Source organism: Bos taurus, chromosome 21, assembly GCF_002263795.3.
Source record: "Bos taurus isolate L1 Dominette 01449 registration number 42190680 breed Hereford chromosome 21, ARS-UCD2.0, whole genome shotgun sequence".
Classification (NCBI taxonomy): domain Eukaryota; kingdom Metazoa; phylum Chordata; class Mammalia; order Artiodactyla; family Bovidae; genus Bos; species Bos taurus.
In genome coordinates, this window is record NC_037348.1 from 49,939,193 (window position 1) to 50,083,371 (window position 144,179).

General features: G+C 37.4%; 1 long non-coding RNA gene and 1 pseudogene across 1 annotated transcript; one reads left to right on the forward strand and one right to left on the reverse strand.

Annotated features, from left to right (window-relative positions):
• The first annotated feature begins 34,397 nt into the window (after nt 1–34,397).
• Nucleotides 34,398–36,022, forward strand: LOC782924 (elongation factor 1-alpha 1-like; annotated as a pseudogene).
• Nucleotides 36,023–42,545: 6,523 nt separating this feature from the next.
• Nucleotides 42,546–111,872, reverse strand: LOC132343374 (uncharacterized). The gene is made up of 3 exons (XR_009492188.1): nt 111,744–111,872; nt 75,498–75,555; nt 42,546–42,742 (listed from the first exon to the last, which is right to left on the reverse strand). It is a non-coding gene; the product is annotated as an uncharacterized lncRNA (long non-coding RNA).
• Nucleotides 111,873–144,179: the final 32,307 nt, after the last annotated feature.

Genomic DNA, 144,179 nt, shown 5'->3' on the forward strand with positions numbered 1-144,179 from the left:
GCCATACCTCAAAAAGCATCAAAACTAGTTACTAGATGAAACATATTTACATGAATTAAATGGCAATGAAAAAGTCACGAATACATGGGAAATACAGTTACTTTATATGCTATTAATATTTTTTCAGAGCAGCTTTTTCCTCATCTTCTCATGCCATCTTGACTGAAACAAAGATGACCTCTCTCTATTCTCACCCTTTGAATACCTTTTTGATATTTCTTGACAAAGAAAAGGCTTTTGCTCTACTCAGTGTTAATGACTTGACTGCTATACTTCTTTGGTCCAATTAACTGCACACAGAAGGAGAAGAGCTTAGATGCTGTTAAAATAAGACACCTAATATAAATCTCTCCAGTTTAACATCACTAATGAATATATTTTTGTTTTCTCTTTCTAATATTACCTCCTAATCCTCTTTTTTCACATGTATGCTTTTCCTTGTTTAGAGCTAAGTCCATGTTTCATATAAAGGAAATGTTTGTTAGGAAGCTACAAGAGCAGTAGGTAAGACTTACAGTGGGTTTTAAGTTTGTTATCTGAGATTTCATTAAAGCTAACGGGCCAGAATTAATAGCCATTCAGTCTATATTAAAACTGTGTAAGATCTGAATGTTTCTAACATTTATTTACCATATTTTAGAGTCAAAAGTAAGCATCTTTGAGAAGTATAACTGTGTTCTGCTGGTATAATAGTCCATTCTGTTAATCATAGGCTTCCAGCTGCTTTTTAATGAGATACAACCATAATTCAAAGAAAAATAGACTAAGAAACCAAGACTATTAGTGGCAAATTGTAAGAGTTAGAGAGAAAAGAATATGAGCCACAAAAGGATTTTTTACCACGCTCCACTGTAGTATGCTGTGATTGTGGGCAGACACAAATTGAGATTCAACATTACATTCCAAAGTTACCAACTGTTAAATTGGCAACTTTATGATGGAAAAAAGAGAGACTTAAAAAAAAGGTCTTTCAACTCTGAATAAAAGTATTTCTAAGATTGATATATGTGGCTTTTTAACCATTTCTGGATAAATAAAAAGATTTTTCATGCAAGTTCTTTAACTTAGAAATTGTGTAATTCTTCAAATGTTAAAAAATGACTATTTTTATCTAATATTATCTGGATATTTTAGTATGTAATCACAAACAAGTTAGACTTATCACCTAGCCAATGCCAGCTGTGTTTTAGATGTGTACATAAATAGACAAGCAAATAGAACTCTAGTAGACAGGTAGAAAGGTGTCTACTCTCCTAAAAGATGTTGGCATAATCTGTCTCTCATCTTATAGGAGAAAGCCTCTTCATGATAAGTACCCAAGGTATTTAGTGCTTAATTGAAGGACTTGGAAGAACTCACTGAGCATAAGTATCTGGTGCACAACTAATAGGTTAGCCTTGAACAGGTTCTGTGAGATAAAGACAGTCAGTCACGGGGACATTTCTGCCTTTCATGATGATGTTTAGTGGAATTTTGATTAGAAACAATTTTACCTGAAATGAGAAGCTAAGCACATAGCAGATGAAATCATACAGTACACATTTATTGGCAAGGTAGTTTTTAAAAGTATAGAATAAAAGCACCTAGATATTCATTTGTTTAGTTTGTGCCCTCCAAGAATCTGTTTCCCAGTCCTGTGTAAGTTCTGGTGGCTCTATGGTGGGGTTAATGGTGACCTCCTCCAAGAGGGCTTATGCCATACCCAAGTCTGCAGCACCCAGAGCCCCTGCCCTGCAGCAGTCCACTGCTGACCTGTACCTCCTCAGGAGACACTCACAGTTCTGTCTCAGTCTCTGTGGGGTCTCTGGGTCCTGGTGCACACAAGGTATGTTTGAGCTCTCTGAGCATCTCTGGAAGGTATGCGGTTTTATTATAAATGTGATTTTGCCCCTCATATCATCTTGCTGTGGCTTCTCTGCCCTTGGACACAGGGTATCTCCTCACAGTAGCTCCAGCGCCATGCAGCTGCTGTTCCAGCACTGTACAGCTGCTGCTCCAGTGCCTACAGTCTTTCTGGGGCTCTTGGACCCAGGATAAAGGACCAGTGACCCTGTAAGAGACTGACCCAGACTTTCCTGAGATGGTCCGGGAGTCTCCAGGGATGGGGGGAGGTGTGGGTCAGCAGTGGCCTGCTTCAAGGTTGGGGGCACTGAGTGTAGCAGTGCATGCATGGGATCTTTTGAAGGAGGTTGCCATTATCTTCATTACCTCCACCATAGTTTGGTCTCAGGTCAAATAAAGGGGAGAGAACACAGCCCTGCTCATTAACAGAAAATTGGATTAAAGATTTACTGAGCATGGCCCCACACATCAGAACAAGATCCAGTCTTTCCCATCAGGAAGCTTCCATAAGCCTCTTATCATTCTCCATCAGAGGGAAGACAGACTGACAACCACAATCACAGAAAACTAACCAATCTGATCACAAATCTTGTTTAACTCATTGAAACTATGAGTCATGCTGTGTAGGGCAACCCAAGATGGATGGGTCATGGTGGAGAGTTCTGACAGAAGGGAATGGCAAACCACTTCAGTATTCTTGCCTTGAGAACCCCATGAACAGTATGAAAAGGCAAAAACATAGGAGACTGAAAGATGAACTCCTTAGGTCAGTAGGTGCCCAATATGCTACTGGAGATCACTGGAGAAATAACTCCAGAAAGAATGAAGAGATGGAGCTAAAGCAAAAACCACATCCCAGTTGTGGATGTGACTGTTGATGGAAGTAAAGTCTGATGCTATAAAGAGCAATATTGCATAGGAACCTGGAATGTTAGGTCCATAAATCAAGGCAAATTGGAAGTGGTCAAACAGGAGATGGCAAGAGTGAACATCGACATTTTAGGAATCAGCGAACTAAAATGGACTGGAATGGGTGAATTTAAGTCAGATGACCATTGTATCTACGACTCTGGGCAAAAATGCCTTAGAAGAAAAGGAGCAGCCATCACAGTGAACAAAGAGTCCGAAATGCAGTACTTGGAGGCAATCTTAAAAATGACAGAATGATCTGTTTGTTTCCAAGGCAAACCTTCAATATCACAGTAATCCAAGTCTATGCTCCAACCAGTAATGCTGAAGAAGCTGAAGTTGAACAGTTCTATGAAGACCTACAAGACCTTCTAGAACTAACACACAAAAAAGATGTCCTTTCCATTATAGGGGATTGGAATGCAAAAGTAGGAAGTTAAGAAATACCTGGAGCAATGGGAAAATTTGGCCTTAGAGTACACAGTGAAGCAGGGAAAAGATAACAGTTTTGCCAAGAGAATGCACTGGTCATGGCAAACACCCTCTTGCAACAACACAAGAGAAGACGCTGCACATGGACATCACCAGATGGTCAATACTGAAATCAGATTGATTATATTCTTTACAGCCAAAGATGGAGAAGCTCTATACAATCTGCAAAAACAAGACTGGGAGCTGACTGTGGCTCAGATCATGAACTCCTTATTGCCAAAATCAGACTTAGATTGAAGAAAGTAGGAAAAACCACTAGACCATTCAGGTATGACATTAATCAAATATCTTATGATTATACAGTCGAAGTTACAAATAGATTCAAGGGATTAGATCTGATAGACAGAGTACCTGAAGAACTATGGATCGAGGTTGTGACATTATATAGGAGGCAGTGATTAAGACCGTCCCCAAGAAAAAGAATTGCAAAAAGGCAAAATGGTTGTCTGGGGAGGCCTTACAAATAGCTGTGAAAAGAAAAGAAGCAAAAGGCAAAGGAGAAAAGGAAAGATATACCCATTTGAATGTAGAGTTCCAAAGAATAGCAAGGAGAGATAAGAAGGCCTTCCTTAGAGATCAGTGCAAAGAAATAGAGGAAAACAATAGAATGGGAGAGACTAGAGATCTCTTCAAGAAAATTAGAGATACCAAGGGAACATTTCATGCAAAGATGGGCACAATAAAGGATGAAAATGGTGTGGACCTAACAGAAGTAGAGGATATTAAGAAGAGGTGGCAAGAATCCACAGAGATATAATCAAAAAAGATCTTCATGACCCAGATAATCACGATGATGTGATCACTCACCTAGAGCCAGACATCCTGGAATGTGAAGTCAAGTGGGCCTTAGGAAGCATCACTATGAACAAAGCTAGTGGAGGTGATGGAATTCCAGTTGAGATATTTCAAATCCTAAAAGATAATGCTGTGAAAGTGCTGCACTCAATATGCCAGCAAATCTAGAAAACTCAGCAGCAGCCACAGGAAAAGGTCGTGGCCTTTTCCAGATAACCACATAGTGATTATCTGGAAAAGGTCAGTGTTCATTCCAATCCCAAAGAAAGGCAATGCCAAAGAATGTTCAAACTACTCTACAATTGCACTTATCTCACATGTTATCAAAGTAATGCTCCAAATTCTCCAAGCCAGGCTACTACAGTACATAAACCATGAACTTCTAGATGTTCATGCTGGATTTAGAAAAGGCAGAGGCACCAGAGATGAAATTGCCAACAGCCATGGGATCGTTCAGAGAGTTCCAGAAAAACATCTACTTCTGCTTTATTGACTATGCCCAAACCTTTGACTGTGTGGATCAAAATAAAATGTGGAAAATTCTTAAAGACATGGGAATACAGACCACCTGATCTGCCTTCTGAGAAATCTGTATGCAGGTCAAGAAGCAACAGTTAGAACTGGACATGGAACAACAGACTGGTTCCATATCAAGAAAGAATAGGTCAAGGTTGTATATTGTCACCCTGCTTATTTAACTTATATTCAGAGAACATCATGAGAAATGCTGGACTGGACGAAGCACAAGCTGGAATCAAGATTGCTGGTAGAAATATCAATAATTTCTGATATGCAGATGACACCACCCTTATGACAGAAAGTGAAGAGGAACTAAAGCATCTCTTGATGAAAGTGAAAGAGGAGAGTGAAACAGTTGGCTTAAAACTTAACATTCAGGAAACTAAGATCATGGCACCTGTTCCCATCACTTCATGGCAAATAGATGGGGAAACAGTGTCAGACTTTATTTTTTTTGGCTCCAACATCACTACAGATGGTGACTGCAGCCATGAAATTAAAAGACGCTTGCTCCTTGAAAGATAAGTTATGACCAACCTAGACAGCATATTGAAAAGCAGAGATATTACGTTGCCAACAAAGGTCCATTTAGTCAGAGCTATGGTTTTTCCAGTAGTCACATATGGATGTGAGAGTTGGATTATAAAGAAAGCTGAGCATTGAAGAATTGATGCTTTTGAACTGTGGTGTTGGAGAAGACTCTTGAGAGTCCCTTGGACTGCAAGGAGATCCAACCAGTCCATCCTAAAGGAGATCAGTCCTGGGTGTTCATTGGAAGGACGGATGTTGAAACTGAAACTCCAATACTTTGGCCACCAGATGTGAAGAACTGACTTTGGAAAAGACCCTGATGCTGGGAAAGATTGAAAGCAGGAGGAGAAGTGGAAGTCAGAGGATGAGATGGTGGATGGCATCCCTGACTCAATGGATGTGAGTTTGGGTAGGCTCCGGGACTTGGTGATGGACAGGTAAGCCTGGAGTCTTGCAGTCCATGGGTTCTCAGAGTCTGACCCAACTAACCGACTGAACTCAACTCAGATATTCATTGGTTTTCTCTGGAAGCTATACATTTTCTGTGCAAAAATATGAATGAGTGACCAATTAGAGGCAATCTGAACTATCAAAATAAGAAAATTTTGTTACACATTTAATAAAAAATGCATCTATGTGAAAGCGAATTGCATTGATTTTTCATACATAAGATGTAAGGTCTCTCATTGTTAAAATTAATTTTTATTGAAGTATAGTTACAATGTCCTGTTAGTTTCTACTGTACATCAAAGTAAATCAGCTATACATATACCTATATTCCCCTTTTTAAGGAAAATTTTCTTCCCATTTAGTTCAACACAGAACACTGAGTTCCCTGAGCTATGAAGTAGGTTCTCCTATTTAAAAGCAGCAACTTAAATTGATGGAAGTAACAATGCTTCTGTTTCTCACACCATTTCCATATATCCTCACATATTAATTTGCATTCTTTGTAAGCTTTGGTGAGTCCTTTAATTTTTCTGTACTCCATTTCTCTTGTACAAACGAGAGACCACTCAGACACACAAAACGTGTGATTGTTTTCCCTTCAAGATTAGGAGAGAAATTTTATAATCACTTTCAATACCAACTTCATTGTTTGAATCACCCGTATGCAAGGTATATATATTTTCATCTTTGCATCTAGTATTTTAAAAATCTGTGTAATAGATTAAACTGTTTTCCTTTAACTCTGAGCTTTGAGGGTCTAGGAAATAGCAGCAGAACCCCCTTGAAATTACTCTTCAAGTTCTAGCAGACAGTTCTGTTTTCCTTCAGGTGAAATGCTTCTGCCATGCTGACATTTATATGAAGTAGTTCTCTGTTGTTTCAGTAGATACTAAATAATTCATTCAAGTGGTGCCTCTGGTTCTGAAAAAAATGTTTCTTTAATACAACCCCTGCTTTTCCTCAGAAGCGGTTACCATATTTGAAAAAAGTAAAAAAGGGGTATCATGAAAAAAAAGCTGGGGAGGTATTGGTCCGCAAAGTTAGGTGTATACAATCATAAGTCATTTTACTTTCTCATTCTGTAACCTCACTTAGAGATGTTTTTCTCATTAATGAGGGAACTCACCTAAATTGCTATACATGTTATTTGGAACTTCTGTAAATTAGTTAGTTTACTTTAACATTGACATAGACTTCCTAAGGCCTAAGTACTGCTTCTGACTCTGACACTTGAGTGACCTTGAATTAATCTTTTCATATTTAGTGGCCTGTGTTTTCATAGCTTTAGTAAAGTATTAACTGTGAAGCTATGGTGTACATGTCCTTGAGAGTGGTCTTGCATGCAAAAATTACTAACTAGAAATTAATTTTGGCTTAAGAAAGTCACCTTCAGTTACTAAAGTTCTAAACAAAAAACTAATTCTTAAACTTAGTTTGGACAAAATTTTTTATTAAAAAGTTTTAAACATTGAAGTATACTTGATTTATAATGTGTTAGTTTCAGGTGTACAGCAAAGCTATTTAGTTATACATAGATACATATATATATATATACTTTTTCAGATTCTTTTTCATTATAGGTTATTATAAGATATTAAATATAGTTCCCTGTGCTGTACAGTAGGTACCTGTTGTTTATCTATTTTATATACAGTAGTATGTATCTGTTAGTTCCAAACTTCTAAAGCATCTTTATCCCTCCCTCTCTTCTCCTTCTCCTTTTAAAACCATAAGCTTGTTCTGTGTCTATGATAGGAATATATGTTATTTCAACCAATGTTGGGAGTACCTCCAATATAATTTGGGGAGTAACCTTCCCACTTTCTGGAGATAATGCAGATTCAAGGACAAAGACTGGATTCTTATTAAAATTACTCTACAATTTCTAGATGCAAATTGCCACATATGTGCATTCAAGTTGCAGATTAATTACCTAATTCTTCTGTCTACCCATAGGTTCATAGATATTGCTCCCATGATTTGAGTTTTTTTTTTTCAAATCTTAAAATATATGAATGTATTTTCCAGAAAACTTATAGACATTTGCCCTTGTTGAAATCTTTATTATTGTTTCTTGAACATACTGATTTATAGGTTTTATAATAATAAAAGATTAAATTTTAGATACCTTTAATTGTCCCAAATGATTATTTTGCTATAACTTAGAAAGTCATCCAAATGACATAAAAGAAAATAATTTATCAATGTTTTCAACATTAATACTCAACTCACTTAAAAATTGATTGTGCTTGTACTATGCAAAAGACTGCTTCTAGGAATTTGGAAAAATAAACAGTTCATCATGAACTGGCCTTTTAGAGAGCTAAAATTAAAGAGGAAATAAACATTTTAAAGTAGAATTCAAGTACAATGAAATACCAGGTGTTTCTACAGATATAAAAATACTAATGGAGTGTTTTAAAAGGACCATTTTATATAATTGACTAGGAAAAACTAGACTGGCATCTTAGGGATAGAAATTTATGGTTGAGTTTTGAAGAACTGACAAATAAGAGGGTGAGAGGTGGATGTGAAAAACTTTAAAGTAGAAGATATTTAACAAAGCCAAAAATTTTGAAGATCACTAGATGTATTACAAGAATAACTGTATAGAGAAGGGATGAGAGTGAAGTAATATTAATGAAGCATGTATATCCTTCCACTGAAAATAACTTTGAATGCCAGAAGAGAGTCAGAGCTTCATTCTGTATTCATAAGGAAGATAACTCTAAGAATCATGCACTGTGTAGATTTGAGAGTATTATGCAATAAAAAAAACTAAGAGCTTAGGAAAGAAGACAGTGGTGAAAAGTATTCAATGAGGGAGCTAGTCATAGAGAACTTGCATCTGACTGGTGATTTTGCAAGGTGTTAACTGATGAAAGAAAAGAGAGATCTGATTATTAAGATTCAAAAAGGTATGAACATGTACATCAACTTGTGCATGCTCAGTCAGTCAGTTGTGCCCCACTCTTTGTGACCTCACAGACTGCAAGCTGCCAGGGTCCTCTGTCCATGGGACTGTTGTTGTTCAATTGCCCAGTCATGTCTGACTCTTTGCAACCCCATGGACTGTGCACGCCAGGCCTCTCATTCCCTCACCATCTCCCCAAGTTTGCCCAAGTTCATGTCCATTGCATCAGTGATGCCATCCAGCCATCTCATCCTCTGATACCCTCTTTTCTTTCTGCCTTCAATCTTTCCCAGCATCAGGGACTTTCCAGTGAGTCAGCTGCTCATATCAGATGATCAAAATACTGGAGTTTCAACTTCAGCATCAGTCCTTCCAATGAGCATTCAGGGTTGATTTCCCTTAAGATAGACTGGTTTGATCTCCTTGCTGTCCAAGGCATTATCAGGAATCTTCTCCAGCACCATAATTTGAAGGCATCAGTTCTTCACCCTCTGCCTTCTTTATGGTCCAGGTCTCACAACTGTACATCACCACCGGGGAGACCATAGCATTGACTCTATGGACCTTTGTTGGCAGAGTAATGTCTTTGGTTTTCAACACACTGTCAACACACTGTTTAGGTTTGTCATAGCTTTCCTGCAAAGAAGCAAACATCTTCTGATTTCATGACTGCAGTCACCATCCACAGTGATTTTAGAGCCCAAGAAGAAGTCTGTCACTAGTTACCACTTTTCCCCTTCTATTTGCCAAGTAATGGGGCCAGATGCTATGATCTTAGTTTTTTTTAATATTTAGTTTTAAGCTGGCTCTTTCACTCTTTTCTTTCACCCTCATCAAGAGGCTCTTTAGTTCCTCTTCACTTTCTGCCATTAGAGTGGTATCATCCGCATATCTGAGGTTGTTGATGTTTCTCCTGCCTATCTTGATTCCAGCTTGTAACTCATCCAGTCTGGCATTTCTCATGATGTGCTCAGGATATAGATTAAATAAACAGGGTGATAGCAGACAGCCCTGTCATACTCCTTTCTCAGTCTTGAACCAATCAGTTGTTCCATAGAGGGTCCTAACTGTTGCTTCTGTGACCTGCATACAGGTTTCTCAGGAGACAGGTAAGATGGTCTGGTATTCCCATCTCTTTAAGTGGTTTCCACAGTTTGTTATGATCTACACAGTCAAAGGCTTTGACTTTTAATCAATGGAACAGAGATAGATGGTTTCTTTGGAATTCCCTAGCTTTCTCTATGATCCAGTGAATGTTGGCAATTTGATCTCTGGTTCCTCTTCCTTTTCTAAATCCAACTTGGACATCTGGAAGTTCTCAGTTTGCATAATGCTGAAGTCTCACATGCAAGATTTTAAGCATGACTTTACTAGCATGGGAGATGAGTACAATTGTCCAATGGTTAGCACATTCTTTAGTACTACCTTTCTTGAGAACTGGGGTGAAAATTGACTTTTTCCAGTCCTGTGGCCACTTCTGGGTCTTCCAGATTTGCTGACATATTGAATGCATCACCTTGATAGCATCATCCTTTAGGGTTTTGAATAGTTCTACTGGAATTCCATTGCTCCACTAGCTTTATTAATAGCAGTACTTCCCAGAAGTACATGGGGATATCCCAGCAATAACACTGGAGTGGGCAACAATTCCCTTCTCCTGGGTACCTTCCAAATCCAGGGATCAAACACAGGTCTCCTGCATTGCAGGCAGATTCTTTACCATCTGAGCCACCAGGAAGGCCCTACATCAACTCTACCTCAATATAAACAAGAGGGGAAAGGAAAAAGAGAAGGATGAGCAGAGCAGGAGGAGTCAGGGCGAGAGTCTGTGAAAAAGCAACCAGATATGAAGAAAGATAACCATGATTCAGAAAAGCCTAGAGAAAAGGGAAATATGGGTGGTGACTGAATGTGTCTGATGCTGTAGAGGTGAGATAATACTTTTAGGAAGGTATGATCAGAGCTCAACTTCGTGAGTGGAAAAGAGAAGAGAAATAGAAGAAGCAGAAGATACAAAAGCCTTGTCAGTAAGTTCTGTGTTAAAGGAAAATGAAAGGGAATGCATCAGAATTTGAGCATGGTCAGTAATTGGGTAAAAATGGGGAAGGTGAGAATATTAGGAGGTAATACCCAAGAACCCAATGAAAAGGGAATGATTGAACACAAAGAGGGAAATACAAACACATCTAGGAGTTGACAAGGCAGAATAAACATCTATCTAGAGGCTGTGTTAAAGTGGAGATGGGGATAGAGGAAGAGTCTGAGGCAGAACATCTAATGTCTCCTGAGCCTGGAGGAAAAGAATAAAGGGTTGATTCAGATTTCCAGGGTTTTGAGGTAAAGGGAAGAAGAAAAATTTAGAGACTTATTAGTTGTGCTCAATTTAATGACTAGTCGGAAATGGTTAGTTAGTAGGGCATAGGTGGGGATCCTTTTCCTTTCCATACCTTCAGTAATAACTTTTCTGTTTTAACATATTTGAGAAGTAAAATGAAAGCCAATGCTACATTTTATAGTTGCTTATAATCATTGATTTTTGTGGTACCTCTGGTAGGAAATAATCAGGCACATACATCCTAATGCTTAAAATTGAATTCATTTTAATACTCAAAATGTTATAGTTGATCCATTTTAAACAATTTTATTTTGTATTTTGAGATTTCATTATATGTTGGTAGAAATAGTGAAATTTGTTAAAATGACTTTGACGGGGAAGTTTAAGTATCTATGAATTAATAATTATAGAAATCAACTCATCAATAGCAAAATTGCAAAAATCACAAATAGGCTTTTCACAAAAGGTATAATGCAAATGAAAATTCAGCCCGAGTGGTTAGAAATATGGAAAGTAATTACATTTTTGATCTACTGGCAGAGCTATTTTTAAAGTGACAGTGCTCAGTTTTGGTGAAAATGGAGTGTAAAATAGTATCTCCTGGGACAGGGCATTAACAAAGCTCCAGGACCTTTTGTATGTAAGTTCATCTGACTTGAGTTTGAAAGTTCTATTTGTCCTTTTTATCTTACCTGAAAATTGAATAATATGGGCAATAAACATTTTGAATAATGAGTAGTATTTTACTACTTATATTATTTTACTTATTATTATTACTTAGTAATGATTTTATGGAGTAAGTTTTTCTATCGCTAGATACACAATTAGGGGAAATTCAGATGTGAAACACAAAGGGAAGCAACTTTTTCCCCCAAGCTTTAATCCAACCTGAAAATTGACATATAATGTTCAAACATATTTATATCCTATGACTGAAGTAACTGAATCAAATCCATTTGAAGATATTTAAAGGAAACTTTAGGTTTGAGTTTCAGTTTCTGTTCCATCTTTACAGTCTTGAGAAGATTGGTGGTGGTGGTAGTTTAGTCTCTAAGTCATGTCCGACTCTTGCAACCCCATGGACTGTAGCTTGCCAGGCTCCTCTGTCCATGAGATTCTCCAGGCAAGAATACTGAGTGGGTTGCCATTCCCTTCTCCAAGGGATCTTCCCAACCCAGGAATCAAACTCGGGTGTCCTGCATTGCAGGCAGATTCTTTACCAACTGAGCTACGAGGGAAGCCCTCTTGAGAAGATTAGGTCATAGGAATGCAAAACATCCTTTATAAAAATCTTTGACTTATGGCTTAAAAATTTTCTCATGAATGCAAGGACTTTTAGTTATTTTATCTCTACCCTGATAATAGGTGGAATGGTGGAATTTGTATACTACTGGCACAAAGGGAGGAACTAAGAAAGTAAAAATCAGCTTTACTATTGAGCTGGAGTAATACATATAGATGAAGCCAGCTGCAAAGTTAGTATGAGACAATTTCCCCAGAGAACATGCTACAGAACTGCATCATAGCCACTTCTTTAATGGCCATTACTCTTATTCACTGAGAATTATAGTTCTCCAAAATCTTAAGCTGCTAGAAACTTTGCTGTTTGAAATGATATCAATATAAGAAACACATTTCATTCTTGCCCGGAGTCTCTAAGTCATTTTGATGTTGAGAAACAGCTTTGACGTACAACCCAAACGCATAGCTTCATCAGATAGGGAGTTTCTGGATACAATATGCTACATTTACGTTGACTTCGGATATCATAAGAAATAGTGCCATGGATCCACTTTCTTTGATAATTTTCGTATTTTGGGTTATTTTTCCATTCATCTAAGTTGTTGAGCTGTTGGAATTGTACATAACATTCTCATGCTATCCTTTTTATGTCAGTAGGATTTATATTGAGGTTTTATCTTTCTAATTTATTGATTTCTGTGCTTATCTTTACTATTTTCTTTTATCTTGGGTTTAATTTGCTCTTTACTTATTAGTTTATTAAGGTGGTTATGTAGATCTTTGACTTGTGAGCATTATTCATTTTTTAATATGAACATTGAATGTTACAAGTTTAACTCTGAAGACTGCTTTGGCTTCATTCCAAAAATTTTGCGTTTTTATATTATATTTTTGTGTTTGTATTTTTATACATTTATGACTTCAATTCTTTTATATAGTTTTATGTTATGGCTCAAAATATGGCCAATATTGCTGACTGTTCATGACTTTTAAAGTAAACTTTAAAAGAAAGTTTACTGTGTTTTGCTTGGTAAATATGCTTTACTGGTGTGTTCTGTAAATATCAGTAAGAATAAGTTGCTTAATGTAATGTTTAGTTATTCCATATCCTGATTTTCTGTCTACTACTATCAGTCAGAGAGAAACATGTTGAAATCTTCAACTGTAAGTTTTTATTCACTGCAGTCTATCCGTTTTTTGCTTCATGTATTTTGAAGCTCTGATACTGCATACACATTTATTTTTTTAAAATTTTTTTTAAATTTTATTTTATTTTTAAACTTTACATAATTGTATTAGTTTTGCCAAATAACAAAATGAATCCATCACAGGTATACATGTGCTCCCCATCCTGAACCCTCCTCCCTCCCCATACCATCCTTCTGGGTCGTCCCAGTGCACCAGCCCCAAGCATCCAGTATCGTGCATTGAACCTGGACTGGCATCTCGTTTCATACATGATATTTTACATGTTTCAATGCCATTCTCCCAAATCTTCCCACCCTCTCCCTCTCCCACAGATTCCATAAGACTGTTCCATACATCAGCGTCACTTTTGCTGTCTCGTACACAGGGTTATTGTTATCATCTTTCTAAATTCCATATATATGCGTTAGTATACTGTATTGGTGTTTTTCCTTCTGGCTTACTTCACTCTGTATAATAGGCTCCAGTTTCATCCACCTCATTAGAACTGATTCAAATGTTTTCTTTTTAATGGCTGAGTAATACTCCATTGTGTATATGTACCACCGCTTTCTTATCCATTCATCTGCTGATGGGCATCTAGGTTGCTTCCATGTCCTGGCTATTGTAAACAGTGCTGCGATGAACAATGGGGTACACGTGTCTCTTTCCCTTCTGGTTTCCTCAGTGTGTATGCCCAGCAGTGGGATTGCTGGATCATAAGGCAACAAACACATGAAAAGATGCTCAACATCACTCATTATCAGAGAAATGCAAATCAAGACCACTATGAGGTACCATTTCACACCAGTCAGAATGGCTGCGATCCAAAAGTCTACAAATAATAAATGTTGGAGAGGGTGTGGAGGAAAGGGAACCCTCTTACACTGTTGGTGGGAATGCAAACTAGTACAGCCACTATGGAGAACAGTGTGGAGATTCCTTAAAAAACTGGAAATAGAACTGCATACACATTTAATATTTCCATGTCTTAATAAATTCACTCTGTAATCATTAACTAATTTCCTTAATTATCCCTGTTAATATTCTTTGCTTTCAAATCTATTTTGTTCAATACTAAAATAATAATTTCAGCTTCCTTTTATGTAGTGTTAGTCTGGTACATCTTTTTCCATCAATTTCTTTCATTCACTTTATAGCTAAAATGAGTACTTATATAATGCAAGACTTGAGTTTTGCTTTTCTTTGATCAACAATTGTGGTCATTTTCTTGGAGCATTTGGATCATTTACATTTAATGTAATTATTGATATGACTGGGTTTCCTGTTTTGATTTTAGTATTTCATGTTATATTTTATATCTATCATGTAATAACTTTGTTTTTAGAGTTTGTTCTAAAGTTTACCCTACTATTTTTTAACTTATAACAGTCTACTTTGAGATAATATAATACAACTTTGTATAAAGACATTACAATAATATCCTGTTCCTCTCCCCATACTTGTGCTTTAGCTGTCATATATATATATATATTTTACATATGTTACAAACTACACAATTCACTTTTTATTTTTGCTTCAAGATGTCAGTTATCTTTTAAATAATTTAAACATCAAAAAAATATTTACACCTACTAACATATTTACAGTATCCTGTATTTTCCATTTTCTTGGATAAATCCAAATTTTCATTTAATATCCATTTTCTTCTGCCTTAAACAGTTTTTAGAAGATATATTGCAGTGCAAGTCTTCTGGAAACAAATATTTTCAGCTTACATATTTTTTTGCCTGAAATTATTTTTCATGCTCATTTTGAAAGATTTTTTTCCTCTGAATATAAAACTCTGAGTAAACATGTTTATTAACAAAATTTAGCACATTAAAGGTAGCATTTATTTCCTTTTAGTTTGAATTGTTTCTAATGAGAAACCTGCAATCATGCTTATCTTTGTTCTGTGTAATATCTTTTCCCTGTCTACTCTGAGGAGTTTTTTCCTTCAACTTTGGTTTTTAGCAAGCTGATTATGGTGAGCCTTGTTATATTTTGAGTTTATCCTGTTTTGGAATCTGTGGGCTTCTAATTTTCACACTTTAGGTATTTGGGGCTTTAATTTCTTCATTTTTATCTGCCTTCCATTCCTCCAGGACTCAAACTGTACATATGTCGACTGCTTGATATTGTCCATTTAGCCTGGTTTTTCTTGTTTCAGTCTTTTTCCTTCCCACATTTCATTTTGTATAGTTTCTATTTCTACTGCTCCATTGATTTCCCCCCATATCTTTCAATCTGTTGTTAAACTCATCCAACGTATTGTCATCTCAAATACTGAATTTTTTAACTTTTATATTTTATATTTCAGTTCAGTTCAGTTGCTCAGTCGTGTCCGACTCACCTTGTTGTCATCCCCTTCTCCTCCTGCCTTGAATCTTTCCCAGCATTCTCTTCACTATGGTTGGTCATTTCTATACTACATTCTTAAACATGTGAAGAATATATGTATTGTTTTGATATCCTTACTTGCCAGTACTATCACCTCAGTCTTTTGTGTCTGTTTCTATTACCTGACTTATCTCCTGGTTATGAATTATTGTTATTATTTTCTGCTTCCTTGCATGTTTCAAAGTAATTGACCAGATCCAAGGCACTGGAGCTTCTGGGCTGTGTTAGAGCTCCTCTTATGTGGGATACTGTCCTGGTACTGAGTCACTTGGGGCGGTGTCAGTTGTGGTCTGCTTTGAAGACTTCATTCTTGGCCTGTGATGTCATTAAACCACACTATAAAGAAATAGCCTGTGAACTTAATCTGGTAGCATGTCTTGTGAAGCCTCACTATTCTGGCTTGTAAAAACAAACTATTCCCAGCTTTGTGTGAGCTTTGGCAATTTTTATGTCTCCTCATTTTGATTATTATTTCTCAGATTATATAGTTTCCACTTAGGAATGTGCAAATTTGTATTCAGCTGAAGATGTGAGGGGACTGAAGATTTCCAGAGCACTCTCTATGCAACCAGCTCCTTTTTCTTTGGTGCTCTGCACCATATATTCTAAATAATTTGATCTCTCAAAATCTAATCCTTGTCCCCTCTCTCAATGAGACCTCAGGCTCAATGGTACTTTCTTCCTGTCTTTGCTAAAGATTGGAAAGTAGCTCTGGGCAATAAACTGGTGTAATTTTAGGTCTTTTTCTTTCTCACAAGAAGCACAGTCCTTAACTGCTTGTTGTCTAGTGTTTGAAAATCTTTTAAAAAATATATTTGTCTAGTTGTCTAATATAGGACTATAAATCCAATTTCTGTTCCTCCAACTTGGCTGGAGGCAAAAGTCCTCTAACATTCATTTCAATTCAGCTACTAACTTTCATTTTTATTTAATCCTTCTTATGTCATTATTTGCCATTTAAAATTTTCTCTGATAGGTAATTCATAGTCTATTCAATTCTTTGAGTTTCTTCTTATTTTTAATTAAAGCCAAGTCTTTTTTGCCTTCTAGGATCTAGGCTGTACATTCCACAAGATATGGTATCAGGGAGGAACGATTATTAATTTTGAAAAATAATGAAAATTCTCAACAACTCAAGTGTAAACCATTATCAGAGTCTCTGCCAAGGACTGACATCATAGTTCTATATATGTTCTTACTGAGGTTAAGCAATTAAAAAAAAAAAATCAAGGACTATTTTTCCATGCCTGAGTATATTTAAAGGAAAAACAGTGTCTCTGCTTTTTATATTCATGCCTTACTTAGTGCTATGTGCCACTCGATGCACAGAGTTGACCTTTTAAAAATAATCAAGCATCAACTCACATTTTATCAGTGGTTCTTATTCTGGATATGTTCCATGGATACATTTAGGGGCTACTTGAAACCTTGAAAATTGATGGAATATTTTGTGTATGATTATTGATTCTATATTCCTCTCTAGTGGTACAGGACCCAGTGATACAGAAAAGTTTTAAGAATTGAAAATTATGGATAAGAAAGCTGTGGTACATATACACAATGGAGTATTACTCAGCCATTAAAAAGAATACATTTGAATCAGTTCTAATGAGATGGATGAAACTGGAACCTATTAATACAGAGTGAAGTAAGCCAGAAAGAAAAACACCAATACAGTATACTAACGCATATATATGGAATTTAGAAAGATGGTAACAATAACCCTGTGTACGAGACAGCAAAAGAGACACCGATGTATAGATCAGTCTTATGGACTCTGTGGGAGAGGGAGAGGGTGGGGAGATTTGGGAGAATAGCATTGAAACATGTATAATATCATGTATGAAACGAGTCGCCAGTCCAGGTTCGATGCACGGTACTGGATGCTTGGGGCTGGTGCACTGGGACGACCCAGAGGGAGGGTGGGTGGGGGGAGGAGGGAGGAGGGTTCAGGATGGGGAACGTGGGTATACTGGTGGCAGATTCATTTCGATATTTGGCAAAACTAATACAATATTGTAAAGTTTAAAAATAAAATAAACTTAAAAAAATAAGTAAATAAAAAGGGCCTGTTAATCTTATTCAAGGCTTCAGAGATAATGTCAATTTTTCTTAAACTTTCATTAGAATGTGATCCCTGCTATTATTTTAAAGAATAATGGGGAATAATGCCTGGCAAGAAACAACTAGAATTTATAGTTTCACTAGGATTTCCAAGCCTTATCAGAAGATTCTGTTACTTCTCTGAAATCTCAGTATTATTTAGGGGGAGGAAGCTAGAAATTAAAGAAAAATAATACCTCTATCCTACAATATGCTTTTCCTCTAGTAATAACAATACAGTGGTCATTTTTGTTAATGTGAAGGACATATCGATTCAAAGGAAATAATCTGTTAAGTGAAAAATGGTTGTAGTGAAGAATATTAAATCTCTTTTGGCAATGTTTCACAGAACACATCTTTGTCCTAAAAATATCTTTTTTAAAAGCTTTTTTCTTCTCAAGTTGACACAAAGGAGTTCGGTCTTTTTTTTTACTGTATTGCTAAAATTAAAATATGGATGTTTTATATATTTTAACACATTTATTGAGGCATAACTTGATTTACTTACCATAAAATTCATGCATTTTAATTGACAGTTTACTGATTTTTAGTAACTTTATAGAGTTGTGTAACCATTATTACATTCTAATTTTAGAACACTTCCATCATCCCCCAAATTCTCTGGCACCAGTCTGCAGTTAACTCTTATCTCCAGTTTCAGGTAAACATTAACCTGGCTTCTATCTCTAGATTTGCCTTTTCTAGACATTTCATAAAGATGGAAACGTAAAATATGTAATCATCTACATTTGAACTCTTTCATTAAGTATTGCAGTTTTGAGGTTCATCCATATGGTAGTGTAATTGAAAGTCTTTTCCTTTTAATTGCTCTAGGCTGCATTTTAATCAATGTTAAAGTTAATAGTTGCATTAGCAGGATATTGTTGTCAATTTATTTTCAAAACACTAATGTGTATTTGTTGTATTTTTGTGACCCCTTGGATTGCAGCACGTCAGGCACCCCTGTTATTCTCTATCTCCCAAGGTTTGCTCAAATTCATATTGAGTCTATGAAATATTTTAGGAAATACCTTTAAAAATATTTAAGGGGATTTTGAATTACAAGAGTCATGCTTAATAATTAAAGGGAATTACAGGTAACAAATGCTCATATAATACCCTCTGCTTTAAACAATGGGATTATATAGATATTTAAAACATACCTATTTCCCTGAAGTTGACTCTATAGAAAAACTCATGTTCTTTCTCATGCCATTAAAAATTTCATTTTATTTCTTGCTGTGTAATAAAACACTTTATAGTAATAAATTAAAGCAGGGTTCACAAATTATAGACTATGGCCTAAATCTAGTGCACAACCTGTTTTTGTATGACCTGTGAACTAAGAACCATCTTTATACTTAAATAATTGCTTATTTTAAAAAAACTATATTACTTCTATATAAAAAGCTATATTACTTTTCATAGTTCAGAGAGGTGATTCTTGCTTTGAGTCTTTCATGTGGTAACTCTCAGCTCTTGACTCAGGCTACATGCTCGACCTTCATTCAAATGACACTTGCTGTCTTGTACTTCATATTCTCATAACATAGTATCTGGATTCTTAAATAAAGCATCCCTTGCTAAACAGTCTAAGAGATCTACGCAGAAACTGCAAAGTTTTTTTGGAAGTCATGGAGTGTAATTTCTGCTGCCCTCTATTGAATATATAACAACAGTTAAAATCCAGTGTAGGAGGAATATATGACTTTGGGCAGGGGATGAACTGGAAAGTATGGTTTACTGGGGGACCACTTCCTCGAAGACGAACTTTCACAGTACCTCCCTCTGAATCCCAATGATTCTTTTCCTTCTGAAGTGCAAAATACACTCAGTCCTTCCCAAGACTCTCAAAGTTTTATGTTATTAGATGATCAGGACCAGATTTAAGGTCCAGAATCTAAATCAGGTCCTAGTATGAATGAGACTGATCAAGAAAGATGCTTCTTAATCTGAAGGTCTGTAAATCAAAGAGAAATTATATGCTTCCCACATAACCAACACAGAATAAGGGGACATGATTAATGCCATAGGCATATCTGACTAAAACAGGAAATAGAAGGCACATAGAAGTTATTGTTCTACAGCAATTCTGAAATCCAGCTGGGCTCAGGTGATAATTCACCTTGCTTTGACTGTAGGAAACATATGGTGATTAAGGCCCAGTTTTGCACCCAGGGGTTTCTCTACTTCTGGTTTTGGCTTTATGCTCTGGGCTCTTGGCTTCAGCTGATCATTCTTTCCTTTTCATAAGATGTGCCGCAGTCTCTCAGCTGAGAGTTCACAGAAATTTGAAGGGCCTGAGACATCTTTTCATTTTGACTGTCTGTCCCTTTCAGTAAAAACTGATACAAATATTTTAATAGTTTGGATTTTAAGTATCATTGAATTATGTACGCTTTTAAGTTGGCTTCATTAGATAGACTCACATCTATATTTCTTGTGAAGATAGTTTCTTCTATATTCTGGACTGCCCTTGTGATTTTTAAGAGTCCTTTTCTACTAAAGAGGGTATAAAAGGCAAGTCTCTCAAATTCATAGCCAATCTTTTTTCCCAGGCAAGAAGAATCTAAGAAGCATACCTTAAGATCTTTAGAAAACGTTTTAGCTAGCCGAGAGGGTCTAGAAGGCATGCCCTTATTATTCTTAGTAATCCTATTTTTTTTTCTAGTTGTGAAGGTCTACAAGAACTGCCTTAAATCTTTCTGAAGTTTCAGCAAAGAGTCTTACAGATGCTCTCTTAGTTTCAAATTCATCTCGAGGCCACATTTTACAAAAAGAACTCTGAATTTGATCTTTGCCCAAATGCCATTTCTTACTTTGAGAAACTTCTGCTGTCTAGAAAGACTAGGTTTGAGAAACAGTTTTGTATTTTAAGCAAGCAATACCTGCTATAAATTCTGATAAAAAATTAAAAAGTGCCTTCTGAAGTTCCATTTTCTCTATTTTTTCACATTGTAGGAGAGCAAAATTTGCCATCGCAAAACATGTCTCTGTGGTGTATGGATTATTTTAAGCTGAAAACAATCAAAGCCCAAAAGACTCAGGAAGAATCTTTGACTTTCCCCCAACCGTCTAAACAAATTTAGATAGAAGACCTATTCCAGGAAGGGAGCTATCACCATAGATAAGTATTAATAAAATATGAACGAGGTGTGACAGACAGGAAGGAGTCCAGAAAAATCTGCTTAATATTTCTTTCTGTGTTTCACTGTCTCTGTATGGCCTATCAAACATTTCTTTACCAAACATTTGTATGTCCATTTTTGTTAATTACTTTACCCCTCTCTGAAGTCCCAAATCACTACCTTCAACATCCTCTTTTGTTTTTAGCTCAAGATGATATTTAAGGTGAGGGCTTCGGTAATTTTGGTGAGTTACTCAGTTTTCTTAAGTCTCTCTCATGTACAGCTGACCCTTGAACAACACAGATTTGAATTGTGCAGGTCCACTTACATACAAATTCTTTTCAGTAGAGAATACTACAGTGGATGTTTGAATCCATGGATGTAGGACCACGGATATGAAGGAATTGCATATAAAGGAACTGTACACAGAGGGCCAACTATTAATTTTATGTGCATTTTCGATTTTGTGGAAGTTTGGCATTCCTAACCCCTGCATTGTTCAAGGGTCAATTGTATACATGTTATTAAACTTTTGTTTGATTTTCTCCTGTTATTCTCTCTCTCTCTCATGTCAATTTAATTTTAGATCAGTCAGAAGAACTTAAAAGGGTAGAGGAAAATTTATTCCTCCCCAACTATTGTATTAAAATAAACAAGTTGGCACTGTGATATTATGCCAGAAAAAAAAAAAAAAAAAACCTCCTGAGCTATATCAAATATCTCATTAGGTAAATTTTTGATACTCAAAACAGTAATGTTGTTCAGTTGCCAAGTCATGTCCGACCCTTTGTGACCCCATGGACTGCAGCATGCCAGACCTCCCTGTCCTTTATGATCTCTCGGAGTTTGCCCAATTTCATGTCCATTTAATTGGTGATGCTATCCAACCATCTCATCCTCTGTCACCTTATTCTCTTTCTGCCTTCAGTCTTTCCCAGTGGTAGGGTCTTTTCCAATGAGTAGGCTGTTTGCATCAGGTGGTCAAAGTATTGGAGCTTCAGCATCAGTCCTTCCAAAGAGTATTCAGAGTTGACTTCCTTTAGCATTGACTGGTTTGATCTCCTTGCTGTCTAAGAGACTCTTAGGAGTCTTCTCCAGCACCACAGTCTGAAAGCATCAATTCCTCAGCACTCTGCCTTCTTTATTGTCCAGCTCTCACATCCGTACATGACTACTGGAAAGACCATAACCTTGAATATATGGACCTTTATTGGCAAAGTGATATCTTTGCTTTTTAATACACTGCCTAGGTTTGTCACAGCTTTCCTGCCAAGAAGCAGTCACCTAATTTCACGGCTGCAGTCAACATCTGCAGTGACTTTAGAGCCCAAGAGAAAATCTGTCACTGCTTCCACCTTTCCTTCTTCTATTTGTCATGAAGTGATGGGACTGGCTGCCATTATCTTAGTTTTTTTTAATATTGAGTTGTAAGCCAGCTTTTTCACTCTCCTCTTTCACCCTCATCAAGAGACTCTTTAGTTCCTCTTTTCTTTCTGCCATTAGAGTGGTATTATCTGCAGAAATAGAACAGTCTACCCAGAGTGTAGGTAATGAAGGAGTACACTGTCTGTAGAGAACTTAAAAATGATACTGAAACTAACTAAAAGTTATTCTTTATTTAATCACCACTGAGCAGCAATTATAAACAATGTCACTGAGGAAGTGCTCCTCTGATAAGACTTTCTACTCTGGTACTCTAATGAGTATATTATATGGCAAAAGGGAGTTATAGATATAATAGGTTGAATTATTCAAAGAAGTAATATCCTTTGTGGGGCTGACCTAATCAGATGAGCTCCTAAAAGAGGAAAAGTGTATCTGTAAATTGGACAGAAGTCAGAAAGATGCAATTCTGCTCACCTTGAAAAAACACACTTCTGCTGTGAACTTCCTATGAGGGCTATATGATTTAAGCTTGGTCATTCTCTGAACAGAGAGCCTGACATACAGATATTGTGAAACAACAAGTTTTGAACTGTGGTGTTGGAGAAGACTCTTGTGAGTCCCTTGGACTGCAAGGAGATCCAGCCAGTCCATCCTAAAGGAGATCAGTCCTGGGTGTTCATTGGAAGGACTGATGCTGAAGCTGAAACTCCAATACTTTGGCCACCTCATGCGAAGAGTTGACTCATTGGAAAAGACCTTTATGCTGGCAGGGATTGGGGGCAGGAGGAAAAGGGGACGACAGAGGATGAGATGGCTTGATGGCATTACCAACTCAATGGACATGAGTTTGAGTAAACTCTGAGAGTTGGTGATGGACAGGGATGCCTGGTGTGCTGCGATTCATGGGGTCACAAAGAGTCGGACATGATTGAGTGCCTGAACTGAACTGAACAGCTAACATTATTGTCAGTGCTGGAAAACTGAAAGCATTCTCCCTAAGATCAGGAACAAGACAAGGGTGTTCACTTTCGCCACTATTACTCAACATAGTTCTGGAAGTTCTAGCTACAGCAATCAGAAGAAAAAGAAATAAAAGGAATCCAGATCAGAAAAGAAGAAGTAAAGCTCTCACTGTTTGCAGATGACATGATACTGTACATAGAAAACCCTAAAGATAGTATAAGAACATTACTAGAGTTAATCATTAAATTTAGTAAAGTTGCAGTATACAAAATCAATACACAGAAATCACTTGGATTTCTATATACTTACAATGAAATATCAGAAGAGAAATTAAGGAATCAATTCCATTCACCATTGCAACAAAAAGAATTAACTATCTAGGAATAAACTTATCTAAGGAGACAAAAGAACTGTACACAGAAAATTATAAGACACTAATGAAATAAATAAAAAATGACATATTCAGATGGAGAGATATTCCATGTTCCTGGGTAGGAAGAATCAATATTGTGAAAATGACTATACTACCAAATGCAATCTACAAATTCAGTGCAACCCCTATCAAATCACCAATGGCGTTTTTCACAAAACTAGAACAAAAAATTTCATAATTCATATGGAAATACAAAAGACCCTGAATAGCCAAAGCAGTCCTGAGAAAGAAGAATGGAGCTGGAGGAATCAACTTTCCTGACTTCAGATTATACTACAAAGCTACGGTCATCAAGACAGTATGGTACTGGCACAAAAACAGAAATAAACCAATCAACAAGATAGAAAGTTCAGAAAGAAATCCATGCACCTATGGGTACCTTGTTTTTGACAAAGGAAGCAAGAACATACAATGGGGCAAAGACAGCCTCTTCAATAAATGGCATTGGGAAAACTGGACAGCTAGAAGAAAGTGAAAGAATGAAATTAGAACACTTCTGAACACCATACACAAAGATAAAGTGAAAATGGATTAAAGACCTAAATGTAAGACCAGAAACTATAAACCTCTTAGAGGAAAACATAGGCAGAACACTCGATGACATAAATCAAAGCAAGATCCTCTATGACCTACCTCCTAGAGTAATGGAAATAAAAACAAAAGTAATCAAGTGGGACCTGATTAAACTTAAAAGCTTTTGCACAGCAAAGGAAACTATAAGCAAGGTGAAAAGACAACCCTCAAAATGGGAGAAAGAAATAGCAAGTGAAACAACTGACAAAGGATTAATTTACAAAATATACAAGCAGCTCATACAACTCAGTGCCAGAAAAACAAACAACCCAATCAAAAAATGGGGGAAAGACCTAAACAGACATTTCCCCAAAGGAGACATACAGATGGCTAACAAACACATGAAAAGATGCTCAATTTCGCTCATTATTAGAGAAATGCAAGTCAAAACTACAGTGAGATATCACCTTAACACCAGTCAGAATGGCCATCATCAAAAAGTCTACAAACAAATGCTGGAGAGGGTGTGGAGAAAATGGAACACTCTTGCACTGTTAGTGTGAATGTAAATTGATACAGTCACTATGGAAGATGGTATGGAGATTCTTTAAAAAAAACAAAACAAAACTATGAATAAAACCACCATATGACCCAGCAATCCCGCTCCTAGGCACATACCCCGAGGAAACCAAAATTGAAAAAGACGTGTATCCCATTGTTCACAGCAGCACTACTTATAATAGCTAGAACATGGAAGCAATCTAGATGTCCATCAACAGACGAATGGATAAAGAAGTTGTGGTACATACATATACAATGGAATATTCAGTTCAGTTCAGTTCACTCAGTCGTGTCCGACTCTCTGCGACACCATGAATCGCAGCACGCCAGGCCTGCCTGTCCATCACCAACTCTCGGAGTTCACCCAGACTCACGTTCATCGAGTCAGTGATGCCATCCAGCCATCTCATCCTCTGTCGTCCCCTTCTCCTCCTGCCCCAATCCCTCCCAGCATCAGAGTCTTTTCCAATAGTCAACTCTTCGCATGAGGTGGCCAAAGTACTGGAGTTTCAGCTGTAGCATCATTCCTTCCAAAGAAATCCCAGGGCTGATCTCCTTCAGAATGGACTGGTTGGATCTCCTTACAGTCCAAGGGGCTCTCAAGAGTCTTCTCCAATACCACAGTTCAAAAGCATCAATTCTACGGCACTCAGCCTTCTTCATAGTCCAACTCTCATATCCATATATGACCACAGGAAAAACCATAGCCTTGACTAGATGAAACTTTGTTGGCAAAGTAATACTCAGACATAAAAGGAATGCATTTGAGTTAGTTCTGATGAGGTGGATGAACCTAGAACCTATTATACAGAGTGAAGTGAGTCAGAAAGAGAAAGGGAAATATTGTATTCTAATGCATATATACATAATCTAGAAAAATAGTACTGAAGAATTCATTTTCAGGGCAGCCATGGAGAAACAGACATAGAGAATAGACTTATGGACATGGGGAGAGGGGAGGAGAGAGTGAGATGCATGGAAAGAGGAGCATGGAAACTTACATTACCAAATGTAAAATAGCCAATAGGAATTGCTGTATGTCTCAGGAAACACAATAAGGGGCTCTGTATCAACCTAGAGGGGTGGGATGGGGTGGCATATGGGAGGGAGGTTCAAAAGGGAGGGGATATATGTATACCTATGGCTGATTCATGTTGAGGTTTGACAGAAAACAACAAAATTCTGTAAAATAATTATCCTTCAATAAAAAAATAAAAAGAAAAGCGAGCAGAGAATCTGAGTAAACATTTTCCCACAGAAGGTATACAGGTAGCCAACAAGATCAATAATCATCAAAGAAATGCAAATCAAAACCACAGTGAGGTACCACCTCAGATCTGTCATGATGGCTATTAAAAAAAGACAAGGAATAAGTGTTAGCGAGAATGTAGAGAAAAGGGAACCCTTGTACACTTTTGGGGGATTCCCCAAAATCAGTGCAGCCATGTGGAAAAAAATATGGAAGCTCTTCGAAAAATTAAAACTAGAGCTATTGGATGATCCAGAAATTCCACTTGTGGACATTTATTTAAAGAAAATGAAAACACTAATTCAAAAATATATATGTGCCCACATATCCATTGCAACATTATTTACAATTGCCAAGATATGGAAACAATGTGAGTGTCGGTCAATGGAAAAATGACTACATAAGATGTGCTGTATATATATACCATGGAATATTGATCAGCCATAAAAAGAATGAAAACTTACTACCTGAGGCAGCATGGATGGACCTTGAAGGTATTCATTAAATGAAATAAGGCAGAGAAAGACAAATCTTGTATAACTTCACTTATATGTGGAATCTAAAAGCAAACAAAACAACAACAAGAAAACTAAGCCCATAGATACAGAGAACAGACTGGTGGTTGCCAGAGGTGAGGGCTGTAGTGTGGGCCAAACAGGTACAGGAAGTCAAATGGCACAAACTCCTAGTTATAAATAAGTCATGGAGATATAAAGCACAGCATGGTGACTATGGTTAATACCGTATTGTATATTTTAAAGTTGTTAAGAGAGTAGATCTTAAAATTTTTTACTGCAAAAAAATAAAATAATTTATTTTCTCAGAATTTCTTTATTCATTGTACCTGACTCCTGCCTCAAGTCACTGCAATCTAGCTTCCTGCCCATTTGCAGCCCTGGTATGGTATGTAGCTCAGTCAGTAAAGAATCTACCTGCAATGCAGGAGACCCAAGTTTGATTCCTGGGTTGGGCCGATCCCCTGGAGAAGAAAATGGCCACCCACTCCAGTATTCTTGCCTGGAGAATTCCATGGACAGAGGAGGCTGGTAGGCTACAGTCCATGGGGTTGCAAGAGTTGGACAGGACTGAGCGAGTAAACCACCAGACAGTACTCAGTAAGTTCCCCAAAGCCCTCCCTGCTGCCTATCCTGATGGTTCTTTACAGTGATGTCTCATTTAATATTTCAGAATCATGTGAAACTAAAGACTACCTTTCTCCTCCTTGAAAACTACTTTTCTCAAGCTTCCATGTTAAAACACTTTCTTTCCTGTTTTTTCTTCTGAATCCATATCCATTCCTTCTCGTTCTTGTCTGCATGTTTCTTATTTTATCATTCTTCACTCACTGTTCTCACTTTGTTTTGATCCATTTCCAATGCTCTGATTACCCCCTATATGGAGATGAAGACTAGACTCATCTTTTTCCACCCTTCCTATTGTTAACTGAAGATTGTCACCATCCTGTCACAAAAGCACAGGAACAAGACTGACAACCTTTTCTTTTCCCTTCATTATCATTATTTAGTGTCTTAAAAAACCTTGCCAAAATTCCCTCTTAAATATTGCTTGTCCCTTTATTCTCCATCTCCACTATAATCACTGCCCCCTTAAGATACGAAGATCTATTGACTGGATGATACTAGTGTCTTGACTGTCTTTCTGTATTTTTTCAGTCCATCTTTAATTAGTTCTTTAAATTGCAAGTGTTAATTTGATCATGTTGCTATGTCTCCCATCCTTAAAATCCTTTGGTAATGTCTCATTGTCTTTGGTTAAAGACAATTCATTTGATGTGAACTGTAAAGACCCTACATGGTCTGTAAACAGCTAAGGAACTCTTGGTTTCTTTGCTTCCATCACACTGCACCCTTCAATCCTTTGTATTCAATATATTTTCTTCAAATACTCTTTATTTAACTCTTTAATTTCAAATTACAATTCAACCATGTAATTAATTTCAAATTACAATTCAAAGCAAATTAAAATTCAACTTGCTTTCTGAAGGCAGTCTTTTCTATCTCCGTGCAAGAATCAGTCATCCCATGATCCAGTTCAGTTCAGTCACTCAGTCGTGTCCAACTCTTGCAACCCCATGAACCAGAGCATTCCAGGCCTCCCTGTCCATCACCAACTCCTGGAGTCCACCCAAACCCATGTCCATTGAGTCAGAGATGCCATCCAACCATCTCATCCTCTGTCATCCCCTTCTCCTCCTGCCATCAATCTTTTGCAGCATCAGGGTCTTTTCCAATGAGTCAGCTCTTTGCATCTGGTGGCCAGAGTATTGGAGTTTCAGCTTTAGCATCAGTCCTTCCAATGAACACCCAGGACTGATCTCCTCTGGGATAGACTGGTTGGATCTCCTTGCAGTCCAAAGGACTCTCAAGAGTCTTCTCCAACACCATAGTTCAAAAGCATCAATTCTTCGGCGATCAGCTTTCTTTATAGTTCAACTCTCACATCCATACATGACTACGGGAAAAACCATAGCTTTGACTAGATGGACTCTTGTTGACAAAGTAATGTCTCTGCTTTTTAACATGCTGTCTAGGTTGGTCATAACTTCTCTTCCAAGGAGCAAATGTCTTTTAGTTTCGTGGCTGCAGTCACAATCTACAGTGATTTTGGAGCCCCCCACCCAATAAAAGTCTTGTCATTGTTTCCATTGTTTCCCCATCTATTTGCCATGAAGTGATGGGACCGGATGCCATGATCTTAGTTTTCTGAATGTTGAGCTTTAAGCCAACTTTTTCACTCTCTGCTTTCACTTTCATCAAGAGGCTCTTTAGCTCTTCTTCACTGTTGCCATAAGAGTGGTGTCATCTGCATATCTGAGGTTATTGATATTTCTCCTGGCAATCTTAATTCCAGTTTGTGCTTCATCAAGTCCAGCATTTCTCATGATGTACTGTGCATATAAGTTAAATAAGCAGGGTGACAATATGCAGCCTTGAGGTACTCCTTTTCCTACTTGGAACCAGTCTGTTGTTCCATGTGCAGTTCTAACTGTTGCTTCCTGACCTGCATACAGATTTCTCAGGAGCCAGGTCAGGTGGTCTGGTATTCCCTTCTCTTTAAGAATTTCCCACAGTTTGTTGTGACCCACACGTCAAAGACTTTGGCATAGATAATAAAACAGAAGTAGGTGTTTTTCTGGAACTCTCTTGCTTTTATGATGATCCAGTGAATGTTGGCAATTTGATCTCTGGTTCCTCTGCCTTCTAAATCCAGCTTGAACATCTGGAGTTCACAGTTCATGTAGTGTTGAAGCCTGACTTTGAGAATTTGGAGCATTACTTTGCTAGTGTGTGAGATGAATGCAATTAATTGTGTGGTAGTTTGACATTCTTTGGCATTGCCTTTCTTTGTGATTGGAATGAGAACTGAATTTTTCCAGTCCTGAGGCCACTGCTGAGTTTTCCAAATTGCTGACATATTGAGTGCAGCACTTTCATACCATCATCTTTTAGAATTTGAAATAGTTCAACTGGAATTTCATCACCTCCACTAGCTTTGTTTGTAGTGATGCTTCCTAAGGTCCACTTGACTTCACATTCCAGGATGTCTGGCTCTAGGTGAGTGATCACACCATCGTGATTATCTGTGTCATGAAGATCTTTTTTGTATAATTCTTCTGTATATTCTTGCCATCTCTTCTTAATATCTTCTGTTTCTGTTAGGTCCATACCATTTCCGTCCTTTATTGTGCCCATCTTTGCGTGAAATTTTCCCTTGGTATCTCTAATTTTCTTGAAAAGATCTCTAGTTTTTCCCATTCGATTGTTTTCTTCTATTTCTTTGCATTGGTCACTGAGGAAGGCTTTCTTATGTCTCCTAGCTAGTCTTTGGAACTCTACATTCAAATGGGTATATCTTTCCTTTTTTCCTTTGCCTTTTGCTTCTCTCTTCTTTTCACAGCTATTTGTAAGGTCTCCTCAGACAACCATTTTGCCTTTTTGCATTTCTTTTTCTTGGGGACAGTCTTGGTCCCTCCCTCCTGTACAGTGTCATGAACCTCTGTTCATAGTTCTTCAGGCACTGTGTCTATCAGATCTAATCCCTTGAATCTATTTGTAACTTCCACTGTATAATCATAATGGATTTACTTACTGTACTTCCCATTTATTTATTCATACCTTATCTGTCTGAAACTTTTAGCTTCTGAAACTGTATGTGTTCTTATGGGCACTATAAATTATCTCAATGATGTTTTAGCTTTTCAAATCTAGGGCATTTGCTCAATGAGATTTTGAATATTTTGGTTGCCATCTTATTTATCACTTACTATTTAATTATAACTGTTCCTTAAAAGTCAGTCTCTTTGGTCCTTTGAATTTTTTTTTTTTATTTCGTATGTCTCTGATAACTCATCTATAGTTATGGTTTTGTATTTAGAAGCTTTGTTAAGATATAATTCACATGACATACAATTCCTTCATTTAAAGTGTACAATTCGATGGCTCTTAGTATAGTCACAGGGTATATATATCTATTACAATAGTTATTAATACGATTTTCATTCCCCCATAGCCCTTAGCCATCACCTTTCAATCTCCCTACCTCTTTCCAGCCTGTCCTAGGTAACCCCTAATCTACTTTGTTTCTTTATTTGCCTATTCTGGTATTTCCTTTAATTAATCACACAACATGTCCCTTGTGATTAGCTTTATAGTTATGATTTTAAACTATATTACCATGCCAATTTCTCAATTATTTAATACTAGACATAACTCCTCTTCTCAATTCCAATGTTGAGTTAACAAATGCAAATTCTATATAAATCATTCTTAGTGCAAACTAAACTAAAAACCATAACTAAAAAACTGTTGACTTTAGTTTTCAACTATCCTGCTTATCTTTACGTCTGTCAATGTATGTGCTATCACTTCCCTGGTGTTTCAGAGGGTAAAGAATCTGCCTGCAATGCAAGAGACCTAGATTTGATTCTGGGGTTGGGAAGATCCCCTGGAGAAGGAAATGGCAACCACTCCAATATTCCTGCCTGGAGAATTCCATGGATAGAGGGCTACAGTCATGGGATCACAGAGTTGGACATGACTGAGCAAGTACCACACACGTACATGTGACATGACAGACACTATTATTCTTCTCCAAACCTCATACTTTCTGTAACCCTGTCTATTCAGTGACTAGCATGTAGGTGTTAGATTTTTTTTTTTTTTGAAAGAATGAATGATTCAGTGACCTGATGTATGAGTTTACCTTCTCTCTACTCTCATATCAATTAAATGCCCAAACATTCAATTCCTTAGGTTTGCTGCCCAGTGTCTTTCCACCCCAAAGCTATGAAGCTTCTAATTTCATATTCTTAAAATACCATTTTCCTATTTAGCATATTGTTATTGAACTTTTGCTGGGAAAACAGTCTTGTGCAATTCAAACAACAAAAGATTTAAGGTCATAAGATCTGGGCCCAAGTCCTAATCACATTACTTCCCTGTTGTGAGATTATGGATTGGTTATTTCAGCTTTTAAAATTTTTTTGACTCATCAAATTTTTTTGACTCAGTTTTTTTGACTTCTATAAACTGAAAGAGATGGCATTAGTCATGCTTATTTCATGAAAACCTGAAAAATCTGCAGTACCTAAAATAGTACCTAGTATACCACAATTACTCAAAAAAATTGGTGGAAAAATATTTTCAAATGTGATCATATATTTTAAAATACTCTTTTTTTTTTTTTTTTTTAAACAAGGGTGGTGGTTGTTGTTTAGTCACTCAGTCATATCCGACTCTTTGTGACCCCATGAACTGCAGCCTGCCAGGTTTCCCTGTCCTTCACTATCTCCTGGAGTTTGCTCAAACTCAAGTCCATTGAATCAGTTACGCCATCCAGCCTCTGCCATCTCCTTCTCCTCCTGCCTTCAGTCTTTCTCAGCATCAGGATATCAGGTGGCCAAAGTATTAGAGCTCAGCTCCAGCATCAGTCCTTACAATGAACAGTCAGGGTTGATTTCCTTTATGTTGATTGGCTTGATCTCCTTGCTGTCCAAAGGTCTCTCAAGAGTCTTATCCAGCACGACAGTTTGAAAAAATCAAGTCTTTGGTGCTCAGTCGACTTTATGGTCCAACTCTCACATCCATACATGACTACTGGAAAAACCATAGCTTTGACTATATGGACCTTTGCCAGCAAAAGTGATGTCTCTGTTTTTTAATACACCCTCTAGGTTTGTCATAGCTTTTCTTCCAAGGAGCAAGCATCTTTTAATTTCATGGCTGCAGTCACAATCCAGAGTGATTTTGGAGCCCAAGAAAATAGTCTGTCAATGTTTCTGTTTCCATTTATCCCCAGCTATTAGCCATGAAGTGACGGGACCAGTTGCCACTGTCTTTGTTTTTTGAATGTTGAGTTTATAGCCAGCTTTTTTATTCTCCTCTTTCACCTTCATCAAGAGGCTCTTTAGTTCTTCTTTGTTTTCTACCATTAGGGTGGTGTTCTCTGCATATCTGAGGTTATTGATATTTCTCCTGGCAATCTTGATTACAGCTTGAGCTTCAGGCTTTCCAGCATTTCACATGATGTACTCTACATAGAAGTTAAATAAGCTGGGTGACAATATACAGCCTTGATGTACTCCTTTCCCAATTTTCAAACAGTTCTGTTGTTCCATGTCCGGTTCTGTCGCATCTTGACCTGCATACAGGTTTCTCAGAAGGCATGTAAGTTGGTCTGGTATTTCCATCTCCTGCAGAATTTTCCACAGTTTGTTGTGATCAACACAGTCAAAGGCTTTTTTGTAGTCAGTGAAGGAGAAGCAGATTTTTTTCTGGAATGCCCTTGCTTTTTCTGTGATCCAACAGATGCAGGCAATTTGATCTCTGGTTCCTTTGCCTTTTCTAAATCCATCTTGTACATCTGGAAGTTCTCGGTTCGTGGACTACTGAAGCATAGCTTGAAGAATTTTCAGCATTACCTTGCTAGCATGTGAAGTGAGTACAACTATGCAATAGTTTGAACATTCTTTGGCATTGCCCTTCTTTGGGATTGGAATGAAAACTGACCTTTTCCAGTTCTGTGGCCAATGCTGAGTTTTCCAAATTTGAGTGCAGCGGTTTAGGATTTGAAACAGCTCATCTGCAATTCTATCACTTCCAATGCTTCCTAAGGTGACTTGACTTCATACTCCAGAATGTCTTGCTCTAGGTGAGTGATCACACCATTGTGGTTATCTCAGTCATGAAGACATTTTTGTATAGTTCCTCTGTGTATTTTTGCCACCTTCTCTTAATATCTTCTGCTTCTGTTAGGTCCATACCATTTCTGTCCTTTATTATGCCCATCTTTGCATGAAATTTTCCCTTGGTATCTCTAATTTTCTTTAAGAGATCTCCAGTCTCTCCCATTCTGTTATTTTCCTCTTATTTCTTTGCATTGTTCACTTAAGAAGGCTTTCTTATCTCTTCTTGCTATTCTTTGGAATTCTGCATTCAGATGGGTATCTTGCCTTTTCTCATTTTTCTTTCGGTTTTCTTCTTTTCTCAGCTATTTGTAAGGCCTCCTCAGACAACCATTTGCCTCGCATTTCTTTTCCTTGGGGATGGTTTTGATCACCACCTCATGTACGCTGCTATGAACCTCCATGTATACTTCTTCAGGCACTCTATCTGATCTCATCCCTTGAATCTGTCACTTCCACTGTATTATCATGAAAATAGTGGTTTCCCCTACTTTATTCAACTTACATCTGAATTTTGCAATAAGGAGTTCATGATCTGAGCCACAGTCAGCTCCTGGTCTTATTTTTGCTAACTGTAGAGAGCTTTTCCACCTTTGGCTGCAAATACTATGATCAGTCTGATTTTGGAATTGACCATCTGTTGATGTCCATGTGTAGAGTCATCTCTTGTGTTCTTGGAAGAGGGTGTTTGCTCTGACCAGTGCATTCTCTTGGCAAAACCTTGCTAGCCTTTGCCCTGATTCATTTTGTACTCCAGGGTCAAAGTTGCCTGTTACTGCAGGTATCTCTTGACTTCCTACTTTGGGATTTCAGTCCCCTATGATGAAAAGGACATCTTTTTTTTGGTGTTACATCTAGCAGGTCCAGTAGGTCTTCGTAGATATGTTCAACTTCATCTTCTTTGGCATTAGTGGTTTGTGCATAGTTTGAATTCCTATGATACTGAATGGTTGTCTTGGAAATGAACAGAGATCATTCTGTCATTTTTGAGATTGCACCCAAGTACTGCATTCTGGACTCTTTTGTTGACTATGAGGGCTGCTCCATTTCTTCTAAGGGATTCTTGCCCACAGTATTAGATATAATGGTCACTGGAATTAAATTACTCATTCCCATCCATTTTTGTTCACTGATTCCTAAAATATCGATGTTCACTGTTGGCATCTCCTGTTTGAAAATTTCCAATTTACCTTGATTCATGGAGCTAACATTCCAGGTTCCTACGCAATATTGTTCTTAATAGCCTCGGACTTTACTTTCACTACCGGACACATCCACACCTGGGCATTATTTCCGCTTTGGTTCAGCCTCTTCATTCCTTCTGGTTTAAAAAGGGTAATTTATTGCTTTTTCACAACGGGTTTGCCGCCAGGACACAGGTGTGAAAACCACCATTAAACCTAAGCAAAAATGGGAAAGGAAAAGACCCACATCAACATCGTTGTCATCGGGCACGTAGATTCAGGGAAGTCTACCACAACTGGCCATCTGATCTACAAATGTGGTGGGATCGACAACAGAACAATTCAAAAGTCCAAGAAGGAGGCTGCTGAGATGGGAAAGGGCTCCTTCAAATATGCCTGAGTCTTGGACAAACTGAAGCTGAACATGAGCATGATGTCACCACTGATATCTCCCTGTGGAAATCTGAGACCAGCATGTATAATGTTCCCATCATTGATGCCTCAGGACATAGAGACTTCATCAAAAACACGATTATAGGCACATCCCAGGCTGACTGTGCTGTCCTGATTGTTGCTGCTGGTGTTGGTGAGTTTGAAGCCTGTATCTCCAAGAATGGGCAGACCCATGAACATGCCCTTCTGGCTTACACTCTGGGTGTGAAACAATTAATTGTTGGAGTTAACAAGATGTATACCTGTGGCGGATTCATGTTGATATATGGCAAAACCAATACAATACTGTAAAGTTAAAAAATAAAAAAAAAATGGATTCCACTGAGCCATCCTACAGCCAGAAGACATATGAGGGAATTGTTAAGGAAGTCAGCATCTACGTTAAGAAAATTGGCTACAACCCTGACACAGTAGCATTTGTGTCAATTTCTGGCTGGAATGGCGACAGCATGCTGGAGCCAAGTGCTAACATGCCATGATCCAAGGGATGGATATTCACCCATAAGGACGGCAATGCCAGTGGAATCACCCTGCTTGGAGCTCTGGATTGCATTCTGCCACCAACACGTTCAACTGACAGATCTTGCGTTTGCCCCTCCAGGATGTCTATAAAATTGGTGATATTGGTACTGTCCCTGTGGGTTGTGTGGAGACTGGTGTTCTCAAACCTGGCATGGTGGTCACCTTTGCTCCAGTCAATGTAACAGCTGAAGTCTGTAGAAATGCACCTTGAAGCACTGAGTGAAGCCCTTTCTGGGGACAATGTGGGCTTCAATGTCAAGAACGTGTCTGTCAAAGACATTCATCATGGCAATGTGGCTGGTGACAGCAAAAATGACCCACCAATGGAAGCAGCTGGCTTCATAGCTCAGGTGATTATTTTGGACTATCCAGGCCAAATCCATGCTGGATATGCACCTGTGTTGGACTGTCACACTGCTCACATTGCTTGCAAGTTTGCTGAACTGAAGAAGAAAATTGATCATCGTTATGGCAAAAAGCTGGAAGATGGCCCTAAACTCTTGAAATCTGGTGATGCTGCTATCGTTGATATGGTTCCTGGCAAGCCCAGATGTGTCAAGAGCTTCTCTGACTCTCCTCCCCTGGGCCGTTTTGCTGTGTGTGACATGAGACAGTCGCTGTGGCTGTCACCAAAGCAGTGGGCAAGAAGGCAGCTGGAGCTGGCAAGGTCACCACATCTGCCCTGAAAGCTCAGAAGGCTGAATGAATAATATCCCCAATACCTGGCACCCCAGTCTTAAGCAGTGGTGGAAGAACGGTCTCAGAAATGTTTGTCTCATTTGGCCATTGAAGTTTAATAGTAAAAGACTGGTTAATGATAACAATGCATCATAAAACCGTCAGAAGGAAAGGAGAATGTTTTTGTGGACCATATGTTTTGTGTGTGGCAGTTTAAGTTATCGGTTTTTAAAATCAGTACTTTTTAATGAAAACAACTTGACCAAAAAATCTGTCACAGAATTTGAGACCCATTAAAAAAAGTTTAATGAGAAACCTGTGTCTTCTTTGAGTCAACACTGTAACTCCCTATGGTACTACTTTGGTAAGGGTTGCTCATAATCTATTTCTGGTAAAACAATTTTCAATTTATGGGTTTGTATTTCTAGAGTGGAGCTTCAAGTTTGTTAACCTTGTGTTGAGAACTCATCTGTTTCAATAACATCTTAAGCATTGGTGCAACACTTTCTAAGTTATGACAGATGAGCAAAGAGTAACTATGTTTTATACGTAAGCTAGTTCATAAGGTCAGATTCTATAGTATAAAAGTGCCTGTTGCATATAAAATTTTGTATGGTTACATAAATAATGAGTAAATCTATGTCATTTAGTTTCCCAGTTATGAGGATGTGCATTCACATTTATAATATTAAGTAGTTAATCCAAAATGTGAGGCTTGAACAGTATTGAGTACTGCCTTGCTAGAATTAATTGTACATAGGTTCTAGGAAAAATAAAACATGCTGGAGGCTAAAAAAAAGGAGGGGGGGTAATTTATTAATTAACCCTGCTTCAAGCAGTTAGAGAGAAACAAACAAAAGTTTTAAACCGTGTTTTAGGAAGATGAAGTTCCGTAACCTATAGGCATAATACAAAGCTGCGTGGTAAGCTTTCATTACAATGCATTGTAATGTAACGTTTCCTCAATTGAGGAAACAATTCCATGTTTCCAATGTTAGAGTATATTTTTCAGTGTGTTTTGAAAAGACTGGGACTTTACTCATGTTTGTACATCTGGCCTCAGAAGTTAGGCTCCTTTTAATATGAGTGGTACTGTGAATTAAGAGTGAGTTCTGTCAGGGCCATGTGAGGCAACAGGTCCTGCCTTGGTCTGTACTGATGTCCAGCAGCTTTCAAATATGCAGTCTAGTATTATTAAATAGAATAACCGTGTTGTACATTACATCCACATGATTATTTATAACTGGAAATTTGTACCTTTTCAAAGGTTCAAATTTGTACCCCCTCCCTCCATTTCACCTCCCTCATTCTACCCTCACTTGTGGCAATTACTATGTTTTTTTAATCCCTTTCTACATGCTCAGAATATTTTCCTGGATTGCTATAAACACTTCCAGGACCCTGGAGGTCCACAACTGTCTCTCTTTTTCTGAAACTCTATATAATTTGTATTCAAAATCACACCCTTTTGGCACTGACTTGCTTTCCTAATGAAATTATAAAATTCTCTATAGTTTTTCTCCTTTTTTATTCCCACCAGTGGCTAGCATGTTATAAACACAAAATACAGTCAATATTTATATATTGAATGGATAGAAAGAAATTTTCTGTAAGCTAAGAAAAACAGATACCATTAGGGAACATTTTCTTAGAAGTTTGATTTGAGCAATTTTAGTAAAAATTATTTTTAAAAAGGACTTAACTTTAAACCCAGAGACAGAAAATACATAAAAGAACAATGGAACAGTTTATCAGTTAATTGAATTCAGAAATTAGTCATTTTTATATGCATGCAGTGTTCGGGTTCCTACTCTAAGTTCAGGTATGAATGCCAACACTGAATTCAAATAGAGCTTTGGTGAATGAGCAACTAGCTCAAGGTCAGCAAGAGACTAAACATGCTGCTTGTCTGTTTTCTAGTCCGTATTATGGAAGTTACAGGTGTAGCTAAAAGGTCATTGTAGCACCCCCACAATTTGCATTTTCAAGGCTTCTGGGAATATCATTCTACATCGTGATGTCATCTCCTGGGCTGCTTAAGTTTTTAAAGCAGTGAGATTTTATGACCTTGGGAAATGATAGCTCCGTTGCAACCACCTCCTGAAACTTAGAGGAATGTCATAATAATGCCAATGACATTGTGCATCATTATGTAATACTGATTGTTTGCAAACTCTATCCAGGTGAGAGAAACCTACGGATAGATCGATAAGCCTTTCATTAACTGGGCACTTTAAGTCATTAAATTAATATTTATTAATTGATCTTACATTTAATTAAGTGGTTTTTTTCTCCACCAAGGTAAAACATTGAACTACTGCATCTCTGTGTATATGTGTAATGGTGGTAATAATGTTGAAACCTGTGTTCTCTGCTCACCACCTGCCCAAAGTTGTAGATATTTTAGAAATGGAAATACAGTTCATTCCCTCTAGGGACACCCAGCTGCAAACCTCGCTTGAGACCTTCTCCAAACCTGGTGATTGAATCCAGTCATTTAAAGTAGAATGTTTTGAAATCCTAATGTAAACACTATAGAATTTTTAAACTCATTTTTATTCATTTTATATTGAATACACACAAGGCATTCAGAACCAGTCACATGATTGTGTATTTAAAAAGCAAATAATTATGATGTTGTTTTCTATAGTCTCATACTTTTGCCAGGGGCAACTCCGTGTAGACAGGTCTAATGTCTATGTATACAAACTTCAAAATCTATCACAGAGATTGGGTGAACAGATAACATTGGGTTTTCTCCATTTATGTATGGGAAAGAAACACTGATCCTTTCTTTATCTTGCGATGGAATGGAAAGAATCTTGTTTCCGCTCTAACCTTTGAAGCGTAAATGAATCTTTCCAAGAGTCATGTAAACCATTGGTCTCCTACTTTTAAAACCTGAAGATATTACCAAGTTGTAGCTTTCATACCTCTTGAAATGTAACTACCTAGAGAAATAGAGCTCCTGTCTCTGGTACCTTGGGGCTTAACCTAAGGACCTCATCTAGAGCATCTGGCACTTTTGGATAAGAGCAATTAACCAGACTCATGGCTGCAGAACCAACTCTCAGGATGTGTGAAGAATAAAATGTTTCTATGGAACCTGAAAGCAAACATTCCCAATTGTATGTACATTTCCATGTCTTAGAAGGTCAAGGCTTGTTATAAGAGCACTGAGAAATCTAAGGGCATTTTATCTCCCCACAGACTAGATTCAGAGACAGGTGTTTTCAAATATATTACTTGATTGTCATAAGAAGTCTGTACAATAGCTATCTGGTAGTTTTTAAAGTTCAGAAGAATAAGATTCAGCAAACAGAAGCATATTGCAATAAGCCAGGTGAAAATGATGTTGACTATGATCAGGACTGAAACAGTGGAGATAGTAAAAAGGATCTGGATTCTAGATGTATCATTTTTTCCTTAACTTTATTGAAATGTAATCTACATATGATGAAGCATACTTATTAAGAAAAAAAAAAGAATGAGGTGCTACAGATTTAAACAACTGGCCTAAGAACAACTGGCCTAAGATTATGTAGCTAGAGTACTTATTGGTTTAGTAAAAATAAAATTCTGCCTGGTTCCAAGCCTATACTCTTTCTACTATGGCAAACTAAACTGAAGAAGAGCAATTTTAAGGTATCTCTTGTCACAAGATTTCTTTGACAAATCAAACAGATTTCATTTTATTTATTATGGCCATATCATAGAAAGTTAAAAACTAAAGAAATAGGAATCTGCTCTGGCAGCTGGTGTCTGGGTCAAACCTAAGAGGAAAAAACAAACAAAAAAAAACCCCACAAAACTTTAATTGTAATTTTCAAAGGAAAATTTTGTAAGTGTCTGATAGACGGGACTTTTCTAAAAAGGAAAGTGACTTCAAAATGTGTTATTTGCTGGCTCTAGTTACTTCCTCAGATAGACACATCTTCTCTATCTTTTCAATGACTTCCTATTCTTCCAAGTTAACATGAAGAGACCCATTCTGAAAGCCAAGATAAGTACTGCTAAGAAATTGTACAATAGCACATCATACATCTAAGAAAAGTTTCTCACATATCTGAAGCCTAAAGATAGAATTTAAATAAAGGAAACATGCTAACACAGGAAAGCTGGGTGTTATTACTATGTGAAGGGCATGTTTCATCCTGAAGTTGAATGCAAGGCAAGAAAAAATTCTTTCTTTTCTTGAAATAATTCCTATAACCTAAGCAGAGCAGACCAACCAGCAAACTCTTAAATTCCTTAGTACACATCCCTCATTCTGCAGCAAAACAAGTCAATCAAATCAAAACCAAACCAAAGTTGTGCCTTTAAAGATATTAAGATCTCCTTTGCCTTTTTGAAAAGTGAAAAAAGAAATCAAATTCATAAACTAAAACCTCTTCCAAATCAATTTAGAAAGTTCCAGGAATATTTTAAAACAAATAACACATAATAGTTTACAGTCTGTCCTCAAAATATACAGTTTTAAATTTTGGTAATTGAGAATAATAGGCAAACATTATCTTTTGTGGAAAGTCAAATGACTGACAGCTGATTCAAGGATTCATTTGAAGAGGAAACAATAATATGAATGATCATTCAAACTGGAATTGAGATCTTGTACTTTTTTAACACACGATTTTTTGAAGGAAGGAGAAGTGATAATGTAGAGATCTGTGTATAACTGATATCCTCCTAATAAATTACATACGGTAAAAAATTAAAAACATTTGAAGTTCTAAAATATTTGTAAAGCACTTGCCAAGATTATTTCATTTTTAGGAAAGGCTACAAATTATAAGTTGGGACTGAGACAATTTTGTCAACTTGGACATTGGGAATATATGTATTTATTCTCCAAATATACTAATATTGAACCTAGTCACTTTCCAGATCCACTTTACTGTAAAGCTTTCCACCACACAAAGCATTTTCAGCCTAACCTTCTATGCCTCCCAACCTTTCAGTACCTCAAGAATCTGCCTGATTTTTATTCCCCAGGCTCAGATTCTTAAATACACACCTGACTTTATCAAAGAGTATATTTCATTCATTCATAATTTTCTAGTTTGGTCTTTTCTTTTAGGTTAACAGTCCCTTGACATCATGTGCGTTCTCTTACACGCTATGTAGTGCTAGAGAAAACCCAGTGGAACGAAGATGTTACTTGCATAAAGAACTGTTAAAAGAAGTTTTGGGAACTACAAGATTTAAGTCATCAGCCCCAAATGAAACGTGATTAAACAATTCACATAAATAGAGATTGGTCCCAAAGACAGACTCTAAAGAACTGAACACTAAATGGGAGGGTGTCATTTGTTAAATGTGAGACATATGATTGCCCGTTTGTCTCTGACCTTGGGAAAATCAATTAGTTACACTGACAGTCCTTTGAGTAGCTAGGCTTAACACTAGGAGATTTAAAAATAGCCTTAGCATGCATCAATGAATATCAGTAGAGTCATATTTAAAATAACATATATAATGGAGATCAGCTAATGCAGAAGATAGAAAATGCTAAAAATCCTATACTAACAGAACCTCCAAATGATTTATTCACTAGTTCTACTAAATAATGAAGTTGAAAGTGGTTTTGACTTTTCCCAAGTGAACATGTTACTGTAAGGTACTAAATTACCCAAATTATGACTTAATTTGATATTTAGAGGCAAATGGAATGAGGGGATAAGAGAAAAGAGTCCCCAAAGTATGACTTAAAACAGGTACAGTAGACGTCAGGGAACCTCATGTGGGTGCTTTTATAGTAGGTATATAAATTGCTTCTTTTGTACATCACAAGATGTAATTCCCTTCTTCCAAAGAGCTAAAACCAATTTACTTCCTCTTTTGAAATGTGTGATAAAATATAAAACCTCTTTAAGACTCAATAAGGTTAAAAACAGATCAGTATTAAATAGGGTACCAGGATTTCTACTACCCACATAAAGTGTAATTCATTATATTGTAGTTGATAGGAAAGAGGTTTTATGGATAGATTTTTCTTTCCTAATCTGCACAAGTCACTTAAATTAAGTGAAGACTTTGTATGACATATAAGCAGCTGAATTGATCTCTTCACATTCTAAGGTTCTCACCCCATGGATAATGATTATCTTATACGCTACCACCCATTTTAAGAAACAGGTCTTGTAGCCTTTGAAGCTCATATTCTTTCTCTGATGTGTAATGTTCTTTGGTTTATTTTCATCTTTTCTTCCTCTCAAAAGGCTAGTAATTTTTTAAAGCTAGCTCAAGCTAATTCTTACCTTTGTGGATTATGTCATTTGACATATGTCATTGACAATTTTGTCAATTCCAACATATAGTGCCCCATCTATTTGGTAAGAAAGTTATTTTGAGAGAGAGATGAGTAGGGTGGCAACAAAGTCAGCTGTAGGTAATCTCCAGTTTGTGGCATATTTGCTGGCAATGAAAATCACTCTGGAATTCAGTCATTACTGCACTTTGTGCTTCCTCTCACACTGACAGAATGGAATGTAAAGCTGAGCTAGGTCAGACACAAAGGACTGGTCTGACTGTGAAGTTTTACAAGAAAGATGATTTGCCTCCTATGGTTTATTTTTCCCTTGGATTATAATAGGAAACAAATGCTCAGAATAAAAGATACATATGGCATAACAATAAATGTGCAGACACAAAACGAATGATTGACCTCCCCTCCATCCTTCGGTTCCTCTTTATCTTCCTTAGTTCTTCTTGCTGCTGTTCTTAATCAGAAAACTACTATAGCCTGTTCCTAGAAAGGAAAAAAAGCAGATTTAAATTGAAGATAGAAAGAAACCAGAAACTCCCTGCCCTTTATATGGATTGTAAGGGCACCTGCCAATTACTCTAGGTTCCATCCAGCACCAAATAAGGCAATTTGTTGCTGAGCCACAGTTATGTAACTGGTACTCGAATATTTCTGATAACACCTTGATCCTACAGGTGCTCTGGCCACAGCCTTCTCCAAAAACATTTTAGCAACAGTGATATTTTGGCATCAGCCAAGAGTGGATTCCTGAAGGAAATGTCTAAGAATGAATTCATTTACAAATAACTCATATACCTGGAACGGAACAACAGATACCAATGCCCAGAGATATAAGCATGTTTACACTTCAGTGCAGTTCAGTCGCTCAGCCATTTCCAACTGTTTGTGACCCCATGGACTGCAGCACACTAGGCTTCCCTGGCCATCACCAACTCTTAGAGCTTGCTCAAATTCACATCCATCAAGTCAGTGATGCCATCCAACCATCTCATCCTCTATCATTCTCTTCTCCTCCTGACTTCAATTTTCCCAGCATCAGGGTCTTTTCCAATGAGTCAGTTCTTTGCATCAGGTGGCCAAAGTTTGGAGATTCAGCTTCAGCATCAGTCCTTTCAATGAATATTCAGGACTGATTTCCTTTAGGATGGACTGGTTGGATCTCTTTGCAGTCCAAGGGACTCTCAAGAGTCTTCTCTACCACCACAGTTCAAAACCAGTAATTCTTCAGCACTCAGCTTTCTTTATGGTCCAACTCTCACATCCATACATGACTACTGGAAAAACCATAGCCTTGACGAGACAGACCTGTGTTAAGTGTTTACACTTACTGAAAAAAAAAGTGGGGGGGGGGCTGCATTTTGTTTAATTGTTAAACACAGTTCTCTCCTTTAGTGCCTTATGCTGTGAATTAGATTTTTTTTTTTTTTTTTGCATTTTGTGCCCTTCCAGAGCATTTTTTGCTCCTTTTGGTTCTTGTCAATTGACCAAATTCCCATCTATTGTTCTGTTCTTTTTTATTTCTTGCTCTCCTTTTATTCCTTCAGGATTTTCTACTTTTAGATGGTTATGGAAAGTGGCATAGTAAATTGAATTAATTATGCCTTTTTTTCTTGGTTAAGTTGTACATGGCTCACTGCCCTTGTTGTTGAAAATATCTTACCATCTGGGGAATCCTCATTCTGTTCTAAGGTAATGGACAAAAGTAGATATAACAGGGATATTAGTCCCTCTTTATATGACTTGTAAACTTTTTCCAAAATTGTGTCTTTTAAACTGCTCCTTTTCAAATATAATCCTCTGATCAAGAACCTTGAATGATTTTTTTAAAATTATGCATTAGATATAATCCATACATCTTCATTGTTCATTCATAATCCCTTACAACTGTGTCCTAATTTGAAATTAACTTCTCCTATAAGCAATTAATCTTATATATCCATTATTTATGACTTGATTTATATTCTGTTACTTGGAAAAATATTTATTCCTTTTCCTCTCATCTGATATAAACCATAAGCATTTTTTAATCCAACTGAAATATCACCTTTTGATATTGTATTTTAATTCTGTCCCTCTTCTGAAATCATATATGATTTATATTCTCTGTGGTTCATTTTCTGCTTTTCATAAAGTCTTACTTATAAACTATCTCCACACATCAAATACTTTTTCAACTACATTGAAAATTCATAATAAAGTGGTCGTTTTGTTTTGTTTTGTTTTTATTACTGTTCTAGTAAGACTTTATGATAGGAAATATTCATTGTATTTTTGCTAGACCACCACAGCAGATTATACCATATTGGGTGTAACAGTCTAGTGCAGAAGTTTCCTAGTGATTCCTAACAGAAGAACAGCTCAGGTAAATGTGTTAATGCTGGTGCTATCTATCAGGTTGCAGATGCACAGGATATATTTGTGTGAGGAGACTATGACTTATAGTTCAGATTTTTATATCCAATGAGACACCCATTTGTCTTGGATCTTTTTTTTTCAGTAGATGCATTGATTGGGATTATGAAGTTACCTTAAAAAATACAAATATAAGTTTGGCAGATAGTTATTGTGAGTTTTTATTAGCTAATAATCTGAATTTCAATTCTTTACAAAACATTTCTATTTTTGACCAGGACTTATATAATTTGTGATAGTATTTCTCTCCTAATACCATATTGTACAATGTTCCCTCCCCAATGTAGCATTGTACAACATATATTGAGTCTACCAGTACTGTGTGACAACAGATGTAGGGGGATGATTAACTGGAGAGAAAGGATAACTGTTTGGCATTTATCCTTGGATTTCATTCCTATTTTCTTTTGGCAAGTCTTGTCATCTTATGACCTTAAGCATCCATCATTAAACTCTAAAAAGTGAAAAAAAAACTTTGCTAGATCTGTTGGTGTTAGAGTCTTTCTAACACATCTAACAATATTAGATGAGCAGGTTACATGATGGCTGGATAGAGATGTAAGTCATTCAGAGACATTGGAGAGTATAATTTTCACTGACTTGTTGGCAGTAGACAAGGAAAACAAGATTACTGAGGAAATATAAATTTGCTATACCTTGCTATAGGTATAGGCAGAGAACACTGAGAATGTTGAAAGAGGCCAGTGTAACACCCAGTTCTGCCTAATGCCATTCTAAAATGAATAGTTTGAGTTTCAGGTGTTACAGAATATCTAAGTAGGGATAAACTTTAGATGAGACTTTCCTGATGGCTCAGAGGGTAAAGCATCTGTCTGCAATGCAGGAGACCTGGGTTCGATCCCTGGGTGGGGAAGATCCCCTAGAGAAAGAAATAGCAACCCGCTCCAGTACTATTGCCTGGAAAATCCCATGGACGGAGGAGCCTGGTAGGCTACAGTCCTTGGGGTCGCAAAGAGTCAGACATGACTGAGCGACTTCACTCACTTAAACTTTAGATAATTGAAAGTATATGTGTTTCAGTTCTCCCATGGGTAGAGGAACCTGGTAGGTTGCAGTCCATGGGGTCACCAAGAGTTGGACATGACTGAGCGACTTCACTTTCACTTTTCACTTTCATGCACTGGAGAAGGAAATGGCACCCCACTCCAGTGTTCTTGCCTGGAGAATCCCAGGGACGGGGGAGCCTGGTGGACTGCTGTCTATGGGGTCGCACAGAGTCGGACACGGCTGAAGTGACTTAGCAGCAGCAGTGTTTCAGTTCAGTTCAAGTCAGTTACTCAGTTGTGTCTGACTCTTTGAGACCTCATGGATGGCAGCATGCCAGGCTTCCCTGTCCATCAACTCCTGGAGCTTGCTCAAACTCATGTCCATTGAGTTGGTGATGTTATCAAACCATCTCATCCTGTCATCCCTTTCCTCCCTGTCTTCAGTCTTTCCCAGTATCAGGGTCTTTTCCAATGAGTCAGTTGTTCACATCAGGTAGCCAAAGTACTGGAGCTTCATCATCAGTCCTTCCAAAGAATACTCAGGACTGATTTCCTTTAGGATTGACTGGTTTTATCTCCTTGTTGTCCAATGGACTGTCAAGAATCTTCTCCAGCACCATTTCAAAAGCATCAATCCTTTGGCGTTCAGCTTTCTTTATGGTCTAACTCTCACATCCATACATGACTATTGAAAAAAACCATAGCTTTGACTAGACGGATCTTTGTTGGTAAAGTAATGTCTCTGCTTTTTAATATGCTGTCTATGTATATGTGTTTGGATCTTGATAAAAGTGTTACAAATAACTATACCTACAATCGGAGAAGGCAATGGCACCCCACTCCAGTACTTTTGCCTAGAAAATCCCATGGACGGAGGAGCCTGGTAGGCTGCAGTTCATGGGGTCGCTAGAGTCGGACACGACTGAGTGACTTCACTTTCAGTTTTCACTTTCATGCATTGGAGAAGGAAATGGCAACCCACTCCAGTGTTCTTGCCTGGAGAATCCCAGGGAAGGGAAGCCTGGTGGGCTGCCGTTTATGGGGTCGCACAGAGTCGGACACGACTGAAGCAATGCAGCAGCAGCAGCAGCAGCATACCTACAATATTTTATTAATGGATTCACAATGTAAAAATATATAAATTGTGACATTAGCAACATAAAATATATGTGTGGGGGGGTAAGTTAAAAGTTGCACAGAAATGTTCTATGCAACTATAGTTGTCAATAGCTTAAAATAGACTGTTATAAGACATGTTATGAAAGTCTCATTGTAATCACAGTACAAACTCCTAAAATAGATACAGATGATAAAGAGAAAAAAGCAAAGCATACTACTACAAAAATCATGAGTTTAGAAATAAAGATTGCAAGAGAGGAAGAAAGCAACAAAGGAAATAGAAAACCATCAGAAAACAATTATTAAAATAATGACAGTAAGCTTTTACACATTTATAAATACTCTAAATGTAAACTGAAATTATCCAATTAAAAGGCATATAGTGTAAATGGATTAAAAAAAAAAGACTCAACTACATGCTACATACAAGAGACTCACTTAAGATTTAAAGATACTCATAGGCTGAAATTGAAGGGATGGGAAAAGATATTCCATGCAAATGGAAGCCAGTAAAGGCAGGGCTAGTTATACTTAGACGAAATAGACTTTAAGTCAAAAGAAGGGTAATAAAAAAGATCATTATATAATGATAAAGAGTCAATTCATCAAGAAGATATAAAGTTATAAATATATATCCAAACTATACTAATAATAAACAATTATTAAAAGATATGAAGGTAGAAATAACAATGCAAAACAGTAGGGGACTTTCAATATTCCACATTAACAATGGAAAGATAATTCAGATAGAATCAATCAGCAAATAATGGAATTAAGCTATACCAGAACATTCCATCCAACCAGCTGCAACAGAACACACATTTTTCTCAAGTGCACAAAAATGTTTCCCAGGGTAAATCATGTGTTAGTTCACAAAATAAATTTTAACAAATTTAAAATGATTAAAATTTTATTAAGTATCTTTTTCAAATACATGGTATGAAACTAGAAATCAAAACAGGAGGAAAGCTGGAAAATTGACAACTATGTACAAATTAAACAGTATACTTATGAACAAACAGAGTTGAAGAACTAAAAAGTATTTTTAGACAAACAGAAATTGAAACAAAAATTTATGACATGGAACACAAACAGGTCTAAGGGCTTGATGATTACAAAAAAGAAAGAACTCAAACAATCTAACATTATACCTCAAGGAAAAAAAAAAAGAACAGAGGCTAGAATGACAATAGAAATAATCAGTGAAATTAGGAGTTGTATTTTAAAGATAAAGTAGACAAAACCCCTTGACACTGATCTTAACAATAGAAAAACTAATCCTTTATTTCCATTACTAATCAATAGGGAAAAAAAATTCAGTTAAAAATGGGCAAAGGACTTGAATAGACATTTTCCCATTTTTCTATGTGGTGATGAATACGTTAATTATCTTGATCTTGGCAATCATTCCACGATGTATATTATAACATATCATCATGTTGTATACTCTAAATAAATAGAGTTGCTATTTGTCTATTATTTCCCAATAAAACTGAAGGAAAAGTTTATTTCTTTTTTTTTTTTTTTTAAAGTTTATTTCTAATTTGTGGGAAGTCCATGCAGTAATTTAAGGATCCAGGGTCTGCCCTCCTATGGATCTGTTAATCAACATGTAGCTTCTGAAATTACTCTGTTCATCTTCATCAAGCTAGCCAGGAGGTCAAGGTCATACAGCATAGATGAAGGAGATTTTAATGGATTTTATTTTAGGCAGTAATATACATTATTTGTTCTCACATTTTGTTAGCTATTGCTTTGTTGTATAGTTGGCCTGAACGCAGCTGACTATAAAGGAGTTTGAGAAATTTAGTCTAGATGTGGGCCTGGAAATAAGAGGTTAGACAGACAATTTTCAGGGTTCTGCCACATTCACTAAAGTCAAGTCTTATTTTATGGGCTTTGCTGCTGCTGCTAAGTCACTTCAGTCGTGTCCGACTCTGTGTGACCCCATAGATGGCAGCCCACCAGGTTCCCCCGTCCCTGGGATTCTCCAGGCAAGAACACTGGAGTGGGTTGCCATTTTCTTCTCCAATGCGTGAAAGTGAAAAGTGAAAGTGAAGTCACTCAGTCGTGTCCGACTCTAGCGACCCCATGGACTGCAGCCTTCCAGGCTCCTCCGTCCATGGGATTTTCCAGGCAAGAGTACTGGAGTGGGGTGCCATTGCCTTCTCCTTTATGGGCTTTAAAAGTACTTAATTCTAATTCACATTGGGACTAAATACAGTATGAAAATAATTTTTTCTACATAGGAGTACAGTGAAGTAAACTTTGTGGAAGCACTTTAATCCTAGTCCTTAATTTTTTTTGGTTTTGAAAGGTTGAGAAATTAGCATTTACTAAGTGCCAAAGTTCTGCGAATGATGAAACCAGACTGATTCAAAAAAGATTTCTAGATTCCTCTGAACCCATTTTAAAAGAAGAGAATTTTGTCTATGGCAGAATTGAGGGAAAACATGCCTTGCATAAAGACAAATATGAATAACAAATTTACATTGATATTTAATATTCCTGATACAGAGAAAATTTTAATTTAATAGAGGTCTGCCTTCAAAAATAACTTCTAAGATACTAATTAGCAAATAAAGGGACAGGAGTCTATGTAACTAATCAAAAACTTGCATTTTCTTCATTCATTAAAGTAAGATAAAAAGATCAAAACATTTTTCCTGTTTTATCTCTGACTCTGCTCTCTTGTCTTGCTCCCTATTCTCCCATCCCTCCTACACAAACATGTAAGACAAGTTGATAACCTGAGCAGAAGATGAAAATCATACACATAAACAATTTTTTTGTTTCCATTTACATGGAAACAAAATAAAATTTTCACCTTAAACAAAACAGCGAAAGAACCATAAGTGTCCCCTCATTCTGTGATACAATTACTTTCTCTTGAACATCTGTTTGAATTCTTTTAGTGACAACAGGTATACAAAATTACTAGTCATTATAGTTGTGACTCACCCTGAACTCCTAAAATTGCAAAAAACAAGATGTGGTCTTTTTCCTTTACTAAGTTAACATCTAAAAAGGGTGGGTTTTAGTTAGAAACTGGGGCATTGTGCTTGAACTGTGAACATTCTAACTTCATAGACATTATACAAATGAAAAGCTACAGGGACTAAAGTATAGTAGATGGAGGAAAATGACTGAAAAAAATTCAGGTTTGTGTATATTACTGTGAAGATTTTAGCAATAATAACTATTAACTATTTATCATTAGTAACTATTTCTTTAAAGGAAGATTTAAATGTTGTTTAGATATTTAAAAATTTACCTATATTTAGGTATCCCTAAGAACTCTCTCTCTCTCTCTCTCTCTATATATATATATATATAACTAATATATATATATATGAGGCTTCCTAGGTGGCTCAGTGGTAAAGAATCTGCCTGCTAATGCAAAAGACACTGGAGATGCAGGTTCGATCCCTGGGTTGGGAAGATCCCCTAGAAAAGAAAATGGCAAACCACTCCAGTATTTTTTGCCTGAACAATCCCATGAACAGAGAAGCCATAGGTTGCAGTCAGACACCACTGATCATGCGCTCAAAAACTATAAGCAGAGTGTCCAACAAGTTCTAATTACTGAATACTTTCCTATATTTCATCATTTCTATAGTTTCCATTCCAAATTTTTCTTGGAACACTTGTCTTTTGCATTCGTCACTCTGAGTAACCACAATGGAAGGTGTGAATTACATCATGCATGTATTTATGTTTTTTGAATTTCAGGATGAATAGTATGTTCTTGGAGGGGAAGAGTTTGTGGAGAAAAATAATGAAAGCCTTCAATTAAAATAAATAAATTTAAATTTAAAAAATACTAAAAAAAAAAATTGAATCTGCTTTTTACTTATGGCCCGAGGTGAATCTAAAAAAGAAAGTGGTATTTCTGTTGTTGGGGATGAGGGCTGGGATGCTGCTGCTGCTGCTGCTGCTGCTGCTGCTGCTAAGTCACTTCCATCGTGTCCGACTCTTTGCTACCCCATAGACGGCAGCCCACCAGGCTCCCCCGTCCCTGGGATTCTCCAGGCAAGAACACTGGAGTGGGTTGCCATTTCCGAGTGATTGCTTAATATCAGTTTCAGAATGTCTCTCATTGTTTAAGTATCTTGTAGCCTGAATGTACTTTTAGTATCTGAGGACTCATAATCGAGACACTAATGACTCTAAGTGCCAGTCAAAACTTCCATCTGTTGCCAGCTGACAAAACATCTGTCTGATCCATTGTTGGAGGAAAAGCTACCTTTGGTAGATTATTGAGTTATATCTACAAAACTTTTATGGAATGGTCAAAGGAATTAGTCTCTTTGTATATAATTTAATCACATGCAATTCCTTTTTTTTTGGAATTAAGAACTGATTTTAGAACATTTACCCTGTGTAAGATGGGATTCTACTGTGTGGGATATATATAATGCTGTATCATTTTTCCTTGTTCCATTTGTATGTTTATATTCGTCCCCATATTAAGTAGGTTTATTTGCATTCTTCTCTTTATTTTTCCAAAGGAAGGGTATTGCCATTCTTTCAGCATCATTTATATGTCCTATTTTTCATGTCTTTGCTTGATTCAATGATAGTTTCCAGAACTCAATCTTTAAAAATATTCTCAAAGTAATGAGGTGTAAGATTTATAATTAAAAAAAAAAAACAGCACTTAAATCAGAGAATCATATGCCCTAAATATTACTGGAGAAGGATCCATAAATGCATGTTAAAATGTATGAAATATTTTATATTTCCAAATATGTAGAGATTATCATAAACCATCTAGTGTAGAAAATGTTAAAGTATGGGAATAATTTGTAAAGGTTTGAGCTTCAAGAAGATATCTCTTATAGTTAGATTAGGACACGATATCAAGAAAGAAAAACATGGGAAGTTCAGTAGGAAGTTTATAGTACAGACAACAGTGGTCATCACAGTTGTATGGCTCTCGTCTGTGCTGATAGATATTGTGCTGGAGGGGTATTGGAACTGTCAGTATTTGTAATATATCATTCAGATATCTTTGAGTGTTTTAAAATAAACTGGATATATTAATACAGAAGTGAGGTGCTTCCCTGGAGGTTCAGACAGTAAAGAATCTGCCTGCAGTACAGGGGACCTGGGTTTGATCCCTGGGTTGGGAAGATCCCCTAGAGGAGGGCAAGGCAACCCACTCCAGTATGCTTCCTGGGAGAATCCTCATGGACAAAGGAGCCTGGCAGGCTACAGTCCATGGGGTCGCAAAGCGTTGGACATGAGTGAGTGACTAAGCAGAGCACATGAAAATGATTTATAAATTGACACACACATCTTGGTTTATTCTTGGTATTTTCATTTTGGAGTCTGCCAAGTCAGAAATCAATAAGAATAAAAGGGGCATCTAAAAGACGCTTTATGGAAATCAAACCTTTATTTTCTTACAAGCATTTCTTACTGCTTTTAATATGACTACATTTTTCTCCTGTAGACTAAAACTATAGTACAATTTCAAAATTGATTTTGTAGCTACTTACTATAATGTTAACAGCTTTATCTCAGTGGATTTGTTATATAAAGACTTGCAGAGGCTTAGAGGCTGCAAATAATGTATGTCTGACAAATAATGTATGTCTTGTATCTATAGCTATTTATGTATGTGGTTGAGTAGGAAAACCTCACTTCTCCTGTGTCTCTTCTTTATTCTCTTACTGGTGCCACCCTCATAACACTTCTGACACCAAATGCCTAGGTTTATTTTTCCCACATAAACAGTTCTTTCTGACACCAGCTGAGTGTCCCACCATTTAACTAAATTCTGTCTACCTGGAGATAGCATTAGAACCCACATGATAAGGGCTCAGGCTCTCAAGACTGCTCCCCCATTACATATGCCAATTACAAGTAGTGGATCTTCAGGTTACCCACAACTTTTGTTGAACTTGGCAACAAATCAGAAGTTTCTATCAATTCCTCACCCTTCAGTTCAGTCACTCAGTCATGTCCAACTCCCTGCGACCCCATGGACCGCAGCATGCCAGGCCTCCCTGTCCATCACCAACTCCCGGAGTTTACCCAAACCCATGTCCATTGAGTCGATGATGCCATCCAAACATCTCACCCTCTGTTGTCCCCTTCCCCTCCTGCCTTCAATTATTCCTAACATCAGGGTCTTTTCACATGAGTCAGCTCTTCGTATCAGGTGGCCAAAGTATTGGAGTTTCAGCTTTAGATTTGATTATTTGCTTCAATGGCTCATGGACTCACAGAAACACTTGTGCTTATCAATTTATTATAGAATAAAGGAGATAATACAGAAGGACAGTCAGATGAATAGATACATAGGGTAGGGTCTAGGAGGGTCCCAAGCGCAGGACCTTCTGTTGCCATGGAGTGGAGGTGTGCATGGAAGTGGGAAAACCACCCTTCTAAAGAGTAAAAAGTTTTCTGGAAAATGTGATGTGAAAAAAAAAAAATCTACGTGTTACTTCCATTCATATTTTTTCTGAAAAGCATAACATGAAAAAGTATATATTTATGTCTGAGATATTCTATCATTTACTTCAGAATATTAAAGATATTGTTTTGTTTTAATATATTATTCCTCAAAGCTGTAAACTATGCTAGGGATATTTACTGAATACATCATTAGCCACCAAACAGTAATATATAAAAAATTTTAAGGAAAAATCTTCTCAGGAAAAGAGCATGGATATATATGTGTTAAGTTAGTAAGAAAGGCATTAGTTGACAATAACTACCAGTAATATATATCATACTTTATACCCATTAAGTGTGCTTGGTAATAATTTTTTTCAGTTGTAGTGTAACCTATGAAACTGTGATATAACCTTATAGTGTTATAACAGCATTTTATCACACCACTGAGACATATTATTGTGGAATCAAAGTTTCTGTACAAGTGAAGGACTTGTAATGAAAACCAACTAAACTAGGCATGCAGAACATGGATGTTTCCTTTGTATCAGATAAATGTGTGTCTAAAATATAGAAGGGGTGAACAGACCATTATTAACATTGCATGAATTTTGTTCTTGGCACTTTAATGATCTTCAAGTGTAGGAAAATGTTTCTTTCTTTATTTCTCTGTCTGTAAATCCAATTATTTGACATTCATCTGAAGGCATTATTATTTCTATCAAGAATATGCTTGTTTTTTCCAGTCGTTTTTAATAACACATTTTAAAATGTATCCCTTTGATAGTCAATGTTGCCCTTTAATATTATAATTAGGCATGCCAAAATCTGACTGCTTCTTAGGGAATGAAGCAATTTTCTCTAGTAAAAGGAGGAAATAACATAAAGAACACATTTTCAAAAGATAAATACTTCTTAAATTTTTAAAAATTCTGTAATGTCTGGATGAATATATCCACAAAGTTTTTGATCTTTTAAAACATTTTGTGTTTCATAATTTTTAATTATAACATATAGAGTATATACAATTCCATAACTTATCACCACATGGCACACTTGTAATTTTTACTCTGGTCAAAAAAAAAAACACAATATTACTATCACTCATATACTTCCCATGTATCTCTTCCCAATTATAAATTCTTATCTTCTTCCTGGAAGAAACCTGTTCTGAGCTGTGCCTCTGATTTGACTGTTGCTTTATGTCAGTAAATAATTCAAACACACACACACACACACACACACACATATATATATATACACACACACACACACATGTATATACACACACATACATATATGTGATTATTTACACACGATTTGTAAACAAGAAAAAAACAATTATGAACTGGTTTCTCCTAATAAATGCAAAAACAAAGTATATATAAGAAAGAAGAGAAAGGAAGAAGGAAAAACTACAATTAAAACAGCGTACTTTATTTTCCTCTCTTTCAGTAAGATGCTGAAGATCTGGCAGTAGGTAAAGAGATTAGTTATGGTTTTCTGTCTTTAGACACTGAAATGATAACCAAAGAAACAAATTTCAGTTGTTTAAGGATTCTCCAGAATATCTTTGTTATTTAACCATGGTTCAGTTCAGTCACTCAGTTGTGTGTGTGACCCCATGAACCGCAGCATGCCAGGCCTCCCTGTCCATCACCAACTCCTGGAGTCTACCCAAACCCATGTCCATTGATGGTGATGCCATCCAAACATCTCATCCTCTGTCGTCCCCTTCTCCTCCTGCCCTCAATCTTTCCCAGCCTCAGAGTCTTTTCCAATGAGTCAGCTCTTCGCATCAGGTGGCCAAAGTATTGGAGTTTCAGCTTCAGCATCAGTCCTACCAATGAACACCCAGGACTGATCTCCTTTAGGATGGACTGGTTGGATCTCCTTGCAGTCCAAGGGACTCTCAAGAGTCTTCTCCAACACCACAGTTCAAAAGCTTCAATTCTTTAGCGCTCAGCTTTCTTCACAGTCCAACTCTCACATCCATACATGACCACTGGAAAAACCATAGCCTTGACTAGACGGGCCTTTGTTGGCAAAGTAATGTCTGCTTTTCAATATGCTGTCTAGGTTGGTCATAACTTTCCTTCCAAGGAGTAAGCATCTTTTATTTTATTTTTAAATTTTACATAATTGTATTAGTTTTGAATTTCATGGCTGCAATCACCATGGATATGTAAGTAAAAGGATGCCTCTGTAGTCTGACTGCCAGTATCTGTTTTTAGCCCCTCTGTCCCAGTTATGCCAGACCTGTACCATTTCTCATACATAATCATCCACTAAGATATATGTTTTGCTTGGATAAAATATTTCAGAAGTGGAAAAAAGTTCTCATAGTGTGTGTGCTGAACTTCAGTGAACACTGTCAAATAGTATGCCAAAATGCTTGTACAAATTGAAAATCCCACTGGTTGTTTATGAGTGCTCCAGTTGTTCCATATCTTCTCCAACAGGTCTTAAAAGTTTTATTGAAGTATAGGTGATTTATCATGTTTTTTAATTTCTGCTCTACAGAAAAGTGATTCATACACATATATATTTTTTCAATTATAGGTTATCACAGGATAGTGAATATAGTTCCCTGTGCTGTACAGTGGGGATGTTTCCTTATAGCTCAGACAGTAAAGAGTCTGCCTGCAATGCAGGAGACATGGGTTAGATCCCTGGGTTGGGAAGATACCCTGGAGAAGGAAATGGCAACTGATTCCAGTATTCTTGTCTGGAGAATCCCATGGACAGAGGAGCCTGGTGGGCTACAGTTCCTGAGGTCAATACAGTACGACCCTGTTATTTATCCTCCAACATTTTGTAACTACCTCTTCTGTAGGGTATCTAACAGTATCCCATTGTAAGTTAAATTGCATTTTTTGATGGCTTATAGAACATGATGTTAACAGCCTTTCCTCTCATTTCAAGGATAACCTGAGATTCTGCCTATTCATTGAATCCTCCCTGAAACATGAACTCAGTGAGTTCACAGGAGTGTATAGTATACAAATGTTATATACCCACCCAATCACCTGTAGCTCAGTGTTGTGACTGCTCACTGAACAATAGATTACTGATGAGTGACATGTAATTGACGAGATACAGACAAACAGGAAAATGGTAGCTAGTCATATACTCCTAAAGGAGCTAAAGGGAATGTCAATGTGTCTAGACATGTTAACCTTACAGGTGTTCCAGGCCCAGTTGTTTTTCCCACTGACTCCATATACCCCAAGTGGGGAGCTGGACCTTAAAAATCATACCTGGGAGTTATAAGACTCCTGTATGTTTTTACTGCACATGTTGTCCTGTATTCTTTTTTTGAGGTTTGGGTTCTGAGTAAAACCTACTGTATCTCACAAATTTGTCCATTCATAACTGTATCACTACTGTTTACCCGAGTGGACTATGTTAACTATGTAACTTAGTTTGTGGTTTCATGAGCCATAGTTCCATGAACAATTTGAAAGCTTCTTTTCACTTTTTTGGTACATTTTTTTCTATTGGGTTGTCACCTTTTTCATACTGATTTGAAAAGTTTGCTGTACACTTCTGGTAAGTCCTTTGGCAGTTATATTTATTCTAAAAAACTTCTCCTTGACTTTTCATTCTCTTCATAAAGACTTTAATCACAAGCAGTTCATAATTTTAATATAGCTTATTAATATTTTTTCATTTTCTTTAGTGCTTCTTGTGTTCTGTTTAAGAAATTTTATTACTACTCTCAGGTTATGGAGATATTCTCTAGTGTTAACTTCTAAAGCCTATACATTTTGCCGTTTACATTTGGATTTGCAATCCACCTGGCATTTATTTTGGTGTGAAATGAAGTAGCGGTAAGGTTTCATTTTTCCTGTGTGGAACTCAAATTGATCCATTGCCACTTAGTGAAAAAGCTGCACTTTCCCCACTGTCTCTATACTGCTCCTTTGATCACAGTTAAAGAGAACGTATGGATTTGGGTCTGTTTCTAAATGCTCTTTTCTGTTCTGGTTCATTCATTTCTATCCGTGGCTTTACTGCAGTCTGAATCATTGTTCTTTTGTAGTAAATTTTTATGTGTGAGATTGCAAATCTCTTAACCTTGTTTAGAATCAGATTATCCGTTTCTATACACATATATACATACAAATATGCCTATGAATACTGTTAGCATTTGGCAGGAGGTAGCACTGAATTTATAAAGTATCTTGGGTAGAATTGACATCTTTACAGTAATAAGACTTCCAATCCATAAAAAGTTTGCCCGTTCATTTCTTTAGGTCTTTTATACTTTTTCCTCACTTAATAATTTTCTGTATAGAAGTCTTACATATTTTTCATTAGGTATATTCCTATATATATGGTATTTATTGATACTCTTTTTTGATGGTATATTTTATGATTTTATCTTCTTCTAAGGCTAGTATATAGAACTTCATTTCTTTTTTATATGTTGAACTTTGATTCAACAATCTTCCAAAATCCCTTCTAATATGTATCTCTAGATTCTTTTGAACTTTCCATATGAAAAAATCATATGACCTACTTAGAATAATATTTTTATTACTTATATGTTTGGCTTTAATCTGTTTTTCTTGTCTATTTGCATTGGCAAAGACTTGTAATACCTGAATAGAAATAGCAAAGATGGATTATGATATTTTGGGTACTTTTTTAAATTGTATGAAATATACATAATATAAAATTTACCATATTAGGAATTTTTAAGTGTACAGTCATTAGTGCTAAGGACATTCAAGTTGTTGTGCAGTCATTACCACCAATCGTCAGAACTATTTTCCTCTTGCAAAACTGAAACTCCATGCCCTTTAGACAATAACTCACCATTGTTTCCTCCCTTCAGCCCTCAGCAATCACTATCCTACTTTCTGTCTCTGAATTTGACCTACTTATAGAACAGAAGAAACTCTAGGTTCCTCATAAGCGCTTAGCTGCTCAGTTATGTCGAACTCTTTGCAACTCCATGGATTATATCCTGCTAGTCTCCTCTGGCCATCGGGATTTTCCAGGCAAGAATGCTGGAGTGGGTTGCTACATCCTCCTCCCAACCCAGGGATCGAACCCAGGTCTCCCGCATTGCAGGTGGATTCTTTACCATCTGAGCCACCAGGGAAGCCCTCCTTATATAAGTAGAATCATATAATATTTGATATTTTGTGATTTATTTCACTTAACTTATGTTTCAGTGTTCATGCATGTTTTAGTATGTGTCAGAATTTGCTTCTTTTTAAAGGTGGAAAGATATTCCATTATATTTATATATTAATACCACATTTGTTTATCTGGTGGCTCAGACAGTGAAGAATCTGTCTACAATGCAGGAGACCCAGGTTCAATCCCTGGGTTGGGAAGACCCTGGAGAAGGAAATGGCACCCCACTCCAGTATTCTTGCCTGGAAAATCCCATGGACAGAGGAGCCTGGCAGGCTACAGTCCACGGGGTGGCAAGGGTCGGACACGACTGTGAGATCACCACTTCACTTCACCTGTTTATCCACTTACCTGTTTTTGGATCCTTGGGTTGTTTCCACCTTTTGGCTACTGTGAATAATACTGCTATGAACATGAGTGTAAGCTTGGGTTTTTTAAAGTAAATACTTGCTCTCTTCCCACTGTGGATTGATTATACTTTCCTGCTCTGTTACTGCTGGGGTTGGTACTATGAACTGTTTTGACAAATGCAACGCTAGTAGATGTGACACAAGCAAACTTGAAAACACTTTCTCAGGGAACTTGTATACTTGTACTTCTACCATCATCATGAGAAGAGCATGACTGAGGCAGCTTTCTGGGCCTTGAAGGATATAAGTCATGTTGAATAGACCTAAACACTGCTCCAGATTGAAGCCACGCTCATTTGGTGATGATCCACAGTTGTTCAAATACAAATGAATAATTGTTATTTTAAGCCACTATGCTGAGGAGAGGAGTATTATGAATCATTATTATGGCAATATCAACTCTTGATATTTTATCATTAAATATGATTGTTGTAAGTTTTTAAAAGGCCATTTATCATATTAGAAAATCTCTATTTCTAGGTTTATATTTTTTACTTTTAAATATGTAATCTTATTGAAATATTTTACATATCATAAAATTTCCAATTTCAAATATTGTAATTCAACTATTTTTAGTAACTTTTCCCTTTCTAGTCTTCTAGCTAGCTTGTTTATGAATGGACATGGAGATATCAAATTCTATCACATGTCTTTTCTATGTCTGTTGAGAAGCTTGAATTTTCTAAATACAAGTTTATTTTTTTAATGTGAATTCCATAATTTGAATTTCACATGAAAATAATTATAACTGTAAAGACAAGATAGTAGGGCTAAGTTGTCCTCATCTATCTCTTGATTTAGTGTTTGTGAGATATGTTGTATTCTTATTTTTTCCTTTTTGTAATGTCCTTATCTTGCTTAGGTATGCTTAGCTATCTAGGCTATTTTGGCCTTATAAACATGGGTTGCAAAGCCACCTTTCTCATGTTCTCAAAACTTGATTAAAATTGGTACTAATTCTTTCTTACATGTGTGATACAATTCACTGGTGACACAAATATATTTTTCTTCTTTCAAAGAAAATTATGTTTGTGCTAGAAACTCATAAGAGATTTACAAAAAACAAACAGACTAACCCTCTGTGTGGCTAATTTACAATGCGAATTGAATCCCCAAACTTACCAGGTCCGTTTGATACTGTTAGGCATTGATTAGAAAAAATGGAATCTTAAATTCTGGATGGGGTCTGTGTTAGAGTACCCAAGACCACCCTCAGGCTTGACAGTTCACTAGAAGGACTCACAGGACTCAGAAAAGCTGTTATACTCAGTCATGGTTTACTGCAGTGAAAGGATATAGATTAAAATCTGCAATGGGAAAGGATACATGGGGCAAAGTCCAAGAGAAACCAGACACAAGCTTCCAAGTGTTTTTCATTTCCCAATGGAGTTGCAAAGGGACAGGATTAATTACATCAGTCATGCATGATAGGAAGTACAATGTATTGCCAACCAGCGAAGCTGTTCCCCTGAGCTCTGGTGTCCAGGTTTTTTATTAGGGGGTCAGTCATGTAGGTATGGAGCACCCAGTCCCCAAGAGCAAAAACAGGTTTTCACCATAAATCACTTTGTTAGAATAAACTTATCTGGTTATCTTAGTCTTGGCATGGCCCAAGGCCTCAGGCACACACAAACACATTATCAGGTAGAATATTCTAACAGCTCAGAGGATCTCTCTCCAGGGCTGTCCAAGGGCCAGTCCTAGAGGCTAACTTTTATTTAGAAACATGTTTCCAAAAGAAATTTCTTTGAGATGTGCTGGGTTTGAGTAACCTAGTCCTGCTGAGTTAACTGTTTCATGTACACCTTCTTTATCTCATGTTAGGATGCTTGTCTTAAAGTCTATTTTATTTAGCTACATCAAGTTTTAGAAATTATGCTTATTGTGCATTTTTTTTGTATTTTTGACCTTACTATGTCCTTATATTGAAGATTTGCCTCATAAGTAGCATACAGTATGTCTCCTTTTTTTTTTTTTTGACTGTTAGTTTTTATTCTTCAATTTGAAATTTTAGTCCACTTATATTTTTAAAATTACTGAAATATATAGGTTAAATTGAACATAATCATATTTTATTTTCCCTTTTCTTATCTTTTTAATATTATGTGCTCTGTGTTAAGGTCTATTCTATTTCCACCCTATATTGTTAGATATATCATATTTTACTATTTTATTTCTGATCCTAGAAATTAAAATATGAATTCTTGGCATTTTAAGTTTGAAATGTTATAGCTTGTTAAATATAAGGATTCTCAACATCTTAATTTCCTCTTTTGAGTTATGTCCTATTTTTCCTATTTAAATATGTATTCATTTTAAACACCACAGGCTTAGCATGGTAATTTTATACAATAGTAAGATTGTATTTGCAAATTTCTTGAGAAAGTTGCCTGATCATGCTATAGAAATATTTGATTTTATTACTTTTACAGAAGAAATGTAATCAGTTTTCCTCTATAATCAGTTTTGTTCTGCATTTCTTTACTTCATAGATTTACCCACACTTCTACCCATCTATTGGCCTTTATTCCTTTTTGCCTCTCTTAGCTTCCATCTGGGTCATTTTTCTTGTGCCTGGAAGCACTTATTAGCATTTTCTTCTGTTCAGATCTGCTGGTAATGAACTCTCTCACTTTTTGTTTGTCTGAATATTCATTTAGGTTGTCCTCATTTTTAAGGAATATTTTGTTAATAGATAATTTTGTTGAGTTTTTTTCCTCTCATTCATTTAGAGTTTTACTACAATTTATTTTGACATTTCATGTTTCTTTTGAGAAGTCAGTTGTTGGTTTTTCTATTATTCCTTTCGATGTAATGACTTTTTCCTTGCAATTTTCTAAGATTTCTTCTCTTTCACAGTTTTTTTCTATCAGCATTTATTCTTAAATGTGTACATGTGTTATTTCTATTTATCCAAAGGGATAGGCTATCCACTCCAGTATTCTTGTGCTTCCTTGTGGCTCAGCTGGTAAAGGATCCACCTGTAATCCAGGAGACCTGGGCTCAATCCCTGGGTTGGGGAAATACCCTGAAGAAGGGACCAGCCACCCACTCCAGTATTCTGGCCTGGAAAATTCCATGGACTGTATAATCTATGGGGTTGCAAAGAGTCAGACACGACTGAGCGACTTTCACTCACTTCTTGACATGGTATTTATAAAATTTACTTAATATATGGCTTGATATATTTACTCAGTGTGGAAAAATTCTCAGTGTTTACTCTGTTTTATCTTCTAGTCCTTCTATTTCACTCTTTTCTGAATAGTCCATCTTTTTTGTGTGTGTTCTTATGATTTAGCCTATACATTTCATTCTAAAAATCTTTCAGCTCATTATTCTCTCTTCAACTGTGTATACCAGTTCATTGAGTGTCTTATCTCAGTTATTGTGTTTTCAGCTCAAAAATTCTTCCATTTTATTCCTCTTACTGGATAAAATTTTATCTCATGGTATTTAATTCCCTGACATGTAGACATATTCCTTGACATATAGATTAAAAAGTCCATGTATGACAATTCTATTCTCCTCTGGGGGTATTTTTACTATCTGAGGGTATTTGTTTGCTTTGTGTTTTAGTCCACTCTTTACCTTCTGTGTGCTACTCCTTAATTTCAAGAGTTATTTTAAAGCTAAAGTAATCAAGAGAGTATAATACTGGTATAAAAATAGAGTAACTGATAAATGGAACAGAATAGAGTCCAGATATAAACTCGCAGTTATATAGTAAATCTGTTTCCAATAAACATGTTATAGAGGTTTCCTAAGCTGTTGTAACAAATTATCACAACCTTTGTGGCTTAAAAAAAAAAAGTACAATATATTCTGTTAACATTTTTCAGGGCCAGAAGTCCAAATTGAGTTTCACTAGGCCAAAATCAGGCTGTTTACAGGGCTGCGCTCCCTCCAGGGCTCTAGAGGACAATCAGTTTTCTTATCCTGTTTTCAGTGGCTGTCTGTATTGCTTGGTTTGTGGTCCCTACCTTCAAAGCCAGTGGCATAGCATCGTCTCTCTCTGACTCCATTTTGTTCCCCTATTACATGGCCACTTTTTTCTTTCTGTAGTAAAATCTCATATTCCCTTCCTATAAGAACTTTTCTGATGACACTTAGAATCCATCTGGATAATCTGATATAATCTCCGCATCTCAAAATTCTTTAATCTACAAAGTATATTTGCCATATAAAGTAACATTCATACATTTCAGGGATTAGGACCTGGATAGGCAGCCTACCTAGATGCTAAGGCAATTTGATGGGTTAGCAATATCAATATTTTCAACATACAGTCTTGAAACTATTGCAGAGCCATAAACTAGTAAGCTTGCTGGCTAGCCAGCCAGCAACTCACAGGAAGGATGGAAGGTGAGAAGGGGGGAAGAAAGGAACATCTCTTTCCCTGATATATTACATTTTTAACTTAACATGGATCATTGACTTAAATATGAAAACTGAAACTATGAAGCTTTATAGATCTTTTTAATCTTGGATTTTTAAAAAATTTCCTAAATATGACAAAAACTTTTGAGGTATAAAAGAAAAATCATTAAATTGGACTTCATCAAATTAAAAATTTCTGCTCTCAAAACACACCATTTTTAAAAAGGGAATCCACAGACTGTGCATGCTGCTGCTGCTAAGTCACTTCAGTTGTGTCCGACTCTGTGTGACCCCATAGGTGGCAGTCCACGAGGCTCCCCCATCCCTGGGATTCTCCAGGTAAGAACACTGGAGTGGGTTGCCATTTCATTCTCCAATGCATGAAAGTGAAAAGTGAAAGTGAAGTTGCTCAGTCGTGTCCAACCCTCAGTGACCCCATGGATTGGAGCCTACCAGGCTCCTCCATCCATGGGATTTTCCAGGCAGGAGTACCGGAGTGGGGTGCCATTGCCTTCTCTGACAGACTGTGCATAAATATTTGTAAAACATATCTGAGAAAGGACTTGTGTCTAGAATATATAAAGAATTCTTACCACCCATTAAGACAAATAACCCAATAAAAATGGGCAACTCTCTGCTTTCTTGGGACTTCCCTGGTGGGTCATATGGTGAGAATCTGCCTGCAGTGTGGGAGGCCTGGGTTTGATCCCTGGGTTGGGAAGATCCCATGGCAGAGGGCATGACTACCCACTCCATTATCCTTTCCTGGAGAATTCCATGGACAGAGGAGCCTGGTAGGCTATAGTCCATGGGGTCACAAAGAGTCGGACATGACTGAGTGATAAGCACAGCTGCTTTCTTTACTCTCTCCCAAATCACTCAACTCAACTCAAACCCTACAATAAGTAGTTTCTAACACTTTCCTACTAAGATTCCACATATTCCCCATGGTGTACATTATTCTTCATAGCAATGAGGAGTAAACCCAATTTATTAGCTAGATTAGCTAGAAGGAAGGCATTGAAAGTCAGTAAAAGTTTCAAGATTGTGTTTCAAAGAGAGAGAGAACCTCCAAAACTCCCACCATCACATCACACATCACCCTGTTCTAACATTGACACTAACACCCTCCAGCGTATTATCTATGTTTCAGTTTAACACTAATATCCCTTTTTGTGCACTAGAACACCTTCTCTCTAGCCCATTCAAAGTCATTATTCCAGTAAGTCTCCCCTCAAGGAATAGAAATGAGCAGCGGTATTACCATGGATCCTATAGCTAGATTTCATGGACTGAAACTCCAGCTCTTCAACTATTTGTATGACCTGGAGTAACTTAGTTACCTCTTTTGTGTCTTATCCCAATTTTCACATCTTTTAAGTATAAGGATATTAATAACACTTACATCATAGTACTGTGCAGAATAAATAAGTTATTTTTATAAGTGATTTATAAGAGGGCTTTGCTGATTGTTAGCATGATAATGACTTTAATTAATATATCTCTTCTGCCTCATCAAATTTCATTCTCTATTAGATTTTTTTCACTAATGCACAAATATGATTATTTTCTCAATCACTTAAAAAGTAAACTTCTTAACTCTGCTCTCTCCTCTAAACTCTGCTTTCTCCTCTATCAACTGTCCTGTTTTAAGTCTCCTTTCTGGCCACATTCCTGAAGGGTGAGCTCTACTTCTTATCTCTCAAATCTTTTTTTCCCTCGGTCTCAGGTTTTTGCCTCACCACTCTTCTGAATTTGTTCTTCTCAAAGTTACAAATCACCACCCCCCCACCCATGTTTCTAAATACAATTATTAATTCTCAACTTTTATATTACTTGACAATTAGTATTTTGTATCCTTCTACAGTTAATTTCTCCCTCTTAGATATGCTTTCTTTACTTGGCTTCAAGTACTCCTCACACATCTGCCATCTCTTTGGTCCCATTTTATAGTTATCTTGTTTCTCCCTGGCTTGTAAATATTGGTAAGTGCCAGGGTTTTACCACTGGTCCTTTTCTCTTGGTGTCTTCACTTTCTTGATGAGCTCATTTCTTTCAATGACTTCCATCATAGGCCAGCGACTCTTAAATATGCATTCTTGCACAAAGGTATTCCTGAAGTCTAGAATAACAATATACCAATACCCTCCTGACAGTGCCAAATCACAATGCTTATACATCAATATCTGGATCTTCCCTCTACTGATATGCTCAGCCAATAGCCTCCCCCTCAATTTTAGGTGGTCTCTATCCCTCTAATTGCTCAGGGTAACTTGGTATTATCCTTGATTCCTCTCTCATGTGCGTGCATGCTAAGTTGCTTCATTTGTGTCCAACTCTGCAATTCTATGGACTGTAGCCAGACTTCTGTCCATGGGATTCTCCAGGCAAGAATACTGGGGTGGATTGCCATGCCCTCCTCCAGGGGATCTTTCCGACCTAGGGATTGAACCTGTGTCTCTTAAGTCTCCTACACTGGCAGGCAGGTTCTTTACCACTAGCACCACCTGGGAAGCCCTACCCTATATCAAATCTTATTGCTCCTGCCTTTAAAACATATCTAGATCTTGACTTGGTGCAATCTCTCATCATCTCTTGCCAGAATTTCTACAATAGCCTCCAAAAAGGTAGTCCTGTCTCTGCCCTTGGTCACTGAAAAATGTAAGTCAGATCATTTTATCTCTCTCCACAAATCATTATCATTTTATTCAACATCCTTAAAATTATCTATGACTCCTTAATTCTTCTCTCTGCTTTCCCCTATCAAGCCAAGACTTGTTTCAATCCCCTCCCCTATTGGTTTCCTTCTCTTTTTTCATTTGTTTACACTTTAGTCACATTGGTCTCCTTGCCTTATTGTATGGCTTTTGTACTGCAGTCTGTCTTCTCCATATAGCCACATGGCTCAGTCCCTGACAGGTTTCAAGTGCCTGCTCTGATTTCAGCTCCACAATGAGGCCAAGTTCTCTCTTACCCTGTTTAATCCTGCAGGTGTGCTTTTTATGTGGGCATAATTCTTAATTCTCTTTGCTATTCTTTGATATTATTCATAGTATCTAAACACTGTAATATACTAGAGAGTTGACTTATTCATTATTTTAATTATTTTATTTTCAGTCTCCCTGCTGGAATGTATCTGCCATAAGGGGACAGATATTTACATATTTTTACTAATATATCTCAAGAACCTGATTAAGTATGAATAATATGTATGTGTTAAATGAATGAAGAAATAAAAATAAAGGGTTGAAAAGGAGTCTCTCTTCTCCTTCCCTTCAACCATAGTACTCTCCTATCTTTGTCTAGGAAGTCCAGTGAAATAAGAAAAGCTTATAAACTTTGGATGAGTAAGAACAAGGGATACATCAACCACCTCATCATTCACTGACAAATGCAGACTACTTGTGATTTTATATATATATATATGATTTAGATTATTTCTTACAAGTTAGTATTCTAAAGAACTTGTATTTCTAAACCTCTTTATTGCTTAGAAGAATTTACTACATTTCCAAACATTTGTAATGCTGAATTTTACTTTATATGTTTCTCAAAAGTATTTACTTCATAGTCTAAGTGTGGAGTATCAAGAAGTCAGTGTGTTGTATAAGCATCTACTTTGAGTTTGTGTAAGATCGAGTTCTCTTTCAGCTCAGCTAAGGCAGGTGGCTCTGTGCCTATCTCCAGGAAAGGCTGACTAATACTTGTCTAAGACAAGGATGAGGCAGGTAGCTAGGGATTTATACGATGATATTTGAATTTCGGAATGCTATTGGAGATATCCAGGGCTAGTCTGTTTACATATTCTTAGGGATATACCAAGGAATGACATACAACCAGGTTTAATAGGTCATATGCTCTGGCTTTGCTAGAAGATTCTTCCGTAAATATGCCCAAGCTCTCCTGAAAACAAGAGTCCTCACACATATCTTGGTGACTCACAATCATAGCATAACATAACAGCACATCCTGAGCTAATAAGGAACGACCCTAGGGATCATTTTTTAATTTCGTGTGCACCCAATCTTATCTGTGTTTTCTTTCTGTTAATGAGCTAGATCTTTTACCTTTATCAAGGGCATAATGTATGCATGTAATATATGTTGATGTTCAGTCACTAAGTCGTGTCCGACTCTTTATGACCCCATGGCCTGCCGCACACTAGGCTCCCCTCCTCTATTATTTCCCAGAGTTTGCTCAAATTCATATCCCTTGACTCAGTGATGCTATGCAACTGTCTCCTCCTCTGCTGCCCTCTTCTCCTTTTGCCTTCAATCTTTCCCAACATCAGGGTCTTTTCTGATGAGTCAGCTTTTTCTATCAGGTCAAAGTATTGGAACTTTCGCTTCAGTCCTTCCAATGAATATTCAGGGTTGATTTCCTTTAGGACTGACTAGTTCGATCACCTTGCAGTCCAAGGGACTCTCAGAGAGTCTTGTGAATTCTTCCATGATACTTGTGTAATTGATACAGCAATTTTTCTTTCAAAGAATACATTATCTACTTTCAGTTTTAACTTATAATTTGATACCATAAATTGTATAATGCTTATTCAGAACAGATATATTATTTTCATAGATTATCTGTTGTAAGAAACGTCAAACTTCTCATGTCATTTTTCCCCATTCTTTTGAAATATCAGTAAAATACTTTCCGAAGGACAGGCTTAAAATCAGATTTTCATTATTATGAAATGACTTGGCAATAGTTCAATCACATTAACTTTTGTATGTCATATAAACTTTTAAGGCCGTGCTGTATTTTTTGATGTTTCTCTTTTCTCCTTAAAATAATAACATGGAATTATATTTTGCCATAACTTCTATAACTCTAGTTGCCAAATTGATTTTTAAAATTTGCTTCTGTTAAATAATTGAAAATGAATTACTTTTTCCATTTACCCACAAAGTCTAGAAGAAATACTTCCTTGGAACATTCTCTCTTTGTTAACATGCTGCATTTACTGGATGATTTTCACACAGCAAGAGAATTCCTAAGATGAAATTTAAGGCAAAGTCATGTCATCATTGATCTCTTGCTCAACAATCCTTGAAGCACTAATAATTCAAAATGGTTACATTATTTCATTACCATGGAAATTGGAAGTGATGGCTGTGACCTTGGTGTATGGGTTGGTGACCCAAAACATGTAATGGATTCAGTGTCTCAGGGTGCTTGGCAAATATGTTTATATAACCTTTGGGGATCAAAGTATTTTGATCCTAAAATGAATCCACTTAAATTTGTTGGTAACCTGCATATTTAGAAAATAACATTGTTACTCTGCTGCTTTTTTCCAGTTGAATACAGATTTAAATTATCTAATAAGAGGCTATTACTTGTTGAATCTAAAACTATAAAAGCATCTGGAAATAATGCTATGCTTTAAAGAAATGTTTGGATAGAAAACTTCAAAGTAGAAATACTGAGTTAGCTCACAGCTATGCTTAGTTTATCTGTGCCCTTTATAAACCATGCATTCTTTCCCATAACACTTTTTTAAGTTTTTTTGAAATAATCCTTTGTCTAATCCAAAATTTACAATCTCTTTGTGACAAACATTAGCCATGTGGTCATCATAGCCATTTCATCCTCCCAGCCTTCCTTGCAGTTGCCGGGGGAGACTAGGACTCACTAAAGCCAATAGAATATTAGCAGAGTTGATGAACACCATCTGCAGTCCTAGATCTCTCAGGAGAGTTTCAACATGCTTTTCCCTCTTTTCTCCCATGTAGAAGATTCAGCATAGGACTCTATATCCCTTGGGTATTATAGCCACATAAACTGTAAGGACCCTTGATTGGTGAATTACTGCTAGTATGAAATGTAGTTAGAACTCAAATCCATTCTATAGTTTGCCTCATTCATGCTTATACTTTAGTTGTCTCAAAAAAATTTAGTTGTCTCTAAAATCTAAAACCTTTAGATTTTAGGTTAGTTTTAAAAAAAGAAGTTAGCATATCCTAACTAATGTGGCACCATACTTTCTGTTATGAAAAATGTTTACCATCCCTAAATTGTCATGATTGTGGTAAAAATTTTGGCATGTCTTTACTGATTAAAGTTGTCTAAATTATATCTTATCTTAAAACACAGGTATACTGATAGGAGATGTAAAAAATAAGATACATTCTAATTGTATTGCTTTATTTTGGGGAGGGGAGAAATGTAGAGATTATGTGTAATTCCTCTTACTTCTAGGTTTATGACTATAATTTTAATACAAAATGTTACCTGATTGTCAAACAAATGAAATTTTTAAAAATGATGATCCTAAGCTTTCATATTATCCTTGCATGCATGCTAAGTTGCTTCAATCATGTCTGACTCTTCGTGACCCTATGGACTGTAGCCTTCCAGGCTCCTCTGTCCATGGGATTCTAAGGCAAAAATACTGGAGTGGGTTGCCATGCCCTGCTCCAGGGGATCTTCCTGACCCAGCGATTGGACTCATGTCTCTTTTGTCTCCTGCATTGGCAGGCAGGTTCTTTGCCACTAACTCCAGCTGGGAAGCCCCTTATTATTATCCTTAAACACTTTGAAAATCCAGCCAATCCAATCCATCTATAGCTTCAATACATTTTTCCTAGGCTACTGTGCTTTTTTCTTTTGCATCATATTAATGATGTACTTTGCTTTGATAAAACACTGTAAAGAGAGGCACAATTTCATTCAATATTTACTCAATACAAATTTACCAAAGATCTAATATGTGCCAGATAACATGTTAAGTGCTGAATTATATAGCAGTGAGCAAACCATACTTGAATCTTGCCCTAATAAACTTGAGATTAGTATGGAAACATTCCCAATAGTTAATTATATAAATAACCTATGGCCACCTCATGTGAAGAGTTGACTCATTGGAAAAGACTGATGCTGGGAGGGATTGGGGGCAGGAGGAGAAGGGGACAACAGAGGATGAGATGGCTGGATGGCATCACCAACTCGATGCACATGAGTTTGGGTGAACTCTGGGAGTTGGTGATGGACAGGGAGGCCTCGCATGCTGCAATTCATGGGGTTGCAAACAGTTGGACACGACTGAGCAACTGAACTGAACCTATGATCATAATTATCATAAGTTAGTGAACATGTGGAAGAAACTATGAGTGTGTGTTGTTAGTCACTCAGTCATGTCCAGCTCTTTGCAACACCATGGACTATAGCCACCAGGCTCCTCTGTCCATGGGATTCTAAGGCAAAAATACTGGAGTGGGTTGCCATGCCCTCCTCCAGGGGATCTTCCCGACCCAGCGATTGGACTCGTGTCTCTTTTGTCTCCTGCATTGGCAGGCAGGTTCTTTGCCACTAACTCCAGCTGGGAAGCCCCTTATTATTATCCTTAAACACTTTGAAAATCCAGCCAATCCAATCCATCTATAGCTTCAATACATTTTTCCTAGGCTACTATGCTTTTTTCTTTTGCATCATATTAATGATGTACTTTGCTTTGATAAAACACTGTAAAGAGAGGCACAATTTCATTCAATATTTACTCAATACAAATTTACCAAAGATCTAATATGTGCCAGATAACATGTTAAGTGCTGAATTATATAGCAGTGAGAAACCATACTTGAATCTTGCCCTAATAAACTTGAGATTAGTATGGAAACATTCCCAATAATTAATTATATAAATAACCTATGGCCACCTCATGTGAAGAGTTAACTCATTGGAAAAGACTGATGCTGGGAGGGATTGGGGGCAGGAGGAGAAGGGGACGACAGAGGATGAGATGGCTGGATGGCATCACCAACTCCATGCACATGAGTTTGGGTGAACTCTGGGAGTTGGTGATGGACAGGGAGGCCTGGCATGCTGCAATTCATGGGGTCGCAAACAGTTGGACACGACTGAGCAACTGAACTGAACCTATGATCATAATTATCATAAGTTAGTGAACATGTGGAAGAAACTATGAGAGTGTGTTACAAAGGACATAATTTAATATAGAGAAATGGAGAGTACTTACTGAGAAAGGGACATTTATGTTGAGACATTATGAAAGAAAAAAAAGAATGAAAGGGAGGAGATGAAGGAAGAAAAGAAAGGGAAAATAAAACACCCCAGACCCGGTTAAGTTTGTAAGGAGATATACCTGTCAGTTTAGCAAGTTTGAAAGTGAAAGTGTTAGTCACTCAGTCATGTCCAGCTCTTTGCAACACCATGGACTATAGCCACCAGGCTCCTCTGTCCATGGAATTCTTCAGGCAAGAATACTGGACTGGGTCACCATTTCCTTCTCCAGGGGATCTTCCCAACACAGGGATCGAACCCAGGTGTCCTGCATTGCAGGTAGATTCTTTACTGTCTGAGCCACTAGGGAAGCCCTTAGCAAGTTTCAGTTCAGTTCAGTTCAGCTCAGTCCAGTCGTGTCTGACTGTTTGGGACCCCATGAATCTCAGGATGCCTGGCCTCCCTGTCCATCACCAACTCTCAGAGTTCACACAAACTCATGTGCATCGAGTCAGTGATGCCATCCAGCCATCTCATCCTCTGTCGTCCCCTTCTCCTCCTGCCCCCAATCCCTCCCAGCATCAGAGTCTTTTCCAGTGAGTCAACTCTTCGCATGAGGTGGCCAAGGTATTTAGCCACAAGGAGTTTCAGCCTCAGCATCAGTCCTTCCAATGAGCACCCAGGACTGATCTCCTTCAGAATGGACTGGTTGGATCTCCTTGCAGTCCAAGGGACTCTCAAGAGTCTTCTCCAACACCACAGTTCAACAGCATCAATTCTTCGGCATTCAGCTTTCTTCACAGTCCAACTCTCACATCCATACACGAGCACTGGAAAAACCATAGCCTTGACTAGATGGACCTTTGTTGGCAAAGTAATGTCTCTGCTTTTGAATATGCTGTCTAGGTTGGTCATAATTTTCCTTCCAAGGAGTAAGCATATTTTTTTTAATATATATTTTTTAAATTTTATTTAACTTTACAATATTGTATTGGTTTTGCCATATATCAAAATGAATCTGCCACAGGTATACATGTGTTCCCCATCCTGAACCCTCCTCCCTCCTCCCTCTCCATACCATCCCTCTGGGTCGTCCCAGTGCACCAGCCCCAAGCATCCAGTATCGTGCATTGAACCTGGACTGGCGACTCATTTCATATATGATATTATACATATTTCAATGCCATTCTCCCAAATCATCCCACCCCCCTCTCCCACAGAGTCCAAAAGACTGTTCTATACATCAGTGTCTCTTTTGCTATCTCGTATACAGGGTTATTGTTACCATCTTTCTAAATTCCATATATATGTGTTAGTATACTGTATTGGTGTTTTTCTTTCTGGCTTACTTCACTCTGTATAATAGGCTCCAGTTTCATCCACCTCATTAGAACTGATTCAAATGTATTCTTTTTAATGGCTGGGTAATACTCCATTGTGTATATGTACCACAGCTTTCTTATCCATTCATCTGCTGTATTTTAATTTCATGGCTGCAATCACCATCTGAAGTGATTTTTGGAGCCCCCCAAAATAAAGTTTGACACTGTTTCCACTGTTTCCCCATCTATTTCCCATGAAGTGATTTAGCAAGTTTAGGTTTCCATAATACTGATCACAAAGCATAAATCTATATTATCCAAAAGGGGATTTTAACTCACAATTTTTATGATGATGAATAAAGTTCTTTGAAGAACCATATTTACTTGAGGAATTATTTTCTGAATTCTTCTACAGTTGGTTAAGATGGGTTCTCCAAATATCACTGCCCAACATAAAAGCTAATAGCAATTGAGAACACTTTAACTGTTAGAGAAATAAGGCTTTCCTTTATCAGTGGGTGAACTGAAGTGATTTACATTGTAATTTAAAGTTTGAGACTCAGAGACAAGAACATATTTTCCACATTCAACTGGACTTACACTCAAACTGATACTCAAATCTTCCATTAGATTACAATAGCAGACTGAAGGATCAGGAAATAAGCAGGTCATTTCATACTGGGAGGCCTGAGCATGCTCATTTTTACAGTTTATCCTGTATTGGGTACCTCTTGTGCACCACGTCTCATACTCTCAGCTTATCTTTAACTTCAGCCATTGCTGGAGTAACAAGCCTGGCACTCTGTACTTCCAGCATCCTGCTGCAGATTCCTCTGAAGCCCCTATGGGAAGATGCCTGAAGAAATCCATTGCGCCTTGACACTGAATGAAAAAGGTTATGCCCGATGGGGCATCCCTTCACTAATGGTACATGGGAGCTGGCAGATAAAATTTCATCCCTTGAGAAAACCATTCTAAATCATTATTAGAAGGTCTTGGCCATATTGAACTATACTTTTCCACAATGGTAATCAACTTGACAACACATATTGGAATTGGATTTTTCTCTTTTTTGTTTTACTTTTTTCAATCTGATTCATTAGAATCACATCCAAAAATAAACTATTTTCTTGCAATCCATGTTCTCAGGTTCTGATTTTCAGCAAGGGAGTCTAGACTAAGAGGGAGCCTGACTGATACCAACAAGATACCTTCATAGTTTCATCTCCCAAAGTCAGCTTAATCTGTTAGTGCTCAACAGGAATAAACTATAGCTGTACTTACAGGTGCACATACAGCTGGCCCTGAAAGACAAGGACAAAAGGAAATTCTCCCTGCAGGCATGCATATCTGTGAGTAAAACATTTATTCATTTACTTTTTATGGAGGGATAAATGGCATGGGTATACATAGGCTACTGGGCAGAGATGAACAGTTTAGCTTATTGATAAGGAGCCTGAAAGGAGAAAAATTAGAAAACTGGAGTGAGAATGTTAGGAGAAGAGGCAATCCATCCTTGAAGGATTATTGGAAAGGTTTCTCATTAATGCTTCCTAGAGTACGTCTATGGCAGAGGAAAATGTCAGTAACAAAGTAAATAGTATGACTTGTTCTGTAGATGTCACCATACCTTAAGTTGACCACTCAATTGCAAATGACACCTTTTACCAGTGGGTACTGTGGATACTGATTTGCTTTCCCTGCCTCTCTGCCTGCACTGCCTGTACCAGCCCCATAGAATGCCTGATTTATTAACTGTATTCAGTCAGTTCAGTTCAGTTGCTCAGTCATGTCTGACTCTTTGCGACCCCATGAATTGCAGCACACCAGGCCTCCCTGTCCATCACCATCTCCCAGAGTTCACTCAAACTCATGTCCATTCAGTGAGTGATGCCATCCAGCCATCTCATCCTCTGTCGTCCCCTTCTCCTCTTGTCCCCAATCCCTCCCAGCATCAGAGTCTTTTCCAATGAGTCAACTCTTCGCAGGAGGTGGCCAAAGTATTGGAGTTTCAGCTTTAGCATCATTCCTTCCAAAGAACACCCAGGGGCTGATCTCCTATTACCTGTATATGTATAAGTTAAAATACAGCTAATCTTCAACTCAACAATCTCATTAATAGAAATTCCACAACAACAAAGATAGTACTTTATATGTGTAAAACTAGTCATGATGGTTTTTAAAAGTAGGAAAATATGACTTTATAAATGAAATTTTGAATAGTTGATAAAATAATCATGCAGATATAAATGGAATAATATGGAGTTATTAATGTAATTACATATATCAAAGATATTGTATTAAATGGAAAAGTTGCAGGGTATTATTATGGTAGTATTGATATCTTTGGTAAATATGGTTACATTAATTTTATTACATAAAAATAAATGCATTTTACCCTTGAACAACAGACAGGGATACCAACTGTCTGTGAAGTAAAAAATCTGCCTATAAGTTGCATTTGGCCCTCTATATAAGTCATTCTGTATTCATGGATTCAATTAACTGAGGATCATATTGTATGTATTTTATGAAATATGTATTTGATATGTATTTTATCTTCCCAGCCCAGGGATCAAACCCAGGTCTCTTGAGTTGCAGGCAGATTCTTAACTGTCTGAGCCACCAGGGAAGCCATGTAATCTGTAGTATATATTCAATGAAAATTCATATATAAGTGGACCTGTGTAGTTGCAACCCATGTTGTTTGGGGGGGTCAACAAAATGGGTTGTATTTAGTGTTTCCATCAAGTTCAAATCTTGGTTAAAGTGAATTTGGTGGTGGTTTGAGAGAGAAATATGAGAATACAGGTAGACCTATTAAATTAATAGTCTCTTGACTGGCTTCTAGGCAGAAGTAGTTGACCCCTGGTGCATGACCCTAGCTATATAGAGGACTGAGAAAAAGGATTTGGAAATTAGAGCTTCTTTTTTTGCAGAAAGGGAATTATGAGACAGTGAGTCAATTCAATATAAATGTATTAAATCTCTCCCGTGTGCTTAGTACTATGTCAGACACTGGAGAAAGAACACTGGACACAGTCCTGGGCCTGCCCCACACAGGTCCACTTACCTTTCTCAGTCAGATCCCAACAATGTTTCTTCCATTACAATTAAACTGGAGGTTCAGGCTGCCCAGAAAAAAGAAAAGTCATAATCTCTTCAAGTCCTCTTTTGAATACAGTGCTAAGCAGAGTTCAAATATAATCAACACATGGTATCCACTGTTGAAGGTAAAATTCTTCCAAGATGGTTTATCCTAAACCCCAACATGTGTGGCTCATTGGCTAGAATGAGGCTGCCCACATTCTACAGCCAGATTATCAAGGAAACAAGCAACTATTCTTTTTTTTTCATTAGTGATGCTGAGAAACATGCAACTCTTTTTAACATGAAATCACACCTCAATTTTTTCATTTAAGGAATGTTGAATGCTGACATTTAGTTCTTCACTTTAAAAAATATATTTTTTAAATTGAAGTATAGTTGACTTATTATGTTGTGTAAGTTTCTGGTGTACAGCAAGAGTTATAGTTATATACACAGTTATATATATAATATGTATATATACATTATATATACACATATATATTATTATTCATATTCTTTTCTACTATAATTTACTACAGGATATTGAACATAGTTCCCTGCCCCAATTGCCAAATTTTTGTTTAATTTGTAAATGAAGAACAGAAAGAAAAGATATGATCTCCAAGAAAAGGTTTAAGTAAGACATTTGGTAAGTAAGTTTTCCCTTTTTTGGAGTTAATTTTCCAAGAAATGTGTATACAGTTCTTGTTGTATCTAAAGAAAATTGTCACTAACCACCTACGGATAGATATTCATTTCCATTAGTCTGATGCATGGTTATCAAACATTTTGTTCTGTTTTTGTTTATGTGCGTTAAGTAAGTCAACATTTACCATATTTATAAATTAAAACGTGAAATTTAAAAATTATTTTAAATTAATTTACTTAAAAGTAATATGTACACCATGTTAACACAAATAATATTTTAAGAAAAAATCAAAATTTCTGAGAAGACTGATATTTTTTATACTTTTGTAAATATCTTTAATAGAGATTCTCATAACTACTTCTGTACTCAGTCTGTTGTTTTTAATTTATGTATGTGAAGAAAATCCTGCCTCATATAAATGTATAGTTGAAAGTACAAGTATTTTAATAATCTGTATAGAAATTGTGGCAGTTTGTCAATATATCACTATTCATCAAGTGGTATTTTCTTAAAGATTAGTTGGAATGTGGACTCTGAATCCTTATCAATGAATATTTCATATTCTAGTGCATGAAATCCATTAGTCTTCTTCTTTAAATAACTTTAAATAACTACATAACATCAATTATATAATATTATTCATTGGAAAAATACTGATTCACTGAGTTCACATAAGTTGAAAAATATTAGCTTACTTCATTATATATTTTAAAATATTATACATATTAATATAATTTATAAATATCACCATCAATATCATCAGGAGAATATTTAAGTATGGGAAGTTGTCAAGTTCATTCAAACAGACACAAATTTTCCAAAATTCTAATTCTCCATTAAAAGTTCAAATTTTATCTTTAGCAACAAATACTGTAAGTTTTCTTTGAAGTGACAGGCTAAGTTTGTTTGTTTTTTAAAAAATATCCACCAAATATCCAAATATGAATCCTTATGTCCTTTCTGCAATTCTTTCAGTAAAAATGGAGTTCCACGGAAAATGTACTAGTTAAGCTAATGATGGAATCAACAAGCCTTTTCCTTGAGACAATCACTGTACTTTTATGTGCCTGCTTCACGCTTACACAGAATGTTAAAAATTATATACTAAGCGGTGAAACTCTAATAAAAGTTTTTTTTCTATTTCAACAAGAACAATCAAGTGAAACTTTTTTTTTTTTTAATCAATAAGGCTATGGTACTGAAGAACATGATAACCACTAGTATAGTTTGCAGCACTGCCTTGATTTGTGCTAAGGTGCTAGCAGTTTTAACATACCATTACTTGCTCCCTCATTTAATATAGTGAAAAGGCTATAATGTCTTACTATCCTAATTCCAAAAGGCAGTACTTGGATGCATCTCAAAAACGACAGAATGATCTGTTTGTTTCCAAGGCAAACCATTCAATATCACAGTAATCCAAGTCTATGCTCCAACCAGTAACGCTGAGCTGAACAGTTCTGTGAAGACCTACAAGACCTTTTAGAACTAACACCCAAAAAAGATGTCCTTTTCATTATAGGGGAATGGAATGCAAAAGTAGGAACTCAAGAAACACCTGGAGTAACAGAAAAATTTGGCCTATGGAATGAAGCAGGGCAAAGGCTAATGGAGTTTTGCCAAGAGAACGCACTGGTCAAAGCAAACACCCTCTTCCAACAACACAAGAGAAGACTCTATACATGGACATCACCAGATAGTCAATACCGAGATCAGATTGACTATATTTTTTGCAGCCAAAGGTGGACAAGCTCTATACATTCAGCAAAAACAAGACTGGAAGCTGATTGTGGCTCAGATCATGAACTCCTTATTGCCAAATTCAACTTAAATTGAATAAAGTAGAAAAAAACCACTAGACCATTCAGGTATGACCTAAATCAAATCCCTTATGATTATACAGTGGAAGTGAGAAATAGATTTAAGGAATTAGATCTGATAGATAGAGTGCCTGATGAACTATGGACGGAGGTTCATGACATTGTACAGAGACGGGGATCAAGACCATCCCCATGGAAAAGAAATGCAAAAAAGCTGTCTGAGGAGGCCTTACAAATAGCTGTAAAAAGAAGAGAAGCAAAAAGCAAAGGGAAAAAGTAAAGATCTTCCCATTTGACTGCAGAGTTCCAAAGAATAGCGAGGACAGATAAGAAAGCCTTCCTCGGCAATCAATGCAAAGAAATAGAGGAAAACAACAGATATGGGAAAGACTAGAGATCTCTTAAAAAAAAATTAGAGATATCAAGGGAACATTTCATGCAAAGATGGGCTCAATAAAAGACAGAAATGGTATGGACCTAACAGAAGCAGAAGATATTAAGAAGAGGTGGCAAGAATACACAGAAGAACTGTACAAAAGATATCTTCATGACCCAGGTAATCACAATGGTGTGATCACTGACCTAGAGCCAGACATCCTGGAATGTGAAGTCAAGTGGGCCTTAGAAAGCATCATTATGAACAAAGCTAGTGGAGGTGATGGAATTCCAGTTGCGCTATTTCAAATCCTGAATGATGATGCTGTGAAAGTGCCGCACTCAATATGCCAGCAAATCTGGAAAACTCAGCAGTGGCCACAGGACTGGAAAAGGTCAGTTTTGATTCCAATCCCAAAGAAAGGCAATGCCAAAGAATGCTCAAACTACTGCACAATTGCACTCATTCACATGCTAGTAAATTAATGCTTGAAATTCTCCAAGCCAGGCTTCACAATACGTGAACTGTGAACTTCCAGATGTTCAAGCTGGTTTTAGAAAAGGCAGAGGAACCAGAGATCAAATTGCCAACATCCACTGGATCATCGAAAAAGGAAGAAAGTTCCAGAAAAACATCTATTTCTTCTTTATTGACTATGCCAAAGCCTTTGACTGTGTGGATCACAATAAACTGTGGAAAATTCTGAAATAGATGGGAATACCAGACCACCTGACTTGCCTCTTGAGAAACCTATATGCAGGTAAGGAAGCAACAGTTAGAACTGGACACGGAACAACAGACTGGTTCCAAATAGGAAAAGGAGTATGTCAAGGCTGTTTATTTTCACCTTGCTTATTTAACTTATATGCAGAGTACATCATGAGAAACGCTAGGCTGGAAGAAGCACAAGCTGGAATCAAGATTGCCGGGAGAAATTTCAATAACCTCAGATATGCAGATGACACCACCCTTATGGCAGAAAGTGAAGAGGAACTAAAAAGCCTCTTGACGAAAGTGAAAGAAGAGAGTGAAAAAGTTGGCTTAAAGCTCAACATTCAGAAAACAAATATGGCATCTGGTCCCATCACTTCATGGGAAATAGATGGGGAAGGAGTGGAAACAGTGTCAGACTTTATTTTTGGGGGCTCCAAAATCACTGCAGATGGTGACTGCAGCCATGAAATTAAAAGACACTTACTCCTTGGAAGGAAAGTTATGACCAACCTAGATAGCATATTGGAAAAGCAGAGACATTACTTTGCCAACAAAGGTCCGTCTTGTCAAGGCTGTGGTTTTTCCAGTGGTCATGTATGGATGTCAAAGTTGGACTGTGAAGAAAGATGAGCGCTGATGAATTGATGCTTTTGAACCGTGGTATTGGAGAAGACTCTTGAGAGCCCCTTGGACTGCAAGGAGATCCAACCAGTCCGTCCTAAAGGAGATCAGTCCTAGGTGTTCACTGGAAGGAGTGATGTTGAAGCTGAAACTCCAATACTTTGGCCACCTCATGCGAAGAGTTGACTCATTGGAAAAGACCCTGATGCTGGGAGGGATTGGGGCAGGAGGAGAAGGGGACGACAAAGGATGAGATGGCTGGATGGCATCACCGACTTGATGCACATGAGTTTGGGTGAACTCCGGGAGTTGGTGATGGACAGAGAGGCCCGGCGTGCTGCGATTCATGGGGTCACAAACAGTCAGACACGACTGAGGGAGTGAACTGAACTTATCCTAATAAAAAGAGGTTTGACCTATCCCCCATGACAGATTCTCAGGTGCTACACTGATCTATTGCTTGGTTGATTCTGGTTGAGAAGTAGCATGTTACCAGTTATAATCAGTAAGATATGATAGCAACTATGTTAAAGGGTCTTTGGACTAGTTTCCTACTTTTTAAGTAGAATAAAAAAAACCAGCACTTTTCATCCACAAGGTATTTTCTTTTCTGAATACTAATGTGTATAAATTTGAGTCTCAGAGTTGCTTAAACCAACCTTAAAGCACAACGGTTATTAAAGGAAAAGCTGACCCTGAAAAAAATGACAAAATAATAAGGAAAGAAGCTGGATCCCTGATAATGCCATTGGGCTACCATGAATTAACCAATCATGTAGCTGGCTATCCACCATCTGTGGTTATGTGAGATGATACATAGCCTTACTATTGGGATACTTCAGAGTTGAGATTTTCTGTTACTTTTTAAGAGACATCCTGATGATAAATGCCACTGTTCTTTTACCTTAGAAATGTAGAAACAGTCACTACATGGTTGTAAGAGAAATTCTCCCTGCTTCACTTATTATACAAGGAGTAAACCTAATCTTACAGGGAAATCTCCATGATTAAAAGTGGGAAATTATATCCGATTGCTACAAAAGCAAGTGTATTGAAACTGAGATACGGCTCAAATTCCTTTGATTACCTATGACTAAAGTTCAAGTTTATTTCTAAGTTGTGGGATTCTCTAGGAACAAGCTAAGAGTTTTCAATCTGTAAAATTATTAGCTATAAAGGTAAAGTCCACAGAGAGGCACTAGGATAATTAATGTTACCCACACATTTTGATGTTTAGTAACTTGAAGTGTTCGTTTACCAGTTTCTGCCTGTATCACAAGAGACTGAGATTACCATAGAACATGCAGGATAGAAAAATAAAATGTCCTGTAAACAAATTAGACAACATTTGTTATAAAGTTTCTCTGTGGAATGACATTGATTTCAGTTCAAGTATCTCATTGAAATCACTCTTGCCTGGAGGTAAGTACCTTAATGAAAACTGTCAAGTGAATTAATGACCAGAATAAGACAAAGAAAAATGCCTCTACTGTGACAGTCCTTTGGTTTGCACGGGGAAAGTTACCCAAATGCTACCATTTCTACTTAGTGTTGAAAAAGTTTTAAATAAGCACGTTTAGCATGACTTAAAATAGAAGGGAAAAAATGCGTGCTTTTTCTTTAAGCCGTGTATAAAAATAACATGTTTAAGATAAAGATGGAAAATGTTCATTCATAATCAAACTACTCAATCACAGATAGCTTTTTTATATTCTCAGTTTAGTCTCCTTTAATAATCTCTTTTTACATAGTTATATGCATACAGTGATGTGATTTTAATTTATATTTTATTCTTTCTATATTATAGTATTATTCAAATCAATAAAATGATTGCATAATGAAACACTGAATAATTTGCATAGGTAACATAGCAACTTACCTCTTGTTGAGTATTCAAATTGTTTCTTAGTATTAACTATCCCTGGTGGCTCAGCCAGTAAAGAATGTGCCAGCAATTCAGGAGACCCAGGTTTGATACCTGGATGGGGAAGATCCCCTGAAGAAGGAAATGGTTACCCAACCCAGTATTCTTGCCTGAAAAATTCCGTGGACAGAGGAGCCTGGCGGGTTACAGTCCACGAGGTTGCAAAGAGTCGGACATGACTGAGCAACTAAGACTTTCTCTTTCTTTCATTAACTATGATCTATAATACCAGAAGAAATTCTTTGGGATAGTTTTTGTATCTAATTAACGGAGGACTACCTACCACTTTATTGTGGTTTTCCAAAGCATAGTTAACAGATCAAATAATATGGAAGATAATACACTATTATTCATGTATAATCTAAATGTTTTCAATACACTGTACCTATTTACATTTAAATTTACAGTGTATGTGAGAATGACTATTAATTTTTTTTCATGATTTAAATACTTGATGATAAGTTGAAGACTTAGTAGTGTGATACTGATTGCGTGTGTGTGTGTGTGTACTCAGTTGTGTCTGACTCTTTTAGACCCCATGGACTGTAACCCACCAGGCTCCTCCTCTGTTCATGGAACTTTCCAGGCAAGTGGGTTGCCATTTCTTACTCCAGGGATTGAACCCATGTCTCTTGCATTGGCGGGCATTTTTTTTTTTTTTTAACCACTGAGTCACCTGGAAAACCTTAGTGTAATATTACCAGCTTCTTTAATTTTTATAACCATCTGGACATGTGTGTCTAGTATAGAAAATTCCTTGAGCTGTTTATTAATCTAACAGACTTCAAGATGTATTTTGTCTCTAATTTCATTTTTGTCCAATATTTAAAATTTTGACAAATATGAAAGTTGAAATGTTTAAATGATAGGGTCTCAAGTGATTTGAATCACACAAATATAGTGAATACCTGAAATATGAAATACGTAAGAAGAAATCAGCAATTGATTAGATGATACAGAGCAAAGAATCAGTGAACTGAAATAGGAGAAATCACTCATGCTGAACAGAGAAAGGAAAAAAGAATTTAAAAAATGAGGATAGTTTATGAGGTATCAGACAATATCAAGCATAATAATATTCACATTATACGCATACTAGAAGAAGACAAGAGATTGAAAAGAGGCACAGAATGTATTCATATACAAAGTAAGAGAAAACTTCCCCAAACTGGGAAAGGAAGCAAGCATACAGATCCATGAAGCACAGAGATTCCCAGACAAGATCATCCTAAACATGACCACATCAAGACATATTGTATATAAAATGGCAAAAATCAGACAATATGAAAAGCATCAAGGGAAAAGGAACAAGTAATATACAAGGAAATGCCCATGAGACCATCACTGACTTTTCAGCTAAAACTCTGCTTGCTAGAAGAGACACATTATATTTAAAGTGACGAAAGGGGAAAATATCAAATGAACAATACTCTAACTGGCAAAGCTTTCATTCTGATTTGAAGGAGAGATCAAAATCTTACAGACAAGCAAAAGCTAAAAGAGTTCAGCACCACCAAACCAATTTTATAGAAAATGTCAAAGGGACTTCTCTAAGTGGAAAGCAAAAGATCACAATAAGAATTATACATAGAGAATAGACTCATGGACATGCGGAGAGGGGAGGAGAGGGTGAGATGTATGGAAAGAGTAACATGGAAACTTACATTACCATATGTGAATAAGATAACCAACAGGAATTTGCTATATGGCTCAAGAAACTCAAACAGGGGCTTTGTATCAATCTAGAGGGGTGAGATGTGGAGGGAGATGGGAGGGAGGTTCAAAAGGGAGGGGATATATGTATACCTATGGTTGATTCCTGTTGAGGTTTGACAGAAAACAGCAAAATTCTGTAAAGAAATTATCCTTCAATAAAAAATAAATTAATTAAGAAATAGAAAAATTATGAAATGAAAAACCTCATTGGTAAATACAAAAATCCAGTAAAAGTAGATCAGCCACTTCTTAAGCTAGTACGAAGGTTAAAAGACAAAAGCAGTAAGATCATCTATATGCACAATAAGTAATTAATGGATGCACAAAAGGATGTAAAATATGATGTGAAAAACAGTAAACATGGGGAGACAGGAGAGAAAATGCATAGTTGTTAAAATGCTTTCAAATTTAAGAGATCAGCACCTTAAATAATCCTATATAGAGATCACAGAAAAAGCAAGGGAATTGCAGCGAAAACTTCTATTTCTGCTTCACTGAATATGCTAAAGACTTTGACTGTGTGGATAACAACAAACTGTGAAAAATTATTCAAGAGATGGGAACGGTAAGACCACCTTACCTGCCTCCTGTGAAACCTGTGTGCAGGTCAAGAAACAACAATTAGAACCAGACATGGAACAACAGACTGGTTCCAAATTGGGAAAGGAGTATGTCAAGGCTGTATATTGTCACCCTGCTTATTTAACTTATACGAAGAGTACATCATGTGAAATGCTGGGGTGGATGACTCACAAGTTGGAATCAAGACTGCTGGGAGAAATATCAACAACTTCAGATATGCAGTTGATGCCACTCTAATGGCAGAAAGTGAAGAGTGACTAAAGAGCCTCTTGATGAGAGTGAAAAAGGGGAGTGGAAAAGCTGGCTTAAAATTCAAAGTGAAAAAGCTAAGATCATGGCATCTGGTCCCATCACTTCATGGCAAATACATGGGGAAAAAGTCAAAGCAGATTTCATTTTCTTGGGCTCCAGAATCACTGCAGATGGTGACTGCTATGATGAAATTAAAAGATGCTTGCTCCTTGGAATAAAAGCTATAACAAACCTAGACAGTACATTCAAAAGCAGAGATATCACTTTGCCAGAAAAGGTTCATAAAGTCAAACTATGGTCTTTCCAGTAGTCATGTCTGGATGTGAGAGTTGGACCATAAAGAAGGCTGAGCACTGAAGAATTGATACTTTCAAATTGTAGTGCTGGAGAAGATTGTTGAGAGTCCCCTGGACAGCAAGACCAAACCATTGGATCCCAAAGGAAACTGACCGTGAATATTCATCGGGAGGACTGATGCTGAAGCTGAGGCTCCAATACTTTGGCCACCTTATGTGAAGAGCTGATTCATTGGAAAATACCCTGAAGCTGGGAAAGATTGAGGGCAGGAGAAGGGGGTGACAGAAGATGAAATGTTTGGATGGCATCAGCTACTGAATGGACATGAGTTTGAGCAATCTTCCCGAGATGCTGAAGGACAGGGAAGCCTTGGGTGCTATGACTTCCCTGGTGGCTCAGGCGGTAAAGCATCTGTCTATGATGTGGGAGACCCGGGTTTGATCCCTGGGTTGGGAAGATCCCTTGGAGAAGGAAATGGCAATCCACTCCAGTACTATTGCCTGGAAAATCCCATGGACAGAGGAGCCTGGTAGGCTACAGTCCATGGGGTCGCAAAGAGTCGGACACAACTGAGCGACTTCACGTTCATGTTGGGTGCTATAGTCCATGGGGTCACAGAGACACTACTTAGTGACTGAACAACCATAAATATCATTATCTATACACACATGTATGTACACACACATACACTGAAATGTAGTTATCAAATCATAAAATGAATAGAAGAAGAAAAGGAATGTAAAAGAACTACAAAACAACCAGAAAACAAATAAAATGGCCCTAAGTATATATCTATAAATAATTACTTTAAATGTAAATGAGCTCAATGCTCCAATCAAAAGATAACGGTGTAGCTGAATAGAACAAAAACAGGCCCCATATACATATTGCCTACAAAAGACTTACTTCAGATTTGGAGACACGCAGTCCGAAAGTGAGGTAGTGGAGAAAGGTACTTCACACAAGGGGAGATGAAAACAAAGCTAAGGAATCAAAACATATCAGACAGAATGGGCTTTAAAACAAACACTGTAACAAGAGACAAAGAAGGACATACATAATGATCAAGGGATCAAACCAGGAAGGAATTATAGCAATTATAAATTTATATGCATCCAACATAGGAGCTTCTTGATACAGAAAGTAAATATTAACAGGAAGAAATTGATAGTAAGATAATAATAGTAGGGGACTTAAATACCCCACTTATATCAATGGATAGACCATCCAGATAGAAAATCAATAAGGAAATACTGGTCATCAGTGACACATTAGATTAAATGAAGTTAATAGATCTATATTGTATAGAAAGTGAAAGTGAATATGAAGTCGCTCAGTCGTGTCCAACTCTTTGTGACCCCGTGGATTGCAGCCCACCAAGCTCCTCCATCCATGGGATTCTCCAGGCAAGAATACTGGAGTGGGTTGCTATTTCCTTCTCCAGGGGATCTTCCCGACCCAGGGATTGAATCCAGGTCTCCTGCATTGTGGGCAGACACTTTAACCTCTGAGCCACCAGGGATTTCATCAAAGAGAAAAAACAGAATACATTCTTTTCAAGTGCACATGGAACATTCTAAATGATAAATTATGTGCTAGACCACAAAAGAAGTCTCAGTAAATTTAAGACTAAAATCTTATCAAGCAGTTTTTCTGAACATAATGCTATGAGCCTAGAAATCAACTATAAGAAAAGAAACTCTAAAACACAGAGGTGGAGGCTAAAAACTGTGCTATTTACCAATCAATGAGTCACTGAAGAAATCAAAAAGGAAATCAAAATATACCTGGAGACTAATGAGAATGAAAATGCAGTATTCCAAAGTGTATGAGAAGCAGCAAAAGCAGTTCTAAGAGCAAAGTTTATGGCCATAAAAGTCCACCTCAGGAAACAAGAACAATCCCAAATAAACAACCTAAGCTTTCACCTAAAGGAACTAGAAAAAGAATTAAAAAAAAAAAAAAAAACCCTCAAAGTTAGTAGAAGAAATCCTAAAGATCAGAGCAGAAATAAATTAAAGACAAAACAATAAAAAAGACCAATGAAGGTAAGAGTTGGTTCTTTGAAAAAGTAAATAAAATTGGTAAATGTTTAGCCACACTCATCATGAAAAAAAGAGGGCCCAATCAATAAAATCAGAAATGAAAAAGAAGAGTTCCACCCACACCACAGAAATACAAAGGTTCATAAGAGATTACTGCTGCTGCTGCTGCTGCTGCTGCTGCTAAGTCGCTTCAGTCGTGTCCGACTCTGTGCGACCCCATAGATGGCAGCCCACCAGGCTCCCCTGTCCCTGGGATTCTCCAGGCAAGAACTCTGGAGTGGGTTGCCATTTCCTTCTCCAATGCATGAAAGTGAAAAGTGAAAGTGAAGTTGCTCAGTCATGTCCGACTCTTCTCGACCCCATGGACTACAGCCTACCAGGCTCCTCCATCCATGGGATTTTCCAGGCAAGGGTATTGGAGTGGGTTGCCAGTAGTAAGAGATTACTACAATCAACTAAAAATCAATAAAGTGGACAATCTAGAAGAAATGGACAAATTCACAGAAATGTGCTATTTCCCCAGGCTGAGCCAGGAATAAAATAAAAGTATAAGCAGACAAATTACCAGTAATGAAATTGAATCGGTAATAAATTCCCCTAAAGCAAAAATCCAGGACCAGATGGCATCACAGGTGAATTCTACCAAACATTTATAGAAGTTAACACCTGCCCTTCTTGGAAGGAATGCTTCTGAACTCATTCTACAAGGCCAGAATATCTCTGATACCAAAACCAGGGAAAGTTATCACAAAAGAAGAAAATTACAGGCCAATGTCACTGATGAATATAGATGCAAAAATCCCCAACAAAATATTAGCATAATGAATTCAACAATACACTAGAAGGATCATACACCAACAATTAAGTGGGGTTAATCCCAGGATACAAGGATGGTTCTATATTTGCAAATCAATATTATATACCACATTAGCAAACTGAAGAATAAAAATCATATGATCATATCAAAAAAAGCTTTGGATAAAATTCAAGATCCATTTATGATAAAAATCTTCTGCTGTGTGGTTATAGAGGGAATTCGTGAAAGTGAAAATGTTAGTTGCTCAGTCTTGTTTGACTCTTTGTGACCCCATGGACTAGCCCTCCAGGCTCCTCTGTCCACAGGATTCTCCAGGCAAGAATACTGGTGTGGGTTGCCATTTCTTTCTCCAAGGGATCTTCCTGACCCAGGAATCGAACCTGGGTCTCCTGCACTGCAGGCAGACTCTTTACCATCTGAGTAAAGAGTATATAAAGGGAATACACTTCAATATAATAAAGGTCATCTAGGACAAGCCCACCAGAGAAGGCAATGGCATTCCACTCCAGTACTCTTGCCTGGAAAATTCCATGGATGGAGGGGCCTGGTAGGCTGCAGTCCATGAGGTCGATAAGAGTTGGACAGGACTGAGCGAATTCACTTTCACTTTCATGCATTGGAGAAGGAAATGGCAACCCACTCCAGTATTCTTGCCTGGAGAATCCCAGGGCCAGAGGAGCCTAGTGGGCTGCCATCTGTGGGGTCACACAGAGTCGGACACGACTGAAGCGACTTAGCAGCAGCAGCAGCAGCAGCAGCAGCGGCAGCAGGACAAGCCCATAGATGACTCATACTCAACAGTGAGAATCTGAAAGCACTTCCTCTAAGTTCAGGAACAAGACACGATTCCCATTCTCACCACTTTATTCAACACAGTATTGGAAGTCCTAACCACAGCAAACAGATAATAAATAAAAATAATCCACATTGGAAAGAAAGTAGTAAAACTGTCACTGTTTGCAGATGACATGATCCTATACATAGAAAATGCTAACTAAAGATATGACCAAAAAACTATTATAACTTATCAATGAATTCAGTAATGTACTAGGATACAAAATTAATATGAATAACTTTATTTCATCTCTATATATTAAAAACAAACTCTCAGGAAGAGAAATTTGAAAACCACAAATTAATTATAAAGTAAGCCAGTAGAAAAGCGAGCAAAACACAATAAGCAGTATATAAAAAATAAGAATGATAAGTAAACCTAAGAAATAAATTTTTTACTTCATTAGTATTGTATTATTTCATTAGTATTCATATTGTATTAGTATTTTATACTTCATTAGTATTACTTAATATTACTTCATTAGTATTAGGAATATGCTAAGCTCAACATTCAGAAAACGAAGATCATGGCATCTGATCCCATCACTTCATGGGAAATAGATGGGGAAACAGTGGAAACAGTGTCAGACTTTATTTTTAAGGGCTCCAAAATCACTGCAGATGGTGACTGCAGCCATGAAATTAAAAGACACTTACTCCTTAGAAGGAAAGTTATGACCAACCTAGACAGCATATTGAAAAGCAGAGACATTACTTTGCCAACAAAGGTCTGTCTAGTCAAGGCTATGGTTTTTCCTGTGGTCATGTATGGATGTGAGAGTTGGACTGTGAAGAAAGCTGAGCACCAAAGAATTGATGCTTTTGAACTGTGGTGTTGGAGAAGACTCTTGAGAGTCCCTTGGACTGCAAGGAGATCCAACCAGTCCATTCGGAAGGAGATTAGCCCTGGGATTTCTTTGGAGGGAATGATGCTGAAGCTGAAACTCCAGTACTTTGGCCACCTCATGCGAAGAGCTGACTCACTGGAAAAGACTCTGATGCTGGGAGGGATTAGGGGCAGGAGGAGAAGGGGACAACAGAGGATGAGATGGCTGGATGACATCACTGACTCAATGGACGTGAGTCTGAGTGAACTCCGGGAGTTGGTGACAGACAGGGAGGCCTCGCGTGCTGCGATTCATGGAGTCGCAAAGAGTCAGACACAACTGAGCAACTGAACTGAACTGAATCATAGTCAAGAGTGACATAGTGTTTTTTAGAATTTATGATGACAAAAATTAACAAGAGCTTTTGAAGCATGTGAATGAAAGAAAACGAATGTAGTGATGTTTGAATATAATTGGTACAACTACACTGGAAATCTATTGGGAATTATCTTGTGAAGCTGAATATGGTCATCTGTTAGAGCAATTTCACTTCCAGAATCATTACACAAAGACATTCTTGCATAGGTGTTCCAGGGGATACAAGCAAAAATGTTCACAACTAATAATAACTTTGTTATAAAAGACTGGAAATGACTCACTATTTTGACAGTAGAATGCAAACAATGGGATATAGAGCAGATAAATGTGTCAAGGGAATTTTTTTCTGAAGGTATCATACAGCATTATTTTTTTATAAAGGTCATAAAACCCCCAGATTAAACAATGTTTTTAGTAATTAATATACACTCTTTAGAAATAATAACTACAAAAAAGATTTTCTAAAATCACAAAAATGGTGGCAATTGAGATATATGCAAAGGTACTGCGTAGAATCATTATTAGTAATCTTTAACTCTTTGGGATTTGATATAACATAATCATTTATTAAATAGAAATATGTAAATTCAATTTATATGTTTTGCAAGTATTACATTTAAAATTAAGGTCAGTAAATCTAGGGTTTTTTTTTTTTAATTTAAATTTATTTATTTTAATTGGATGATAATTACAGTTTTTAAAAACATCCCAAATTCAGATCTAGGACTGATTTGTTTTACCAACAGACTTTTGAAGAGAGTTAAACATAGTAAAGAATTGCTTCTTTATAATAGGTCATAGTCTTCATTTTATCTGGATTATTTCTGTGAGAAACTATTTTATTCTTTAAGTACTTGTCAGGATATCTGAAGATTTAATATATACATGATATGAGAAATGCTGGGCTAGAGGAAGCACAAGTTGTAATCAAGATTTCTGGGAGAAATATCAATAACCTCAGATATGCAGATGACACCACCCTTATGGCACAAAGTGAAGAGGAACTAAAAAGCCTCTTGATGAAAGTGAAAGAGGAGAGGAGAAAAGTTGGCTTAAAGCTCAACAGTCAGAAAATGAAGATCATGGCATCCAGTCCCATGACTTCATGGGAAATAGATGGGGAAACAGTGGAAACAGTGTCAGACTTTATTTTTCTGGGCTCCAAAATCACTGCAGATGGTGAGTGCAGCCATGAAATTAAAAGACACTTACTCCTTGGAAGGAAAGTTATGACCAACCTAGATAGCATATTGAAAAGCAGAGACATTACTTTGCCAACAAGGCTCTGTCTAGTCAAGGCTATGGTTTTTCCAGTAGTCATGTATGGATGTGAGAGTTGGATTATGAAAAAAGCTGAGCGCCAAAGAATTGATGTTTTTGAACTGTAGTGTTGGAGAAGACTCTTGAGAGTCCCTTGGACTGCAAGGAGATCCAACCAGTCCATCCTAAAGGAGATCAGTGCTGGGTATTCATTGGAAGGACTGATGCTAAAGCTGAAACTCCAGTACTTTGGCCACCTGATGTGAAGAGCTGACTGATTTGAAAAGACCTTGATGCTGGGAAAGATTGAGGGCAGGAGGAAATGGGGACGGCAGAGGATGAGATGGTTAGATGGCATTACCGACTCGATGGACATGGGTTTGGGTAGACTCTGGGAGTTGGTGATGGACAGGGAGGCCTGGCGTGCCGCGGTTTATGGAGTCGCAAAGAGTCAGACATGACTGAGCAACTGAACTGATTGATGATGATGTATGGTAGTTTTCTATCACAAAGATTTGTTATATTTACCATTTATATTTGGCCTTTTTCAATATAATTTAAAATATTCCTGGTAGAAGATATTCCTAGCAGATTAAGTCTCATTTTAATACTGATTTCAAAGAAATGATAAAAGCCATCTTGTTGCTTTTCTAAGAACACACTATCAGCTGTCATTATTGGACTCTCAATGCATGAACTTAATATAGAAATACAGGGGGATACAATATTTTGTGATGAGATGTTGTAAACTTGGCATCTTGTTTCTTTTTTCCCGTGATTTTAAATAGCTTGCTGATACAATCCATACTTGCTCAGGTCTATATTTTTGCCTGCCAACCAGCAAGCAAATATTTCTAGAATAGTGTTGAGCAAGTGAAAGATTGAATCATTGTCAATATAAATTGTGTGCTTTAATTGTACTTTAATATTAAAAGAATATCACAATTTATTATGTATAGAATCATTACAGTTTCTGAGATATACTTTCAAAGGAAGAATTTTCTTCCATTTTTAAGTATTTCATATGAGAGTTTATACTTTTCAAAATTGAATTTTTTTTTTACCATAGCAAGCAACTAGGAAAAGAATTAGTGTAATAAGTTATTATCAATAAAACTGGCTATCTGAGTCAAAAAGATCTCCTGTCTTAAAAATTTGGTTAAAACTTGATAGAAGGTGAACTTATTACATATAATTTTATAAAATTTAGTATCTATTTTTATAAGAGGAAAAATATAAAGACGATTTCCAAACTATACATATTTACAAATCTCATAACTAAAATAGTCACTACAATTGGTTTATATAATTTGACATTTGGGCTTTCAAAACAATCGATTTAAACATTGGGCTGTATTCAGGTGATAGGAAACTGCCCATTTTCGTATTCTTTGTCCTTCTGTTTTATGATTTGAATTTGAGCTACTTAAATATTTTCTGAGATGAATATTGCATGCAATAAAATGATCCTTCTAGGCTGAACCAACTAGATTAGTTACAGCTCAGGGGAGACTCTGCAAAATAATATTGCTATTGTTGACTTGCACTTTCCTATTTGCTGTTTTTATTTTTATATCAGTGAAAGTACATTCCACACCAGAGCTTTATAAAAAATAAAAATCATGCCTCCAGCAAAAGTACACTCTGTGTGCTTTAGCACCAAGCAAAATATTCTACCAATAAAGTCTGATATTTGTGTTCAGCTCTTAAAAGAACATGATATTCAAACAGTACATTAGAAAATGGATCAGTCAAATTGGGTGAACCCAAAACACCATCTAAATCAAATCTATTTCATCTTCACTTATTCATATTTATTGAATTAATATGCAAACAAATGAATTTAATCACAAATATTGGCATGCTATTCCAATAGGTTACATTTTAAATATCTACATATTATTACCTTATAAGGTATCTTCCAAACCCAGGGATTGAACTCAGGTCTCCCACACTGCAGGTATATTCTTTACCAGCTGAGCTACAAGGGAAGCCCAAGAATACTGAAGTGGGTAGCCTATCCCTTCTTCAGCAGATTTTCCCAACCCAGGAATCAAATCGGGGTTTCCTGCATTGCAGGAGGATTCTTTACCAACTGGAGCTATCAAGGAAACCCATATTAGGTATCCTACCTGAATAAATTATTTTAAAATGTTTATACAATTTAATTGTATTAAATTATGTTAAACTTATACTTTATTTCACATATCTCAAGCATAAAAATTTATTAAAAACTAACTAAATATCAGTTAACCTAGTAAGTTGTAACTTGATTTGAAATACTAGTAACCCTTTATTATCCATTTGAAGTACTATTATCTCTTTAAGAGATAGTATCTTTAGGAAGATTACTCCCTGTATATTATTTGCCATTCTATTTCATTAATAATTTTCTCACAACAGCCTTGTCTGGCAGGCATAATTACTGCAATTTACCAACTAAACTGCCAGTCAAATAGATTAAGACATTTATCTGTGAATTTAAGTAAAATAAAAGTTTACAGTAAAAGTAAAAGTTGCTCAGTCTCATCCAACTTTTTGCGACCCCATGGACTATACAGGCCAGAATACTAGAGTGGGTAGCCTTTCCTTTCTCCAGTGTATCTACACAGTGTATATAGTGTATACACTATACCCTACACAGTGTATCAGTGTATCCAACCCAGGGATCGGACTGGGGTCCCCTGCATTTGCAGGTGGATTCTTTACCAACTGAGCCACCAGGGAAGGCTTTCATAGTAAAAGGATCTGCTTTTTAACAAGTTTGTGGACTTTTTACTATTGTAAAAAAGCCTTTTGTTTGACTTACAGATTTAACAATCACTTGACAAGAAATGAATTAAATGTGTGATATTAGTTTGAAAGTTGAATGATTGCTTCATTTTTTTGTTGTTGTTGTTTGTGGTAAAATAACATTCCACTCACTTGGTAAATATATATAGTGTTGTAAGGCTGCATCTGTATTAGTCTGTTAGGTGTGCCATAACAGAGGACCATAGACAGGGTGGTTTATACAACCAGCATTTATTTTCTTACAGTTCTGGAGGCTAGCATTCCTGAACAAGGTGTCAGCAGGATAGGTTTCATCTGAAGGCCTCTTTCTATGGCTTGGAGATGGCTATCTTCTCCATAAGTGATCTTTCCCTTGGGTAAATCTGTATCCTAATCTTTTATAAGGATACTAGTCCTACTGGATTAGGGCCCATCCTAATAACCTCATTAGGCTTCCCTGGTGGCTCAGATGGTAAAGAATCCACCTACAAAGAAGACGACCCAGGTTCAATCCCTGGGTTGGAAAGATGCCCTGGAGAATGGAATGGCAGTGGATCACCACAGGGATGGAGGCACTTGTGGCTGTAGTCCTGGGGGGTACTCCTTGGTGTGAGCCCTCTAGGATTAAAGTTTTACTGAGCACAGCCCAGCCCACTGGAGCAAGATCTGGTTTTTCTCATTGCCAGTCCCTCCCATCAGGAAGCTTGCATAAGCCTCTTAGCCTCATCCACCAGAAGGTAGATAGAAGAAGTAAGAATCCCATAGCCTCAGAAGAAAAACCACATTCACAGAAATTTATTCATGATTAAAAGGAAGAGGATTATAACCCAGATGGAAGAATAAGATAAAATCCCAGAAAAACAACTTAGTGAAGTGGAGATAGGCAACTATCCAGAAAAAGAATCCAGAATAGTGAAGATGATCCTGGATTTTGGAAAAAGAATGGAGAAGATGCAAGAAAAGTTCACTAAAGACCTAGAAGAATAAAAGAACAAACAGAGGTGAACAATACACTAGAAGGAATCAACAGCAGAATAACTAAGGCAGAGGAATGGATAAATGACCTGGAAGACAAAATGGTAGACATCACTGCGACAAAACAGAATATAGAAAAAAAAAAAAATGAAAAAAATGCAGGCAGCCTAAGGGACCACTGGAACATTAAATGCACCAACATTTGCATGATAGTGGTCTCAGAAGGAGAAGAAAGAGGAAGGACCTGAGAAAATATTTGAAGAGATAATAATTGAAAACTTCACTAACATGGAAAAGGAAATAGTCAACCAAGTCCAAGAAACACAGAGATCCAGGCAGCATAAACCCTAGGAGGAACACACCAAGACACAGTAATCAAACTGATGAAAATTAAAGGCAAAGATAAAATATTAAAATCAATAAGGGAAAAATGACAAATAACATATAAGGGAACTCCCATAAGGCTATTAGCTGATTTCTCAACAGAAACTCTACAAGCCATAAGGGAATGGCATCATATATTTAAAGTGATGAAAGAGAAGAACTTACAAACAATAATACTCTACCCAACAAGACTTATTCACATTGGATGGAGAAATCAAAAGCTTTAGAGAAAGCAAAAATTAAGCAAATTCAGCACCACTAAAACAGTCCTACAACACATGCTAAAGGAACTTCTTTAGGCAGGAAACAAAAGAGAAAGAGAAGACATACAAAAAATAAATACCTCAGATTAAGAAAATGGTAATAGGATCATCCATATCAATGATTACCTCAAATGTAAATGGATTAAATGCACCAACAAAAAGACATAGACTTGCAGGGTGGATACAAAAACAAGACTAATAAATATGCTGTCTACAAGAAACATACCTCAAATCTAGGGATACTTACAGACTGAAAGTAAGGGGATGAGAGAAGTTATCCTACACAAATGGGAATAAAAAGAAAGCTGGGGTAGCACATTCATATCAGACAAAATAGAATTTAAAACAAAGCCTTTTATAAGAGACAAAGAAGGACACTAAATAATGATCAAGGGTTCAATCCAAGAAGATATAGCAATCATAAACATGTATGCAACTAACATCGGAGCACCTCAATATGTAAGGCAAATACTAACAACCTTAAAGGGAAAAATCAGCAGTAACATAATAACAGTTGAGGACCTTTAACACCCTACTGTCATCAATGGACTCATCCAGACAGAAAATTCATAAGAAAATATGGGCCTTAGATGACACTTTAGACAAGAGGGACTAGCTGATATTTATAGAGAATTCCATCCAAAAGCCACAGACTACATATTCTTCTCATATGCACATGGAACATTCTCCAGGATTGACCACATGCTATACCACAAGCAGAGCCTTGGTAAATTAAAAAAATAAAATAAAATAAAATCATATCAAGAATATTTTCTGATCACAATACTGAGATTAGAAATCAATTACAAGAAAAAAAGCATATAAAACTTAAATATGTAGTGGCTATGGGTCACTGAAGAAATCAAAGAGGAAATAAAAAAAATACCTAGAGACAAATAAAAATGAAAGCAAAACTTAGGGGATGCAGAAAATGCACTTCTATGAGGAAAGTTTACAGAAATACAGTTTTACCTCAAGAAATAAGAAAAATCTCTAATAAATGAATGGGTCATGGGGGAGAGTTCTGATAAAATGCGGTTCACTGGAGAAGGGAATGGCAAACCACTTCAGCATTCTTGCCTTGAGAATCTCATGAACAGTATGAAAAGGCAAAAAGATATAACACTGAAAGATGAACTCCCAGGGTCAGTAGGTGCCCAAATGCTACTGGAGAAGAATGGAGAAAAAACCCCAGAAAGAATGAAGAGATGATAAAAGCAAAAACAACGCCCAAGTGTGGATGTATCTGATGGTGGAAGTAAAGTCCAATTCTATAAAGAAGAATACTGAGCAGGAACCTGGAATGTTAGGTCTCTAATCAAGGTAAATTGGAACTGGTCAAACAGGAGACAGCAAGAGTGAACATCGACACTTTAGGAATCAGTGAACTAAAATTGACAGCCATGAGTGAATTTAATTCACATGACCATTATATCTACTAATGTGAGCAAGAATCCCTTAGAAGAAATGGAGTAGCCTTCAGGGTCAACAAAACAGCCTGAAATATAGTACTCGGTGCAATCTCAAAAACAACAGAATGATCTTGGTTTGTTCAGTAATCCAACTTTATGCCCCAAACACAAATGCTGAAGAAGCTGAAGCTGAATGGTTCTATGAAGTCCTACAAGACCTTCTAGAACTACACCAAAAAAAGATGTCCTTTTCATCATAAGGGATTGGAAAGCAAGAGTAGGAAAACAAGAGATACCCAGAATAACAGGCATGTTTGGCCTTGTAGTACAAAATGAAGCAGGGCAAAGGCTACCAGAGTTTTGCTAAGAGAACTCACAGGTCATAGCAAACACCCTCTTCCAACAACACAAAAGATGACTCTACACATGGACATCACCATGGTCAATACTGAAATCAGATTGATTATATTCTTTGCAGCCAAAGATGGAGAAGCTCTATACAGTCAGCAAAAACAAGATTGGAACAGACTGTGACTCAGGTCAGGAACTCCTTATTACAAAATTCCAACTTAAAAAAACAGTAGGAAAAACCACTTGATCACTCAGATATGACATAAATCAAATTCTTTATGACTATACAGTGGAAGGGACAAATAGATTCAGGGGATTAGATCTGATAGACAAGTGCCTGAAGAACTATGGATGGAGGTTTGTAACACTGTACAGGAAGCAGTGACCAAAAGCATGCCCAGGAAAAAGAAATGCAAGAAGGCAAACGTGGTTGTCAGAGAAGGCCTTACAAATAGCTAAGAAAAGAAGAGAAGCAAAAGGTGGAGGAGAAAGGGAAAGATATACCCAACTGATGCAGAATTCCAAAGAATAGCAAGGAGAGAGAAAGCATTTGTAAGTGAACAATGCAAAGAAATGAAGAAAAAAAAAATAGAATGGGAAAGACCAGAGATCTCTTCAAGAAAATTAGAGATAGCAAGGGAACATTTCATGCAAAGATGGGCACAATAAAGGAGAGATGATATGGATCTAACAGAGGCAGAAGATATTAAGAAGAGCTGGCAAGAATACACAAAAGAACTATACAAAAAAGGTTTTAATGACCCAGACAACCACAATGGTGTGGTCACTTACCTAGAATCAGACATTCTGAAGTGTGAAGTCAAGTGGACTTCGGAAACATTATCACTATGAACAAAGCTAGTGGAGGTCATGAATTCTAGCTTAGCTATTTCAAATCTTAAAAGATGATGCTGTTGAAGTGTTGCACTCAATATGCCAGCAAAATTTGGAAAACACGGCAGTGGCCATAGGATGGCGTACATTGGACAAAGGTCACTTTTCATTCCAATCCCAAACAAAGGAAATGCCAAAAATGTTCAAAATACCGCACAATAGTACTCAATTCACATGCTAGCAAGGTAATGCTCAAAATCCTTTAAGCTAGGCTTCAACAGTATGTGAACGGATAGCTTCCAGAGGTATAAGCTGGATTTAGAAAAGGCAGAGGAACTGGAGATCAAACTGCCAACATCCTTTGGCTCATAGAAAAAGCAAAGAAATCTCAGAAAAACATCAGATTCTTTGACTATGCTAAATCCTTTGTGAATCACAACAAACCTTGGAAAATTCTTCAGTTCAGTTCACTTCAGTTGCTCAGTAGTGTCCAACTCTTTGTGACCACATGGACTGCAGCACGCCAGGCCTCCCTGTCCATCACCAACTCCTGGAGTTTACTCAAACTCATGTCCATTGTGTTGGTGATGCCATCAAACCATCTCATCCTCTGTCATCCCCTTCTCCTCTTGCCTTCAATCTTTCCCAGCATCAGGGTCATTTCAAATGAGTCAGTTCTTCGTATCAGGTGGCCAAAGTATTGTACTTTCAGCTTCAGCATCAGTACTTCCAATAAATATTCAGGACAGATTTCCTTTAGGATGGACTGATTGGATCTCCTTTCTGTCCAAAGGACTCTCAACAGTCTTCTCAAACACCACGGTTCAAAAGCATCAATTCTTCAGCGCTCAGCTTTCTTCACAGTCCAACTCTCACACCCAAGCATGGCTACTGGAAAAACTATAGTTTGACTAGACCCACCTTTGTTGTCAAAGTAATGTCTCTGCTTTTCAATATACTATCTAGGTTGGTCATTAACTTTTCTTCCAAGGAGCAAGTGTCTTTAATTTAATGGCTGCAGTCACCATCTTCAGTGATTTTGGAGCCCCCCAAAATAAAGTCTGTCACTGTTTCTATAGCTTCCCCATCTATTTGCCATGAAGTGATGGGACCGGATGCCATGATCTTAATTTTCTGAATGTTGAGTTTTAAGCCAATTTTTTCACTCTCCTCTCACTTTCAAAAAGAGGCTCTTTAGTTCTTATTTGCTTTCTGCCATAAGGGTGGTGTCATCTGCATATCTGAGATTATTGATATTTCTCCTGGCAATCTTGAATCCAGCTTGTGCTTCATCCAGCCCAGCGTTTCTAATGAAGTATTCTGCATATAAGTTAAATAAGCAGGGTGACAATATACAGCCTTGACGTACTCCTTCCCTATTTTGAACCAGTCTGAGGTTTCTTGTCCAGTTCTAACTGTTGCTTCCTGACCTGCATACAGATTTCTCAAGAGGCAGGTCAGGTGGTCTAGTATTCCCATGTCTTTAAGAATTTTCCAGAGTTTGTTGTGATCCACACAATCAAAGGCTTTGACATAGTAAATAAAGCAGAAGTAGATGTTTTTCTGGAATTCTCTTGCTTTTTTGATGATCCAACAGATGTTGGCAATTTGGTCTCTGGTTCCTCTGCCTTTTCTAAATTCAGCTTGCACATCTGGAAGTTCACGATTAATGTACTGTTGAAGCCTGGCTTGGAGAATTTTGAACATTAATTTACTAGCATGTGAGATCAGTGCAATTGTGTGATAGTTTGAGCATTCTTTGGCATTGCCTTTCCTTGGGATTGGAATGAAAACTGAATTTTCCAGTCCTGTGGCCATTGCTAAATTTTCCAAATTTGCTGGCATATTGAGTGCAGCACTTTCACAGAATCATCTTTTAGGATTTGAAATAACTCAACTGGAATTTCATCACCTCCACTAGCTTTGTTAGTAGTGATGCTTCCTAAGGCCCACTTGACTTCACATGCCAGGATGTCTGGCTCTAGGTTGGTGATCACACCATTGTGATTATCTTGGTCGTGAAGATCTTTTTTGTACAGTTCTTCTGTGTATTCTTGCCATCTCTTCTTAATATCTTCTGCTTCTGTTAGGTCCATACCATTTTTGTCCTTTATTGTGCCCATCTTTACATGAAATGTTCCCCTGGTATCCATAATTTTTTGAAGAGGTCTTTAGACATTCCTATTCTAGTGTTTTCCTCTATTTCTTTGCATTGATAGCTGAGGAAGGCTTTCTTATCTCTCCTTGCTATTCTCTGGAATTCTGTGTTCAAGTGGGTATATATCTTGCCTTTCCTCCTTTGCCTTTCACTTCTCTTCTATTGACAGCTATTTGTAAGTCTTTCTCAGACAACCATTTTGCCTTTTTGCATTTCTTTTCCTTGGGGATGGTCTTGATCACTGCCTCCTGCACAATGTCACAAACCTCCGTCCATAGTTCTTCAGGCACTCTATCAGATCTAATCCCTTGAATCTATTTGTCACTTCCAGTGCACAATCTTAAGGGATTTGATTTAGGAAAATTCTGAGAGAGATGGGAATACCAGATCACCTTTCCTGCACATGCAAAACCTGTATGCATGTTGAGAAGCAACAGAACCAGACCCAGAACAATGGACTGGTTCCAAATTGGAAAAGGAGTACTAGCCAAGGCAGTCTACTGTTAGACCCTGCTTGTTTAACTTCTATGTAGATTACATCATGTGAAATGCAAGGCTGGATGAAGCATCTACCTGGAATCAAGATTGCCAGGAGAAATATCAGTAACCTCTTACGTGCAGATGATACCACCCTTATGGCAGACAGGGAAGAGGAACTAAAGAGCCTCTTGATGAAGGTAAAAGAAGAGAGTGAAAAAGTTGGCTTAAAACTCAGGGTTCAAAAACCTAAGATCATAGCATCCACTCCATTCACTTTATGGCACATAGTTGGGGAAAAAAATGGAAACAGTGTCAGACTTTATTTTCTTGGACTCTAAAATCACTCTGGACCATGACTGCAGTCATGAAATTAAAACAGGATTACTCCTTCAAAGAAAAGCTATGATCAACCTAGACAGCAGATTCAGAAACAGACATACCACTTTACTGTCAAAGGTCCATATAGTCAAAGTTATAATTTTTCCAGTAGTCATGTACAGATGTGAGACTTGGACCATAAAGAAGACTGAGTGCCAAAAAATTGATAGTTTTGAACTGTGGTACTGGAGAAGACTCTTGAAAGTCCCTTGGACTGCAAAGAGATCAAACCAGTCAATTCTAAAGGAAGTTAGCCCTGAATATTCACTGGAAGGACTGATGCTGATGCTGAAGCTCCAGTACTTTGTCCACCTGATGCGAAGAGCTGACTCATTGGAACAGAACCTGATGTTGGAAATGATTGAGGACAGGAGGAGAAGGGGGCAACAGAGGATGAAATGGTTGGATGGCATCATGGATTCAATGGACAAGAGTTTCAGCAAACTCCTGGAGACAGTCAAGGACAGGGAAGCCTGGTGTGGTGCAGTCTATGAGGTCACAAAGAGTCAGACACAACTGAGAGACTGAACTACAACAACTTTATACCTAAAACAAGTAGAGAAAGAAGTATAAACAAATTGTAATGTTAGTAGAAGGTGAGAAATCAAAGATCAGAGCAGAAACAAATGAAATAGAGACAAAGAAAACAATTGCAAAGGTGAATGAAACTAAAAGCTGGTTCTTTAAAAAGATAAAAAATTGATAAACCTTTAGCTTGACATATCAAGAGAAAAAGGAAGGGAACTCAAATAAATTAAATTAGAAGTGAAAAAGGAGAAGTTGCAGCCGACGTCACAGAAATACTAGGATCATAAGATACCACTGTGAACAATTGTATGCAATAAAATGAACAACCAGGAAGAAATGGATAAACTCTTAGAAAGGTATAGTCTCCCTAGACTGAACCATGAAGAAATAGAAAATATGAACAGACTGACTACAAGCACTGAAATTGAAACTGTGATTTAAAAACTCCCAGAAAGCAAAGGATCTGATGACTTCACAGATGAATTTTATCAAACATTTAAAGAAGCATTAACATACCCTTCTGAAATTGTTCCAGACAATTGCAGAGGAAGAAAAACTTTAAAATATATTCTATTGGGTTACTATCACCCTGATATCAAAACCAGACAAAGATACCACAAATGAAGAAATTTACATGCCAATATCACCAATGAATGCTGATGTAAAATCCTCGACAAAATAGCAGCAGTTTGAATCCAACAATACATTAAAAAGATCATACACCATGACCCAGTGGGATTCATCTCAGGGATGTAAGGATTTTTTATATCTGAAAATAAATCAGTGTGATACACCACATAAACAAATTTAAGAATAAAAACCATATGATCATTTCAATGGATGCAGAAAAAGGTTTTTATAAATTCAGCACCCATTTATGACTAAAACTCTCCAGAAAGTGGGGACAGAGGGAACAAGCCTCAACATAATAAAGACCATATACAACAAACCCTACAGCTAAAATCATACTCAATGGTCAAAAGATGAAAGCATTTCCTCTGTGATCAAGAACAAGAGAAGAATGTCCACCCTCACCACTTTTAATTCAACATACATTTTGAAGTCCTATCTAAAGCAAACAGAAAAGAAAAAGAAGAAAGGGAAATTCAACTTGTAAAAGAAGTTAAAATTTCACTGTTTTCAGATGACACAATACACAGAATATATACAGAAGATTGTAAAAATACTACCGGAAAGCTACTAGAACTCATCAATGAATTTGGTAAAGTTTCAGGTTACAAAATTAATACACAGAAATGTGCTGTATTTCTATACACTAACAATTCCATTTATAATTGCACAAAAATGAATAAGATACCTAGGAATAAATCTATCTAAGGAGACAAAAGACCTGTACTTCAAAATGTACAAAATGCTGATGAAAGAAATCAAAGACACAAAAGATAGAAAGATGTACCATGTTCGTGGATTGGAAGAATAAATATTGTTAAAATGACTCTGCTACCCAAGGGAATCTTCATATTCAATGCAATTCCAATCAAACTACCAATGGCATTTTTCAAAGAACTAGAACAAAACATATTGAAATTCAGCCCTCCAGGCTCCTCCATCCATGGGATTTTCCAGGCAAGAGTACTGGAGTGGCACGGTGCCATTGTTTTCTCCAGTATGGAGGTACAAAAGACCCCAAACAGCCCAAGCAATCTTGAGAAAGAAAAATGGAGCTGAAGGAATTAGGCTCCCTGACTTCAGACTACACAAATCTACAATCATCAAAACAGAATGGTACTGGCAAAAAATAGAAATATAGATCAATGGAACAGGATAGAAAATCTAGAAATAAACCCATGCACCTATGGTCAATTAATCTGTGACAAGGAAGGAAAAACTACACAATGTTGGGGAGACAGTCTCTTCAACAAATGATGCTGGGAAAATTGGACAGTCACATGTAAAAAAATGATATTAGATCATTCTTTAACATCACACACAAAATAAACCTAAAAATACATCAGAGATCAAAATGTGAGACCAGACATTATAAAACTCCTAGAGGAAAAACATAGGCAGAACACGCTGATTAAAATCACAGCAATATCTTTTTTGATCCATCTCCCAGAATAATGGAAATTAAAAAACAAATAAAATGGGGCCTACTTAAAAGCTTTTTGCATAGCAAAAGAAAACAATAAACAAAACAAAAAGACAACCCACAGACTGGGAGAAAATATTTACAAATGATATGACCAACAATGGATTAGTCTCTGAAACTTACAAATATGATGCTTGCTGCTGCTGCTGCTAAGTCGCTTCAGTCGTGTCCGACTCTGTGCGACCCCAGAGACGGCAGCCCACCAGGCTCCCCCGTCCCTGGGATTCTCCAGGCAAGAACACTGGAGTGGGTTGCCATTTCCTCCTCCAATGTGTGAAAGTGAAAAGTGAAAGTGGAGTTGCTCAGTCGTGTCCGACTCTTAGCAACCCCATGGACTGCAGCCCACCTGGCTCCTCCATCCATGGGATTTTCCAGGCAAGAGTACTGGAATGGGGTGCCATTGCCTTCTCCGAATATGATGCTTAACAGCATAAAAAAAAAAAACCACACACAAAAAACAAACGGGCTTAAGAACTAAATAGACATTTCTCCAAAGAAGACAGGCAGATGGCCAAGAGGCACATGAAAAGATGTTCAACATCACTAATTATTAGAGAAATGCAAATCAAAAGTACAATGAGATATCACCTCACACCAGGGAGAATGGCTATCATCAAAAAATCCATGAACAATAAATGCTAGAGAGGGAGTGGAGAGAAGGGAGCCCTCCTACACTGTTGGTGGGAATGCAAACTGGTACAGCCACAATTCAGAAAAATATGGAGATTCCTTAATAATACAGGCCCTGCAATCCCACTCCTGGGCATATATCTGGAGAAAAAAAAATGATCTGAAAGGATACATGCACCCTGATGTTCATTTCAGCACTGTTTACAGTAGCCAGGACTTAGAAGCAACCTAAAGGTCCGTTGACAGAGGAATGGATAAAGAAGATGTGGTACAAAAATACAGTGGAATATTAGTCAGCCATTAAAAAGAATGAAATAATGCCATTTGCATTCAACATGGATGGACCTAGAGATTATCTTACTGAGTGATTAATAAATCAGACAGAGGAGGAGAAATATTGTATAACATCCCTTTTATGTGGAATCTAAAAAGCAATGATACAAATGAACTTACAAAACAAAGACACTCCTAGAGAATGAACTGGTTGCTGGGGGGAAGGGATAGTTAAGGAGCTTGGAACGGACATGTACACACTGCTATATTCTAAATGGATAACCAACAAGGACCTACTGTACAGCAGATGGAACTTTGCTCAATGTATGGGCCAGCCTGGATGTTAGGGGTGTTTGGGGGAGAATGGATACACGTGCATATATGGCTGAATCCTTTTGCTATTCAACTGAAGCTATCACAACACTGTCAATCAACTATACACCAACACAAAATAATTTTTTTTATATTCTCATTTTTTAAAATTGAAGCATAGTTGATATACAATATTATGTTATAATGATTCATGATTTTTAAAGGTCACATTCATTTCACAGTTATTCCTCATGCTAGTAACCTTATGCTCAAAATCCTTCAAGCTAGAATTTATCACTTTGTGAACCAAAAAATTCCAGATGTACAAGCTGGATTTCAAAAAGGCAGAGGAACCAGAGATCAAATTGTCAACATTTGCTGGATCACAGAGAAAGCAAGGGAATTCCAGAAAAACATCTACTTCTGATTCATTGACTATGCTAAAGACTTTGTATGGATCACAACATACTAGACCACCTTATCTGTCTCCTAAGGAACCTCTATGCAAGTCAAGAATTACCAGAACCAGACATGGAACAATGGACTGCTACTAAATTGGAAAGGAATATGTCAAGACTGTATATTGTCACCCTGCTTTTTGTAATTTATACAGAGTACATCATGTGAAATGCCAAGCTGGATTAATCATAAACTGGAATCAAGATTGCCAGGAGAAATATCAATAACCTCAGACATACAGATGATAACACTCTAATGCCAGAAAGCGAAGAACTAAAGAGCCACTTGATGAAGGAGAAAGAAGAGAGTGAAAAAACTGACTTGAAACTAAACATTCAAAAAAACTAAGATCATGGCATCCAGTCCCATCATTTCATAGCAGTGGCAGATTTTATTTTCTTGGGGTGCAAAATCACTGTGGATGGTGACTGCAGCCACGAAATTAATGCTCCTTGGAAGAAAAGCTATGCCAAACCTAGATAAAGTATTAAAAAGCAAACATCACTTTGCCGACAAAGATCTGTATAATCTAAGCTATGGTTTTTCCAGTATTCATGTATGGGTGTGAGAGTTGGACCATAATGAAGGCTAAGCGCTGAAAAATCGATGCTTTCAAATTGTGGTATGGAGAAGACTCTTGAGACAGCAAGACTCTTGAGACCCTTGGACAGCAAGGAGATGAAAACAGTCCATCCTAAAGGAAATCAACCCTGAATACTCATTGGAAGGACTGATGCTGCAGCTCCAGTACTCTGGTCACCTGATGCAAAGAGCTGACTCACTGGAAAAGACTCTGATGCTGGGAAAGATTGATGCAAAAGGGAAAGAGGGTAGCAGAGGATGAGATAGTTAGATGGCACCACCAAAACAAAAGACATGTATCTGAGCAAATTCTGGGAGATGGTGAAGCACAGGAAATCCTGACGTGCTGCAGTCCATGGGGTTGCAAAGAGTCAGCTACAACTTGGCATCTGAACAACAACAACACAACAATTGGCTATATTCCCTGTGTTGTACAATACAAACTTTTAGCTTAGAACACTTTAATATGTAGGATCCTCTCATGATTTCCACGTTATTTAGTGTTTTATTTCTGTCATATTTTAATATGAATGTATTCATTTTGGGCATGAAATTAAAATACGCTTACTCTTCGGGAGAAAAGTTATGACCAACCTGGGCAGCATATTAAAAAGAAGAGACATTACTTTGCCAACAAAGGTCCATCTAGTTAAAGCTATGGTTTTTCCAGTAGTCATGTATGAATGTGAGAGTTGGACTATAAAGAAAGCTGAGCACTGAATTATTGATACTTTTGAACTATGGTATTGGAGAAGACTCTTGAGAGTCCCTTGGACTGCAAGGAGATCCAACCAGTCCATCCTAAAGGAAATCAGTCCTGAATATTCATTGGAAGGACTGATGTTGAAGCTGAAACTCCAATACTTTGGCCACCTGATGCGAAGAGCTGACTCATTTGAAATGACCCTGATGCTGGGAAAGATTGAAGGCAGGAGAAGAAGGGGATGATAGAGGATGAGATGGTTGGATGGCATCACTGACTCAATGGACATGAGTTTGGGTGAACTCTGGGAGTTGGTGATGGACAGGGTGGCCTGGTGTGCTGCAGTCCACGGGGTCGCAAAGAGTTGGACACGACTGAGTGACTGAACTGATTAATTAGCTACTACAAATGAATAATCACCCTAAAACCAAGTGGCTAAAAGCAAACATTTATTTCTCAGTTCATGGCTCAGAAATTGATGCTAGGTCTCAGCTGGACATTGGGTGTTCACAGTCAGTGGATTCAGTGAGGAATCTCTATACCTGGAGTTGGCTAGCGATGGGCACTCCTTGAGATGGCCTCTTGCCTTGCAGCAGGCCAGATTTGACCTGTTCATATGGAGTTGGTAAGTTTTAAGAGAGAACAAAACATACAAGATCTTCTGTGGCCTAGGCTTGGAACTGCACATCACTTCTGCTACATTCTATTCACTAAAGCTACCACAAAGATATGATTCACAGAGCTGGAAAACAGTCTCCATCATTTGACAAAGGTAACTTGAAAATCACATTGCAAAGGACACAGATACAGAGAGGGGTAAAGAACTCAACATTTTAGCACTTAGTCTAGCATTATTTTTAATGAAATATTTGTTTATATTTATATACATCTTTAATGAAATCCTCTTATTTTTTCTTCCACCTTAAATCATACTTTAGCACAATTATCTTTATTTCTCAAATACAGCAATTAGAATTTCTTTTAGAAAAATTTGCGTTGTTTTGTCAACTTTGCAGTTTTTGTAAATAACTGAAAATTTTCAGCCATTTATAAAAGTGAGATTTTTCTGGGAAACCCTTCTAAGAAAATTTTCAGTGTTATCTGAATTTCATTATTGAGATGTCTAATTGTTATTCTTTTGAAAGTCTTTTCTCTAGGGCTTCTTTTAAGGTTTTTTAGTTGCTTTTGTGCTGTGTAGCTTCAGTGGAGTATATGGGAATGTATTTCTTTTTAATTTATCCTGTTTGTACTTTATGTATCTTTGGATTTGCAATTTCATTAGTCCTGGGAAATTTCCAGCCCTTGTTTCTTTATTCTGGACACATACTCTATATACTAAATTGATGTCTATTCTCAGTGCCAATTAGATACATGCAGATGGTGACTGTAGCCATGTAATTAAAAGATGCCTGCTCCTTGGAAGGAAAGCTATGACAAATCTAGACAGTATATTTAAAAATCAGAGACATCACTTTGCCAACAAAAGTCCATACAGTCAAAGCTATGATTTTTCCAGTAGTCAGATGTGAGAATTGTGCCATAAAGATGGCTGAAAGTCGAAGAATTGATGTTTTTGAACTGTGGTGCTGGAGAAGGCTTTTGAGAGTCCCTTGGAATGCAAGGTGACCAAACCAGTCAATCCTAAAGGAAATCAACATTGAATGTTCATTGGAAAGACTAATGTTGAAGCTGAAGCTCCAGTACTTTGGCCACCTGATGTGGAAAACCGACTCATTGGAAAAGGCCCTGATGCTGGGAAAGATTGAAGGTAGGAGGAGAAGGGGGTGATACAGGATGAGATGGTTCGATGGCGTCCTCAACTCAATGGACATGAGTTTGAGCAAACTCCAGGAGATACTGGAGGACAGAGGAGCCTGGCATGCTGCAGTCCATGGGGTCACAAGGAGCTGGACATGGCTTAGAGAATGAACAATAATACTTTCACATTTCATTCTCTGAGTTTTTTAATTTCTGCATATTGTTCATTTCCTTGTTCAATATATTGCATTCTAGATAATCCCTTAAATTATCTTTAGATTTATTTTCTCTAATCAGTTCTGTAAACCATCTATTCAGTATTTTATTTCAACACTATTATATTTTATTTTAGAAAGTTATATCTCATGTTTTTGACAGACTCTTATTGTGAAATCAATGTTTATTTAGTTTTGTATTTTTTAAAAGCATTTTAATACTAAGTTATATACTGGAGTGGGGTCCCATTGCCTTTTCCGATAAATTATATATAAAGGTGTGTATTTGTTCTTTCTGTTGACTCACTGATGATTTTACTAGTTGTTTAGTAGTTTTCTTATTTTAAGCTTTCATTTAAAAAAACTCTATCCCTGGAAATCTTGCGGAGATTTTAACTTTCTTCACAGAGAATTTGTAGGTTACATTTCATCAGAAGCTAGGGGTCACTATAGTCTAAGATCCCTTTTATCCTAATTCATGATCTTGGCTTGATATGGATTCTCAGATCAGTTACTCAATATGAGAAGTTCCAGAGCTTAGAACCCTGATCACTGCAGTGTGAATACTGGCACTTACCTTTGAAGCCAACCCATCTTAGTGATCCATGCTTAATTGCTTGCTTATTGCATTTTCCCTGGTTTCAACTACTGCATTTGTATGTGTATAAGAGTCTGACCCTAGAGATTTAGATTATTTTCTAGTGAATGCAATAATGCAATAAGATATATTTATTTATTGTACCACAGATATAATTGTATTTTACTAGGAAGGCTCCTTCAAGTATGTGCTTTACCATTCTGTCATGAAAACTACCATTCAGAATTGTTGCATACAAAGCCTAGTTTAATATAATAACATGTAGTTATTAGTAAATTTAAATTATATAAGATAAATATATATATAAATAATGTTTAAATTTTGATAATATTATTTCCAATGAATATATCTCTGTTCTGAATAGGATATGGAATTTTCAGATAGTACTGGGGTATGGTTTATGGTTTAGTTGCTAAGTAGTGTTCAAGTCTTGTGACACCATAGACTGTAGCCTGCTAGGCTCCTGTGTCCATGGGAGTCTCCAGGCAAGAATACTGGAGTTGGTTGCCATTTCCTTCTCCAGGGGTTCTTTCCCACCCAGGAATTGAACCTGGGTCTCCTGCACTGCAGGCAGAGTCTGTATTGACTGAGCTACAAAGGGAAACCAAGTACTGGGGATGTGATTAAGTCAACAGCGTATGTAATAGTTTTGGGATCAATGTGGGGAAGCAATGAGGCATAATAAAATGTACAAAAGTCATACGACTTATAAGCCACATCCTTTGAGCTAACTGGTTGAATTCTCTAAACTTCAAATAACTCCTTATGTAATGGTGATGATAAGATTTTAAGTATTATTTAAAAGATTAATTGAAATGCTCAACAAAATCTGAAATATGGCACATCTCAAATATTTAGTATGTAATATAATCATTCGATAAAGGCTTATTTACTGAACACCTATGTGCTAGGAATTGCTTTGCTATTTCTTTGGAGGCAGTGGATGACTATGGTGAATTATAGATTCTTTGAATTTCTGAAGTCTTATTGAAGAGACAATATAAGGCCACATAAAATTAACTCAGGAAAAATTAATCAATATCAGTTCAAAACTGTAGTAAAGATGAAGTATTCTGATGATAATGTAGGAAATGAAGAAAAGAAAAGGAAGATTCAGGAAGACCTTTCATTAGGTAAGATGTGAAGACAGCATTCAGATTCTTATCAAAAAGGAATTGAGACGTCAGTGTTTCCTTTTACTACTCTAAATTCATGAGAATTCTATATTCAAAGATTGAAAGATTATGACACCTGAGTTTAAAATTCAATCACTTGCTAATTAAGCTGATATTAGCTGTTAAAAGAATTGCGAAAATATATTATTCTTAGAAATCCTGTAAATTATATTCTTCATGGAAGTGATAATAACAATAGTAATTTACTGAATACTCTTGTCTCATAAATATGGCTGTGGATGAAATATGTTAATTTAGTAAATCACAACTGTGTCATCATAAGAATTTTCTACATTTGTGATCCCTACAAATGTCTGTTTTAATTTCATTAAAAAATCATATAAGCAAATGAGCTCTGTTCAACTTTATTTATTTGTCAAAAATTGCTTGGGGCAAAGTTTTCCAGTAAAAAGTAAGAAATGAGATGGAAAACATTAATGAGCCAAAACAAAACTTAAAAATAAAAGAAAGCCTATGGGGGTTTCTTTCATTTCTTCTATAAACTATAAATATATTCCATCAGGTGAACTGTAGCAGAATTGTAAGAATTAAAAATGAGATGCTCCTAGAGGCTTGGGGCGGGGGGAGTATTAATTTGAATTTTAACTGGAGTAAGAAAAATTTCAATTTTTACATTGCACATGTTACCCCCTGCCTTTTAGTTTGAGGGTACTGTATTATTGCCTCAGGAGAGAGCATTGTAGTTCAATTTCATGTGTTCTCCTAAGTCTATTAGCTTTGTACAATCTCAAGCTTTTTTCCTCCATTTTTAAAAGATGGATAGAAAATATTTTAAATAAGCACTGAATAACTAATAAGCATTATTCCTTGAACATCGCTAGTAGGTGCATGCATGCTGCTGGTGGTGCTGGTGGTAATGGGATGGCAGTACAGAGGACTAGAACAAAACAATCTCTTTTGGAAAGAAGGGAATTCTGTTATGTAGTTACCTTGGCATTATCTCCTGTACTTTTTATTTGTGATGATTTTGGCCCATATGACACTTTTTCAGAATACCAGTGCCAGAAGTATATTAAAATAAATTGATATTTCTACCTGTATTGTCATTTAGTGGGAACAAAGATGTACTAAAAGCAATGGGTCAAGGACACATATATATATATAAGGAGGGAAGGATAGTAATTTAATAAGGTATCAAGATAAGACTAGCAGTATTTTATTTTTTAATTAGCATTCTTGAGATGTAGTTTACATGTCATAACCAGTTTGAGTGTACAATTTAATGTTTGTTAGTGTATTTTTAGAGTTGGCAACCTTCATCATATTATAAATGTTATGCATTTTTATCACACTCAAAAGAAATCTCGTATTCCTTAGAAATCCTATTGGGATTTCTTAGGGGAACTTTCAACATGGTTGAGGAGTAAGGTGTGGAGATCACCTTCCTCCCCCAAAACACATCAAAACTACATCTGGATGAGGAACAGCTTCTACAGAACACCTTCTGAACACTGGCAGAAGACCCCAGACTTCCAAAAAGGCAAGTTAGTCTCCACAGAATAAAGTAGGGCAAAAGACAGAAGAAAAAAAGAGACAAAGGAATTTGGGACCTATGCCTCAAGCAGGGATCCCTGAAGGAGAAAAATTTCCACACACTCAGAAAACGCCTCATGGATGGGGATAGGGGGCAACTTTGGAACCTCGGAGGGGAACGCAGCAGCACCATGTGCTTAGAAGGCAAAACAGACAGAATTCACCACAGAAGTGAGTGCCAACCAGCACTTCCCAGCCTGAAACACTTACTTGCATACTACCTGAGACAAGTAGAGGTTGGGTCCTAGGCTCAGGCTTCAGGGGTTACACCCCAGGGAGGGGACTGGAGTTGACTGATGTGAAGATAATCTGAGGAAGCTACTATGAAACAGCTGAGAGAGTCCAGGGAAAAGCCTGGGCTGACAAGAGATCATTGTCATAGAAACCCTTGTGTGCTCACAGGCTGCAGGGCACTGTCTTCGTGAGTGCCAGAGGCAGAGGGCAAGACAAAACTGCAGTCTGTGACCACAGAGGGGTACATGCGAAGGCATGAGTGGCAGAAGTGGGACTAGCCACAAGGGCAGTTTATGATCCCAAAGGAGGATTGCTAGCCGGCTGGCCACTGCAAAAGCCTGTGTGAGTGTCAGAGGTGGGGGACAAGAGTCCACTGTGGTGACCCTTGAGGTTGCAGCTGCCACCAAGCTGTGACAGGTGCAGGCCACTGCGCATACCTTCTTGGGAGCATATGAGCTTCACTCAGCCAAGGGACCTGAGACCGAGAGCCAATTGCCCTGGGGGAGTGCACGAGCCACCTCAGACTACAGCAGCTTTCCTCAGGCCTCAGCCCCTGCAAGTACTCCCCTCAAATGCCAACTGTGTCTGCCGTTCCCTCTGCCTCCCCAGCCCAACTGAGCAAATGAGTGCTAATCAGTCCCTACTTTCACCCCGTCTTGTCTGGGGAGGGAGCAGACAGCAGAGGAAGGGCCAAATCCAAAGCTGAGCACCAGGGGAAGGGAATTCACTCTTGCAACCATACATATGGCAGATTGAATCTCCCTAATTAGCCTGAGACTGTGGGCTTTGGGGGGCAATCATGGGCTTTGTAAACAAGTACAATCTGGAGCAAGGCCAGTTCTGAGTATGATCTGACCCCACACTGCCCACAGAAAGTCAGGGACCTTCCAAGAAATATTACAGGACTTCCCCAGTAGGCAGATTGCCTGGGGCTCACTGTGTGATGAGGGCAACAGAGGACAGAGAAGGACATTCATCTTATCACTTTCTATTTTGTCTGTTTTCTTTCTCATATTGTTTTATTGTTGTCTTTTTAAAATTATTCCTTTTTTATTTTTACTTACTTTTCCCGTTAAAAAATGTTATTTTTAAATACATTGATTTGACTTTTTCCAATTTTTACTGTACTTTCTTGTAATATTAAATTTTTCCCATGTTTTTTGTTTTGTATAGGATTTGTTTATGGGTTTGATTGCTCTCTTCTATTTTGGTTCCTGTTTTAACTCTTTTTTCTCTCTTTCTTGGTTTCTGTGAGTGTGTGAGTTTCTAAGGGTGTTCTTATCTGTTTAGTGTTGCTTCTACCATTTGTCTTGGGGGTTTATCTTTCCATTCTTTTTTTGTTTGTATGTTTGTTTGATTTTTTTTTTTTTCTATTTGTTTCTTCCTTTTTCTTTTCTATGATGTGTGGCTTATGGAACCTTGGTGCTCCAACCAGGGGTCAGGCCTGAACGTTTGAGGTAGGAGACCTGAGCCCAGGCTGTTGAGCCACTAGAAAACTCCTGACCCCATGGAATATTAATCAGTGAGGACTCTCTGAAAGGCCTCCATCTCACCACTAAGATTTGATCTTACCCAAAGGTCAGCAAGCTCCACTGCCAGACATTAACACCAAAACCCAGCAAAATAGGAACACAGTGTTTGCCCATTAGCAAACAGGCTGCCCAAAGTCATACCAAGTTCACAGACACCCCCAAACACCCCATTAAGCATGACACCTGCCCTTCAGAGAGACAAGAACAGAGGTGTCAGTCCCCCAGTCAGGAAAGCTTCACAAGGCACTGGTCCAATCCCACCCAGGGGGGGCAGATTCCACACATAAGAGGAGCAATGGCCTTGCAGCCTGTAGAAAGGAGGCCCCATTCACAGTAAATTAAACAAGATGAAGAGACAGAGAAAGATGCAGCAGATGAAGAAATGTGGTAAAAACCCACAAGACCAAAGAAATGAAGAGGAAATAGGCAGTCTATCTGAAAAAGATTTCAGAGTAATAATAGTAATGATGGTCCTCCGAAAAAAAATGCAAAATAGATGGATGCACAAATAAACAGAATGGCAGTACAGATTGAAAAGATACAAGAAATGTTTAAGAAGTATCTAGAAGAAATAAAGACTAGATAATCAACAATGAACAATATAATAACTGAAATAAAAAAATACACTAGAGGCAACCAGTAGCAGAATACTGAGGCAGAGGAGTGGATAAGATAGCTGAAAGAATGGTGGAAGGAAAAAAGAATGAAATGAGGAAAGTCTCAGACTTCTGGGACAACATTAGGTACATCACCATTTGAATTATAGAGTTTCTGGAAGAAGAAGTGAAAAAGAAAGGATAATGAGAAAATATTTGAGGAAATTATAATTGAAAACTCACCTAACATGGGAAAGGAAACAGACACTCAAATCCAGGAAGACCATAAACTCCCATACAGGATAAACCCAAAGAGAAATATGCCTGAACACATATTAATTAAACTAGCAAAAATTAAACACAAATTTTCTTAAAGAAAATCTATTAAGAGCAGTAAGGGAAAAGCAACAATTAACATACAAGGATTCCCCATAAGGCTAACAACAAAAACTCTGGAGGCCAGAAGGGAGTGGCAGGATATATTTAAAGTGATGAAAGAAAAAATCTACAACCAAGGTAACTCTACCCAGCAATGATATCATTCAGATTCAACAGAGAAATCAAAAGCTGTATAGATAAGCAAAGTTAAAAGAATTCGGCACCATCAATTCAGTTTTACAATAAATGGTAATGGAACTTCTCTAGACAGGAAATACAAGAGAAAGAAAAGATCTATAAAAACAAGCCCAGAACAATAACGTAAATGGTAATAGGATCATACATATCAATGATTACCTTACATGTAAATGAATTAAAAGCTCCAACCAAAAGACTGAAACTGGCTGAATGTATACAAAAACAATACACCTATACATGCTGTCTCCAGGAGACCCACTTCAGACCTAGGGACACATACAGACTGAAAGTGAAGAGCTGGAAAAAGATATTCCATGCAAATGGAAACCAAAATAAAGCAGGAGTAGCAATACTCAGATAAAACAGACCATTAAGAATAAACCATTACAACAGACAATGAAGGACACTACACAATGATCAAGGGATCAATCCAAGAAGAAATACATATATGCTCAACATAGGAGTCAGAGAAGGCAATGGCACCCCACTCCAGTACTCTTGCCTGGAAAACCCCATGGACAGAGGAGTCTGGTGCACTGCAGTCCATGGGGTCACTGAGTTGGACATGATTGAGCGACTTCACTTTCACTTTTGACTTTCATGCATTGGAGAAGGAAGTGGCAACACACTCCACTGTTCTTGCCTGGAGAATCCCAGGGACAGGGTAGCCTGGTGGGCTGCCATCTACAGGGTTGCACAGAGTTGGACGTGACTGAAGCAACTTAGCAGCAGCAGCAACACAGGAGTACCTCAATACATAAGGCAGCTATAAAAGAGGAAATCGACAGTAACACAATAATAATGGGGGACTTTAACCACCCACTCACACCAATGAACAGATCATCCAGACAGAAAATCAATAAGGAAACAAAAAACATAAAAGGACACACTGGACCAGATTGACCTAACTGATATCTGTAGAACATTTCATCCAAAAAACAGCAGAATTCACTTTTTTCTCAACTTCACATGCAACATTCTCTAGGATAGATCACACCTTGTGTTACAAGTTAAGCCTTGGTAAATCTTTAAAAAATTGCATTTCTAGCAAGCATTTTTCCTGACCAAAACACTCTAAGATTAGACATCAAGTATAGGAAAAAAAAGAACAAAAAACTGTAAAAACACAAACACATGGAGGCTAAACAATATGCTTCTGAATAACCAAGAGGTTGCTGAAGAAGTCAATGAGAAAATAAATTACCTAGAAACAAATTACAATGAAAACAAACCAACTCACAACCTATGGGATGCAGTAAAAGCAGCGCTGAGGGAAGTTTATGTCAATACAAGCCTACCTCAATAAATCAGAAAAATATCAAATAAACAACTGAACTTACACCTAAAAAAAACTAGAAAAAAAGAACAAAAATCCCAAAGTTTATAGAAGAAATCATAAAGGAGAGAGCAGAAATAAATGGAAAAGAAATGAAGGACATCTAGGTTGCTTCCATGTCTTGGCTATTATAAACAGTGCTGCGATGAACATTGGGGTACACGTGTCTCTTTCCCTTCTGGTTTCCTCAGTGTGTATGCCCAGCAGTGGGATTGCTGGATCATAAGGCAGTTCTATTTCCAGTTTTTTAAGGAATCTCCACACTGTTCTCCATAGTGGCTGTACTAGTTTGCATTCCCACCAACAGTGTAAGAGGGTCCCCTTTTCTCCACACCCTCTCCAGCATTTATTATTTGTAGACTTTTGGATCACAGCCATTCTGACTGGTGTGAAATGGTATCTCATAGTGGTTTTGATTTGCATTTCTCTGATAATGAGTGATGTTGAGCATCTTTTCATGTGTTTGTTAGCCATCTGTATGTCTTCTTTGGAGAAATGTCTATTTAGTTCTTTGGCCCATTTTTTGATTGGGTCATTTATTTTTCTGGAGTTGAGCTGTAGGAGTTGCTTATATATTTTTGAGATTAGTTGTTTGTCGGTTGCTTCATTTGCTATTATTTTCTCCCATTCTGAAGGCTGTCTTTTCACCTTGCTTATAGTTTCCTTTGTTGTGCAGAAGCTTTTAAGTTTAATTAGGTCCCATTTGTTTATTTTTGCTTTTATTTCCAATATTCTGGGAGGTGGGTCATAGAGGATCCTGCTGTGATGTATGTCAGAGAGTGTTTTGCCTATGTTCTCCTCTAGGAGTTTTATAGTTTCTGGTCTTACGTTTAGATCTTTAATCAATTTTGAGTTTATTTTTGTGTATGGTCCATCAGCAGATGAATGGATAAGAAAGCTGTGGTACATATACACAATGGAGTATTACTCAGCCATTAAAAAGAATACATTTGAATCAGTTCTAATGAGGTGGATAAAACTGGAGCGTATTATACAGAGTGAAGTAAGCCAGAAAGAAAAACATAAATACAGTATACTAACGCATATATATGGAATTTAGAAAGATGGTAACAATAACCCGGTGTACGAGACAGCAAAAGAGACACTGATGTATAGAACAGTCTTATGGACTCTGTGGGAGAGGGAGAGGGTGGGAAGATTTGGGAGAGCGGCATTGAAACATGTAAAATATCATGTAGGAAACGAGTTGCCAGTCCAGGTTCGATGCACGATGCTGGATGCTTGGGGCTGGTGCACTGGGACGGCCCAGAGGGATGGTATGGGGAGGGAGGAGGGAGGAGGGTTCGGGATGGGGAACGCATGTATACCTGTGGCGGATTCATTTTGATATTTGGCAAAACTAATACAATTATGTAAAGTTTAAAAATAAAATAAAATTAGAAAAAAAAAAAAAAAAGAAATGAAGGAGAAAATAGCAAAAATCAAAAAGACTAAGAGCTGGTTCTTTGAGAAGATAAACAAAACAGACAAAGCATTAGCCAGACTCGGGAAGAATAAAAGGGAGAAGACTCATATCAATAAAATTAAAAATGATCAAGGAGAAGTTACAACAGATAACACAGAAATACAAAGGATCATAAGAGATACTGTGAGCAATACTATATGCCAATAAAATGGACCATCTGTAAGAAATGGACAAATCCTTAGAAAAGTATATAACCTTCCAAGACTGAACCAGGAAGGAATAGAAAATATGAACAGGCCAATCATAAGCACTGAAATTGAAATTGTAATCAAAATCTTCCAATAAACAGAAGCAGAGGGCCAGATGGCTTCATGGGTGAATTCTATCACACATTTAGAGAAAAGCTAACACCGTTCCTGCTCAAATTCTTCCATGAAATAATAGAGGATGGGAAAAACTCACAAACTCATCCTACAAGGCCACCGTCACCCTGATACCAAATCCAAAAAAAAAAAAAAATTATAGGTCAGTACCACTGATGAGCATAGATGCAAAAACCTCAAAAGTATTCTAGCGAACAGTATTGAACAACACATTAAAAGAATAAGACACCATGATCAACAGGGGTTTATCCCAGGGATTATAAGATTCATCAATATATACAAATCAATGTGATACACCATATTCACAACTTGAAAGATTAAAACTGTATGTGCATTTCAATAGATGCAGAGAAAGTTTTCAACAAAATTCAACACCCATTCATGATAAAAACTCTATACAGAGTAGGTACAGAAGGAACTACCTCAACAAAATAAAGGCCATATAAGACAAAGAACAAACATTATTCTCAAAAGTGAAAAACTGAAAGCATTTTCTCTAAGATCAGGAAAAAAAGGTGTCCACTCTCACCACTAATCCATCGGAGGGCAGAATGAAAACCACAAGCGTGAAAACTAACCAAACTGATCACACGCATCACATCCTTGTCTAACTCAATGAAACTATGAGCCATGCCAGGAAGGGCTACCCAAGATAGACGGGTCGGGGTGCAGACTTCTTAAAAAACTGGTCCACTGGAGAGGGGAACGGCAAACCACTTCAGCATTTTTGCCTTGAGAACCCTGTGAACACTTTTTTTTTTTTTTTAATGTTGAGTTTAAGCCAGCTTTTTCATAGTCAAAAAAAAAAAAAAAAGTTCAAAATGCAGTACCTGGGTGCAATCTCAAAAATGACAGAATGATCTCTGTTTATTTCCAAGGCAAACCATTCAATATCACAGTAATCCAAGCCTATGCCCCAACCAGTAATTCCAAGGAAGGTGAACGGTTCTATGATGACCTATAAGATCTTCTAGAATTAAAACCCCGCAAAAGATGTCCTTTTCATCGTGGAGACTGGAATTCAAATATAGAAAGTCAAGAGATATCTGGAGTAACTGGCAACTTTGGCCTTGGAGTACAAAATGAAGCGGAGCAAACAGAGTTTAGCCCAGAGAACACACTGGTCATAGAAAACAACTTCTTTCAACAACAAAAGAGATGACTCTACACAAGGACATCACCAGATGGTCAATACTGAAATCAGATTGATCATATTCTTTGCACCCAAAGATGGAGAACCTCTATACAGTCAACAAAAATAAGACTGAGAGCTGACTGTGGCTCAGATAATGAACTCCTTATTGAAAAATTCAGACTTAAATTTAAAAAAAAAGTATGGAAAACTGTCAGGAAGTATTTAACAGGAGGCTTCCTGTGTGCTGTTTTGGATCTGTCAGGAATTCTCTGTTCCTTATTAATTCCTGAATACTCAGGAATTAAGAGGAGAGGCAAGCCTCTCCCAGGGGCTGAGGAATCCAGGTATTTCCTTCATTAGATTTTCTATATGGTGATAAGTACCCTCTTCCTTCTTGTGAACCATAGAGTAAAAGTGATTGTTTACAACTCTCTCTCTCTTTAATATGGATTGCCTATGTTTTGTAAGTCTGGAATTTTAATCTTTATCTTTGCTGAGAATAACTACCTTGTAAGACAGTATATATGCCCACATCATGTTGATTAAAACATCTTTGCTCCATCAGAGCTCTGGTCCCTGTGTCTTTCTTTCTCTTTCTCTCTCTCTCCCTCTCTCTCTTTTTCAGGCTGATCCCCTGGAGCGCAGAGGTTCTCTGAGTTCACTTTCCTGCCCCAGGTTCTAAGACCCTCTCAAGAAGGCACCCTGCACCTTCACCCCATTGAGAGTGCACCGGAGGCCTTTGTGAACAGAGCAAGCCCTGTGCAGGGTCTTTATTGGCTTTCTGCATAAACCAAGGAATATCAGCCTCTTTCTCTCTCCTTTACTTTCTTATCAGTCGACTCTGGACCACCAGGTTCCGGTCCATTCAAGGACCTCAACAGAAAACCACTAGACCACTCAGGTAAGACCTATATCAACTCCCTGATAATTGTACAGTGGAAGTGACAAGTAGACTCAAGGGATTAGATCTTATAGACAGAGTGCCTGAAGAACTATGGATGGAGATTTATAACATTGTACAGGAGGCAGTGATCAAAACCATCCCCAAGGAAAAGAAATTCAAAAAGGCAAAATGGTTGTCTGAGGAGGCCTTACAAATAGCTGAGAAAAGAAGAGAGGCAAAAGGCAAAGGAGAAAGGGAAATATATACCCATCTGAATGCAGAGTTCCAAAGAATAGCAAGCAGAGATAAAAGAGCCTTCCTAAGTGAAAAATGCAAAGAAATGAGGAAAACAATAGAATAGGAAAGACTAGAGATCTCATCAAGAAAATAAGAGACACCAAAGAACACTTCATGCAAAGATGGGCACAATAAAGGACAGAAACAGTATGGACTTAACAGAAACAGAAGATATTGAGAAGAGGTGACAAGAATACAGAGAAGAACTATACAAAAAAAGATCTTAATGACCTGGATAACCATGATGGTATGATCACTCACCTAAAACAAGACATCTTAGAGTGCAAAGTGAAGTGGGCCTTGGGAAGCATCACTATGAACAAATATAGTAGAGGTAATGAAATTCCAGTAGAGCTATTTCAAATTCCAAAAGACAATGCTGTGAAAGTGCTGCAATCAATATGCCAGCAAATTTGGAATACACAGCAGTGACCACAAGACAGGAAAAGGTCAGTTTTCATTCTAATCCCAAAGAAAGGCAATGCCAAAGAATTTTCAAATTACAGCACAGTTGCATTCATTTCACATGCCAGCAAAGTCATGCTCCAAATCCTTTAAGCTAGGCTTCAATAATACATGAATCAAGAACTTCCAGATGTACAAGATGGATTTAGAAAAGGCAGAGGAACCAGAGATCAAACTTTCAACATCCATTGGATCACAGAAAAAGCAAGAGAATTCCAGAAAACATTTACTTCTGCTTCATTGACTATGCTAAAGCCTTTGACTATGTGGATCACAACAAACTGTGGGATATTCTTAAAGAGGTGGGAATACCAGACCACCTTACATGCCTCCTGAGAAACCTGTATGCAGGTCAAAAAGAAACAGAACTTACATGGAACAACAGACTGGTTCAAATTTGGGAAAGGAGTTCCTCAGGGCTGTGTATCATCACCCTCCGTATTTAACTTTTATGCACAGTACATCATGCGAAAGGCTGGGCTGGATGAATCATGAATCAAGATTGCCAGAAGAAATATCAATAACTGGAGATATGCAGATGATACCACCCTTATGGCAGAAAATGAAGAAGAACTAAAGAGCCTCCTGATGAAGGTGAAAGAGGAGAGTGAAAAGGCTGGCTTAAAACTCAACATTCAAAAAACTAAAATCATGGCATCTGTTTCCATAACTTCATGGCAAATAGATGGGGAAACAATGGAAACAGTGACAGATTTTGTTTTCTTGAGCTTCAAAATCACTGGGGATTTTGACTGGAGCCATGCAATTAAGACACTTATTTCTTGGAAGAAAAGCTATCACCGACCTAGACAGTGTATTAAAAAGCAGAGACATTACTTTGCTGACCAAGGTTCATCTAGTCAAAGCTATGTGTTTTCCTGGTAGTCATGTATGGATCTGAGAGTTGGACCATAAAGAAGTCTGAGTGCCAAAGAATTGATGCTTTCCAATTATAGTGTTGGAGAAGACTCTTAGGAATTCCTTGGACTGCAAGGAGATCAAACCAGTCAGCCCTAAAGAAAATCAACCCTGAATATTCATTGGAAGGACTGATGTTAAAGCTGAAGCTCCAATACTTTGGCTATCTAATAGGAAGAGATGACTCATCTGAAAAGAACCTGATGCTTGGAAAGATTGAGGGCAGGAGGAGAAGGGGGTGACAGAGCACAAGATGATTGGATGGCATCACCAACTCAATGGGCATGAGTTTACGCAAACTCCAGGAGATGGTGGAAGACAGGGAAACCTGGTATACTGCAATCCATGGGGTTGCAAAGGGACAGACACTACTGAGAGACTGTGAGAGGCAACAACTCACCACTATTATTCAATATAATTTTGGAAGTACTAGCCACGGCAATCAGGGAAACAAAAGGAATAAAAGGAATCCAGATTGGAAAATAAGAAATAAAAGTCTCACTGTTTACAGATGACATGATATTATACATAGAAAATCAAAATATGCCACCAGAAAATTACTAGAACTAATCAATGAATTTAGTAAAGTCATAGGATATAAAATTAATATACAGAAATCCCTTGCATTCCTATACACTAACAATGGAAAATTGGAAAGAGAAATTAATGAAACAATCCTATTCATCATTGCAACAAAAAGAATGAAATACCTAGGAATAAACCTACTTAAGTAGATAAAAGACCTGTTTACAAAAAATGATAAGGCACTGATGAAGGAAATCAGACAACCAGAATGGAGAGATATACAGTGTTCTTGGATTAGAAGAATCAATATTGTGAAAATAACTATACTATCCAAAGCAACCTACAGATTCCACACAATCCCTATCAAACTACACATGGTATTTTCCACAAAACTGAACAGAAAATTTCACAATTTGTATGGAAACAGAAAAGACTTTGAATAGCCAAAGTAATCTTGAGAAAGAAAAATGGAGCTGGAAGAATCAACCTTCCTGACTTCAGACTATTCTACAATGCTACAGTAATCAAGACAGTATGGTAATGACACAAAGACAGAAATATAGATCAATGGAATAGGATAGAAAGCCTAGAAATAAATCCATGCACTTACTGGCACCTTATATTTGACAAAGGATGCCAGAACATGCAATGGATAAAAGACAGTCTCTTCAATAAGTAGTGCTGGGAAAACTGGACAGCTACATGCAAAAAAAAAAAAAAAAAGATGAAATTAGAATGCTTATAATACCATATACAAAAATAAACTCAAAGTGATTACAGACCTAAAATGTAAGACCAGAAACTATAAAACTCTTGGAGGAAAACAGGCAGAACACTCTTTGACATAAATCACAGCAAGATCCTCTTGGACCCACATCTTAGAATAATGGAAATAAAAACAAAATTATACAAATGGGACCTAATTAAATTTAAAAGCTTTTGCACAGCAAAGGAAACTATAAACAAGACGAAAAGGCAACTCTCAGAATGGGAGGAAGTAACTGCAAATGAAGTAACTGACAAAAAAGAATTAATCTCCAAAATATATAAGCAGCTTGTGAAGCTCAACACCAGGAAAAAAAAAAATTAAAAAGGGGAAGAAGACCTAAACAGACATTTCTCCAAAGATGACATACAAATGGCTAATAAACACATGAAAAAATATTCAACATCTCTTATTATTAGAGACATGCAAATCAAAACTACAATGAGGTATCACCTCATACTGGTTAGAATGGCCATCATCAAAAAATATAAACAATAAATGCTGGAGAGGATATGGCAAAAAGGGAACCCTCTTGCACTGTTGGTGGGATGTAAATTGATATAGCCACTGTGGAGAACAGTGTGGAGATTTCTTTACAAAGTTAGGAATGAAACTGCCATATGACCCAGCAATGCCACTACTGGGCATATAACATGAGAAAACCACAGTTCTAAATGACACATGTACCCCAGTGTTCACTGCATCACTATTCACAATAGCCAGTACATGGAAGCAACCTAGATGTCCATGGACAGACAAATAGATAAAGCTATGGTACATTTATACAATGGAATATTAATCAGTCATGAAAAAGAAGAAATTTGAGTCAGTTCCAGTGAGATGGATGAACATGGAGCCTATTATACAGAGTGAAGTAAGTAAAAATGAGAAAGAAAAATATTGTATATTTACACATATATATGGAATCTAGAAAAATGATACTGATGAGGCTATTTGCAGAGATGCAGACATAGAATACAGACTTGTGGGTACAGCAGGGGAAGGGGAGGGTGAGACAGAGAGTAGCATTGAAATATACACATCACCAAATGTAAAACAGAGAGCCAATGGGAACTTTCCGTATGTCACAGGGAGCTGGACCCAGTGCTCTGTGACAACCTGGAGGAGTGGGATGGGGTTGGTTGGGGTCGGGGGGGGGGCGGTGGGGGTGAGGGTGGAAGGAAGGTTCAAGAGGGAGGGTACACATGTATACCTATGGCTGATTCATGTTGATGTAAGCCAGAAACCAACACAACATTACAAAGCAATTATCCTCCAAATAAAAATTAAGAAAAGAAAAAAAATTCCTATTTCTAATGTCACATCCTTCAAACTGTTCTCCCTATGAAGAGGAGATCACCAAAGTGATATCTCTCTGAAAACATATTTAATAATCTCATTTCCTAACTTAAATACTCTTCAATAATAGTGACTTGCAGGATAAAGTCCAAACTATTTTGTAGGGTATCCAAGGCTTTCCAGCTTCCTATCATTCCCTTCTTTTTCATTCCCATATCCTCTCCTTCAGAAAGTTTACTTTTGTCCATCTCCAAATGGCCTTCTAGTGCTGTGTGTGCTCAGCTGCAACCCCACAGACTGTAGCCTACCAGGCTCCTCTGCCCATGCATTTTCTGTATTTCACCATAGCAGCATCTATATTTTATTGACTTTATTTGTTTTTCTCCTTCATTAGTCTATGAACTCCACAGAGCAGGAATTATGCCTTCCATCTCTATATTCTCTATGCTTGCTTCCTTGGCTAACAAGCAGTAATTAACAAAGAATATTTTTGAGTAAATTGGCTTCTGGTCCTGATATCTATTTCCCTCCTACACTTTTTTCATTGTTAAGCCATGCCGTTGGCCATCCAAGTCCAGGTGATACTCTCAGTCCTCTTTTTACCTAGGTATGGGCACCTGAACACATTCCAAACAATGAGAGGTGGGTGGAAATGTTAGGTGCAATTATAGTGTGAAATTAAATTTCTAAAAATGGAAACTCTTCACTTCCTCTTTCTCCTTGCCGCAGGCTAGACAGCAGTTATGGGGTGATAAGCCAGATTTAACTTTCATAAAAGAGCATCATTCTAGAAAAGGTAGAACAAGTGTCAAGAACTTTGGAAAACTTTATGGACTAATTCCCCATACTCTCTTGACTGTTTTATATAACTTAGGATGTAAGGAAGAAGTCTTTTTATTGAGGATTAGCCTATAGTACACACTGAGCAAGTGGGCTTAAAATCCAAAATTCAAAAAATGAAAATCGTGGCATCTGGTCCCATCACTTCAGGGCAAATAGATGGGGAAACAAAGCAAACAGTGACAGACTTTATTTTCTTGGGCTCCAAAATCACTGCAGATGGTGATTACAGCCATGCGATTAAAAGACGCTTTCTCCTTGGAAGTAAAGCTATGACAAATCTGGACAGCATATTAAGAAGCAGAGACATTACTCTGCCAACAAAATTCCATATAGCCAAAGCTATGGCTTTTCCAGTAGTCAAGTATGGATGTGAGAGTTGGACCATAAAGAAGGCTGAGTGCCGAAAAACTGATGTTTTTGAACTGTGGTGTTGGAGAAGACTCTTGAGAGTCCCTTGGACTGTAAGGAGATCAAACCCGTCAATCCTAAAGAAATCAATCCCTGAATATTCACTGGCAGGATTGATGATAAAGCTGAAGCTGCAACACTTTGGCCACATGATGCAAAGAACTGACTCATACCCTGATGCTGGGCAAGATTGAAGGCAGGAGGAGAAGGGGATGACAGAGAATGAGACGGTTGGATGAACTCAATGGACATGAGTCTGAGCAAGCTCCAGGAGATGGTGAAGGACAGGGAAGCCTGGTGTGCTGCAGTCCGTGGGGTTGCAAAGAGTTGGACTTGACTGAGGAACTCAACAACAACAACAAGCTTATACTCTAACTGGCGTATCTGGGAGTGCACTTGAGACTTTGTGTAGTGAGTGCGTAGAAAGTGTGTACTTTCTATTTGCTGAGATTAATCATCTGCAAGAACCACCCTGCATCCTCCTCATCAAGGAAACTTCCCCAGGACTGATCTTTAAAATAGTCATGTACTTAATTTTGGAGATAGGTAGAAAAACATTTACTCTTGAGTTTTCTTTTTTTTGCCATAGTTCTTGCTTATCTAACATTAAACAGAAAAATAAAGTTCTTCAGCTAGCAACTCTGTAAGCGACTAGAACTGAATTGTTCTCTAGTAATTTTAAGTTATACTGTATACCCAAGATTTCCTAGAAACTTAACTCAAATGATTTTTTTTTTGAAGAATATTCTCACAATGTGACTACAGTGATGCTCTAGTATAACTAACATCCACTTAATCGGCTTGTTGAATTAATGGACATTCTGTTTTCTCTGTAGGCACAATTGCATGCTGAATCTTTGATGATGCCTATGTACCAACACTTGGACTGCATTCTTTAGTAAGAGTCACTTATACCTGTTTCTGGAGTCTGGCAGCTCAGAAGGTAAAGAATCTGCGTGCAATGGGGGAGACCCAGGTTTGATCCCCATTGGGAAGATCCCCTGGAGAAGGGAATGGCTACTACTCCAGTATTCTTCCCTGGAGAATTCCATGGACAAAGGAGCCTGGTGGATAGTCCATGGGGTTGCAAAGAGTCAGACATAACTGAATGACTGACATTTTCACTTTTCATACCTGTTTATAAACCTATGTCTGTCAGTTAGCAGCCTGCACGATACACGGGTTAAAGCACCCATTCTGGAGTCAGACTGTGTTTAAGTCCTGACCTGCTATGTGCTAGCTATATGGTCTTGGGAGAGCTACTTCTATTTTGCAGTATTTCCTCATTTACTAAATGAGGATAATAGTAGCAACTATGTCATTGGGTTCCTGTGAGGACTGCTTGTGTAAATATAAATAAACCTCTTAGAACAGTATAAAGGAATTTACTATGAAAAACCGGCAATAAGTAAAAACACTTAAATACCAACTAACTGTAATCATGTAATTTAGTTAACTATTGTATAAACTGATGAAATTTGATTATGCAAAGAAGTTGTTACATCTGTAGAAAGTAAGTCAAATCCTTTGAAATCATTCCAAAGAAATAAATATCACACACACACACACACACACACCAGGGTGTGATTAGGGAGTTATAACAGTTTTGGGGAAAAAATTCATGATATCCCATAAGTATTCTTCATTCAAATTGCTTTGTAATTAATATTAAATAACTCATAGAAAATCAACATACATGTTTTTTGTACAAAAAAGGCAATGTGGAATCCTACTCTGGGAAGTCATAACCAAAGAAAAGTCCTTAATCCACTGAAAAGAATCAATGAATGAATGCTCATTAATATGTCTTATGCTATAGCAAAGTTTTTAGGTCTGTACAGAGTTCTTTATAAGAATTTTACCCTGTTAAACAAACTGTTATCAATCAACTAAGTACTAGTGATTCTACATTGCTCTTACCTTAAAATGCCTCAGTCTTATTCTCATTATTCAATCAGTTCCTATTACCTTACCCCAGGTCATTTCTATTGCTTTACCTAGATAAAAATGGGAAGAATCCTTCCCCCAAATTTTGTTTAAAAAGTCAGTATTTTCTTTGTTCATTAGATAGGTTCCTAATTTGAAAAGGATGGTAGTTCTAGTGATTAAATAATTAATAACACAAAAACAAAAATGGAATAGATAAGATCTGAATTTATTCAGGCATATTAAATGGCCTGCTGAGCACTCCAAATCTCTTCTGCTGCTGCTGTCGCTTCAGTCGTGTCTGACTCTATGCGACCCCATAGACGGCAGCCCACCAGGCTCCCCCGTCCCTGGGATTCTCCAGGCAAGAACACTGGAGTGGGTTGTCATTTCCTCCTCCAATGCATGAAAGTGAAAAGTGAAAGTGAAGTCGCTCCGTCCCGTCTGACTCTTAGCGACCCCATGGACTGCAGCCTACCAGGCTCCACCCATGGGATTTTCCAGACAGGAGTACTGGAGTGGGGTGCCATTGCCTTCTCCACTACTAAAATATTAAAATTCAAATTAATTTCTTTTACATGAAGGACATAAAAAAATTTCATTAAGTTCAAAAAAGACTTTAGTCTTCTTTACAATTTTAAGAGTTTATACTAATTATTTTAAACCAATTTTGTCTATTTAACATATTATTTATAAAGGAGTTCTCTTTTACTAACCTCAGAAAAAATATGTTAAAGCACATGTGACTTGATTTAAAACTAAACATTTAAAATTTCTCCTAGTTTTGTTAGATTAGTGGGTACAAATAGGTGAAACAGAAACCATCCCATCTATAAGGCATCCTTTCCCTTTTTCATTCTGTTAGTATAATTTCTAGCTCCATGCATAGGACAGACTATGTTCTTATCCAATACTTATATATATATAAAGGAATGATTGAATCAATCAATTAATAAATGAAGATGTGGTCACTGCTTTAACAGAGGTTACCGTTTAGGAAAAAACACATGTAAATACAGATAAGAAGACTATTAAAAATAATTTAGATCATAAATGCTATCTAACTAAATAAAAATGCTAGGGTATATTCAATCAACATTGAAATATTTTGCAAAAAGTAACTAAGGGAGACCAAAGATTTCCTCTCTGATGTCCTATAAAATAGACTCTGTCATCAATTCATTATAATTGAGTTTCACTAAAATAAATGGTTACCAGACAAATAACATTCTTCAGAGATAAATGGCAAGCATATTTTCAATATTTTTAATATATTAGATTAAAATAAATTTTTCATGGTGTCATTATTGAAAATTATAAATTGAATTTAATGCATGTGAACCTGTTTTCATTTTTAAAAAAATATTTAACATCAGATATCTAAATATTCAGATATCTAAATAATTGAAACATACATTGTTGTTGTTCAGTTGCTAAGTCATGTCTGAGTCTTTGCAACCCCATGAACTGCAGCACAGTGAACTGACTCCCCTGTCCTTCCCTATCTCCTGGAGTTTGCTCAAATTCATGTCCATTGAGTTGGTGATGCTGACTAACCATCTCATCCTCTGTCGCCCTCTTCTCCTTTTGCCTTCAGTCTTTCCCAGCAACAGGGTCTTTTCCAGTGAGTCAGCTCTTCACATCAGGTGGCCAAAGTATTGGGCCTTCAGCTTCATCATCAGGCCTTTCAATGAATATTAAGGGTTGATTTCCTTTAGAACTGACTGGTTTGATCTCCATGCTGTCCAAAGGACTCTCAAGAATCTTCTCTGGTACAACTGGAAAGCATCAATTTTTTGGCACTCAGCCTTATTTATGGTCCAACTTTCACATCTGTACATAACTACTGGAAAAACCTTTGTCAGCAAAATGATGTCTTTGGTTTTTAATAATGCTGTCTAGATTTGTCACAGCATCCAAGGAGCAAGCATCTTTTAAAACATACATAATAATATATAGTATTTTGTAGGTTAAAGAAGGATTAGGTTTGATGTTTTGGTGCTACAGATTGCCTATCTTTCATTAATGTTATTTGATTATGCAAAATCATAAGCTTTATCAAAAAATTTCCTTCAGAATCAAATTTTGCAATGATCTTTTGGTCTTCAATTGGTTTTGGATGATTTCCAGAATAACTGTTGGAAAAGTGGTTTTAGATACTCTAGTGCTGATGCATACATCAGTAACATTCATTTCCCCTGTGTTTCAAATGATGAAGGCAACCAAACAGGCAATTAGTTTCTAATAAGGAGAGGTCTGTTTGACATCTGCCTTGAATTTTTTTTTGCTTGTCTCGAGTCAGTTTGAAATTAGAGACATTCTAAGCATAGAATAATTGCACTTTTAATAAGCCAGAACCTCCTGCTTCACTGAAAAGAGCAAACTGTCTTTTACTATAGTTTATAGTTTTTTTAAACTTCAGTGAAAGATAGTAGATTGTATACTTTGGTCTTTAGTTTAACTCCTTTCTTATAGGTAATAATGGTGTTTTTAAAAGGTCATAATTTATAAAATGATAGATCTCATAGTTCTATGTTTTCAAAGAAAAATTTTCTCCTATACTATTTATAAGATCAAAACTGACCTTCAAATTTAAATTTTACATTACATATTTTCTAAGTTTCAATATGTTAAGTTATTCATAGATAGTGATAGTTATAGAGCTATAACATCATATCAAAATTTACCTGGAAATCTTATGGTTGATGACAATCCCAGGCATGGGACTAGTGATGTGCAGAAGCATTACCTTTCTGAATCAATGGTGAGTATGTGTGAGTGTGTGGTCAAAATTCATCCAATTTTTGGCAAAGCCAAAATGTCAAAAACAAAACAATTGTGTTAGATACTTCTGTAAGAAGAAAAGGAAGTTTTTGACGATGGCCTTTTTAAAATTATTTTAAGCTTTCAAGAGTAGTTATATTTTTTAAAATAAGCTTTCCAGCCAGAAAGATGATGTTATACATGCACAAGCATAATGATTGTGCTTTCCCTAAGCTTTAAAGCCTAATACAGTTAGTTTGAAAGTGGTGGCCAGATATATATATATATATATATATATATATATATATTTTTTTTTTTGGTTATGTTTCTTGCTGGGGCTTTACAAGGTTTATTGCTCCACTACATGAAACAATGTGTATTAGCGATAAGAGTAGGTTTTAGAAATTTCTGAATATTTCTTCAGAATAGTAGTGGGTAAATAAGAGCAGTTCCCAAGGTCTACTTGGGATAGTTTTAATACTGAAAGCCTGCTGCTATGAGCTGTGTGTGACACCAGGATTCATGGCTTTGGGAGGAGAGGAACTAATCCAGGGCCAGGGACAAGGCGCGATTGCTCAGAGCTTTTTGTGAAACAAGGTTTATTAAAGCGTAAAAGAGATAGAGAAAGCTTCTGACATTGACATCAGAAGGGGACAGAATGAATGCCTCCTTGCTAGTTTTTAAAAAGGAGTTATATACCTATTAGCAAAGCCGCTAATTAGGGAATGGAAACACCTCAAAACTGAGGGAGTTGCACCAGGCCCCTCACCCACACCACGCATTCTGAGATAGCACTGGTACAGGTGAGTCATCCAGGCCATGAAACAACTGACATGAATCTTGAAGAAAGGCAGATTTTCAAGCAAATACATAGTTCATTAAGGAATAAAGGAAGATATTTCCATAAGAAAAATGCATCCCTTAGCTCAAAGTTTGAGAAAGTTAAGTTCTGGTGGAGCCAGGTGTCACCATGACAACACAGGATTAGAAGAGAAAAGAAAAGAAAAAAAAAAAGTCTGCCACTTGCAGTTTTATTTCCTCCTGCCACTTGGGACCTCTGCCTCCCTCCTGAGGCTATTAACACTCTCAATACCAAGCATTTGAATAGATCTCTATCATGGATTCTAAGCATAAAATACACTCAAATAAAAAAGCTATTGTCTGATTCCTGTAATAAATACCCCACTTGCAATGATAGTTGACTTGTGTCAAGATACTCTGATGAGGTTCCCAAGGTTGCTGAGCTCACAAAATTAATTTTAGAATCTCTGCCTAAGACATATTTAAGGCAGTTCAGGAAAGAATAACTGATTGAGAAACTGCATGATGAGTTCAAGACCTTTATTAGTTATTGGTACCAGTTATTTGTCCTAAGAAGATACTTTTGGAGTAACTGTAATGGTATATAAGAATATGGTATTACTCTGTTTTGGAGAATCTTTAAGTAACCATCATGTCCAAATAATTGAGAATGCTCATACTTAGCTTTGATTCCTCCTTTCTCATTAGCTGTAACCAAATAATTCTATTACTTTTACTTCATATTTTTCTGTACTAAACTCCCTTTTTTAATTTCCAGTGTATCAATTCAAGCCTACTGTGTAAGTTTTGCAGAAGTTATTTTTCCAATAGCTTCCTATCATTTTTTTTTTCAAATATGTCAGTCTATTCCATGCTCTGTTACCAGAATAATAAAAAAATAAGTTATCATGGGGTTGTCACAGTCAAAAATTTTGAGTTCTATAGTAATGATTCATATCATGGTTTTGGAGAAAAATATAATGAATTTAATGTTAACTTTGTGGGTATTTAAACTCCCTACACTGGAGACTTCTGGTTTCAACTACAAAATGTAAAGAGCTTATTACAACAAGAAAACAGCTGAATTAGCCAAAAGTTAACTACTTTCCTTGGACCCCTCACAAAACCTGAGATCACAATGCAAGCCACCCGCAGGAAGTATGGAAAGACAGTCAAATCCAGCAGGCCATGGTTGAGATATGCTTCCCTGGGTGGAACAGAGGCTTCTGGAGAAATTAACTGAGAGTGGCACTTAAATGGTAACTGAGACAAACTGCCAAAGGCTGAGTGTGGACTAGCATGAGATTAAGAAACACTTAATGACCACAGCCTTAGATTCTATGCTTTTGTGTGTTTTAGCTCCAACAACCCTACCGGGCTCTCACTGTGAAGATCTTATTAAGATCCCCTGGTAACTCTGGCAGAGAGAAGGGGAAAGTAACCAATGGAACTAGGCCTAGGAGAGGATGAGATACTTGGAGCCATTTCCTTCTCCAATGCATGAAAGTGAAAAGTGAAAAGTGAAAGTGAAGTTGTTCAGTCGTGTCTGACTCTTAGCGACCCCATGGACTGCAGCTTACCAGGCTCCTCCATCCATGGGATTTTCCAGTCAAGAGTACCGGAGTGGGGTGCCATTGCCTTCTCCGACTTGGATGGTATCATCAACTAAATGGACATGCTGCTAAGTCGCTTCAGTCGTATCCAACTCTGTGTGACCCCATAGACGGCAGCCCACCAGGCTCCCCTGCCCTTGGGATTCTCCAGGCAAGAACACTGGAGTGGGTTGCCATTTGAGCAAACTCCAGGAGATAGTGAAGGACAGGGAAACCTGGCATGCTGCAGTCCATGGGGTTGCAAAGAGACAAGACTGAGATACTGAACAACATCCTAGAGCATTCTCCATAACAAAAGCATGCTGTCAGGGCTATCAGACCATTGTTTCACCCCAAGGAAGGGAAAGTGAAGTGAAGTGAAAATGAAAGTCGCTCAGTTGTGTCCGACTTTGCGAACACATGGACTATACAGTCTATGGAATTCTCTAGGCCAGAATACTACAGTGGGTAGCCTTTCCCTTCTCTAGGGGATCTTCCCAACCCAGGGATGGAACCCAGGTCTCCCGCATTGCAGGCAGATTCTTTACCAGCTGAGCCACAAGGGAAGGGGCAGGTATTTCCTGATTCCATCCATCTCTAGTCTTCCTGTCTCACCAAGGTGAGGAGAAGTTATCCAACTGTTGTGAAGGGCACAGTCCAGAGATACAGGTCTCCTGAAAGACTGATTTTAATTAAAAGACTGTGAAATGAAAAGATTTCCTTACATATTAATAAACAAAAAATATCACAGCCATCAGTGAATTTCGGCCTCCAAATATGAATCAGTTCAGTTCATTTCAGTTGCTCAGTTGTGTCCGACTCTTTGCGACCCCATGAATTGCAGCACATCAGGCCTCCCTGTCCATCACCAACTTCCAGAGTTCACTCAAATATAAGTGAGGGCTCCCAAAACTGATCCAGGGGATGCTGCCACCCTCCAAGGTGACTGAGGAGGCACTGTGAACATGCAAGGAGCAAAGTGAACAGGAAACAGGATTGCCCAGATAGCAGAGGCGCATATGGAAGGAATGGATTCCTTGAGCCCAGAGGCTTGCACCTTCCCTTACATAGCATGCTAAATTCCATAACTTGAGAGCTTATCTTTGATGTTCAGACTGCCTGCTCCTTTTGTTGCAAACTCGTATAGCCTGACTTCCCCTCTTGCCTCCTTGGAGCAGTTTTCTCAAAGCTACTGAGATGCTGTCTCCTGGGCTCAGAGTACTAAACATTCCAACCAAATAAAATAACTCTTTATTTTCAGGTTGTGACTATATTTTTTAGTTGACAAGAACATAGGAAGCGTTCCTATTTCCACGTCTTTACCACTGCATTAGCAGGGCTCCAGCTAATTATACCTTGGATTACAGCTGAAAAAACTGCAGAATAGAGACTATCTAAATAGAAGTTCTTAACAAGGACTTAAAGGTGATAGGAGAAACAAAAACAAGGAAACTGGAGGAATTTCAAGCCTATGGCACCTACAGTACCTAAACACAGCTCAACCCCTAGCTAAGTTAACAGAAGTCCTCAAACTAAAGGCCTATTTATCCCTGTTCCTATTATCCAATACATCATGTCCATCATTCAACAAAAAGTTACAAGTCATGCAAGAAGGCAAGAAAACACATAGACTGAAGAGACAAAGCAATTATCAGAACCAGGATTAGATATGTCACAAATACTGGAGTTATTAGATGGTAAAAAATTTTAAAATAACTATGATTAATATATTAAAAGCTTCCATGGAAAATGTAAACAACAAAAAGGCTGAGTAATGTGAACAGAGAAATAGAAATGCTAAGCACGAATTTTTAAATGCTAGAAATAAAAAATACAGTAATTAAAATTAAGAATATCTTTGATAATTTTATCAGGAGACTGGACACAAATGAGGAAAGAATCGATAAGCCTGAAGATAGACCCATAAGAAGTCAGTAAACTGAAATGCAAAGAGAAAAACCTCCCAGAACATCCAAGAGCTATGAGTCAACTTAAAACAACATCGTGAAAAAAAACCAGCAGAAAAAAGATCATCTTAACTATGGAGAAATAAGAATAACAGCAAATTTCTCAACAGAAACTATGTGAGCAAGAAGAGAAAGGAATAAAATATTTAAAATATTGAAAGAAAAAAAAAACTTGGCAATTCAAGAGTCTAATCTAGTGACATTATTCTTCAAAACTGCAGGATATTAAAGAAAAAAACTTTCTGAGACAAAAACAACAGGGAGTTTATTGCCACTGAACCCTGGTCAGTAAAATGTAAATTTTCTAAATATATTAGAAAATATATTAGATTGTCACAGTGTAAAAAATAACAACAAATATATTGTCTATAAGAAACTCACTTTATAAAGACTCAGGTTTAAAGTAAAGAGATGGGAGGGTGATATATTAATGTGAAACAGAGCTGGAGAAGCTATGCTCCTTTCAGACAAAACACACTTTAGAAAAGGAAATGTATGAGGGATTAAGAAGGGCATTTCATAATGATAAGAGTTAAAGAAGACATAACAATCCATAACAACATGCACCAAAATTCCCCAAGCCTGGTCCCAAATATGTAAAGCAGGGAAATGAGTGCTAGTTGCTCTACTGCTGCTGCTGCTAAGTCTCGTCAGTCGTGTCCGACTCTGTGCGACCCCATAGACGGCAGCCCACCAGGCTCCCCCGTCCCTGGGATTCTCCAGGCAAGAACACTGGAGTGGGTTGCCATTTCCTTCTCCAATGCATGAAAGTGAAAAGTGAAGAGTGAAAGGGAAGTCGCTCAGTTGTGTCCGACTCTTCGAGACCCCATGGACTACAGCCTACCAGGCTCCTCCATCCATGGGATTTTCCAGGCAAGAGTACTGGAGTGGGATGCCATCGCCTTCTCCTGTGTCCAATTCTTTGCAAACCCATGGATTGTAGCCCGCCAGGCTCCTCTGTCCATGGAATTCTCTAGGCAAGAATACTGGAATGGGCTGACATGCCCTTCTCCAGGGAAGATCCAGGGATCAAACCTGGGTCTCCTGCATTGCAGGCAGATTCTTTACCATCTGAACCACTAGGGAAGTGCATGTAAAGCATGAAATACCCATTAAAGTACTCTGAAACATTAGGAAATTGATCATCTGGTCCGACTTTCACTTTCACTCTCAAGCCTACCTCTTGCAGCCATGCCGATTACCAGTAGTTTCATGAATATACCCACACGCTTGTTCAAGCATTCACTTTTCACCTATACAGGTGTCCTTCCGTATCCACAGGGGATTGGTTCTAGGAGCCACACTGTATACCAAAATCCATGTATGCTCAAGTCCTTTGTATAAATTAGCTACAGGGCAATGAATACAGTTGACCATTGTGAAATGAAATAGTTTCTGTTATATCAGTAAATAAGGATGTCACGGTCATCAGAAATGACAGCCCTCCAATATGATCCCTAAGGATACTCAGGAAGGAGAAGAATACCTGCAATTTGGCAGCCATCAGACTGCAGCCACCCCCTACAGTGAGCCTCAAGGGAGCTCAGGATGTTAAAAAACACAGGATACTGGCCCAGGATAGCTGATACACATATGAAGGGAAGGATTTCAGTGAGCCCATACTCTTTATCTTCCCATATACAGAAAAGTGCTAAACTTGAGATATCTTAACTTGAGATATCTGGTTTTCTCCAGTTAACAATAATCTTTGATGTACAGATCACCTGTCCCTTGTTGCAAACCTTGTATATAACCTGGCTTCTCCCCTTGTCTCTTAGGAGCAGTTTTGATTGAAGTCCTAAAAATTCCCACTGAATAAAACATAACTTAACTTTGAGGCTGTCACTATTTTTAAAGTTGAGACCCTCAATATCTGCCAGCTTGGCACCAGCAGATACTGAGGTACAACTGTATACTTATTGAAAGAAGATCATGCACAATTGAACCCATGCAGTACAAACCCATGTTGTTCAAGGGTCAACTGTAATTTCTTCTGAGTGATCCTCCCTGTCATCAAACTCAACCTGTTCACCTAACAAAATCTTCACAAACTTGCAAGAAATTGATACATATTAATTGCTGTTTTCTCATTGTTTTCATATAAATTGTAGTTAGTTTTAATAGAATTTTTCTGTTTTCATATAAATTGTAGTTAAATAGAATTTTTCAAGAATTTAAAATTTTTCTAGGAATTTTTCAAAAATTTAACAGAATATTTCATAACACTTTGTATAATTCCCCTCATATCTTTTCCTCCCTTTGTATGGGAGTTCCTGAAAAAAAGGGACTGCGTAGTATATTTTATCATTTGCACTTAGCAAAACAATTCTAACAGGACAAGGCTTAATAATGAAAGCACACCAGATTATTCATCATTCCTACAAAAAACAATGAATATACATTTTTCATATCTTTGCATGGGTAATTTTTCTCTAATTGAATCTTTGTTTGTAATTATGCAGAGCTATTTTTGGAATATCTTTTGTTCCACTAATCTGTTTGTTCATTTTATTATGCCCACACCACAGACTTGGTTTCAGTAGCTTTATGGTAAATCTTGAAGTCAAGAAATATAAATCCTCAAATTTTCCTTTTCTTTTTCAATAATATTTGACTCTTCTATCTAGATTCTTTGCAGCATGTACATTTTTTTTTAGTCCTAGTTTGTCAGTAATCACAGAAGAGCCTAGCAGCATATTGATTGTAATTTATTACATTTGATTAAATTAGAGAAAATTGATATATTTACAATATTCATGTAGGTCCTCTAAAATTTCTCCCAAAGTTTTGTAGTTTTCAGAGTAGAGTTCTTGCTCAGCTTTCATTATATATATCCCTAGGTGTTTTATCTTTATGATATTGTAAATGGCACTGATTTATAAATTTTATTTTCCAATTGTTTGCTGCCACTGTGTAGAATATAATTGATTTTTATATTGATCTCTAATCCTAAGAACTTGCTGAATTCACCTGTTACCCCTAGGATATATTTTATTGTGTATGGAAAAAAAAAAAAAGTTTCTTTTTTTCTTCCTCCCTCCTTCTCTCTCCCTTTTTCCTTAGACTAAGACCTGCTCTCCAAAAACCACAGTGGATGCACAAAGTGGATTACTAAGTACTAATACAGTGTATTCTTGCCACTTCTTAATTTCTTCTGCTTCTGTTTAGTAAAGTTTCTGTCCTTTATCATGCCCATCCTTCCATGAAATGTTGCCTTATCTCTAATTTTCTTGAGATTTTTAGTCTTTCCTCTTCTCTTGTTTTTCTCTATTTCTTTGCATTGTTCACTTAAGGCTTTCTTATCTCTCCTTGCTATTCTTTGGAACTCTGCATCCAGTTGGGTATATCTTTCCCTTTTTCCTTTATCTTTCACTTCTCTTCTTTCGTTTGTAAAGCCTCCTCAGACAACCACTTTGCCTTGTTGCATTTATTTTTCCTTTGGGATGGTTTTGGTCACCACCTTCTGTATGATATTATGAACCTCTGTCCACAGTTCTTCAGGTTCCCTGTCTACCAGATTTAATCCCTTGAATCTATTTGTCACCTATACTGTATAATCATAAGGGATTTGATTTAGATCATACCTGAATTGCCTAGTGGTTTTCCCTACTTTCTTCAATTTAAGTCTGAATTTTATAATAAGGAGTTGATGATCTGAACCAAATTCAGCCCCAGGCCTTATTTTTGCTAACTGTGCAGAGTTAGCTATCTTTCTCTACCTTTGGCTGCACAGAACATAATCATCTGATTTTGGTATTAACATGTGGTGATGTCCAAATGTAGAGTCATCTCTTGGGTTGTTGGAAAAGGGTATTTGCTATGACCAGTGTGTTCTCTTGACAAAACTGTTAGCCTTTGACTTTTTCATTTTGAACTTCAAGGAAAAACTTGTCTGTTATTCTGGGTATCTCTTGACTTCCTACATTTGCATTCTGATCCCTTATAATGAAAAGGACATCTTTGTTTGTTGGGGGAGGGGTGGGGTGTTAGTTCTAGAAGGTCTTGTATGTCTTCATATAACTGGTCAACCTTAGCTTCTTCAACATCAATGGTTGGGGCATAGATTTGGATTACAGTGATGCTAAATGGTTTGCCTTGGAAACAAACTGAGATCATTCTATCATTTTTGAGGTTGTACCCAATTATAGCATTTCAGACTCTTTTATTGACAATGAGGGCTACTCCATTTCTTCTAAGATATTCTTGCCCACAGTAGTAGATATATTAGTTATTGGAATTAAATTTACCCATTCCCATCTATTTTAGTTCATTGATTCCTAGGCTATCTATGTTCAATCTTGCCATTTCCTGATTGACCACATCTAGTTTACCTTAATTCATGGACCTAACATTCCAGGTTTTTATGCAATATTATTCTTTACAGCATCAGACTTTACTTTCACCACCAGACACATCCACAACTGAGCATTATTTTCACTTTGGCCCAGTTGCTTCTCTCTTTCTGGAGCTCTAGTAATTGGCCTCCACTCATCCCTAGTAGCATATTGGACATCTTCTAACCTGGTTCATCTTCCAGTGTCATAACTTCTTGTCTTTTCATACTGTTCATTGGGTTCTCATGGCAAGTATACTGGAGTGGTTTGCCATGACAAGGCTGTTACCCCTTAAGGGGAAAATGGTTGTTAGAAATTTTCAAATAAGTTATTTCTATAAACGTAAGTTATTTGTCTTCGCACTCTCAACTTCACTGCCTTTATCTCAGTGAAATTGGGAAGGAGTGGGATCAGGAAGATTGTTATACCAAGAATTTTTGCAGCATTTGAGATTTCTTAGACTCTAGTCATTTCTCCCAGCTCAATGGTTGCCAATATCTTGCCAAACTATTCCCCCACGGATAGAGTGTCTGGATCATTAGTAGGTATTTCTAAACCCAGACCTAGTGTCTCCCCAGAAGTTGCTGAAGGAAGCTCCTGACTGCTCAAGGAGCTCTCTATGGAGATCAGTTTATCAAAGCTTTTTTGAGTCCACTACTACTCTTCAATATTCCAACAGATGAATATGGTTTTTGTGTTTTCTAGATTTTTCTTGGTGTTATCACAGAGATAAAGTTCTTTGTTCCTTTATATTTAGAAGCAGAACTATGGAATAATGTACATCTGAGTTATCCTGATGTTGGTTTTTCAGCTGCAACCTTCGTAGACTCTCCAGATACTCACCTTAAAGGAATAAATATTCTTCTAGACACATCTTACTCAACAATACTTTGTAGAAAGTACTCCTTGTGGAAAGTAGTCTTGCAAGCATATATTTTTAATAGAATCATATTACACAGTGTAAATCTATCCTAATTAATTATTCTCTTAAGTGAAGTGCAATCACTTTGCTTCTATGTATTTACAACTACAAACAATTCCGTTGTAGATATTCTTGTGTGTTTATTTTTAGATACCAACACATTTCTATGAGTGTTCAGTTAGTTCAGTTGCTCAGTCATGTCCGACTCTTTGCGACCCCATGAATCGCAGCATGCCAGGCCTCCCTGTCCATCACCACCTCCTGGAGTTCACTCAAACTCAAGTCCATCAAGTCAGTGATGCCATCCAGCCATCTCATCCTCTGTCGTCCCCTTCTCCTCCTGCCCCCAATCCCTCCCGGCATCAGAGACTTTTCCAATGAGTCAACTCTTTGCATGAGGCGGCCAAAGTACTGGAGTTTCAGCTTTAGCATCATTCCTTCCAAAGAACACCCAGGGCTGACCTCCTTTAGAATGGACTGGTTGGATCTCCTTGCAGTTCAAGGGACTCTCAAGAGTCTTCTCCAACAGCACAGTTCAAAAGCATTTATTCTTCAGCACTCAGCTTTCTTTACTATCCAACTCTCACATCTATACATGACTACTGGAAAAACCTAGCTCTGACTAGACGGACCTTTGTTGGCAAAGTAATGTCTCTGCTTTTTAAGATGCCATCTAGGTTGGTCATAGCTTTTCTCCCAAGGAGTAAACGTCTTTTAATTTCATGGCTGCGATCACCATCTGCAGTGATTTTGGAGGCCCCCCAAATAAAGTCTGTCACTTTTTCCCTTGTTTCTCATCCATTTGCCATGAAGTGATGGAACCAGATGCCATGATCTTAGTTTTCTGAATGCTGAGTTTTAAACCAACTTTTTCACTCTCCTCTTTCACTTTCATCAAGAGGCTGTTCAGTTCTTTTTCACTTTCTGCCATAAACGTGGTGTCATCTGCATATCTAGGTTATTGATATTTCTCCTGGCAATCTTAATTCCAGTTTGTGCTTCATCCAGTCCAGCATTTTTCATTATGTAGTCTGCATATAAGTTAAATAAGCAGGGTGACAGTATACAGCCTTGATGTACTCCTTTCCTGATTTGGAAAATAATGTATATTTTCACTCATTATGTGAAGTCTATTATATCCAAGCCAACAACAGGGGCATTATCCTTTTTATATAACTCTCTTTATTTTGGTGTGTGTATATGGCTGCTCATAGATTAATAATATTTTATTGTGTACATTCCTGACTATAAGAACATTTTCAGCATTTGATTCTAGGGTCACAAGGGTGGCTCAGCATCTGCAAAATCAATGTGATGATTAAGGGGATCAGACAAAAAGCAGAAATGGAATTACCACATTTCCCTGGCTGATGAATATCAAGATATATCATTTAGAACAATAATCATTTGGTGGGTGAAAAAGATGATAAAGTAGAAGATCCTCAGGCTTATCTCCTTTCATAAGCACAGACAAAAAAACACAACTGACTCCTGATTGGCTATTGTCTACAAAATGGAGAATAATTATATCTCAGAAGATCTCCCACAGAAGTGAGAGTTCTGAGCCCCATGTTAGGCTCCCGGCCTCAGGGTCTGACCCTGGGAGAATCCCTCCAAAGCATTTGGCTTTAATGGCCAGTAGGACTTGACTGCAGGAGTTCTACAGGACTGGGGGAAGCAAAGACTCCACTCTTGGTGGGCACACAGAAGGTCTCACATGTACCAGGACCCAGGATAAAAGCAATGACTACATAAGAACCTGGGCTAGACCTACCTGTGGGTCTTGGTGGGGGGGGTGGTCTCATGAAAAATGTGGTGTGGTTGTGGTTCTCTCAGGGAACAGGGATATCAGTGGTGGAGTTTTGGGGGAGTGTTCAGCTATATGAACTCTCCAGAAAGCAGAGTTATTGCTTGGGCCAGCAGCACCAAGACCTGGCTGGACCCAACAGCCTGTAGGCCCCAGTACTGGGATATCTCAGGTCAAACAACAAAGAAGACAGGAACACAGTCCCACCCATCAGCAGACAGGCTGCATAATGACATCCTTAGCCCAAAGGCACCTCCAGACATACCCCTTGACAGAGTCCTGCACAGAGAAGGCTGAGACCCAGTTCCACCCACCAGTGGACAGGCACCATTCTTCCCCCCAGGAGGCCTCCACAAGCCTCTAGACCAGCCTCACACATCAAGGGGCAGACACCAGAAGCAAGAATACTATTAATACAATCTAGCAGCCTTTGGAACTAAGTCTGCAAATACAGAAATTTAGACAAAATGAGACAGCAGAGGAATGTGTTCCAGATGAAGAAACAAGATAAAAGCTCAGGAGAACAACTAAGTGATGTGAAGACAGGCAGTCTATCAGTGAAAGACTTCATAGAAATGATCATGAAGATTACCCAATATTTCAAAAAAAGAATGGGTGTAGTGTGTGAGAAATTACAAGAAATTTAAAGAAGAATTAGAAAACATAAAGTTAGAAAATGTAAATAATAAGCAGAGTTGAAGAATACAATGATTTAAATGAAAGATACACTGCTGCTGTCACTTCAGTTGTGTCTGACTCTATGCAACCCCATAGATGGCAACCCACCAGGCTCCCCTGTCCCTGGGATTCTCCAGGCAAGAACACTGGAGTGGGTTGCCATTTCCTTCTCCAATGCATGAAAGTGAAAAGTGAAAGTGAAGTTGCTGAGTCGTGTCCGACCCTCAGTGACCCCATGGGCTGCAGCCGACCAGGCTCTTCCATCCATGGGATTTTCCAGGCAAGAGTACTGGAGTGGGGTGCCATTGCCTTCTCCGAAAGATACACTAGAAGGAATTAATAAAATAAATGAAAGAGAAGAATGGGTAATTGAACTGGAAGAAAGAATGGGGAAAATCACTGCCATGGAACAGAATAAAGAAAAAAGAATGAAAAGAAATGAAGGCAGTCTGAGAGATCTGTGGGACACCAGTAAATGCATCAACATTTGCAACACAGGGGTTCCAGAAGCAGAGAGAGATGAAGGGCCTGAGAAAATTTTTGAAGAGCTAATAGCTGAAAAATTCATGGAAAAGGATACCATCACCCAAGTCCAGGAAGTGCAGAAAGTCCCGTATACGATTAAAAAAGGAGGAACACACTAAGACACATTAATCAAATGTAAACAAAAATAATTTCAAAGAAAAAATATTAAAAGCAGCAAGAGAAAAGCAATAAATAGCATACAAAAGAATCCCCATACGATTTTCTGCTGATTTTTCAGCAGAAACTCTGAAGGCCAGAGGCAGTGGCATGGTATGTTTAAACTGATTAAAGGAAAAAGAACATACAACCAACACAACTATACTCAGTGAAGGCTCTCATTAAGATTTGACAGAGAAATAAAAATCTTTACAGACAAGTAAAAGCTAAAAGAATTCAGGACCACCAAGCCAGTTTTACAACAAAGGCTAAAGGAACTTCTCTAGGTGGAAAAGAAAAGGCCACAACTAGAAGAAAATTACAAAATGGGGAAAGTCAGTGGTAAAGACAAACACATAGTAAAGGGAAGAAATCATCCACATATATATATGGTATAAAAATCAGTAATTTTCAGAGTAGAAGTGTACCAATGCAAAATATTTAAAATACATTAGAAACTAAGAGATCAGTGTTGATCAGTACAGATGAATCATGTATTTATATAGACTGCTACATCAAAACCTCATGGTAACTACTGAAATCTGAAATTTTACATTAGAAATTGTAGATTTTTTCCCCATAAAATCAGAAAACAGAAAATCTACATTAAATACATATACAGAAAAAAAATAGGAATTGAAACACAACACTAAAGTTCATCATCAAATAACAAGAGGAAAAAAGAGAAAGGGAAGAAGAAAGATCTACCAAAAAATCCAAAACATCAAACAAAATGGCAATAAGAACATACATATCAATAATTACTTTAGATGTCAACAGATTAAGGGCTCCAACCAAAGACACAGACTGGATGAATTGATAAAAGACAAGACTCACAAATACACTCTCTACAAGAGACCCACTTCAGATCAAGGGACACATACGAACGAAAAGTGAGGGGATAGAAAAAAGAGTATTCTATGCAAGTGGAAATCAAAAGAAAGCTGGAGTAGCAATACTCATATCAAATAAAATAAACGTTAAAATAAATACTATTAGAAAAAGAGGGAAACCACATAACGATCAGGGGATCAACTCGAGAAGAAGATATAACAATTGTAATTATATTTGTACTGAACATAGGAACAAATCAATACATAAGGCAAATGTTAACAGCCATAAAAGGAGAAATTAAGAGTAAGATAATAATAGTGGGGGGTAACACCCACTTTCATCAATGGACAGATCATCCAAACAGAAAAACAATAAGGCCTTAAATGAAACATTAGACCGGATGTACTTTCAGTTCAGTTCAGTCGCTCAGTCGTGTCCCACTCTTTGCGACCCCATGAATTGCAGCATGCCAGGCCTCCCTGTCCATCACCAACTCCCGGAGTTCACTCAAACTCACGTCCATCGACCAGCCATCTCATCCTCTGTCATCCCCTTCTCCTCCTGCCCCCAATCCCTCCCGGCATCAGAGTCTTTTCCAATGAGTCAACTCTTCGCCTGAGGTGGCCAAAGTATTGGAGTTTCAGCTTTAGCAACATTCCTTCCAAAGAATACCCAGGGCTGATCTCCTTTAGAATGGACTGGTTGGATCTCCTTGCAGT